General features: G+C 41.9%; 4 protein-coding genes across 5 annotated transcripts; 2 read left to right on the top strand and 2 right to left on the bottom strand.

Annotated features, from left to right (window-relative positions):
* Positions 1-16,876: 16,876 nt before the first annotated feature.
* On the bottom strand, positions 16,877-17,809 carry LOC142855654 (olfactory receptor 7A42-like). The gene has a single exon (XM_075982110.1). The coding sequence runs from the start codon at positions 17,807-17,809 to the stop codon at positions 16,877-16,879; it is 933 nt and encodes a 310-aa protein (XP_075838225.1).
* A 29,785-nt stretch (positions 17,810-47,594) lies between these two features.
* Positions 47,595-48,556, top strand: Or7c2 (olfactory receptor family 7 subfamily C member 2). The gene is given in 2 exon segments (XM_075982109.1): positions 47,595-47,733; positions 47,736-48,556. Coding segments are annotated over 2 exon segments (960 nt in total).
* Positions 48,557-59,008: 10,452 nt separating this feature from the next.
* Positions 59,009-89,470, bottom strand: Slc1a6 (solute carrier family 1 member 6). 2 transcript variants are annotated; one of them, XM_075984291.1, is made up of 11 exons: positions 89,124-89,463; positions 88,973-89,003; positions 82,739-82,950; positions 80,981-81,118; positions 75,103-75,307; positions 73,724-73,766; positions 70,957-71,300; positions 66,135-66,368; positions 64,418-64,612; positions 60,958-61,092; positions 59,009-59,365 (listed from the first exon to the last, which is right to left on the bottom strand). In XM_075984291.1, the coding sequence occupies exons 3-11, from the start codon at positions 82,941-82,943 to the stop codon at positions 59,170-59,172; spliced, it is 1,695 nt and encodes a 564-aa protein (XP_075840406.1). In that variant the 5' UTR covers positions 82,944-82,950; positions 88,973-89,003; positions 89,124-89,463; the 3' UTR covers positions 59,009-59,169. The 2 variants fall into 2 exon arrangements, with proteins under 2 accessions (XP_075840406.1, XP_075840405.1); XM_075984290.1 differs by lacking the exon at positions 88,973-89,003 and having other exon boundaries at positions 89,124-89,470.
* Positions 89,471-110,137: 20,667 nt separating this feature from the next.
* Positions 110,138-115,916, top strand: Tektl1 (tektin like 1). The gene is made up of 7 exons (XM_075982108.1): positions 110,138-110,707; positions 112,153-112,257; positions 113,672-113,870; positions 114,181-114,347; positions 114,455-114,550; positions 114,646-114,759; positions 115,668-115,916. Exons 1-7 carry the CDS (start codon positions 110,138-110,140, stop codon positions 115,914-115,916), a joined length of 1,500 nt encoding a protein of 499 aa, XP_075838223.1.
* The last annotated feature ends 5,201 nt before the right edge of the window (positions 115,917-121,117 follow it).

The following is a 121,117-nucleotide window of genomic DNA, read 5'->3' as shown; positions in this document are numbered from 1 at the left end:
TCTGTACCAATCTCCATCCACCGTAGGCTCAGAGAACATCAAGATAATAGGCTAAAAGGAACATAAGACCCAGAAGATGAGGAGGAGAGTCTGGAAATGCTAGACATGTTATGCACATGATTTCACAGCACCTGTGATTTCTTAAAGAGACCCTGCACAAGATCAAGCCAGGTAAAAATTCCAGCATGGACTGAGGAGGGCCTACTGAGCCTCCTCCCAGCAAAGGTGTTATTGGCAATTAATGCTGCTAGGGAAGCATCACTTTTCATCAAGGCTGTGACCACAATCAGGTTGCTCACATCTCAGAGAACAGTCCTACATACATGCACATATGGGAATCTCCAATTGGACTTAGTGTTTTTTAAAAAAAAAATAAAAAGAGGATATGAATGTTGAGAAGGAGATGTGTTGGGTCCTGGAGGAGGCAGAGCAGGGAATGAGGGTGATATGATCAAAATACATTGTACACATGTATGAAGTTTTCAAAAAATAAATATAAAATATTGTTTTTAAAAAAAGAAACCTACAGCCCAAGGAAGGAAGTGCATATGTCTGTGTGTTTGTCTCTTTCTCTTTCTGTGTCTGCACGTTTGTGTATGTCTCTGTGTGTATGTGTATGCTAACAAATGTGTCAAAAGATTTTGTGCTTATTAATCTCACTATTCCTTACCTCTGCCTTCAGCTACCAAGGATGATAATTTTATAAATGTCAGGACAAAAACGGTAGGGAAGATGACAGTGAAACAGAGACTTCAGGTAGCCAGGAGTTTGAGTTCAAAAATCCCACCCCGCTAGCGCCAAAACCACACAGGTGTTTGTTTCAGATGTTGAAACCACCAGTGAGCCAATGAGAGAGACAAATTGTGATAACTGGTTCAGAGAATGATGAGCAATAAACTAGTCTGAATGCTGTTGTTAAACTACAGGACAGGAGACTCATTCACACCATGGTTTTTTGTTTTTTTTGTTTTTTTTTTTTGCATGTAGGTTTCTTGAAGAGGCTTGCTATGAATTTAAATGGATGTTCTATTAACTACTATTGATGTTTAGGATCTCCTGCCATTATAATAATAACTCTTCTGTACAGGAGTCCAGCACCTTTGTGCTAAGGAGTGCTTATCAACAAACAAACATGGCCCACTATGGCCCAACATGGCCCACCATGGCCCACCATAGCATTCTGAGGCTGTTTCCACTAAGCCTTCCTCACCATTAACTCTCACTGATCAGTCCACAATGTATCCAAGAGAATTTGCCCAAGACGCCCAATGATTTGAACTTTACTTTGCACCATGTTTATCGAAGCACTATTTTGCCAAAATGTAAAAACACCAAACATATTTAAACATAAGAGACTGACTCAATTATGTCTATCCCGTTGAAAGAGCCTTAAAATGAAATCAAGACAGCAGTATGAAAAAATACTTATGCAAAAAAGATAACCAGAAATTTTTACCAGAAAAAAAATATTGTTTCTGCAAAACCACATACAAAATATATGTGCACACAGACCAGATTTGCATAGATATTCCATAAAATAGAAGCTATAATAGGCATTCTTCTTTCATGTTCTCAGGATGTGGTGCAGCCTACCAATAAAGACAGTTAGCAATCCTGCAACTTGGTCAAAGTCAAAACTATTCATTCATTCCTTCATTAGATATTGCGTGAGAACCAGTGATGTGGATGTCTTACATCACAAATAAGAATTCTGAAAATAAATTTATAAGCCAAAAGGAAATGAATATCTTTGCCCTAATGTAGAAGTTGACACAGGGTTTCCATTTTGTAAACTACCCATGAAAAATAAACATGAATGTAAACTGAACTCAGGCATTCCTCAAGGGCAGTACATGCTCTTTCACCAAACTCTCTTTCCAGTCCCCAGTTTTATTCTACTTTGTTGCTGAAAGTAACAAAGTGTACACATGCCAAATTTTCCTTATCCAGTCACTTGTTTACAGACACTTCGGCTGATGCCTTAACTTGGTCATTTTAAATAATGTGGCAATAAACTCTGACCAAGCATCTTCTTATTTTATTGATTGCAAGTCCTTCAAGTATATATGGGAAAAAGTATCATCCTCCACCATTGAGTGGAAGGTCTCTACTCTTCTTGCAATTCAATTAAACTCACTTCATCTTTGTTGTGGTTATCTGCATGTTTATATAAGTCAGATTAAGTCTTGATGAATTCCTCTCTCTGAAGTTTTAGGAAACACCTTGTCAATTTAATTTTGAATTCATAACTCATGATGATGTCAACAAGTCATTCATATTTTGTATCTTTTTGGGTCTTTTTATATTTTCATGCAATTTTGTTTTACCCAGCTGTGTAAATAAACTAAAATATACTTGATGTGTCTTTAATATGTGCACTGAATATTTGTGAATCAAAAATATAAAAGTATTTTTTAAAGTCAGTATAGGGAAGATTTAAACACTTATGACTAGAGGCTAAGCTGAGAGGAAGGGTTATAGAAAGAAGTTGCAGAGTGGGTATCAGCTACATTTATATAAGCAGAATAAATTTTAATGTCCTGAAGCATAGTAAGGCAACTGTGGCTCATACATGTGCTTTTATGTACATGGTTTTATAAACATAAGAAACAAATGTAGTTGACTACTCTAAGCCTGTGTATATTTTTATCATATATTTTAAAAAATAAAAACAATAGAAAAGAGAGGTTTGAAGAATCCCAGTGCACTGTAATGACACACATTTCATGAGCCAGTTATGCTGAATGATTGGATTTGACTATTACACGTTATACACATGTGCTAAGCATTCACACTATAACCCACATATTGATGCTGTACAGTGATGGCAGCTAGATCTAAAGACCACTGGGAGTACAGAGATAAAATTTTAAAACATCATTAATCATCTTCCTTTTATTTTCATGCCCTTGTGCCCCCAAATCCAGTACATGAGAGACTCACTCCATATATAGCTGTTTAACTTGTAAAGTAAGAGAAGTAGCAGAATGGGTGACTACAAACAAAATTATCACATGGATGGAAATTCAAAATTTATAAAGTTAACATTATAATGTCTTAGTAAAGCAGAAATGTAAAATTTGAAAACCCATAAATTTCTTGTCTTAAGGAAAAATGCAAACACTGCATTAATAGCAGTTTAGTGAATATGAATTCTGGAAGTGCTTAAAACATATAATCTTGGTTTATATCAAAATTTCATTTTCATATTATGTTCATATTCATACCTCACATTTTTCATATGAATGCATTTATCAGCAATATTCATAACAGTTGCTAAGCCCATGGCAAACACCTTCCTGTATATTGCTGTTTGTTTTGTAGTTTTCTTTCTCTCCTTTCTGAACAACAATATCTACAGAGCCCTGGAAATAAAATATTATGAAGCAGCCAATTTATTTCAAAGAATGCATAACATTTTCTAATACTGATGTGTAATACTTTTAACAGTCTTTCATATTCTTTCTTATTAATTTGCTATTATAGCACTCTGTTAAAATAATTAATTTCTAAGGCAAGTTCTCAGCCAGGAGTGACTTGGTTTCCCAAGGGCATTGAGCCTTGTCTTTCTCTGCCACACAGGGGAATAGGATGTCAAATGCCCCATGTTGTGCAGTAGAGGCCCACACCAAAAATGGCCTGGCCTTGAATTACAAAATGTCTGTGATTTTTTTATTAATAATACTTGCAGATTGTCTCCCTATTGCCTGTCACATTTTTGACAGATCTATTAAAAGTAACTATTTTATCTTGAAAAATTCCACCTCTAACCAACGCAATGACTCTTTGTGTTTTTCGCCCTTGAATAAAAGTTTTGAAGAAAACATTATCTTCTTAAACAATTAGTGACTCCCAGTGAAAAATATTCACGTGCTTCCACAACCATTTTTATTTCCCTATTTTTAAAATGGCAATTTACTTCAGTGTTTGTGCTCACATCAGTTCTTTCACACATCTCTTTGAATTTCTGTGTACATGAAATAAGTAAATGGCAAGAAGCAAGTTTGTATAAAAATGATCCCAACACTTTACTGGAAATATTGCATTGCAGAGCAAGAATATGATACCCCACTGGGTGTGAATGGGAAGAGCTTGCACAGGACCTGAGTAGAAAAGAAAGGAAATCACTAACACACTCACCTACGTGATCAGCCTCACAGGTATAGAAGCAAGTGCAACATAATGCTTTAAGACATGTACTAATCCATCTATTACATAATTTCTTTCAGTATCAATAACTATAGGGAACAACAATGCTTTAAAAAGCTTATATTATGACATTATTATCATGAGATGAGATTTGGAAAAAACCTCTAGTACTGGTCTTTCTCATCAACAAAGAAGCAGAGTGAAGTATGTCTTATCTAAAACACAAAAATAGCTTAATTTCACTCCATTTCCCTCCATAAATAGGAAACATTTCCCTGTTTACTTTTGGGCTTGTGTTCCTTTATTGAAGCAATTTGTGTTTCTCTTCCTCTCATTTTTCCCTTTCATTGTCAGCAATGAGCCCTGCATCAATCAGTTCAACACTCATTTCTCTTCTTGGCACAGTGAATACACAAAGAATAATGAATAAATAAAGTATCATAAATAAATAATGAATTGCAAAGCAGACAAGCCCAGCAATCCCGTTTTGGTCTAGGGGTCTGGCTCTAAGTTGACATTAGATAAGTGTCCTTAGGTTCCATTTTCTTTCCTTCCCTGCAATATCCACTGAGCTCTCAGACTCACCTGGATCCAAGATTGGGAAGGAAGATCTCCCCGTGAAGGTCAAAGTCTTTTCTGACGGCTGAGGAAGGAAACTCTGTCTCACACAGGAGAGAGAAAGGAGTCAAGCATTTGTTATCTAAGGAAAGTTAAGACCTCAAAAGAAGCTCTATGTGCTTTTCAGCCCAAGACTGCTTGCTCAGTAGAAGGGTCATCATAGGAGACCCTGTATCTGCTCATTAGACACACTCCTCTCTGCTTACATCATCCTCTAACCACCCGATTTCCCTGAGGAGCGCTGACCTGGAAAGTGGAGTCTTACCATGTTGATTTTGTTCCCAATAGAGTTTATAATCCATTGAATGTTTTTTTTAAATTCCTCCTTGTCTATAAGCTATCTTGAATTTTAGAAATCTGACCTTCTAGCATCTTTTCTCCCAATTATTATATTAGGATCTTTCTGACCTTTCATGTGTTTCATTATTTGTTTAATGGAATTAGGAAATCTAATATTCAACATATACATTTATGAGTCAAAATTTTAGTTTTTAAAAATTATATTCTCTCATGAAATACAGACAGACCAAATCTTTCCCTCCTTACACTCCACCCAATTCTTCCCCACCTCCTCTCTCCCCCAAATCCACCTCTCATCTTCTCCCAGAAAATAGCAGGCATCCCGGGGACATCAACTGAACATAGCACAAGATACAATAAGACCAGGTACAAATCCTGACATTAAGGCTGGGCAAGTTAAGCCGGTAGATAGAGAAGGGTCCCAAAAGCAGTCAGAAGAGTCAGAGGCACCTCCACTACAACTTTCAGGAGTCCCACAAAAATGCCAACAATCATAACATATGTGCAAAGGACCTAGTGCAGATCCATGCATGTTCTATGATTGCTGCTTCAGTCTCTGTATGCTCCCCATTATCCTTACTTAGTTGTTTCCCCAGAATGTGTTCTCCTGGTGTCCTTCACCACTCTGGCACCCACTATTCTTCCTCCCTCTCTTCCATGGAGTCCCCTAAACTACAAGAAGAAGGATCTAATGGAGATCTCCAACCTGTGTTCCCTTTCTACCTGTTTTCCAGTGGATCTCTGCATCTGCTCCCATCGGCTGCCAGAGGAAGCCTCTCTGATGATGACTGGGATAGGTAAGCACAGATCTGCAAGTATAGCAGAACATCATTGACAATCATTTCATTGGATTTTCACCCCAGTTGTGTTTAGTTCTACCCTAGGTTTCTGGGCTATCCAGCCTCTAGATCCTGGTCATCCAGGCAGTGTCAGGAACGGGCTCCCTCTTGTGGAGTGGGCCTCACATTAGACCAATTTCTATGGTCACTGCTGAAAGTGTTGTGTCAGCATTGCCCCAGAACACCTTGCAGGTGGAATAGATTAGAGGTTGAAAGATTTGTGACTAGGTTAGTATTCCAATCCCACAACTGGAGGAAGCCTTGCCTGCTTACAGGCATATCCTCCATTATTAGGAGTCTTTGTTAGGGTCACCCTCATAAAGTCCAGTTGTTTCCACTGCATTGGGTATCCACATTACCCACCCCCTTGCAATGTCTTCCAATTCCAGTTGTCTCTCCCTGTACTCTCTTTCATCAACTCCCCTCCCCCACCTGATTTCTCCTATTCCCATCTCCACCAACCAACCCACAGCCCACTGCAGAATATGCTCTATTTTGCTTTCCCTGGGAGATCCATGTGTCCCCCCCACCATGAACTCTTATGTTACTTAAATATAGAGTAAAAGGGCCAGCCAAACACACACACACATACACACACACTGACCCTGAAACCAGAGCCAGTAAAAGACACATACCCTGACCCTTCCTGACCAGAGGCTAAACCAGAAATTCAGGTAGGATGCCTGCCTTCTGACCTCCCCCCATCCTTCTTAATGCCCCTGAAAGTACCCCAAATCCTCCTCTCTTACTCTCAAAGCAATTCTATTAAAATGAGGAACAAGATAAGGCTGCCCACTCTCTCCCTATCTATTAAGTATAATACTTGAAGTTCCAGATAGAGCAATAAAACAACTGAAATTGGCAAAGAAGTCAGAATATCATTATTTACAGATGAAGTGACAATATACACAGTGGAAGGGGAGTTGAGGATAGTGCTGGTGAGGGCACTGAGAGAACGGGGGAGGTTTCCAGGTGGGCAGCGTATCTGAAGTTCTTATGGACAAGGTGGCCTCTGGTTGAGCAGGACTTGGGGACTGGAACACAGCAACAAGAAAAGACTGTCAAATCTTCTTAATGAATTGCTCCCTTTACTAATATGTAAAGACCTTCTCTCTTAGGATTTATTTATGTTTCTTTATATGTGTGGGGGGGATAGGTATGGACACATGTGCCAATGTCTGTGAAGTCCAGAAGAAGACACCAAACCCCATTAAAGCTGGAGTTACAGGTGGTTGTTGAGCCCTGTGACATAAATATTGTGATTGAAACTCTGGTCCTCTGCAAGAGCAGCAACTGCCCTTAACTACTGACCTGTTTTGCCAGTTCTAGTAGTAACCTTATTTATTTTATCTATCTAATTTTTATTTCATATATACTTTATTAGACTCTGGAGATATCTCAGTGGTTAGAGACCATTTGGTGCTTTTGCAGAGGATACATTAGCAATTTCTAACACTCACATCATGGTGCACAAACTAGTGACTTCAGTCCCAGAAGATCTGATATCCTCTTCTGGCTTCTGTGGGCACCAGACATGGGGTGCACAGACATATATACCTCAAATACTTGTAATTATAAAATAAAAATGATGTTAGAATTTCCAGGCTAACTTGATTTAGTCTAGCTTTCATTGTTTGAGAGAGTGACTTCCACCCTTTGATGCTCAGTCTGTAGATATCTTTATGTGTGCGTGTTATTTACAAAAATCATACTTGGATCTAATTTTTAAAGCTTTATATTATATTTTCTTTGTTTATTTTATGTGTTTGTGGATGTGGGTGGGTAGGTACATGCTTACACTCATACCAGGGTATGCATTTTGAGGCCAGAGGGACTTTTGGATTCAGCTCTCACCTTCAACCATCTGTATCCCTAGGATAAAACTAAGTTTGTCATGCTTGGCAGCAGAAACTCTCACTGCTGAGTCACCTTGCTGCCTGGCTCTTGTTTTTAACCCAGTTAGCTTATCCTTATCTCTATTGATGAGCTTAAGTAATTTACATTGAAGGTTAATTAGGGACGCTTATTAATTCTGGTAATTTTGTCAGCTGTTCTTATGTTTGGTTGATTTACTGTTCTTTACTTTCTCTCAACAACAGCATCAGACTTTGCTGTTACACATAATGGATTCTTCCCCACTTTCCTCTTTATGTGTTCTTCTCAAGAAATTTATGACTTCCTTTACTCTCATGATTTAAATGCCTTTCTTCAATCTCCGCATGTAGTTTTTCATTTAGTATCATCTGCATTCAGTATTAGTTATCATGAACATTCTTAGCTTGTGCTTAAAATGTTCTAATACCCCCCAAAAGATTTTAATTATAACTTTTTTAGATATGGCATTTTTGATTATATGCTTCCAGAAATAAAAACATATCATTCTATGTGTTCCTGTCTTTTAGTATTGCTAAGATATCTGATGTTATTCTGACTTTTCTGATTTTATGGAAGTGGAGGCTTTTTTTCCATGAAAATTTTAATAACCTTTTTTTTGATGGAGGAGGGTCATCTGTCTATGTGTTACTTTCATTGGTTAATAAAGAAACTGCCTTGGCCCTCTGATAGGACAGAAAATTAGGTAGGTGGAGTAAACAGAACTGAATGTTGGGAGGAAGAAGGCAGTGAGACAGATGCTATAGCTCTCCTCTCCAAGATGGACGCAGGTTAAGATCCTTCCCGGTAAGCCACCACCTTGTGGTGCTACACAGATTATTAGAAATGGGTTAATCAAGATGTGAGAATTAGCCAGTAAGAGGCTAGAGCTAATGGGCCAAGCAATGTTTAAAAGAATACAGTTTCCGTGTAATTATTTTGGGTAAAGCTAGCCAGGCAGCAGAAAGCAGACTGCCGCTTCCCATCACTACAGAGTGGCACCCAACGTGGCCAATTAAATCCACTTAAAAACCTGAGAGAGCTTAATTTTAAATAGAAAAAAAAACAGAGTTTAACACAGCTTTTTGCTGTTTGCTAGGGTGTGCTGTAGAGAAATTTCCCTGACTCAGCAGCCTCAACAGGAAAAAAAGCTGTGGTTTTAAAACGCCACTTCCTGGGCTGTGCCGCCATTGCAATCTCTGTCTGGCTCCTGCAGGAGATTGAGCTTTTGAATGGAGCATTTGGAGTAAAGTGCTATGGCTTGCTTGATAGCAATGTGGACTGCTGTGTGCCTGGAACTGTGTGTGGCTCAGGGGCACCAAATGGCTCTGAGGCAGGAGTGGCTCAGTTACGCCATGCTGAACTGTGCTGGTCTTAGGCAGGAACTATCGTAATTATCGTAATAACAGCGCAGTTAAGGTTTAGACTGGCAGTAAACAGGCGGTACTGTATTACCTCTACATGGTGCGACTTAAGTTTTTAAGAAGTGCTTAACATTTTAAGAAATGCTCCTGGATAATAAAGAATAGCATATGATTCTGCCTTTTGGACAAAATTAAAAGGGCTTTGTTCCACCTTACTTAATTCTTCTGATTTGTAACCTACCTTCTCTGATTTATTTGCATCATTATAAAACGTCCAGGCTCCAGTTATTGGAGCATCATATACAATTCAGGGAAAAATCCAAGAAGTTCTCTTTATAAGGTTAAGTCTATCACTTTTAGGATAATTGCTATTAATTTTTCCAAAAAAAATTAGCACAAGCTCTTTGCCATGGTTCATTGTCTTTCCATAACTTTTTTTATTTCACCAGTAGTAAAAGTCACTTAAATCTGTGCTGGGTCTGTACCTGCTAGTTGACAAAGTCTCAATTTACCTTTTATAATTAATTCAGAGACTTTTTCACATACATTTTTAATTTTTTACTTGGTTTAAGGGGTAAAATGGCAGATTCTAAGATAATATCTTCCCCCTGCATTAAAATTCCTATAGGATAAATTCTGGAGGGCAATATGACTAGAATGCAATTAAGACTTGGATTTACCCTGTCAACTTCTGCCTCCTGTGATTTCTCCTCCACAATTGTCAATTCCTTTTCTACTTCAGTTGTTAATTCTCTGGAACTATTCAAGTCTTTATGATCATCTATTGTTTTGTTAGAAGGAATTTTTAGATCAGATGTTATTCCAACAGCTGGTCATAGGCTGGAGATGTCTCCTAACAATCTTTGAAAGTCATTAAGAGTCCACAACCCGTAGGGCGATGGTGGCGCACACCTTTAATCCCAGCACTCGGGAGGCAGAGGCAGGTGGATCTTTGTGAGTTCGAGACCAGTTTGGTCTACAGAGCTAGTTCCAGGACAGCCTCCAAAGCCACAGAGAAACTCTTTCTCAAAGAACCAAAAAAAAAAAAAAGTCCGCAACCCATCTCTCCTAATTTGTGCCTCCTGTGTTCTAATTTTCTGTAAATCTATTCTATAACCTAGGTAACTGAAGGAATTTCCTCTTTGTATTTTTTCAGGAGCAATTTGTAATCTCTGTTTTGGCAAAACATTCTTTACTTCATTAAAAATTCTTGGTAAAGTATCTATGCTTGAATCAATAGCAAAATGTCATCCATATAATGGTAAATTATAGAATTAGGAATTTTTATGTATTATTTCCAACAGCTGACTTACAAAGTATTGGCATAGGGTGGGAATATTGAGCATTCCCTGTGGAATGTCAATCCACTGGTATTTCCTAGTAGGCTGAGAATTATTATAAGCAGGCAATACAAAGGCAAACTTTTCTTTATCCTTTTCTTATAGTGGTATAGTGAAGAAACAATCTTTTAAATCAATAACTATAAAAGGCCATTCTTTTGGTAATAGAGAAGTCAGAGGAATTCCAGATTATAGAGGGCCCATAGGTTGAATTACCTTGTTGACAGCTTTTAGGGCTGTCACAATTCTCCATTTACCAGATTTCTTTTTAACAACAAATACAGGAGAATTCCAAGGGCTGGTTGATTCTTCAATATGATAAGCATCTAGTTGCTACTGTACCAGCTGTTCTAAAGCCTGAAGTTTGTCTTCTATTAACCGCCACTGTTTAACCCAAATTGCTTTCTCAGTTAACCATTTTAAAGGTAGGGTCATTCATACCTCTAAAGGTTTGCTAGTTGTTTTATGTTCTTGTATAGCCTGAATGGCTGGTGACCTTTGTGTAGAGTACCTTATAATACCCTTTCCAGAATTATGACTTTCTGGGACTGTAGAAATGTTAATCTGAGTATTTCATTGCTGCAGCAGGTCACAACCCCATAAATTCACTGCAATATTAGCCACATATGGCCTCATCTTTCTGTCCTTCTAGTCCTATACATCTAACCCATCTAATGCTTTGTTTCACTTGAGATTAAGTTACAATTCCTAGTAATTGAACATTTGCCTCTTGAAGAGGCCAGTTTGGATGCCAAGATTCTGGAGTAATGATTGTCACATCCGCACCTGTGTCTATCAAACCAAAAATTACAATGCCATTTATATGCACTCTTAGCTTTGATCTTTGATCATTTATAAAAGTCTGACAGAATATACCTTTCCTATTTCCTACTGGAATTTTTTATTTATCTCCCATGTTTATTCCATCATCTAGAACAGTAAGGTTTTTTAAAGAAGGATCTAGATTTTTAAATTTTCCTGGTAAGATATGTCCTCCACAGTGACTGGGAATGACTGGACCATTTTTTACTTTGTGGCCTATGAGAGGCCACCCAACAAGTCTCCCAATGTTATTGGGTAACCTTGTCTATTTTTGGTTGATCTGCATTCATTGGTCCAATGTCAGCCTTTGCCATACCTTCTACATATACCTGTATATAGTGTAGGACTTCCTTCTGTTTGTATGTTGCTTTCATTGGATAATGAATAAAGAAACTGCCTTGGCCTAGTTAATAGGGTGGAACTTAGGTAGGTGGAGAGACAGAACTGAATTCTTGGAGAAAGAAAGCAGAATGGGAGAACCTTCATGGAGCCCCCAGAATCACACATGGTAAATCTTTCCCAGTAAACCATGACCTCGTGGTGATATACAGATTAATAGAAATGGGTTAAATCAAGATGTGAGAGTTAGCCAATAAGAGGCTAAAGATAATGGGCCAAGCAGTGATTTAATTAATATAATTTCTTATAATTTCTGTGTGGTTATTTCATGTGTAAGCTAGCCAGGCAGCTGGGACAAAAAAAAAAGGCCACCCTCCCCATGCAACACACACACACACACACACACACACACACACACACACACACACATATATATATATATATATATATATATATATATATATATATATATATACATCCTTTCCCTCCACAGAGTTAAAGAATTCAGTATCATAAAGCAGTAGAAACAGAAGCATCAGATGGTCTAGATAGAAGGTGGTAGAGACATAATTTGAAGAGAATAATCACCTGCACTGAGGCATGAGGCGTTGATGTTTTGTAAGATTAAAATATTGAAAGATAATGCAGAATTACATTACAGAGCCCTAAAGTCTATTCAAGTTTTTCACCTGCATGCTAAATTCTTTCATCTCCTGAAGGACAAGCAGTGAATTTTCAGATGCCAAAATTTAATTTTTTTTAAACAAAGGTTTTTATTTATTATGCATACAGTGTTCTGTCTGCATATATGCCTACTCGCCAGAGAGGGCACCAGATCTCATTACAGATGGTTGTGAGCCACCATGTGGTTGCTGGGAATTGAACTCAGGACCTCGGGAAGAGCAGTCAGTGCTCTTAACCTCTGAGCCATCTCTCTAGCCCCCCAAAATTTAATTTTTTATTTTATTTGAATTTTTGTTTTTTATTGTCTTAACTGTAAATGATTATCTAATGTTTCCTATAGTGGTGAAAAAATCAAGTTTTCTTAGTTTTTTTAGAGATGTAACTGGCCCCAAACTGTCTAGAACAACATTATAAAGATGATAGTATTCATGTATTATTAGTAGTAGCAGCAATGTCAATATCATTTATGAAATGTTTTAATTGAAATGGAATTATATTAATCCCCCTTCCTGTATTCCCTCCAGTCCCTGCCACTCTCAAATTGATAGACTCCTTTTCTTTTATTATTATTTGTGCATACATACATACATATATATAAGTCCCTTCAGTATGAACTGAATGTATGTGTTTCTAGTGCTGACTATTCACTATTGGGTAACATATATGTATTTGTGTATGCAGTTTTTGTGTTCAACACACTTTATTGATCTTCTTTTCCTTGGTCTTTTTCTTATATTTCAGTGTATATAGTCTTCAAGCATGTATTCTAGTTCCATTTCTATTGCTGAAATAAAATATCCTAACAAAGAGCAATGCAGGGGTTCATTTCAGCTTAATATTCCAGATTGTACTTCATCAACTATATGTATCCTACAGCCTTGCGAATACATCTTCACAAGTTTGATTGCTTCATGTGTTGCATATGAGTTCTTGCTGCAAAGACTAAAGAGTCCCAGGAGATTTAAAGCCTGAGAACAAGGAGAATGTTAGGATGGTAGCAACCACAGGATCTGCTTCTTCGGGTGTACAGAGCCTAGTTCCTTTCAAAAACACAGACAATATGGTGGGAAAAGGTTAGCTCCACCTTCCTCCTCCCCTTGCCCACTCAATGGTTCACATCAGATCCCAAGTCAGTTCCTCATTAAACAGGGGGAAATGCCCTGGCAAAGAGGTTCAATGATACTTATTCAATACACAAGGAGTAGTACGCTCATGATGGAGTCCTAGAAGGCAGCTAGATCCCCATCTCTGCTCTAAGGCAGCCTCCCTCAAGGGCATCTACCTCACCTGGGAGCCAGATCACCTTGTGGTACATGGCCTTTGGTGAACAGCTCTGTTGTATGCCTCCTACTTACGTTTTCATTTAAATAAAATAGGTTAATTTTAACAATGACAAAGAAACTACACTCATGAAATCTCAGCAATGTGGGTTTCAAACAAGAACAGGACATTTCCATCACTAGCTGACATTCCAATGTAGATGTGGAAATCTGAGAAGGGGAGAATTTTTATCTTCTCCAGAGATGAGTCTCCTGATTGGTCATGCAATAGTGAGTGGTCAGCACTAGAAATAGATATGCGCTGGCAACACTGAAGTACTCAACAGCTTATATTTATATTTATTCGATCATGAACTTGTGATAACAATGGTTAAAGAAGAGAAGATCATGGATTTGGGTAGTAAAGGGGAGGGAGGAGGAGGAGAAATGATGTAATTATATTCTAACTAAATACTAGAATATTGAAAAGAAAATAGATGAAGATTAAGATCTAAAAGAAAATGGGTTTAGATAGCACATAATTATGTGTAGAGAGTAGTAAGATTGAAGAAAAGTATAAGATTCAACACTTTTTTCTTCTTTAAATTAAAAAATAATTATTTTATCTCTGTGTATGAATGTTTTGCCTGTATATATGTATTACATGCCTGATGCTACAGAGGTCAGAATGGAGTGCCACATTCCCTTAAAACTGGATTACATATTGTTATGAGCAACCACATGGCTGCTGAATTTTCAACCACATCCTCTGCTAAAGCTTTAAGTGCTATTAACCACTGAGTCATGTCTCCAGCATGTAGAATTAGAATTTAGGTTCTTAAACTCAAGCTGTTTGTTATATTTTTAACATTTTGGCTTTAATAATACTTTTATTTGGTGATTTTTGTGAGTTGTGGTGTATATGTCAGAAACAACAGGCAGGCTTCCACCCATCCCTTCCTCGGTATCTCTGATGCTACAAAACACAGAACGATAGCATATTATTACTCCCAGAATGGTAGAAACTGCACCTGTCAAAATACAGAAGAGTTTCATTGTCCCAACAAAGGCCACATCAGCCTCCCTTATTTCCCAGGCCTATACTCCAAAGTAGCTATAGTCCAGTCATCATTTATACATTTTCATCACATGGGCTTTGTGTATGGTAACTGATAATATTATCTAGACCATGAATAATCATCCCAGAAAAATCGTGGTGTAGATTCCAAAGGGATGATTTCTGAGCAAGCCTGATAACTGAATTTGATTCTGAATCCCACCTAAATTTAGAGGGAGAGAACTGATTATTCAATGTTGTCCTGTGATCTTCCCATGTGTACTGTGACATACACTACTCAGAAATACAAGTACATACAAATACAAACACACATACACAATAATAATAACAACAACGATGATGATGATAACAATAATAATAACAAATTTAAAATATAAATACAGTCAGCAATAATGCTTTGGTTGCATAAATTTTCAAGTTGTAAAGTACAGCAGCATAACAATAAAGCATTGTGTATCTCAAGATTGTTAAAAGACTTGAATCTTCACATTAAAAATATTTGCATTGCAATTTGCTGTACTAGAAGGCAGCTGGATCCCCATCTCTGCTCTAAGGCAGCCTCCCTCAAGGGCATCTACCTCACCTGGGAGCCAGATCACCTTGTGGTACATGGCCTTTGGTGAACAGCTCTGTTGTATGCCTCCTACTTACATGTTTTCATTTAAATAAAGTAGGTTAATTTTAACAATGACAAAGAAACTACACTCATGAAATCTCAGCAATGTGGGTTTCAAACAAGAACAGGACATTTCCAACACTGAGTTGCACATGAATTAAAACATAATATGAAAGTCAATATATGTTCAAATATGAAAATAAAAATAAATGCAATATTTAAACATATTTAAAAGTCTAACCAGCAGTTAAAAAGCATACTAGTATCTGAAGTCCACACTTTCAAGAAAGTGTTCAGATGGCACTGTGCAGAGAACAGCAAGCACAGAAGACAAAACTCAGGCTTTTGATTTTCTAAAACTACAGTAAGTGTTGCAATAGCGCCAAACTTTGTTTTCCTCTTGAGGGTCATGCTTACTTATATGTTATTAATCAAAACAAAAATAACTATTACTGTATATAATATGTGCCACACTTTAATATATTATTTTGAAGCATTGTTGATCAGTTAGATAAGTGGAAATGTCCACATACTTTCAGTCTTGTGTTTGGAATAACTTTGGGAAGCCAGGACTACCATAGAGGGGAAAGTTGTTGCATAACAGATATGGAGGCACAAAAATGTGAGCCTATGTATAGCTTGTCTGAAGGTCAGAGAATTTGAGGTTTCTCAAAATTGTGAACAACGGTTAGGTCTACATATCCTGACATAGGCTGTGGTTACTTGGTTCTTTTGACATTAAGATCGCCCATACAGGTAGATCCACTCCACTCTGATCAATAGTCAGGAAATTCAAGCATACTTCTGCTTCTTCTTTTGAAATAGGATGTTTGACCTTGGGAATGGCTGCCTTCAACTTGGTCTAGAGTGGTTCAATCCGAAAGAACAGAAAGCTAATGACTTGATACTTCAAAGTATTGCAGCCAGTTCTTGTCCTTTGTATCATGTTGAAGCAAACTTTTGTCTTTTTCCTCTTGTTATATTGGGGTATAAAGTATAAGGAAAATTAAATTCAGGATTTTAGTATGCACTGGAACTCCCTCCCTACATTTTCTGTTTTATTATTTTTACTCATATCTTCTCCTTCGTTACTATTTTTATGATTCCCATACCCCTAACATGGAAAGTGGCATTATTGTTGAAGCTGGTCTCCAACAGAGACAACAAAGAGCTTAGTAATGTACTTTGCATATGTTGGGTACAAAGGAGGTATGATAGTAATGGAGATTCCAGGAAGTATTTGTTCATATTTATAATATCTATTTTATTTTTATTTATGCATGTGTGTAGGGGTATTGTGACTATTAGTGTTGGTATCTAGAAAGGTCAGAAGATGGTGTTGCATCCCTTGGGGCTGGAGGTACAGGCAGTCATGAACTTACAACATTGGTTCTGGGAAATAAATTCTGATCCTCTCAAAGAGCAGCAAGGGCTCTTCACCTTTGAATGATCTCCTCAGACCATCTACGAAATATCTAGATGTGCCTTCTCAATTCATGAACACATGAATTCTCCAGACAGAGACACAATCTATGGCTCTGCAACTCCACTCTCCTGCAACATGGAGAATCCTTGGGCTCAGTGCAATGGGACAATTTATTTTCCCCCTAAGAGTCTTTCCAGAGCTCTCTTCACATCTTTATTCCTTAGACTATAAATGAATGGGTTCAGCATGGGGGTGACCACAGTGTACATCACTGAGGCTCTTGAAGCAGAGTGTGAGCTATGGGTCACAGCAGAACTGAGGTACACTCCTAGGCCTGTGCTATAAAATAAGGAAACGATGGAGAGGTGAGATGCACAGGTGGAAAAGGCCTTGTACTTCTTCTGAACTGAGGAGAAAGCACATATGCAGGAGACTATCTTGAAGTAAGAGTAAAGGATTGCACTGAGGGAAGTGGCGGCCAATAGGACAGGGGCAAAATGAATCATCAGGTGGCTTGGAAAATTGTTTGAGCAGGTGAGTTGGGCCAGTTGGTTAAGCTCACAGAAGAAATGGGGGATTTCTACATCTGTGCAGAAGGACAACTGTAGCACCATTAAACTCTGTAGCAAGGCATGCAGGACGCTAACAACCCAGCACAGCAGAACCAGCAGCATGCAGACCTGGGGATTCATTATAACTGTGTAATGTAGGGGGAGACAGATGGCCACATATCTGTCATAGGCCATCACAGCCAGGAGCAAGTTGTCCAGTTCTGCAAAAACCAAGAAGAAAAACATCTGAGTGATACAGTTTTCATAGGTGATGGCCTTGCTCTGTGTCTGGATGTTCAGCAGCATCTTTGGGACTGTGGTGGAGGTGAAGCAGATGTCCACAAAGGACAGGTTAGAGAGGAAGAAGTACATGGGTGTGTGCAGGTGAGACTGTGAGATGATGGCCATGATGATGAGCAGGTTCCCAAGCACTGTGACCAGGTACATGGACAAGAACAGTGAAAAAATGAGGAATTGAAGGTCTGGGTTTTCTGAAAATCCAAGAAGAACAAATTTTGGAATTCTTCTTGTGCTGTTGCTCCCTGATTCCATGAATCACATGTATCTGTAGAAAAGATAAGGGCAGCACATTACTGACATAATGATATGCTGCAATTTATATTTTTAACATAACATCTGAATTGTGTCTATCTAATGGGTCTTTGTATGGAGTCCATGATGCTATTTGACTGACATTCCTTTTACTAGCAGGGAATTCCATCAAAGTTCATGGATTCTTATAATTTTAGTGATGAATTATTATAAGCACATAGTATTTGCTGATTATGTTCAGGCAATAATCATGGATATTTTATAGAGGTTGGTAACAAAAACCCTTCATACTGAAGACCCTCAGAGAGGACCTTTTTCTCCAATGAAGACCCCAGAACCAGGACACTCCAAGACCAGGCCACAGGATGCAATTAGCAAGAGGTTTATTGAGTAAACACAGGTACCTGCGGGCAGCAAGTCTTTCAGAGGACTTGTGCGCCTGCAGACTGGGGGGAAGTCTTTTTATAGGAAAGAGCAAAAAGCAAGTTTACAGAAGCAAAAGCGTGGTTATCGGTTGACCGGAATGAGGCGGTGGCATGAATGGTCTCCTCTCTCAGCATGGATGTTTGGCAATAGTCATCCTTTTCCTATCTTTATAGATATTCTGTTTTGCAGTCAACCTGCTTTCTTGATGTCCTATCTTATTGACATTCTGCCTTGCAGTCTTCCTATCTCATAGACATCCTGCTCTCTCAAGCACATGGGAAGTTCTTACAAGAGCAGGCTGGCTGCTGATCCAGAGAATTTTTTAAATCAAACAGGACGTTCCCCCGGGAGCATGCTAGCTGCGGGTTTTGAGGAGGGGGTCTGTAGGGTCTTTCAATACTTCATGTATATAAATCAAAAGACTAGAAGAAAACAAAGAAATAATATCCACTGCCTTTTGGAGTGATGGTTTGACATATTTGCCTATGCACAGAATTCACCAAATTTCACACTTTTAATCAATGTGACCGGGAGACGTGGTGCAGACGCAGCGGAGACATGGCACAGAGATGCAAACTTATATTTTTTGATGGTCCAAGCTTGAAACAGTGAATCCCACACTGAGAGCAGATCATCCCACTACAACTGAATCAAGCAGTTTTTTTGGTGGCTGGCCTGCAGAGTGGTAGGCCTATTGTTGGCGAGGTCCCTGGTGAATGGGGAGCCTGGTCCTGTCCCTGAAGACCCTCCTGAGTGGTGAGAGTGTTCTTGACCTGCGGCGGGACACAGGAAACAGAGGAGGGGTATTCCCTGACCCCCTTGACTCCCCTGTCAGTCTGCGGGGGCTACTCCACTCTGCTGGGGCTGCTCCTCCTCTGCTGCCACCTCTCTCTCCCTGGCCCATCCCAGCTTGCCCCCAGGGGCTTCCTTCCTTCTCCCTCACTTCCTCGGGGCCAAGGGATCACCCAGTTCAGCCTGTTTGGGTGCTGGGTCGGGTGCTCAGGGCAGAGGGCGGAGGGCAGCGGGAGTTTCTTTGTTTTATTGGCTGGCCTACAGAGTAGTAGGCCTTTTGTTGGCTAGGTCCCTGGTGAACAGGGAGCCTGGTCCTGTTCCTGAAGACTGAAGACCCCTCTGAGTGGTGAGAGGGATCTTGGCCTGCAGCGGGAGACAGGAAACAAAGTGGGGGCATTTTGTAAGTGGGACCATGCCCAGCAGGGAGCTCTGATCCTGTTTTAGAAGACTCATTAGATAGCATCAGTAGGAGGGGATGGGCAAGTGCCAAAGCAAGAATTCACCCAACAATCTGAAAAACAACATGAAAAAACCAGAACCCAATGATCTTACAACAGAAGGACTTGAACACCATAGCACAGAAGAAGTGGAAAAAATTGACTTTATGAAAGCTATAGAGACCCATAAACAACATGTAAAAAATGCCCTTATAGAAATGGATGAGAAGTACAAAAAAAGTTTGAAGAAATGAGTAAATGTGTAAATGAAACCCCGGGAAACAAAGAAAAAACAATCAAACAGGTAACGGAAACAGTTCAAGAATTGAAAACTGAAATAGAAGCAAGGAAGAAAACACAAACTGAGGAATGACTAGATATGGAAAATCTAGGTCAATGAGCAGAGTCTACAGAAACAAGCATAATCAATAGAATACAAGAGATAGAAGAAAGAATCTCAGATTCTGAGGACACCATAGAGAAAATAAATGCACTGATCAAAGAAAACAGCAAAGCCAACAAATTCTCATCACAAAACATTCAGGAAATATGGGACACAATAAAAAGACCAAACTTAAGAATAATAGGGATAGAAGAGTCAAAACTCAAAGGCCCAGAAAATATTTTTAACAAAATTATGGAAGAAAACTTTCCCAACAAAAAGAAAGATATTCCTTTGAATATTCAAGAAGCATACAGAACACCAAATAGACTGGATCAAAAAAAAAAACCATCCCCTTGTCATATAATAATCAAAACACAAAACATACAGATTAAAGAAAGAATATTAAGAGCTGCAAAGGAAAAAGGTCAAGTAACTTATAAAGATAACTATCAGACTTACACCTGACTTCTCTATGGAAACCATAAAAGCCAGAAGGTCCAGGATAGAGGTACTGCAGAAACTAAGAGACCATGGATGCAAGCCCAAACTACTATACCCAGCCAAGCTATCATTCACTATCAATGAAGAAAAAAAAACATTCCAGGATAAGAACAAATTTAAACAATACGGAGCCACAAATCCAGCCTTACAGAAAGTAATAGAAGGAAGAACACAATCCAAGGAATCCAACATTGCCAACACTGCGTACAATAACACAGGCATTTAGTGACCCTTCACCAGCACAACTCAAAGAAAGGAGACACACAAACTCAACTACCAAAAACAATAACAATAACCGGAGTCAACAACCACTGGTCATTAATATCACTTAATATTAATGATCTCAATTCACCTATAAAAAGGCACAGGCTAAGAGATTGGATACGAAAACAGGATCCAACATTCTGCTGTTTACAAGAAACACATCTCAACAACAAAGACAGGCATCTACTCAGAGTAAAGGGTTGGGAAAAGGTTTTTCAAGCAAATGGTCCTAAGAAACAAGCAGGCGTGGCCATACCAATTTCTAACAAAACGAACTTCAAACGAAAATCAATTAGAAGAGATCAAATTGAACATTTTATACTCATAACAGGAACAATTCATCAAGATGAAGTCTCAATCCTGAATATCTATGCCCCTAATACGAATGCACCCACTAATGTAAAAGAAATATTACTAGGACTCAAGGCAGACATCAAATCACATACACTAGTAATAGAAGACTTCAACACACCTCTCTCACCAATGGACAGGTCAATCAGACAGAAACCTAATAGAGAACTAAGAGAATTATTGGAGGTAATGAAACAAATTGACTTAACAGAAATCTATGGAACAATCCACCCAAATAGGAAAGAATATACCTTCTTCTCTGCAGCTCATGGAACCTTCTCAAAAATTGACCATATACACGTTAACAAAGGAAACCTCCACAGATACAAAAAAATATCAGTGTCCACCTGTGTCTTATCAGATCACCGCGGATTAAAGTTAGAAGGCAACAACAATGCTACCCACAGAAAGCCGACAAACTCATGGAAACTGAACAGTCAACTACTGAACCACACCTGGGTAAAGGAAGAAATTAAGAAAGAATTTAAAGTCTTTCATGAATTTAATGAAAATAAACAGACAACATACTCAAACCTACAGGACACAATTAAAGCAGTTCATAGCACTAAGTGCCCACTTAAAAAAAACAGAGAAAGTATACATTGGAGACTTAACAGCACACCTGAAAGCTCTAGATAAAAAAGAAGAGGATGTGCCCAGGAGAAGTAGAAGACTTGAAATACTCAAACTGAGGGCTGAAATCAACAAAATAGAAACACAGAAAACATTCCAAAGAATCAATGAAACAAAAAGTTGGTTCTTGGAGAAAATCAACAAGATTGACAAACCCCTATCCAAACTAATTAAATGACAGAGAGAGAACACACAAATGAATAAGATCAGAAATGAAAAGGGGGACATAACCACAGACACAGAGGAAATTCAGAGAATCATTAGATCTTACTACAAAAGCCTGTATGCCACAAAACTGGAAAATGCAAAAGAAATGGACACTTTTTTAGATAAGTACCTTATACCAAAGTTAAACCAAGAACAGGTGAAAAATTTAAATAGACCTGTAAGTCACGGGGAATTAGAAGTTGTCATCAGAAACCTCCCTACCAAAAAAGCACAAAACCAGATGGTTTCAATACAAAATTATACCAGAACTTCAAAGAAGTCTTAATACCTATACTCCTTAATGTATTTCACAATATAGGAACAAAAGAATCATTGTGAAAATCCTTTTATGAAGCTACAGTCACCCTGATACCAAAAGCTCACAAAGACTTAACTAAGAAAGCAAATTACAGGCCAATCTCACTCATGAATATCGACGCAAAAATTCTCAATAAAATACTGGCAAACCGAATCCAAGAACACATTAGAAAAATTATCCATTATGATCAAGTAGGCTTCATCCCAGAGATGCAGGGCTGGTTCAACATACAAAAATCTATCAATGTAATCCATCATATAAATAAACTGAAAGAAAAAAACCATATGATCATTTCATTAGATGTTGAAAAAGCATTTGACAAAATTCAACACCCCTTTATGATAAAAGACTTGGAGAGATTAGGGATACAAGGGTCATACCTAAATATAATAAAAGCTATTTACAGCAAGCCGACAGCTAGCATTAAATTAAATGGAGAAAAACTCAAAGCCATCCCACTAAAATCAGGAACATGACAAGGATGTCCACTCTCTCCATACCTCTTCAATATAGTGCTTGAAGTTTTAGCAATAGCAATAAGACGGCCGGGCAATGGTGGTGCACGCCTTTAATCCCAGCACTCTGGAGGCAGAGGCAGGCGGATCTCTGTGAGTTAGAGTCCAACCTGGTCTTCAAAGGGAGTTCGAGGACAGGCTCCAAAGCTACAGAGAAACCCTGTCTTGAAAAACCACAAAAAAAAAATAGCAGGGAACACCGGGCTGCGGAAGGCGGCCGGAGGATACCCAGCGCAGCTGGCGGGGACCTACTGGGACTGGCTGGGACCAGAGCGGCAGCAGAGGACACAGGCTGCTGGAGGCGGGAACCCTCCCAGCAGCAGAAGCAGGCAGCAGGGACCGCACACAACACCGAGAACAGATCACCCCACTACAATTAAACCAAAGAGGTAGGCCTTCGGTTGGGGAGGTCCCTGGCAAAGGAGGAGCCGGGTCCTATTCCTGAAGACCCTTCTGAGGTGTGAGAGGGATTTTGGCCCCCCGGCAGGAACCAGGAAACAGAGCAAGGGCATTTTGTAAGAGGAGCCCCTGGCCAGCAGGGAAACCTGAACCAGTTTTAACAGACTCCTTAGATAGCATCGATAGGAGATGGGCAGACGCCAAGGAAAGAATTCACCCAATAATCTAAAAAACAACATGAAAACAACAGAACCCAATGATCCTACAACAGAAGGTCTCCAACACCTTAACACAAAAGAAGTGGAAAAAATTGACTTTATGAAAGCAGTAGAGTCCCTTAAACAACATGTGAAAAATGCCCTTATAGAAATGGATGAGAAGTATAACCAAAAATTTGAAGAAATGAGTAAATACATACATAATACCCTGGGAAACCAAGAAAGAACGATCAAACAGGCAATGGAAACAGTTCAAGAATTAAAAACTGAAATGGAAGCAAGGAAGAAAACACAAACTGAGGACCAGCTGGATATGGAAAATCTAGGTCAACGAGCAGAGTCTACAGAAACAAGCATAATCAATAGAATACAAGAAATAGAAGAAAGAATCTCAGATTCTGAGGACACCATAGAGAAAATAAATGCACTGATCAAAGAAAACAGCAAAGCCAACAAATTCTCATCACAAAACATTCAGGAAATATGGGACACAATAAAAAGACCAAATCTAAGAATAATAGGAATAGAAGAAGGAGAAGAGTCACAGCTCAAAGGCCCAGAAAATATTTTTAACAAAATTATGGAAGAAAACTTTCCCAACAAAAAGAAAGATATTCCTTTGACTATTCAAGAAGCATACAAAACACCAAACAGACTGGATCAAAGGAAAACATCCCCTCGCCATATAATAATCAAAACACAAAATATACAGGTTAAAGAAAGAATACTAAGAGCTGCAAAGAAAAAGGCCAAGTAACTTATAAAGGTAAACCAATCAGACTTACACCTGATTTCTCTATGGAAAGAATGAAAGCCAGAAGGTCCTGGATAGAAGTACTGCAGAAGCTAAGAGATGCAAGCCCAAACTACTATACCCAGCCAAGCTTTCGTTCACTATAAATAAAGAAATCAAGACATTCCAGGATAAGAACAAATTTAAACAATACGGAGCCACAAATCCAGCCCTACAGAAAGTAATAGAAGGAAAACCGCAAACCAAGGAATCCAACATTGCCAACACTGCCTACAATAACTCAGGCATCTAGCGTCCCTTCACCAGCACAACTCAAAGAAGGGAGACACACAAATTCTACTTCCAAAAACAATAAGAATATCCGACGTAAACAACCACTGGTCATTAATATCACTTAATATTAATGGTCTCAATTCACCTATAAAAAGGCACAGGCTAAGAGATTGGATACAAAATCAGGATCCAACATTCTGCTGTTTGTAAGAAACACATCTCAACCACAAAGACAGGCATCTACTCAGAGTAAAGGGTTGGGAAAAGGTCCTTCAAGCAAATGATCCTAAGAAAAAAGCAGGTGTGGCCATATTAATTTCTAACAAAACTGACTTCAAACTAAAATCAATCAGAAGAGATCGAGATGGACACTTTATACTCATAACAGGAACAATTTGTCAGGATGACGTCTCAATCCTGAATATTTACGCCCCTAATATAAAAGCACCCACGTATGTAAAAGAAATATTACTAAAACTCAAGGCAGACATCAAACCACACACACTAGTAGTATGAGACTTCAATACACCTCTCTCAGCAATGGACAGGTCAATCAGACAGAAACCTAATAGAGAAGTAAGAGAACTACTGGAGGGAATGAAGCAAATGGACTTAACAGACATCTATAGAACATTCCACCCAAATAGGAAAGAATGTACCTTCTTCCCTGCAGCCCATGGAACCTTCTCGAAAATTGACCACATACTCAGAAACAAAGGAAACCTCCACAGATACAAAAAAATATCAGTGTCCACCTGTGTCTTATCAGATCACCACGGATTAAAGTTAGAATTCAACAACAATCCTACTTCCAGAAAGCCGACAAACTCATGAAAACTGAACAGTCAACTACTGAACCACACCTGGGTCAAGGAAGAAATCAAGAAAGAAATTAAAGTCTTCCTTGAATTTAATGAAAATAAAGGGACAACATACTCAAACCTATGGGACACTATGAAAGCAGTGCTAAGAGGAAAGTTCATAGCACTAAGTGCCCACTTAAAGAAAACAGAGAAAGCATACATCGGAGACTTAACAGCACACCTGAAAGCTTTAGAAAAAAAAGAAGCAGACACGCCCAGGAGGAGTAGAAGACTGGAAATAATCAAACTGAGGGTGGAAATCAACAAAATAGAAACGCAGAAAACAGTCCAAAGAATCAATGAAACAAAAAGTTGGTTCTTGGAGAAAATCAACAAGATCGACAAACCCCTATCCAAACTAATTAAACGACAGAGAGAGAACACGCAAATAAGTAAGATCAGAAATGAAAAGGGGGACATAACCACAGACACAGAGGAAATTCAGAGACTCATTAGATCTTACTACAAAAGCCTGTATGCCACAAAACTAGAAAATGCAAAAGAAATGGACATTTTTTTTAGATAAGTGCCTCATACCAAAGCTAAACCAAAACCAGGTGAATGATCTAAATAGACCTGTTAGTCACGAAGAACTAGAAACTGTGATCAAAAATCTACCTTCCAAAAAAAGCCCATGACCAGATGGTTTCAGTGCAGAATTCTACCAGAACTTCCAAAAAGACCTAATACCTATACTCCTTAATGTATTTCACAATATAGAAACAGAAGAGTCATTGCCAAATTCCTTTTATGAAACTACAGTTACCCTGATGCCAAAACCACGAAAGAAAATTACAGGCCAATCTCACTCATGAATATGGACGCAAAAATTCTCAATAAAATACTGGCAAACCGAATCCAAGAACACATTAGAAAAATTATCCATTATGATCAAGTAGGCTTCATCCCAGAGATGCAGGGCTGGTTCAACATACACAAATCTATCAATGTAATCCACCATATAAATAAACTGAAAGAAAAAAACCATATGATCATTTCATTAGATGCTGAAAAAGCATTTGACAAAATTCAACACCCCTTTATGATAAAAGACTTGGAGAGATTAGGGATACAAGGGTCATACCTAAATATAATAAAAGCTATTTACAGCAAGCCGACAGCTAACATTAAATTAAATGGAGAGAAACTCAAAGCCATCCCGCTTAACTCAGGAACATGACAAGGATGTCCACTCTCTCCATACCTCTTCAATATAGTGCTTGAAGTTCTAGCAATAGCAATAAGACAACATAAAGGGATCAAGGGGATTCGTATCGGAAAAGAAGAAGTTAAGCTCTCGTTATTTGCAGATGATATGATAGTATACATAAGCGACCCCAAAAACTCCACCAAAGAACTCCTACAGCTGATAAACACCTTTAGTAATGTGGCAGGATACAAGATCAACTCCAAAAAATCAGTGGCCTTCCTATACACTAAAGATAAGGAAACTGAGAGGGAAATTAGAGAAGCATCTCCTTTCACGATAGCCACAAATAGCATAAAATATCTTGGGGTAACTCTGACCAAGGATGTGAAAGATCTATTTGACAAGAACTTTAAGTCTTTGAAGAAAGAAATTGAAGAGGACACCAGAAAATGGAAAGATCTTTCTTGCTCCTGGATTGGGAGGATCAACATAGTAAAAATGGCAATTCTACCAAAAGCAATCTATAGATTGAATGCAATCCCCATCAAAATCCCATCAAAATTCTTCACAGATCTGGAGAAGACAATAATCAACTTTATATAGAAAAACAAAAAACCCAGGATAGCCAAAACAATCTTATACAACAAAGGAGCATCTGGAGGCATTACCATCCCTGACTTCAAACTCTACTACAGAGCTACAGTATTGAAAACAGCTTGGTATTGGCATAAAAACAGAGAAGTCGACCAATGGAATCGTATAGAAGACCCTGACATTAACCCACAAACCTATGAACACCTAATTTTCGATAAAGGAGCTAAAAGTATACAATGGAAAAAAGAGAGCATCTTCAACAAATTGTGCTGGCAAAACTGGATGTCAACCTGTAGAAGAATGAAAATAGATCCATATCTATCACCTTGCACAAAACTCAAGTCCAAATAGATTAAAGACCTCAATATCAGGCCGAACACATTGAACCTGATAGAAGAGAAAGTGGGAAGTACTCTACAACACATGGGCACAAGAGACCACTTCTTACGTATAACCCCAGCAGCACAGACATTAAGGACCTCATTGAATAAATGGGACCTCCTGAGACTGAGAAGCTTCTGTAAAGCAAAGGACACTGTCGCTAAGACACAAAGGCAACCCACTAACTGGGAGAAGATCTTCACCAACCCCGCAACTGACAAAGGTCTGATCTCCAAATTATATAAAGATCTCAAGAAACTAGACCGTAAAAGGCTAATCAACCCAATTATAAAATGGGGCATTGAGCTGAACAGAGAATTCTCAACAGAAGAACTTCAAATGGCCAAAAGACACTTAAGGTCATGCTCAGCTTCCTTAGCGATCAGGGAAATGCAAATCAAGACAACTTTAAGATACCATCTTACACCTGTCAGAATGGCTAAAATAAAAAACACCAATGATAGCCTTTGTTGGAGAGGTTGTGGAGAAAGGGGTACCCTCATCCATTGCTGGTGGGAACGCAATCTTGTGCAACCACTGTAAGTCAGTGTTTCGGTTTCTCAGGAAATTCGGGATCAACCTACCCCTGGACCCAGCAATACCACTCTTGGGAATATACCCAAGAGAGGCCTTATCATACAACAAAAGTATATGCTCTACGACGTTCATAGCAGCATTGTTTGTGATAGCCAGAACCTGGAAACAACCTAGATGCCCTTCAATGGAAGAATGGATGAAGAAAGTATGGAATATATACATATTAGAGTACTACTCAGCAATAAAAAACAAGGACTTCTTGAATTTTGCATGCAAATGAATGGAAATAGAAAAACACTATCCTGAGTGAGGTAAGCCAGACCCAAAAAGAGCAACATGGGATGTCTCACTCATATTTGGTTTCTAGCCATAAACCAAGGACATTGAGCCTTTAATTAGTGATCCTAGAGAAGCTAAATAAGGAGAACCCAAAGAAAAACATATAGGCATCCTCCTGAATATTAACCTTCAGCAAGCGATGAAAGGAGACAGAGACAGAGACCCACATTGGAGCACCGGACAGAAATCTCAAGGTCCAAATCAGGAGCAGAAGGAGAGGGAGCACGAGTGAGTAACTCAGGACCGCGAGGGGTGCACCCACACACTGAGACGATGGGGATGTTCTATCGGGAACTCACCAAGGCCAGCTGGCCTGGGTATGAAAAAGCATGAGGTAAATCCGGATTCACTTAAGATCGCGGACAATGAGGACTGCTGAGAAGTCAAGAACAATGACACTGGGTTTTGATTCTACTGCATGTACTGGCTTTGTGGGAGCCTAGGCTGTTTGGATGCTCACCTTCCTAGACCTGAAAGGAGGTGGGGGTTCCTTGGACTTTCCACAGGGCAGGGAACCCTGACTGCTCTTAGGGCTGATGAGGGAGGGGGAGTTGATTGGGAGAAGGGGAGGGAAATGGGAGGCGGTAGCGGGGAGGAGGCAGAAATCTTTAATAAATAAATAAATATCAAAAAGGAAGGAAAATATCAACATGACCATGTGTATATATAATAACAAATAAAACTTTTTTAAAGCAATCATAACATGACAAAGAGTGGAGATGCAATGAAGAAAATTAAAGCAGGTGTAATTGAAAGGTAACATAAGAAAGAATTGCCATTTTTATGTCTCTGTTTCTTCATATGCGTGTGTGTGTGTCTGCGGGAAGGTTTATGAATTTTTGGAGAACTGCACTCAGGACTTCCTTCATACAAAGAAGGTGACATTTTGACAAGATCATTCTGTGCAGAGGGATGTACTGTGCCTTATAAGATGCATAGCAGCAACCCAGCTTCTAGTGAGGCTCCCCTGTATGACAGCTAAGTGTGTCCAGATACTGATCAAGGTTCACAGGAAATGAAATTGGTTTATAATGTGAACCACAGTTTGAACTAATAGCAAAAATGTTATTTCAGCATTGATATAATTATAAATTTTTGAAAAATAATATGAAACTCCATCGCAATTGATCCACAGAGCCCATTATACAATAAGATGGGAAACAGCAATCTGCACTATGAACATTCACTTCCAGATGGCTATGGCTGTCATTTAGTGAGAAGGTAGGCAGAGAAAGAGAAACGAACATTGGCATACATGTATGTATACATATACATGTACTTTGTGACAGGCTTAGCATCCTACTGGGGAAATTTATAAGCAATGTATGAGAAACTATTTACACATTATATGTAGAGACACATTTTTTAAGAAATACATAACCTTGAAGCTGAAAGGGACAGTGTATATTCTTTTTACCTTAATAGAGTCAGATTATAGATGCTATTTTCATTTTAATTATATCCAGTTTTATTTAGTATCATCAGTACTCTTTTTTATCCAAAATGCTGTGGCTCAATGTCACATTTCTATACATCATTATAGAGAATATTAACCACATTCCCTCCTCTACTACATTTTCTCACATGCCCTCTCTCTGCCTGTTTTGAACCCCATGTCCACAGTCACAGAAATGCAAGTATTGCCTGCTTTCTTTAGTGTGGTAGGGCAGGGAAGCATAGGAAAGTCAAAGGAAGGGTGATGGTGATGCCAGACAATGTTTCTATTGTGTTGCCATTGATTTGGGATTTTAGTTTATCCCTAGGAACTACTCATGAGCATGAGATTCAGAGGGCAATTCCACACAGGTATACAGCCGGTAATCATCACAGCCAAGACCTTAGTGCTGCCCTTTCATCCAACACCCATCACCCCTTGTGCTGAAAGGGTCCAAATTCCTGTCTTCTAGTTTTCTGTTTAAAAGCCTTGTGATGAAATACATGCACAGTGCTTTTGAAGTAATGTTTTGTTTGTTTCCCATGAAATAAAAATTAGACATGGAAGTATATGTAACAAGTTACAAACTGGGATTACCTGGCATGCTTCAGACCATGAGGCCTTCTGCACCCATGAAGCATTATTTGGTAGCTGCTTGAATCTCAATTACTCCTCTCCTCCTTTCATTTCTAGACTTCACGGAATACTTCTTCCTTGTGCAACATTCAGTTTTAATTGTTGATTAGTGTGTTTCAATTTGAACCAAATTATATAAAGTAGTAATCAATTAATAATATCACAAAGGTAAATAATCTAAGTCAAACTTCTGTAAACTTGAGAGTAACCAAATAAGATTTTTAAAAACGAAATAATTTCAAATGCATGATTTAAGATTTATCACAATTTAATGTGTCCCATAGAGCTGTATGTTTGAGGATACTCAAATCAAATACATGAATGTTACTTAAATGAGGAGGAGAATGAGTACCCTCTAAGTAAGGCATGAAGGTGATTCTTCCCACTTTTGGGAATGCATCTCATTGCAGAAATGCCAGTGGCAATATAAGGAATAATAAAGATGAAGAAACACACTGAAAGCATGAACAGAAATGATCTGATGGCAAGACTGGACATATAAATAAATGGCACATTGCTGAATTCTTTCTGAAGAACACGATGAAAGCTAGATATGAGTATGATTGATTAATAGATTTATGTACACAAAACATACTTCCAGACATTGTTACAAAACACATGCCTGAGAATAAGAAAAGGGAAGGAGGCAAGCAGGCAATTTGTGAGAAAAGACAGTGAGAGAATTCTAATAGACTGGACATCAGCACTATAAATGTCACCACAATAGTATACAAGAGAAGGGCATTTTCAGTACAGAAGGAAACAATCAACAACCTCATAGAGACATTCAGTTTCTAGAAGATTGGAATAACTGCAATCTCTCTCTCTCTCTCTCTCTCTCTCTCTCTCTCTCTCTCTCTCTCTCTCTCTCTTCTCTCTCTCTCTCTCTCTCTCTCTCTCTCTCTCTCTCTCTCTCTCTCTGTGTGTGTGTGTGTGTGTGTGTGTGTGTATGGGTGTGGGTGGTGCATACAGAATGAGAGGTGATATTTTGAAAAACATTTCCCAACAACTTCTCTTGAAAGATTAGACAATTAAGAAGACCTTTCTCTGGTCTTCCTCATCATCATAAAAACAGTACAGTAAGTCCCATCTAGTAACAAAAGTCCCTATTTCTCCACATCACAGTTCTGCATTAACCTACTACCTTCTTGTTGTTGTTGTTGTTGCTGCTGCTGCTGCTGCTGCTGTTGACATCATATCATCATCATTGTTGTTTTGACTTGAGACAGAGTTTCTCTGTATTGCAGCCCTGGCTGTCCTGGAAATCTCTCTGTATACCAGCCGGGCCTTGAACTCATAGAGATCCACTGGCCTCTGCCTCCTGAGTCCTGGGATTAAAGACATGCACTACCACCAGCCAACCTTCTCCTATTACCTTTAAGTGTGTAGATTCCTGGCTAGTTCTTACACTGGAATAAAGTTTTCCCTTTGACACAGTTTCCTCTTTCATTTGGGAAGCTGTTTCTGCCATTTCTTATAAACAGTGAAATTAAAATTAATTAATTTAATATTCATGTCTCAATATGACATCCTGAACAAAAATTGATACTAACCTGAACACTCTCTTTGCGGAAGATCCCTGTAAAGCAGCTTAGGCTTTTCCCTGAATGGTGGATACTAAAGGTAAGAACCAGAACATACAGCACAAAGAACTGAACACATGTAAGATCTCAGAAGCAATGACCACACCCTCTCCACACCTGCCCAAGATTGCACACCACGAGGACCATCAGAGGAGAAGTTTAAAGTTTTCCCCATCTGCTCATTGGACACATTTCCTCTTCTTACATCATCCGACTTTAACCACCTGATGGCCCTCTGGGACACAGGCCAGGAAAGACAAGGATTTCATTCTGCTGATTCACAGTGGACCAGAAATTTTATTTATCTCTTCTCCATGATCTTAACTACTCTCCAGAGGTCTGGCCTCCTGACATCTTGAAGTCTAACACAGATGACCTCTCTTCAGGCAAGCTCAGTAATCTTTAAATTATTGATCAATGGATGGCATAGAAAACTTAAACTTCAGAAAACTGCCGCCACTACTGATGTCAAAATTTGTGTTTCTGGTTGTTGCTTCTGCATGTACATAAGGGCATTTTGTGTACAGAGGGCCTTCAGGGGACAGAGGAGGTGACTGGATTCTGTGGAACTGGAGGTTGATATGGTTGCAAACTAACATGTGTATTCCAGGAAAAAAAAAAACCCTGGGTTGTCTACACAGCAGCAAATGCTACTAACCACTGTTCCATCTCTCCAGCCCCTCCTTTAGCTTTTGTTGAGTTCATTCTGACAATTTACCACAAGTATCATACACATTCTCACATGCACAAATCAACCATAACTCCCTCCTATCTTATTACTCCTGCTCTGCCTCCTCTCAACAGGTTGCCTCCCTTCATCTTGTATTGATATTTTTTTCAGACCCACTCAAGATAAACTGTATTATCTTTTGGGCCATGAGTTTGGATCTAGCTGTTGAAGGCTGGTAGCATGCTCAGTGGTTACAAAACTAAAGGGAATGACTGTCCCTCAACAGGAATCTAGTAGTAGCCAATAGTTCATCTGAAAAGAGCAGGGCACCATGATTTCCCTAATTCAGATACTGTGATGTCATGGCTGTAGTGATTTTTGTCTTGCTCAGAAATTAACACTATGCATGTGCACTATTTGTGTGGTCCATATAAGACCTCTCATAAATACACTTAATCATGAATGGGACATATAAAGTTACTGTTTAGGACCAAGCTCTCAACTGACTCTTACTTAGGGAACTTGAGTTGCCGGCTGTGCATCTGTAATTAGGTTAATATAATATATCTATTTTTCTAATTAAAGCTGGGTGTTATTATTTTTCTATGGAAACAAACATGCATATTTAGAAAAACAGTCTGTGTCCATGGTATCTAAAATATAGTACTAATATTTCTTCCTAAGGTCTAAGAACTTTTCAGGCTTGCTCTTTCAACAGTGTTTCCTGTACTAGGTATCAATTCCCTCCTGTGGAACAGGCCTAAAATCCAATCAGAAAGCACTTGATTGCAACCATGAGAATTGTGCCTGATTGCAATAATTCTGCAACCATATTCTTGGTCACTTTAAAGTTAGATCCACAAGAGGAAAAACATCACTGACAGTTTTAAAGTGCCAAGGGGATGAGAAGTTCTAAGTGGACAAATCATGAAACCTAGGAGAGGCTTCAGAGGCTAGAAGAGGTGATCTACTACTATTATTCTGTTAAATGGATATTTTCTTTGTTTATTGAAAAAATTTCTTCCTCCTCTCTGCCTCCCATTTCCCTCCCCCTCCCTCCACATCTCTCCCCTCCCCCCCACTCCTTTCCCCCTCCCTCTCCAGTCCTAAGAGCAATCAGGGTTCCCTGCCCTGTGGGAAGTCCAAGGTCCTCCCCACTCAATCCAAGTCTAGGAAGGTGAGCATCCAAGCAGGCTAGGCTCCCACAAAGCCAGTTCATGCAGTAGGATCAAAACCCAGTGTCATTGTCCTTGGCTTCTCATCAGCCCTCATTGTCCGCCATGTTCAGAGAGTCTGGTTTTATCCCATGCTTTTTCACTCCCAGTCCAGCTGGCCTTGGTGAGCTCCCAATAGATCAGCCCCACTGTCTCAGTGTGTGGGTGCACCCCTTGCGGTCCTGACTTCCTTGCTCATCTTCTCCCTCCTTCTGCTCCTCATTTGGACCTTGGGAGCTCAGTTCAGTGCTCCAATGTGAGTCTCTGTCTCTATCTCCATCCATCGCCAGATGAAGGTTCGATAATGATATGCAAGATATTCATCGGTATGGCTATAGGATAGGGCCATTTCAGGTTCCCTCTACTCAGCAGCCCAAGGAACTAACTGGGGACATCTCCCTGGAGATGTGTGAGCCCCTCTAGAGTAAAGTCTCTTGCCAACCCAAAGATGGCTACCTTAAATAGGATATATACTTCCCTGCTCCCACATTCACCCTTCCTTTATCCCAACCATTTCATTCCCCCAAGCCCCCCCCCATCATCCCCTTCTCATTTTTCTCACCCCATTTCCTCTTACACCCATCCCACCCCACCCCCAAGTTCCCAATTTTTGCCTGGCAATCTTGTCTACTTCCAATATCCAGGAGGATGACTATATGTTTTTCTTTGGGTTCACCTTCTCATTTAGCTTCTCTAGGATCACAAATTATAGACTCAATGTCCTTTCTTTATGGCTAGAAACCAATTGTGAGTGAGTACATCCCATGTTCATCTATTTGGGTAAGGGTTATCTCACTAAGGATAGTGTTTTCTATTTCCATCCATTTGCATGCAAAATTCAAGATGTCATTGTATTTTTTTTTTAGCGCTGAGTAGTACTCTAATATATATATTCCACACTTTCTTCATCCATTCTTCCATTGAAGGGCATCTAGGTTGTTTCCAGGTTCTGACTATTACAAATAATACTGCTATGAACATAGTTGAGAATATACTTTTGTTGTATGATAGGGCATCTCTTGGGTATACTCCCAAGAGTGGTATTGCTGGGCCCAGGAGTAGGTTCATCCCAAATTTCCTGAAAAACCGCCACAATTATTTCCAAAGTGGTTGCACAGGTTTGCATTCCCACCAGCAATGGATGAAGGTACCCCTTACTCCACAACCTCTCCAGCAAAGGCTATCATTGGTGCTTTTGATTTTAGCCATTCTGACAGGTGTAAGATGGTATCTTCAAGTTGTTTTGATTTGTATTTCTTTGATAGCTAAGGAGGTTGAGCATGACCTTAAGTGTCTTTTGGCCATTTGACATACTTCTGTGTAGTAATAAGGGCGGCGGCAGGGCTGCGTCCCCAACACCCCAGCCACCTGCATGGCTAGCTTATGCCCAAAATAATTACACAGACACTGTATTCTTTTAATCACTGCTTGGCCCTTAGCTCTAGCCCTTACTGGCTAATTCTGATATCCCAATCAACCCATCTCTAACAATCTGTGAGCACCGGTCTTACCAGGAAGATTCTACTTCAGAGCTTCATCGCGTGTGTCTGCCCAGGAGCCAGGAGCATGGCGTCTCTCCTGAGGCGTCTGCTCCCGAGAGGAGAGCTGTCGGGTCTGAGCTCACTTCCTCTTCCTCCCAGCGTTCTGTTCTGTCTACTCTTCCCACCTATCTTCTAACCAATGAGATGGGCCAAGGCAGTTCCTTTATTAGCCAATGACCTTCCTCCATCACTTCTGTTGAGAATTCTCTGTTCAGCTCAGTGCCCCATTTTATAATTGGGTTGATTAGCCTTTTAGGGTCTAGTTTCTTGAGTTCTTTATATATTTTGGAGATCAGACCTTTGTCAGTTGCGGGGTTGGTGAAAATCTTCTCCCGGTCTGTAGGTTGCCGTTTTGTCTTAGTGACATTGTCCTTTACTTTACAGAAGCTTCTCAGTCGCAGGAGGGCCCATTTATTCAATGTGCCCTTAATGTCTGTGCTGCTGGGGTTATATGTAGGAAGTAGTCTCCTGTGCTCGTGTGTTGTAGAGTACTTCCCACTTTCTCTTCTATCAGGTTCAGTGTGTTCACATTGATATTGAGCTTTTGATCCATTTGGACTTGAGTTTTTTGCATGATCATTTTCATTCTTTTACAGGTTGACATCCAGTTTTGCCAGCACCATTTGTTGAAGAGGTTTTCTTTCTTCCATTGTATACTTTTAGCTCCTTTATCAAAAATCAGGTGTTCATAGAATTGAGGGTTAAAATCCGGGTCTTCTATTCGATTCCATTGGTCGACTTTTCTGTTTTTATGCCAATACCAAGCTGTTTTCGATACTGTAGCTCTGTAATAGAGTTTGAAGTCAGGGATGGAAATGCCTCTAGAAGTTCCGTTATTGTATAGAATTGTTTTGGCTATCCTGGGTTTTTAGTTTTTCCATATAAAGTTGATTATTATTCTCTCAAGATCTGTGAAGAAATTTTGATGGGACCTTGATGGGGACGGCATTGAATCTATAAATTGCCTTTGGTAGAATTGCCATTTTTACTATGTTGATCCTCCCCATCCAAGAGCAAGGGAGATCCTTCCAAATCTGGTATCCTCTTCAATTTCTTTCTTCAAAGACTTAAAGTTCTTGTCAAATAGATCTTTCACTTCCTTGGTTAGAGTTACCCCCAAGATATTTTGTGCTATTTGTGGCTATCATGAAAGGTGATGCTTCTCTGATTTCCTTCTCTGCTTCCTTATTCTTTGTGTATAGGAAGACAACTGATTTTTTGGAGTTGATCTTGTATCATGCCACATTACTAAAGGTTTTTATCAGCTGTAGGAGTTCTTTGGTGGAGTTTTTTGGGTCGCTTATGTATACTAATCATATCATCTGCAAATAACAAAAGTTTAACTTCTTCCTTTCCAATTCGAATCCCCTTGATCCCATTATGTTGTCTTATTGCTATTGCTAGAACTTCAAGCACTATGTTTAAGAGGTATGGAGAGAGTGGACAGCCTTGTCATGTTCCTGATTTTAGTGAGATGGCTTGAGTTTCTCTCCGTTTAATTTAATGTTAACTGTCGGCTTGCTGTAAATAGCTTTTATTATATTTAGGTATGACCCTTGTATCCCTAATCTCTCTAAGTCTTTTATCATAAAGGGATGTTGAATTTTGTCAAATGCTTTTTCAGCATCTAATGAAATGATCATATGTTTTTTTTTCTTTCAGTTTATTTATATGATGGATTACATTGATAGATTTTTGTATGTTGAACCAGCCCTGCATCTCTGGGATGAAGCCTACTTGATCATAATGGATAATTTTTCTAATGTGTTCTTCGATTCGGTTTGCCAGTATTTAGTTGAGGATTTTTGCATCGATGGTCGTGAGTGAGATTGGCCTGTAATTCTTTTTCTTGGTTGAGTCTTTGTGTGGTTTTGGTATCAGAGTAACTGTAGCTTCATAAAAGGAATTTGGTAATGACTCTTCTGTTTCTATATTGTGAAATACATTAAGGAGTATAGGTATTAGGTCTTTTTGGAAGTTCTGGTAGAATTCCGCATTGAAACCATCTGGCCTGGGCTTTTTTGGGAAGGGAGGTTTTTGATAACAGCTTCTAAATCTTCACGACTAACAGGTCTATTTAGATTGTTCACCTGGTCCTGGTTTAACTTTGGTAAATGGTATTTATCTTAAAAAGTGTCCATTTCTTTTACATTTTCCAGTTTTGTGGCATACAGGCTTTTGTAGTAAGATCTAATGATTCTCTGAATTTCTTCTGTGTCTGTGGTTATGTCCCCCTTTTCATTTCAGATCTTATTAATTTGCATATTCTCTCTCTGCCATTTGATTACTTTGGATAGGGGTTTATCAATCTTGTTGATTTTCTCCAGGAACCCGCTTTTTGTTTCATTGATTCTTTGAATTGTGTAGTAATATGGGCGGCGGCAGGGTTGCGTCCCCAAACACCCCAGCCGCCTGCCAGGCTCGGCTAGCTTATGCCCCGAAATAATTACACAGACACTGTATTCTTTTCATCACTGCTTGGCCCTTAGCTCCGGCCCTTACTGGCTAATTCTGATATCCCAATCAACCCATCTCTAATAATCTGTGAGCACCGGTCTTACCGGGAAAGATTCAGCATGTCTGACCTGGCGGCTTGCTTCATTGCGTGCGCCTGCTTGGGAGAGTGGAGCATGGCCTCTCTTCTGCTCCCGAGAGGAGAGCTGTGGAGTCTGAGCTCACTTCCTCTTCCTCCCGGCATTCTGTTCTATTTACTCCACCCACCTAAGGGTGGGCCTATCCAATGGGCCTAGCAGTTTCTTTATTGCTTAGCCAATGAAATCAACAGATTGATATATAACACTCCCACATCACTTCCCCTTTTTCTGTTTAAACAAAAAAAGGAAGGCTTTAACCTTAACATAGCAAAATTACATATAACAAAATAGTTATCAAGTAAAAGTTACATCAGAAACATTTATACATATAACAAAATTGACCGTAAATCTCTATCAATAAAGCAAAATCTATACTAATGCAAATTATTCATGTCTATATCATATCCCCCTTTAAATGTAAAAGAACATTTATAAACTATATTTGGGAACATGGGCGCAGTTTTTTCTCTCCAAACTGCTTCCTGCTGAATGGGGGCGTCGTTAATTAGGTCTTTCATGGTATAACCTGTGTGCTAGTTTCATCTCAGTTGGCAGTTGAGCAAAGCAATTTTCTGAAGATGTTCACAGCAACCCTTCAGGAGGACGTGGTCCATCATACCAAATTGGAATTGAAGAAATCCATAGAGTCTCATCCTCTGTGAAAACAAAAGAAGACTCTCTCCAAAACATCATATCCTTAGACCCAAATTCTGAAATCGTAATACCCTTATATCCATTCTGGTTTAGCTTGGCAGCCCATGTAATGAAATGTCTCTCTGTACTTAGCTCCTTCACAGTCAAAAATTTTAAAGAAAACACAATGTACATAATCCAGACTCTTTGTGAATTTTTCATTTTTACGCAGCTTATTTTTCTTTATTTCTTTTAATCTCTTAACTATTTGTACTCTGTCTCTTTAAAGACTTTACCTTTTTTTTTAACCATTAACTTTATTTTCTATATTCTTTTTCTTCTCTCTCCCAAGCCTACGTACATTCATCCAACAGTGTGACTCGTTTAGCGGTCTGAATCTGTCCTATTGTGAATCTGCAATTTTTTACTATCCAGGAGCACTTTTGATTTGCACCTTTAAATCACTAGGCACTTAAGAATCTAAGCTGTGACATCCTAGGTTAACTTTTTGCTTTTTGAGCATATATCTGTAGACCAGGCTGTCTTTGAACTCTCAGAGATGGGCCTGTCTCTGCCTCCCAGGCATTGGGATTAAAGGCGTACACTACTACACCTTGAACTCACAGAGATCTGTTTGTCTCTGCCTTCTAGGCACTGGGATTAAAGGCGTGTGCCACCACACCTTGAAGTCACAGAGGTTTACTTTAAGAATTTTAACTTTTAGTCTGCATATATTTTTAACACAGTTTAAACCATTCAGAAATTTTCTCTGTCTTTGAATCTCTCTTTACTGTATATCTCTCTTTTTCTGACTACAAGAGCCTTTAATTTACCAAGCAATATCAGTAGGACTAAAGGCGTGGCTTTGCCAGCTAGATCCAGTCCATTCCTTAGCTTTCCAGCCTCGTGGCGGATATACAGGCTGCAGCCATGTTTATAGCCACACCTCTATGGCGGTTCAAGGTCCCTGCCAGCCAGCAAGCTACAACAGACAACACTCAAGTCCTCTCTCTGTAGCCGGCCCTCCTGCCTCAAAAAGTCAGAGTTTGCCCTGGCAGGATGGCCCAGAAAGCCGGCATTTTTAAACGGCACAGCTTTTTTCCTGCTACGGCTGAAAACCGAAAAGCATGTGTTCAGCTTTTCATCAACACTGTTTAAGTGTTTTGTGGCAGGACCTCTTAATGAGCCGCAGGGTTTTGCAGCTAAAGCTGAGTCAGGAAGCCTCTTGGGGCTACCAGGTAGGAGCGGCACTCAGCACTTTAATTCTGAGACTGAGCGTGCAGCACAGAAATTCTTTTCATCCAAGTTACATCCAAATCTGACACGCAGAGCACTGCACAGTCTAAAAACACGTCTCTGTATGGCGGCAGGAATCCACCATGCTCTTCCGCCTGCCTAAGCCTGATTCTGCCTTCTGCCCAGGAGCAGGCGGGGAGCTCTGAGTCATCGTCAAGGTCTCAGAGCACTCTCCTTCCGATCCCAAGCGGGAACATAAACATAAAGCCAGAGTTTGCACTGGTGGCACAGCTCCAGGAAGCCACACTTTAAGATAACACAGCTTTTTTTCTGCTGCTGTTGCTGAATCAGGAAATCTCTCTACGGCACGCCACGAACAAACAGCAAAAATCTGTGTTAAACTCTCTCTCCATTATTTTTAAGCCTTCTCAGGTTTTTTAAGTGGGTTTAGCCCATCACGTGGGCGCCATTTGTAGTAATATGGGCGGCGGCAGGGTTGCGTCCCCAAACACCCCAGCCGCCTGCCCGGCTCGGCTAGCTTATGCCCCGAAATAATTACACAGACACTGTATTCTTTTCATCACTGCTTGGCCCTTAGCTCCGGCCCTTACTGGCTAATTCTGATATCCCAATCAACCCATCTCTAATAATCTGTGAGCACCGGTCTTACCGGGAAAGATTCAGCATGTCTGACCTGGCGGCTTGCTTCATTGCGTGCGCCTGCTTGGGAGAGTGGAGCATGGCCTCTCTTCTGCTCCCGAGAGGAGAGCTGTAGAGTCTGAGCTCACTTCCTCTTCCTCCCGGCATTCTGTTCTGTTTACTCCACCCACCTAAGGGTGGGCCTATCCAATGGGCCTAGCAGTTTCTTTATTGCTTAGCCAATGAAATCAACAGATTGATATATAACACTCCCACATCAGGATTGTTTTCTGTGTTTCTATTTTGTTGATTTCAGCCCTCAGTTTGATTATTTCCAGTCTTCTACTCCTCCTAGGTGAGTCTTCTTTTTTTTTTCTAGAGCTTTCAGGTGGGCTGTTAAGTCTCCAATGTGTGCTTGCTCTGTGCTCTTTAAGTGGGCACTTAGTGCTATGAACTTTCCTCTTAGCATTGCTTTCATAGTGTCTCATAGGTTTGAATATGTTGAGTCTTTATTTTCATTGAATTCAAGAAAGACTTTAATTTCTTCCTTGATCCAGGTGTGGTTTAGTAGTTGACTGTTCAGTTTCCATGAGTTTGTAGGCTTTCTGGGGTAGCATTGTTGTTGAATTCTAACTTTAATCCAAGGTGATCCGATAAGACACATGTGGTTATTAATTTTTTTTGTAACTGTGGAAGTTTGCTTTGTTACCGAGTATGTGGTCAATTTTCGAGAAGGTTCCATGAGCTGCAGAGAAGAAGGTATATTCTTTCCTCTTTGGGTGGAATATTCTATAGATGTCTGTTAAGTCCATTTGATTCATTACCTCCATTAATTCTCTTATTTCTCTGTTAGTTTACTGTCTGATTGACCTGTCCATTGGTGAGAGAGGAGTGTTAAAGTCTCCTACTATTGGTGTGTGTGGTTTGATGACTGCCTTGAGTTTTAGTAATGTTTCTTTTACATAAGTGGGTGCTTTTATATTAGGGGAATAGATATTCAGGATTGAGACTTTGTCCTGATGAATTGTTCCTGTTATGAGTATGAAATATCCCTCTCCATCTCTTGTGATTGATTTGAGTTTGAAGTCAACTTTGTTAGAAATTAGTATGGCCACACCTGCTTGTTTCTTAGGTTCATTTACTTGATAAACCTTTTCCCAGCCCTTTACTCTGAGTAGATGTTTGTCATTGTGGTTGAGATGTGTTTCTTGTAAACAGCAGAATGTTGGATCCTGATTTTGTATCCAATCTCTTAGCCTGTGCCTTTTTATAGGTGAGTTGAGTCCATTGATATTAAGTGATAATAATGACCAGTGGTTGTTAACTCCAGTTATTTTTTTTGGTTTGTGTGTTTTTGTGTTTCCCTTCTTCGAGTTGTGGTGGTGAAGGGTCACTATAAGTCTGAGTTATTGTGGGCATTGTTGGACACCTTGGTTTGTGATTTTCCTTCTATTACTTTCTGTAAGGCTGGGTTTGTGGCTACGTATTGTTTACATTTGTTTTTATCCTCGAAAATTTTGTTTTCTCCATTTATAGTGAATGAAAACTTGGCTGGGTATAGTAGTCTGGGCTTGCATCCGTGGTCTCTTAGTTTCTGCAGTACATCTATCCAGGACCTTCTGGCTTTCATTGTTTCCATAGAGAAGTCAGGTGTAAGTCTGATAGGTTTACCTTTATAAGTAACTTGGCCTTTTTCCTTTGCAGCTCTTAATATTCTTTCTTTAATCTGTATGTTTTGTGTTTTGATTATTATATGGTGAGGGGATTTTTTTTATCCAGTCTATTCAGTGTTCTGTATGCTTCTTGAACCTTCAAAGGAATATCATTCTTTAGGTTGGGAAAGTTTTCTTCTATAATTTTATTAAATATATTTTCTGTACCATTGAGCTGTACTTCTTCTACCCCTATTATTCTTGGGTTTGGTCTTTTTATTGTGTCCCAGATTTCCTGAATGTTTTGTGATGAGAATTTGTTGGATTTGCTGTTTTCTTTGATCAGTGCATTTTATATCTCTATGGTATAGTCAGTGTCTGAGATTCTTTCTTCTATCTCTTGTATTCTGTTGGTAATACTTGTCTCTTTAGTTCCTGTTCATTTACCCAGATTTTCCATCTCTAGCCTTCCCTCGGTTTCTGTTTTCTTCATTACCTCCATTTCATTCTTCAAGTCTTGAACCGTTTCCCTTAACTGTTTGCTTGCTTTTTCTTGTTTCTCTTGTTTTTCTTGGGTATCTTTGAGAGATTTATTCATTTCCTCTACCATTTTGTTTGTCATCTAAATTTCTTTATGGCAGTTTTTCACCTCCTGTTTAAGGTCCTCTATTATTTTCATATAGTTCCGTTTAAAGTCGATTTTTCTATTTCTTCTGGAGTAGGGTGTTCAATTCTTCTTGTTTTGGGATCCCTGGATTCTGGTGATATTATGTTGCCTTTCAGGTTGTTGGAGAAATTCTTGCATTGGCACCTGCCCATCTGTTCATTCAAATGAAACAATGACTGCTGACATTATTGGCAAACAAATTCTGTTTCACTATGGATTGACATGAACAGGGAAAGATAATGAAAAATGAGAACAAATCCAGGGAGAAAGGTCATCATGATCAAAGAGTTCGGGAAAAAAGATAGGCATACCTGGCAAACAAGATCCTCTTTAGTATACGAAAATATCTTTCTACTTACTTTCCTCTCTCATGTGAAATAAATTCTTCAGAGACTACAGTGATAAAGAATCAATTAATTTAATGAGATCCTATGGGAATTCAACACAAAGGTACTGGATACACTACTTTCCACTTGACACTTCCAATAACAGAGCAGCAGTTCAAGGAATCAGTGAGTTCAACTGTTCCTTCAAATGGGACTTGATAGCACCTCCTTGTCTTGCCTTGGAGCTTAGTTGAACCCCTTCCACTCATGGAAAAAAGACAATGCAGACAGAACACCACCACTGGAGCTCCTGATGGGAAGCAGGTATAAAAAGAGCGAGTGTTCTCAATGGGTGAAGTTTGGGGCTCAAAACGGTGCCGTGCAGTGAGGAGCATCCCTGGTGAGGAGCATCTGTTCACTTAAAGTATTCCAAACAATCAGCTCCTGTGTTTTTCTCAATTACTCTTCCTCTCAGCTTCATCTCACTTCCCCCCTTGTAGAATATAATTCAGATATCTCTCACCTTCCTGTTGCAAATTAATCTTCCCTTAGCTCACTACCTCTCTTATAGTTCTTTCCCAAGCATCTGCATCCTTTGTCTGAAGGCATTAACTTGTTTCATTCTCTATCAAAAATGTCAATGTCTGGGGAGATGGCTTGGTTGATAAGTACTTGCCACATAATCTTAAGAATGAGAGTTCAGAATCTCAGAACACATGCCTGATAATAGAGTGGTCTAGAATTTAATCTACTCTAAAATGGGAGGTAGAGCCAGGAGAATTCCAAGGAGCTTACAGTCCTGCTAGCCTGGTATATGAAGCAGCAAGTAACACACCATGACTTGACAAAATGTAAGGCCAAGACTGACAACTTCATATGCAACATGGCACACAGGGACCTACACATCCACACACAAAGACAAGATTCAAATATTATCACTAGTTTTACATTTCTTTTTATAAATACTTAATCTTCTCTATCCTTTTCCCAATGAGATGCTGATGATTCTATGACTTACAATTAAGGTTTATAAACAAAACAAATTAGTTTTGTAATATTCATCAAACATCAACCAGCTAGGTGATTTTGAGATGGGAAATATCTGTACCACATTTCCTCAGTTGTAATTCTTCAGTTTATCATTCTGACTACTGAAATTTACTTCTCTTTCATCTGTCAAGGATTTCTATTCTCAAAGATTATGCATGTTCATGTTTATGTTTATAGCATTTATATATTCATGTTTTCCTAAAAGACCTTGTTGTCAGCCTGTTCTACATCTAACGTTTGGAGACTATTTGAGAATATGGAATCAGATTTAGCATCATATCATCTAAATAACCATCTGTGAACACTTAGTCATATTTATACTAACACTTTCTAAAATATTTGTAAAAATGTGAATACATGTGATTAAAAATTACATATGATATAGTTTAACCTGAAAGTGAACATCAGGTGATATTGTACAATTCCTAAAAGAAATAGAGAAGGAAGCTAGCAACTCTATCTCTCATAATAAATTTTGACAAGGTTCTTGCAATTTCAAGTAAATAGAACAGTACCTGAAGTAAATATGATGGTGCAATGCAGGGAGTGTGATGCATTTTGCCTAGAACTTTTGTGGGGAGTGTATCGTGTGTGTGTGTGTGTGTGTGTGTGTTGCCTGTGAAAGTCAAAAAAAAGTATTTGATTCCCACAGTTGTGGACTTATATATATAAAGGCAGGAGGCCAAGCCCCATCCTCTGAAAGAGCAGAGTGTGCTCCTAACTACTGAGTCATCTCTACCCTTGAATGTGATCAATTTCAACAAAAACTAATAAATTAATAAGAAAGTCCAGAAACAAATACACCTCATCAAAAAAGGCAGGTTTTATTTTTATTATCATTATTATTGTTATTAAATTTTGTTTTATTGCACAAGTAGAGATACATCATAGAGGAATATCATTCATAATATCAACCTCAAACTACACTAAAAACACTATTAATGAGTAATAAGTATAATTTTACATGTTAAAAACTGTCAGAAAATTTTGCTAAGAAAGAGAATGGTTTCAAAATAGAGCTATCTGTTACTTCAACAAGAAATTTTGACACAATTATAATATCAACTTTTTCAGAATTAACTCATAAATTTGATGGAATCCAATAAACAGACTATTTTTCAGAGGACAACTTGCAGGAACTTGCTCTCTCCTACCACTCAGGTCTCAGTGTTTGACCTAGGACATCAGGCATGGTAACAGGTGCCTTTACTTACTGAGACACCTCCTGGCCCCCCAAAATCTTTTTTTCTTTTATTTTCTGGCACCATGGATGCCTCAGGGGCTCTTGGTTACAGGCATAACCTTCCTCCTGACCCTCCAAAGATGCGGACATCAGATGGCTGTGGGGCTGGAGAGTATGGTGTCTCAGACATCAGTTCTACATGGGGACTGCCTACGATCCCTTGACACATTCTGTTTTTCCTGTCACTAGACTGGGCTGGAACCCACTCCTGATCTGGGACATGGGAAAATTGTCAAGTAAGTCTCGCCATTTCTGGTCTATAATCTTCCCTGCCACGGCCTCCTCTCCCTCCGAGGTGGGAAAAGCTAACGCTGAGGCAGACTCAGGCTCTAGCTGAGTGAGCAGCACATCTGCCTGGCCCAAAATTCTTATTTATACAAAGATATTTGACAATCAACTCACTGTTAAGACATATGTGTGTGTCTTTGTGTGATTATTTAGAGTGATTTATAGATAAGAAGGTGAAAATAGTACATGCACTTTTTAAATTTATTTTATTTTTATTAAACTTTTTTTGTATTTATGAGCTTTTAAGAACTCACAGGATGCTCCCACAAATTGTCATAAGAGAAGAAAATTAAAAGTCAAATGAATCTAAACTGTATTTGTAATATATAAAAATTGGGAAACTGATGTAAATAAATGATCAAATGGACAGGATTTACTGAACACCTTCATGTAATGATAATCCGGGGCTGAGGAAGTAACTCAGTGATACCACAACAATGCCTAGGAGCTTCCTCCCAACACTGGCAGAAAAGTCAAATAATGAAAAATTAATTTAAGACTTAGAAACTTAATTCTTCATGCTTAGAAACTACATTTCAGGATGGGAGGTGGTAGCTCACACCTTTAATCCCAGCACTACGGAGGCAGAGGCAGGTGGATCTCTGTGAATTCGAGGCCAGCCTGGTCTACAAGAGCTAGTTCCAGGACTGGCTCCAAAGCAACACAGAGAAACCCTGTCTCGAAAATCAAACAAACAAAAAAAGGAAAGAAAGAAACTGCATGTCATAGAATTTGTATATAATTTGTATCAATAAAGGAAATCTAAACAGTAATTACATGAAAAGTGGGTATTAACAATTGTGATCAGGCTCATATAAGAACCAGAGAAAGCACTATCATAAAACAAAGATTTCCAATGATTTACAAATCAGTGTATACTCTGAAAATTCCCATTCACACTTTCATTAGACAGAACACACCAAAGTTGCCGTCAGGGATGCTGATGAGGTTTGGTTGCTTAGGCACACCATAGCTGTGGTCTTCATATGCATGTGGACATCAGAGTTTCCCAGGGGGCTTGGTAAAACACAGATGAGATCACTGGTTCCACAAAATGCATGGCACTCAGTTGGTATGAATGGCTTCCAAACGCCCATTTCTAATAGCCGTCAGAGTGATGCTGAAGTTGCTGTTCCAGAGAACAACACTGAGAACCACTCTCCTGCAGCCAACTACTTTAGGTGACAATGGTAACAACAAATTGCCAGTCAGAGATTAAATAATTACCCACAAAAAAAAAATGACTGAGTACCCCCATGAATTTTTTGTTTCTTTTATATTTTTATTATATTTATTTTAAAGATTTTTTTAGTTATTTTAATTATACATATTTTTGGATGTGTGCATGTGTGTGTTTGTACATGAGTGTAAGTACTGACTGAAACCAGAAGAGGACATCAGATCTCCTAGAACTAGTGGTTTTGAGCTGCTCCACCTGGATACAGGGAACTAAATCCAGGTCCTCTGAAAAAGCAGTATGAGCCCTTAACTGCTGAGCCATCTCTCCAACCCTTACATTTATTTATTTATTCTGTGTGTGTGAATGCACGTGTGTGCCATGGCATATGTGTAAAGGGTGGATGACAAAATGAAGGATTTTGGTATCTCCTTACACCATGCATACACCAGAAATCAAAAGCAGGTCATCAACCTTGATGGTAAGGGACTTTACACACTGAGTCAGCTCATGAGCATAGTACCTTAGGGATTTTGGGGTTTGTTTTTTGTTTGTTTGTTTGTTTTGGAGAGGTGAGTTTTTTGTTTTGTTTCTTTTGTTTTGTTTTAGGGTTTGGTGCTTTGAGACAGAATCTCTTTACATGACCCTGGCTGTTCTAGAACTTTTTACGTAGACTAGGCTGGCCTTGAACTCACAAAAATCCTTCTGCCTATGCCTTCTAAGTGCTGGGGTTAAAAGGCATGTGCCACAATGCTCAGCTACTACCTTGGTTTTAATAAAATATATTGCCATTATTTGGAAGAATCCACTTGAGATGAATTTATATTGTGTTGTTCCCTCCTTTTAGATAATCCAGCAGTCCTATGGAAAGAGAAAACCAAACAGGAGGTAGAAACTTTCTCCTCCTGGGATTCACCGAAGACTCAGACCTGCAGTCCTTCTTCTTTGGGTTGCTTCTCTCCATGTACCTCGTCACCTTCACAGGCAACCTGCTCATCATCCTGGCATCATATTAGACCCCGACCTGCACATGCCCATGTACTTCTTCCTCTCCAACCTGTCCTTAGCTGACATCGGCTTCACCTCCACCACCATCCCAAAGACTCTACTGAATATCCACACCCAAAGCAAACTCATCCCCTTCACAGGCTGCATCACGCAGATATTTTTTTTCATTGTGTTTGGATGTCTAGATAATTTACTCCTAACAGTGATGGCCTATGACCGCTTTGTGGCCATCTGCCATCCCCTGCACTATGCCATCATCATGAATTCTTGCTTCTGCGTGATGCTGGCTCTTGGGTCCTGGTTAATCAGTGTCATAAGTTCCCTGCCTGAAACCTTGACTGTGTTAAGGCTGTCTTTCTGTACAAACATGGAAATCCCACACTTTTTCTGTGATCTTCCTGAAGTCCTGAAGCTGGCATGTTCTGACACCCTTGTCAATAACATTGTGGTATATTCTATAACCATAGTTATAGCTGGTTTCCCTTTCTCTGGGATTCTATTGTCTTATTATCAGATTGTCTCCTCCATTCTAAGAATTCCCTCCACTGGGGGCAAGTACAAAGCCTTTTCCACCTGTGTGTCTCACCTCTTGGTGGTCTTCTTGTTCTACAGCAATGGTCTTGGAGTCTACCTCAGCTCTGCAGCCACATCATCTTCTAGAATGAATCTGATTGCCTCATTAATGTACACTGTGGTCACTCCCATGTTGAACCCCTTCATCTACAGCCTGAGGAACAAAGATATGCAGAAGGCTTTGGGAAAACTCCTCAGGAAGATGGTGTTTCCTGGCAAAGGGACCATATCAGGACCCCCATAAATAGCAATTCATTGAAATCAGAAAACATATCTAAGGTAGTGACTAAACATCATCTAAGGTAGTGACTACATTTTTTTCAGAAACAAGATTTATATTGTTTTTATTTATTCTTGAGAATGTTGTGTATACATATAAATATGATCATATATCAACGGTCTCAGATGTGGGCTTAAGAGGGACACTGAGACAAATCTAGGGGTCAAGTAGTTGATTCAAAGAGGTATTAACATCATGGACAGAGCAGCAGGCAGAAATAGCATGGCATGGGCTCTGAGAGGAGTTCAAGCCCTAGCACCAGAGACAGACAGCATATCGATATCACCAATGAGGATATTAGGACCTATGCTGGAGATTCTAGGTCCCTTATTACAACTCTGAGAAAGATGTAGTTCTCTCTGACAAAGGGGATGATGCTCACAGCACAAGTCTGAATCCTAACTCTCTAATTCTGAGTTGGGAAAGATAAGGGGCAGGATATGTGGTCACTAGTACCTTCTCTGATGTGAGTTCATTTCTATTAGAAATCTGTTAGCTAAATACTCATAGATGGTGCCCTTAAGTGAGGTACCTTCCAGCATCTGTAAGAGAAAAGGGGCTACTTCTGGTATTAGGGGCCTTAAACAAGAGTCTGGTCTTGATTCAAACACTATATTCATTTAATATTCACACACACACACACACACACACACACACACACACACACACACACACACACGTTTTACTCTTCAAATTCTCCTCCAACCCCCACCAATGTTACCTGCTCCCAGTATGAACTCCTTTTCTTTCTTTTTTATTAAACCGCTAAGTCCAATTAATGCTGCCAGTATGTGAATTGGTATGGGACCATTTGTAAGAGCATGGGCAACCTACCAGTGGCCACATGCCTGAAAAGGAATAATTCTGTCTCCCCCAGCAGTCAACAACTCCCAAAACTCCTCAGTTAGGGGCAGATCCTCATGATTCCCTTTCTTTTCCATCATGGAAAACAAATGTAGTACCACATGAAATCAGGGGAGGGAGCAACAGGGTTCTTCCAAAATTACCAGTTCTGAAGTGACTTTCTTAATGCATTTTATTAAGTCCCAGACAAAGAATTCAAAAGAATGATTATAAGAATGTTTAGGGAAAAAATTCTCAAGAAAATGTTTAGAAAATCAAAGAGGATATTTATAAACCCCTGAATTAATTTGAAGAGATTATAAATAAAGAGCTAAATGACGTAAGAAAGCCAATACAGGATATAAAGATGGAAGTAAAGAGAAATTTAGATTCATATTAAAATTTTGGTAATGAAAATCTTCAATAAATTAATTTTTAATTAACAAAATCTCATTAATGAGTAAGATGGAAGAGAGACTGAGAAGTTGAAGATAAGGAAGATGAAATGGAGCCTTCAAACTATAAAATTCAGAATGTATAAACAAAACCTAAAGAATATAAGAGACACCATTGAAGGACCAAATTTAGGGAAGGCTGAGGTATATGAACATATGTGTGCAAGCAAGAGGTTGATATCAAGTATCAAGGGTCTCCCTCAGTCTCTCTTCACTTATATTTTGAGACGTGGTCTCTCATTGAACCTGGACATTACTAATTCATCTAGACTGGCTGGCTAGCCATCCCCAGAGGCCTTTCTCTGTTTTCCCAGCACTGGGATTATAAGTATGTATGTATGTACCCAGCTTTTTCATGAGTCCTGGGAGACTGACCTCACTTCCTTGGTGTGAAACCATGGTCTGTATTCTGTCAATTATATTTTAAATAAATGCTGATTGGCCAGTAGCCAGGCAGGAAGTATATGGAGGACAACCAGACAGGAAGTAGAGGTGGGTCAAGGAGAACAGAATTCTGGGAAGGAGGAAGCCCATTCCTCTGCAATCCTGTCCAGACACAGAAGAAGCAAGATGTGACTACGCTGCTGAAAAAGGTACTGAGCCATGTAACTAACACAGATAAAAATAATAGGCTAAGGTAAGTTATAAGAGTTAATAAGAAGCCTGAAGTAATGGGCCAATCAGTTTATGATTAATGGAGGCCTCTGGGTGATTTCTCTGGGACTTAACGACTGTGGGGAACAGGCAGAATAGAAACCTCAGACAACAAATGGTGCCCAATGTGTGAACGACTGTGTCTACATAAAGCCTGACAGAGCTTGGGAAGTAATTCTAGACGAAAAAAAATAGAGTTAAGCATGGCTTATTGATAACAACATTTTCTCAGATGGTCTCTGCTCACTAGAGGCAAGCACCCTCATTTAATAGAGGCTTCCTGATTCAGCTTTAGCTGCAAAACCTTGCAGCTCTTTTAAGAGGTCCTGCCAAGAAACACTTAAATGGTGCTGATAAAAAGCTGACTGCATGCTTTTTGGTTTCAGTCCTTGTCAGAAAATAATTATAAATACACAATAAAGACAAATACAAATGGAAAAAAATCTCTAAATGGGTCATAGTGTTGGATAAATGTACATAGGCTTGGGAGATAAAAGGAAAAAAGTATAGACAGTTAAATAAAACAAAGTCTTTAAAGAGACAGAGTACAGACAGTCATAGATTAAAGGAGTAATTATAATAAGATAAATATTAAAAAGTAATAGAGTAAAAACTAAGCCACATAAAGATGGAATATACACAGAGTCTGGATTATGTATATTGTTGTGTTTTCTTTGAATTTTTTGACTGTGAAGGAGCTAAGTACAGAGAGATATTTCATTGTATGGGCTGCTAAGCTAAACCAGCATATATATTCTAAAGCTATCTTGAATTCAAAATATGTGTCTAAGGATATGTTCTTTGGAAAAGAGGTTCTTCTTTTGTTTCCACAGAGGATGAGAACCAGTAGATTAATTCCAGGCTAATGTGGTTTGATGGACGAAGAACCCCCAAAAGGTTCCTGTGAACACCCCCAAAAATTACTTTGCCCAACAAACAGCAAGAAGCACTTTGGAGAGGACTCTGCCCATATTCCCAAATATTGTTGTAAATGTTTCTTTACATTTAAAGGGGGATATGCTATAAGGATTTGAATTGTTATGGATCTTGGTTTATTGAGACAAATTTAAGGTCAATTTTGTAGATAGATAGATAGATAGATAGATAGATAGATAGATAGATAGATAGATAGATATGATATGATATGATATAGATAGATATAGATATAGATTTCTGCTCTTGATTAAGGTATTCTGTTTGGCAGATCATTTAAAAGTGTAACACATAATTAGAAAATATAGGTTAATAGAGATTCATATATAATAGTCAAGCTTGTAGTCATGTTCATTGGGTTTTCTAGATATATAGAGATATATTTCAGTTAGATATTCTTCAAATCTTTCAGAGACCTACAGAATATGGCATTTAAAATGTTTTAAGAACTTAGGACTTTTTATGACAATGAGACAAAGCTGTTCCTGGCAGCACCAATCTACTTCAAGAGGAAGATGGACATCGAAGAAGCTCCTGATGGAGTTTGTTAGCCATTTGGGTAAGAAACTGTTCTTGCCTGTAGTGCTTGATGTTATGCTGTATGAACTGTACATGCAGGACCCACAGAGAAATGACTCCTGAACTTGCCTAAAGGTGAGATAATCCTTCAGAGTTCCAGCTTCATGAAAGAGTGTACTAGACATTCTGCAGGATACAGAAGAAAGTGACTTGCAAACTGTCAATATAGGCAGAACTGTCTTTGAAATTTCCTGCTTCATAGAAAAGTCTACTGAATACTAATGGGCCTGTAGGCTGAAGATGGATGCTTCAATGTTACAGAAGAACTTTGGGTAACTGTCCAGGCAGCAAGATGTCTCTGTAATTTCTAGAGTTTTGGAAGTTAATTACAATGCACTTCCTGTTTGCTTAGGTAATATTATATCCTTCTGAAGTCTTTGATGAAGTTGAATAATAGATAGAAAATAGGTATTAATATTGTAACTGTAATTATTGCTTGATAACTGTTTTGTTACATGTAATCTTACTATTTTAAAGTTAAAAGTTTCCTTTTTATTTAAATAGAAAAGGGAAGGTGATGTGGGATTCCCCTCTGTATGATGTGACTACCATTGGTGAATAAAGAAACTGCTTTGAGCCTATAGCAGAGCAGGGCAGAACTTAGGTAGATGAAGAAAACTAAACTAAATGCTGGGAGGAAGAAAACAGAGTCAGAGAGAAGCCATGTAGCCTCGCCAGAGACAGACAGCAGAACTTGAACCAATAAGCCACAGCCACATGGCAATACACAGATTAATAGAAATGGTTTAAATTAATATGTAAGAATTAGCCAGTAAGAATCTAGAGCTAATGGGCCAAGCAGTGATTTAATTAATACAGTTTCTGTATGGCTATTTTAGTTCTGGGTGGCTGGGGACAAACAAGCAGCTTCCTTACAACACACAGAGTCTGAAGCAGCAAACATAGGGCCTGCATGAATCTGCCCATGTCCTCTGAGTATATATTATAGCTTTTAGTTTGGTAATTTTGTGGAACTGCTAAATGTGTAAATGAGTGAATCTCTGATTCTTGTGCCTGCTTGTTTCTCTTTTTCTTTCATTGGTGTCTGGTCCAGCCTTGATATGATGGTTTTGTTTTATATTACTATATTTCATTTTATCAAAAAAAGAAATGAAAGGGGCCATATTATATTTAAATTTATCTTTAAATATGTAAGACTAAGGTAATATTAGGATAGGATTAAAATAAGATTAAGAATATATTGAGAAATCGCATATGGTGTTGCTATAAACAAAATGCACTTTATTTAACCCTTGGCCTTTTATCTGTGAGACAGATATAAATATGAAGCATGATTTCTTCCCTAAAGATTAATTAAATTTATTGCATACATTTGGGAGGGGGGAAGAAAAAGAACAAAAATCTAATCCAATCCCTCCCACAAACAAAATTGTGTACCCTTATGTACCTTTTATCTATGAGAATAAAATCATTTTTTAAACTCATTCTACTGTAATTTGGATCTAACATAGCCCCAAAAGACACATGTATTTAAGGTGTGGTCCCTATTTTGGAACATTGGAAGGTCACTTAACTTTTATGAGGTGAGTCCTAATGTAGAGGAAGTCTTTGACTCATCAGGGATGTGTCTCAGAAGAGACTGATGGGCTCAAATCTACTTCACCATTGTCCCAACCCAAAGAATTTGACCAACCATGGTTTAAAGCCTTTAAATATTTGAGTAAAAACAAACTGAGTGTCACAACAATGAGAATCTAACACAGAAACTTACTAAGGAAACTAGAGCAGGAGGGAAGGAGCAAGAAGGCTCCAAGAATTGGGGGAAGGATGCTTCTACCTCTTCATTTGTCATGCCCTTTCACACAAAGCCCTCTCTGAGGATGGAGACCTTCTAATACAAGGCAGGATGAAGGTGTAAAGGCTGAAATTGAGATGAATACTGTAGTCTTTGGGAAAGTTTCTAAGGGTCCAATGTGGAGTCCATTTGTTTGTTTGGATGGTTGGTTGATTTGGTTGGTTGGTTAGTTTTGCATGTTTGTTTGGTTAGTTGGTTTTGCTTCATTCTGCTTTGTTTTTAGAGGCCAGATTTCTCTTTGTAGACCTGGCTGTCTTGAAACTTGCTCTATAGACCAGGCTAGCTTTGGATTCAGATTCACCTGCCTCCACCTCCCTAGTGGCTTGGAGTTAGCTTTATTAAACAGAACTGCCTCTTGCCTTTGCAAGGACTACTTTAAATCTCTGATTGTAAATGCCTCAGTTGCAAATAGATTGCCTTAGATCTGAAGATTCCCCCACCCCTATATTTCCCAGCCTTTTCTACTCCAGGATTATCTTAGGTGCTTAGAGAATAATGTGAAGGGGGCTGGAGAGATGGCTCAGTGGTTAAGAGCATTGCCTGCTCTTCCAAAAGGTCCTGAGTTCAATTCCCAGCAACCACATGGTGGCTCACAACCATCTGTAATGAGGTCTGGTGCCCTCTTCTAGCCTGCAGGCATACACACAGACAGAACATTGTATACATAATAAATAAATATTAAAAAAAAGAATAATGTGAAGGTGTCTCAAAATACACCTGTACTGAGGATTACTCAGACCTAAATAAGACAACTTTATCATGCCCTCTTCACATGACTCAGAGAACCTCATGGGAGAGGGAGTAGAAAAACATTAAGAGTTGCAGTTGTGAAGAATGGCTGCAAAAGTGTTGCTGGAGTAGGAAGAGTTAGTTATCTCCAGAGAAGTGACCCTTGTTAGGATATCATAGAACTCTATGTGTTCTCTGGGCATGACAGGACTGATATACTCATGAATTCATGATGGCTATGACTGTTTACACAATACCTGTATAAGATCAATCCAGTCAAATTTCCATTATATATAAGAGAGGTTCATGGTCTTACCATTAGAAGGCTGCTGACATGGAAAGTCAGTGTTTTTTTAAGAAATTAGCACCTGGTAGGTTGCCTATGATTCAGTGGAAGGCTCTACATCAGTGTACCCACGGGTAGCATTGATTGGACTGAGTGGGCTATGAAAAGAGGACATGAAATTGAGAAAGGAGTTTGGTAGAAATGGTTCTGAGAAGGGTTGGAAGGGGAAAAAGAGAGTGGTTATGTTCAAAATATGTTGGATATATATGCAAAATTCTTGAGGAATGAACTTTTTCTAATCTTAAAAAATTAGTAGCTTGAGAGATGGCTCAAAAGTTAAGAGTACTGCCCGCTCTTCCCAGAGAACTCAGGTTTATGTCCTAGCACCTACATGGTAGCTACCATCTATAACTCCAGTACCAGAGTATCTGGCACCCTCTTCTGTCTTCCATGGGCACTGCACACATATGGTACACAGGAAAAATATTATCACACATAAAATAAAAGCAAATATTTTTTAAAAAATTAAATTTAGCTGTACTTAGATTTCTTTTCCCTATTGGAAAAAAATGTGTTCAAGTTATGTTTCATCAAACTTAGGAAATTTTGTCATTCTTGGACAAAGGGGACACAAACTTTAACTTCAAGTCATGCTTCTTTCTGTGGATGGCTTGATAGTATCTCCCAAAATGTCCTTGTTGAACCCTGACCTCTCAGTGAGGCAGTACTGGATAATGGAGCCTGGTTCAGTTACAGAAATTCACAAATAGAATCATGCCTTACTTGTGGGTTAGTTTTTACACTTGATCCTATTTTCCTTGTGCATACCCTTCTTCCCCCTCTGGCTTCTCCTATGTTATAGACCAGCCCAAAACTCTCATCTGATTAGTTGGAATTGCCTGGCATTAGATTCCTGCTTCCAGAACCAGTAGTTTATATAAACTTGCTTACTTTATAAATTATCTAGTCTTAATTATTGTTATAGCAATATGAAATAAACTATTTCACTGTTTCTTTGTGTTTTCACCGAGTCTTTGATATCCATCCAGGTTCAACTAGGTGCAGTAAATAATTCTTAATTCAATGTCTTTCTTCAATTTGTAAAGAAATACAGAATCCACTGAGGCAGCATGGAGTTATAAGTACAGTCTTAGGAGTCAACGGTTGGTGATATTAGATCCAGAAACCTATTCCGTGAGAAATTGCTTCATTTCCAACCTTAGTGTGCAGTCAAGAGGTTAATTCATGGGACAAAGAGTACTCAAAGCCTAAAAACCAAATAAAGGACTGGCCTTGCTTATCTCTTGAGCTATGACCTCTATTCTCCTTGGCTTTAACTGTTAAGTTGACAGTCTAGACTCACCTACAGGAGTCTCAATTGAGGGATTGCCCAGATCAGATTGGTCTGTTGGAATTTGGGAGGAAGGAGTCACGGTAGTTTGAATGATAATGGCTCCCACACATTCCTAGATATAAATACTTGGTCACCAGGGTGTGGCCTTGCCGGGGTGGATGGTGGCGCAGGCCTTTAATCCCAGCACTAGGGAGGCAGAGGTAGGGGGATCTCTGGGAGTTCGAGGCCAGCCTGGTCTACAAGAGCTAGTTCCGGGACAGGCACCAAAGCTACAGAGAAATCCTGTCTCGAAAAAAAACCAAAAACTCACCAAGACCAGCTGGCCTGGGTCTGGAAAAGCCTGGGATAAAACCGGACTCTCCGAACATAGCAGACAATGAGGACTACTGACAACTCAAGAACAATGGCAATGGGTTTCTGATCCTACTGCACGCACTGGCTTTGTGGGAGCCTAGGCAGTTTGGATGCTCAACTTACTAGACCTGGATGGAGGTGGGGGTTCCTTGGACTTCCCACAGGACAGGGAACCCTGATTGCTTTTTCGGGCTGGGGGGGTACTTAATTGGGGGAGGGGGAGGGAAATGGGAGGCGGTGGCGGGGAAGAGACAGAAATCTTTAATAAATAAATAAATTTAAAAAAAAAGTTTCAATTGTCCCACAAGGACATGTGCTCAAAGAAAAAAGAAAAGAAGTGTGGCCTTCAGGGAAGAAGTGTGTCACTGGAGGTTTCAAGGACCCAAGCCAGGCCTGGTGTTACTTTCTCTTCTTGTTGCCTGCAGATCTGGATATAGAACTCTCAACTCCTTCTCTAATAGCATAACTGCCCACATGCCACCATGCAATGAAAATGGACTAAACCTCTGAGACGGTAAGCAAACCCCAATTTTCTTTGTAAGAGTTGCCATGTTTCTTCACAGAAATAGAACAATAAAACCAATGTCTTATTGGTGTAGAAGGACCCATTCCACTGTGAGCAATACCATCTCTAGACAGCTGATCTGAACTGTGTAAGAAATCAGTTGAGCACATGTTTGCCTGCCAACCAGCTAGCAAGCAGAATCTTCCATGGTTACTACTGTACTCCTCTGGCTGCAAACTGAGCTCCTTGGTTGAAGATAATCCTGTGTGGAATAGAAGCAGACCAGCCTTCAAGTCCCTGCATTGACTTTACTCAGTGATAGAGTACGACCTGGAATTTCACATCAAATAACCCCTCAAGTTGATTTTGGTCAAAGTGTCTTACCATAGCAACAGAAACAAAACTAGAACACCTCTGATCTTTGGAATAATCTTCCAAAAATTTTGCCTGATAAAAGTGTCAGGCAAAGCAAGGGGCTCTGGCCATACCCAAGAGTGTATGCTGACCATGAGGTTAATGACTTCCGGTATGCACTTGGTGCCCTGGACCATAGTACACTGGTTTGTCCATTTCAGAGACTAAAAAATGTTCCATGCCTGTGTGACATAGTCAGAGTTCACGTGAGCTTTTTAATGGTTTTAGCTTAATTGTCAGTTTGGATTGATAGTTTAGAATCGCCTGGAAGGAAATCTCAATGAGAAATTGTTGAGATAGGGTTTTCCTGTGGACTTGTGAGTAATTTTCATTGAGTTATTTGAGATAAGAAGATCCATCCTGAATGCAGACCATACAGTTCTATGGGCTGGACCTTGAACTTAATGAAATGCAAGGAGCAAGCTGAGTACTAATGAGCATGCATTAATGAATTTGAATACTTCTCTCTGCTCTTGTCTGTGGATGAGACAGCTCCTTCAGCTTCCTGCCACCTGGACTTCCCTACGATGATAGACTGTAATCAGGAACTAAGAGACAAATAAACCCTCTATCCTCAAGTGGCTTTTGTCTACATGTTTTGTCACAACAGAAAATGGAACTAAGACGTCAGTGCACCATACACGTTGTCATAATGTTGCTGTAGGGAGAAGTCATTGGTTTCAGTGACTTCACTAGAAAGGGACTGGAAACACATATCTGGTCTAGGCCAGCCCAGGCCCAACAAGTTGAGCCTTTGTTGGTTTTAATCAGTGTTCTTCGCCATAATAAACCATACCTGAGAGGAGAATGACTTTTCAGAGTTTGTTGAGTCTTTAAATCTAAAGGTGGTCTTTAGAACCTCAACAAAAATGCCACAGATCACTTTATCACAAGAAATAATAGGTATTTTTCTTTACCTTTGTCAGCTCCACCGCTCCTCGAGAACATAAAGAGTATGAGTTGATTTATCTGAAGATTTCCTTCTTCCCAATTCCAAATGTTTCCCTCCCCTTTTTCTCACACCATCCTTCAAGTTCTCATCATACACTCAGAAATGAACAGGGACCTTTGTGATAACGGACTGTCTTTGTCAACTGGGCTGGACTGAAACCAGTGCTTAGAAAATTCATAAAGCACACACCTCTGTGTGTCCTTGAGGACATCTCCAGAGAGGAATGCATTGTGAAGGCTCTGGCCTAATGGCCTAATGAGTGGATCAGTCTCTTGATGGTTCCGTGATATGACGGCTGTGCTGGAGTGGTGAGAAGTAGGAGACAGGGTATCATTGATGTAGGGTGTGTCTGGAAGAGCTGTGTCCTTCCCTGGTTACTTCCCATTTCTCTCGTCTCTGCTTGCTGACCACCGTGAAGTGAGCTGCTCTTCTCCACCATGCCTTCCCACTATGGTGAACTAAACCCTTTATAACCATAGCCAAAATAAATCTTTCCTCCCTTAGGTTGTTCTTGTATTTGGAGCACAAAACAGTGATAGATATACCTTAGAAACCTTTCGTTCCTTCTCTTTTATCTCAGCAGTTCCCAGAGAATTCATACAGAATACGTATGCTCAGCCCACAGTCAGTTGGGCAATAAATTGTCTCCAGGACTCCCCTCCCAGTCCCTTCCCTCCTCCCTAGGCAGAGAGCTGGAAGCTTCTCACATGACACTCTCATTACCTCCCCGACCCCTTGATGCCCCCTTTTCTTGTGCCATGAGTGACTTATAGGGCTTCCCCAGGCTGGGAAGGGTCAGCTCAGCCTCCTGCAGCTCCAGCTCCCGTTGGGACAAATGCTCAATGACAGCCGCTCCAATTGAGTCTCCCAGGACATTGGTCATCGTACGAAGCCGGTCACTGGTGGAGAATAGATAGATTAATGAGTGGGGCTGAAAAACTCCTTTGAAAACCAAGGGTAGACTAGAAGGGTTTCCAGGCTAAATTACAACCACATGACCTTAAACAGGCCCCACTTTTCCTAACAACATCATCTTTTAAATCCTCAGATCTATTCTTTGATTTGTGACTCTTGTTTCTAAATAAACTAACTTAGAAATTACGAGATATGAGAGTCTGAGGCAAATAATCAGACTTAGGGTCTGACATAGACATGGGGTCTGATACAGATTGTTAGACATAAGCATCTGATGAAGATCATTAGACATTAGCACCTGATGCAGATTATTGAACATGAATGTTTGATACAGACTCTTCCCTGCCCTGGCGTAGGGCAGGCTGGGGACTGTTCAAACAGAACTTTAGTTTTTTGTACAAGTGGGACTTAGTCTTGCTCACAGCTCCCACATGGGAGATGAAACTCAACATTTTATATAAATTCCATGTTATAATAAAAGAAATGAGAGAGGGAAGGAATGGTAAATGAAGGGAATGATACAAGAAGGATAAAAAGGGAGAAGGAAAGAATGAAAGAAAGTAAGAGAGAAAGAGAAAGAAAGAATGGATAGAAGAAAGGAAGAAAGGGAGAGAGGAGGAAGGAGATAAAGAAATGAGACAGGAAGATAAAAAGGAAGAAAAATGGAAGACAAGAAAAGACAGTGGGAGGAGGAAGAAAAGCAAGAAAGGGAGGGAGGGAAAGAGAGAGCAATAAAGGGGAGGAATGGTGATTAGGGAGTGGCTCATTCCTGCCAAAATACTGGTGCTGATGGATTAGGAGTCCTTGTCTCCAGGTGTGCACCCTCTCATGCCCCTACTAAGCTCCATGGCATAGTCTTACATCAAGACACACGAATGTCTCTGTTGTAACTCAGTGGGTCACAAACAAAAGACATGAATGTGGGGAACAGAGTTTTAGGGACAAAGGCTGGCAGAGATGAGGAGTTAAGAGTAGCGGGGAGTAACCAGAAAGCATTGCATACATGTATGAAGTTGTCAAGGAACAAATTTAGTTGGTGAAAAAGAATAGGGAGAAGGAGGGAAGGAGAGGAGAGGAGAGGAGAGAGAGAGAGAGAGAGAGAGAGAGAGAGAGAGAGAGAGAGAGAGAGAGAGAGAGAGAGAGAAAATGTGACTAGTTGTAGCATTCCGATCATAAATCCACCAAAATTCTTTTGTCTGTCATCACAAGTGATTTTATAAGCCAAAATTCTTCACTCTTTAACACAACAGGTAACTTGTGTTTTCTTCTCACTTCTAAAATTCTTTATATTTAGCATTTTCACTAAGGAAAAAAACTTTTAAAAATTTGAGTTTAAAAAATATATATATTTGAACACCTTTGTATGATTTCTATATGGAATGGGCTGAAGAGGAGTGGGCTGACCGACAGAGACCTCTTTTTCAGAATCCTCCTCGCTCTCTGTGGGATTGGAGTCTATGGCCATCAATAGCAGACCATCCCAAAGCCTCCCTAGCCCTCTAATGTTCTACAACCCTGTCCTTACAGAATCCTGCAGGAAAAGGTTATGCGATGGGTCAAAGCCAAGCACACTCACAGGAACCAATCCACAGCTATGATCAGCGTAATATCCTCTGTGGGCAGGCCGACGGATGTGAGCACAATCACCATAGTGACCAATCCTGCCTGGGGGATGCCAGCTGCTCCAACACTGGCAGCTGTGGCTGTGATGCTGCAAATGAGAAGCGTCAGGGATACAGGAGGAAAGAGAGGATAGGAGATTAGAGGACCAGGCAGGGAAGGGCATCTTAAGTTAAATGCCCAAACCAACACAGAAAGCAAAGTGATACATGAGCTCGCTTTGGATGTGAAGCTAAAGTTAAAATGCTGAAGTCACCGAAGCAAAAAATCAGAAACTGTGATGCTGGGCAGATGGACTGGGAAACAGAAAATGTCTTTCAAAACCTACAAGATGTCTAGATACCATATGACTGGGTGCTGGGGATCTAATGTACAGTGTGGAGGGTGTGGCTAAGGATAACGTATTGATATTTGAGTTTTTCAAAGAGAACAAACCTAAAGTCTATTCTCACCATCAACAAAGAGAAAGAGAAGGGAAGAGCAGAGAGAACAGAAGGACAGACAGGGAGAGGAGAAGAGGGAGAAGGCAATAAGGCTCTGGAGGGGAGAAAGGAAAGAAAAAGGAATGGAAGAAAGGAGATAGAAAAGAGGGAGGAAGGAAGGAGTGGTAAAGAAGGAAGGAAATGAGAAAAGGAGAGGACATAAGGGTTAGAAGAGGAGGTGGGAAATTACAGGAAGACAGGAGTGAAAAAGAGAGTGGAAAAGAAGGGAAGAGAGGATAAAATGAGAGAGGAGAGGAGAGAAGACACAGGCAACAGAAGGGGGATTGGGAAAGGAAGGAAACTATAGGATATAAATATAATAAGCAGCCTGACTGCAGTGATCACTTTGCAGAGTGCACATATTGCAAATAATCGCGAAACACACCTTAAAATATAGGCAACTTTTGTCAGCTATCATTCAAGAAAGATGTGGCTTAAAAAGACAGAGTTTTGTTTTTTAAGAAGGCAAATACAGCTTACCATATTGGAGGTGAGAGCATTCTGGCCCTTCTTAGTTTTAGAATCTTTTTATTTCTTGATTTTTTAAAGTTGTTTGTTTTCTTAATTTTATATTAATGGATGTTTGCCTTCATATATGTTGTATACTGCATGTGTGCCTAGTAGCCATGGAGGCAATAAAAGAGCATTGGGACCCCAGAAACTGGGGTGATAAACAGTTGTAAACCACCACGTTACTAGTAGAAATCAAACCCAAGTTCTCCACAAAGCAGCAAATGCTCTTTTTGTAAAAAAAAAAAAAAAGAAAGAAAGAAAGAAAGAAAGAAAGAAAGAAAGAAAAAGAAAAGAAAAAATTTATTCATTATGTATACAACATCTATCTCCATGTATGCCTACAGGCCAGAAGAGGGCACCAAATCTCATTATAGAGGGCTGTGAGTTGACATGTGGTTCCTCTGAAAGAACAATGCTCTTAACCACTGAGTCATCTCTTCAGCCCACTAGAGACCATTTCTTGATCAGAAAATCTTTCTAAAAAGAAATTTAAAGAGCCGAGTGTCTGTCTCATGGTAGAGCACCTGTCCAGCCTGTCCAAAGTCTTGTTTTCACTTCAAGTCTCACAAATTAATATGAAATTGAAAGTAGGATCCATGTGACCTCTGTTAAAATTCCAGCATCAACTCCAATTGCTCAGCATGATGTAACATGCATTGTAAAGGCCACTGAGCTTTGCAGAAAAGGCAGTAGCGCCTCCCAGACGCCAGCTTTCTCCTCAGTAGTGAAGGAAGTCACTTTCTAGATTTTATAGCAATACACATAGAACAGGGGAGATGAATGGCCGAGAACTTCTCTATCATAACGGTGGTTGAGCAAATACTCAGACTGGCATTAAAGAATGAGCTTTGGAATGAAAAGACTCCTTTCACGAGCTTTGTACAGGAGAAAGGCAGACACATTCCTATCTTCTCATTGTGAACAGGAAAGAGCCAAGAACCGTGCCTGTCCAGTCTTCTTATCTGTTACTGAGATTAATATACATACATACATACATACATACATAAGTGTGTGTGTGTGTGTGTGTGTGTGCGTGTGCATGCATGCACATACATGCCAAAAAGAAACTTCAGGAGAAAAGGTTATGTGTTTTATCTCATGATTCCAGGTTATAATCCATGGTTGTAGAGAAGTCGAGACAGGAACTTGGAGCAGTTAGCAACAACACATCCAGTCAAAAGCACATAGAAAATGTGTGCATGCTTGCGGGTGAGGTCTCTCTCTACTTTTAAACAACTCAGGATTCAAACTGAGGGAACAAGCATTGCCCACTTTTAGACTGAACCTCCCCGCATTTATTAAAATAATCAAGCTGATCCCCCCACACACAGACATACTCAGAGGCCAACCTGATCTATGCGATCTCTCACTGAGATTCTCTTATCAGGTGATTCCAGATCCCGTCAAGAGGACAATTAAAACAATCACCACATCACCAGCCTAGGAAAAGATTCCAATCAAAAATAAAGTGTAGAGACCTGAGAGACGGCTCAGTGGGTGAAGATGTTGTGCTGCCAAGTCTGAAAGCCTAAGTTCAATCCCCAGGACCACAGAGCAGAAGGGGAAAACTGAATCCTGTAAGTGATCCTCTGACCTTCACATGTGCTCTGTGACACACACACGCACACACACACACGTGCACGCACACACACGCACACACACATGTGCACGCACGCACACACATGCACACACATGCACACACACACACATACGCACACACACACACACAAATGCAATTCTTAAACTCTTTAAAACCACGTGCCTGGAGAGATGGTTCAGTAGTTAAGAGCACTTAACAGCCCTTGCAGAAGGCCTAAGATCTATTCCCAAAACCTGTATCAGACAGCCGCCCGTAACTCCAGTTCTAGGGAACTTGAATCCCTCTTCTCACCTTGGAAAGCACCTTCACACACATGGCGAATATGGACTCAGACAGGTACACATACATACATACAAAGTAGAAAAATGTAAAGTGTAGTTTCTATTAAATATGTATCACACTCACACCCTTATAAAGTAGGAATATTATTCCATTACCAGGCCTGATGGCACATGGCTACAGTCCCAGCTACCCATCCAGGCCAGTCAGCTCAGAAGGGGCAGGGGATGGAGAGAGGGGGAAAGAAAGATCGTAAGTCAAACATCTTAAGTCAGGATGTGTCTACAATAGAAATTTCCAGAGAAGAAACACTTTCCTTCACAGAGTTTACATTTTCATTCTTGTATGATGGGCAGACAATAAGCAACATAGGTGAGAAAAACCATGTGTGGGGACAGATGCTGCTGAGCCTCCCACATCCTTTATCCAAATACTGGATTATATCCTTAAGTAGGAATGAGATGCAACTATAAACAGGAAAATTGTCTGTAGACCTTGTACACACATCCTGTCCTATCCAGCTGATAACATCATTGTCTCACCTGATTGTGGTGATCTGGCCCAGATTGAGCTCATAGTTGTTGACTTGAGCAATAAAGATGGCTGCCAAGGCCTCATAGAGTGCTGTGCCATCCATGTTGACAGTGGCCCCCACAGGCAGCACGAACCTGGTGATGCGGCGATCCACGCCCAGGCCCTCCTCCAGGCAGCGGAAAGTGATAGGCAGGGTTGCAGAGCTGGAGGAAAAGAGCTCTGGAGGCTGAGAATAGGGAGTAGAAGGATGGGGCAGGGGCAGGGGCAGCAGTGGGTCAAAGGAGGGCTTCCCTCTAGCACGTGGAAACCGGACTGGACTCTGAGCAAGGAGTAGAAAGTGGGAGGAAGAGCTGTGCGAGGGGAAACGGGACTCCTGATGCAGAAAGAGCTCAGTGGTAGGGATCCCCCAAGAGGAATGTCTCTTGACCTATTCACACCAAGAGTTTATAATGCAAGTCTAGCCCTGATGGCTGACCTCCCACACCAAAGCCTAAATATGATGAGTAACTTTGTTAGTTTTGCAACCAGGAATTACCTGGGAAGACAGTTTCAATGATAGCTTACTACATTTGGTCATCCTATGGGAATTACCTTTGGGGGATTGTCATAACAAATTGAAATGAGAAGACTCGGGCTACTGAGGGTGCTACTATTCCATAGGCAGAAGGTTATGAACTACGTCAAAGTGGAGAAATCAAGCTGAGCCAAGCAAGCAGCAAGCATGCATTTACTCTCTGTGCCTGAGAGTGATGTGACTAGCTGCCTCAGGCTCCTGTTTTGACTTCCCCAGAGAGATGGACTTGTAACCTGGAACTGTAAACCAAATAAATTCCTTCCCCCACCCCTAAACTGTCCTTTATTGGTATATTTTATCACAGCAACAGAAATGAACCTAGAACAGTAAACGGCAGAGTATCAGTCTGCACAGGGAACAACCTCATCTACAGGAGCCCTAGGCCTCTCCCCAACCACTTCAGACTGTACTTCCATTTGACTGTCAACTTAAGTAGAGAGAGTAGGCATCTCATTTGGGGTCGGTTTTTCTGCAAGAACAGACCCCTGTGTGGTCAGCTTTATGCCATGAAACTTAGAGCTTGGACTCACAAACGTTGGCCTTGGAACTAGACATGGCCTACTGCAAAACACCCAATGCTACTTCAACCTTTTCCGAGCATCAGAAATAGCACTGGGAGGGTGGGGTGACTAGCTCCATAGTGATCCGATTGGTTTAATTCTGGGTACAATAGTACCTATTTAGCCACAGACCAAAGATCAAAAGGCACATTCTCCAACCACCATGAGGACAATAAAAATATTTTCTCCTATCTGTTTGGCTCTTGGGATACTTGCTCAAACAGTTTTGAATTTGAATGATGAGAGATAAGGGAGCTCACTTTATTAGCCCCCTAAAAGCACAAACAGGAGAAGAAAGCCTCAGAAGCTAAGACTCTCTGAGCTTGTGGTACTCGCACAGTACCATCTCAAACCTAGCATTGGCATCTGGTTCTCCTCATAAACTGGAGAAACAAAAGAGACAGGAGGTTAGGAGAGTCATCACAGGACAAAGACTAAAACCCCAAGCATAGGCCACATGTAGAGAGCTTCAAGAGTCCCCCAGTACCATTGTACAACCAGAAGAGGTGTTTGGGGAGGTGGAGAGGACACCTAAAGGAACCCATGAAAGATGAACAATAGACCCAGTGAGAGTTCCAGGAAAGGTCATACCTGGAAGAGGTACCCATGGCTGTGATGAGGGCCTGTAGCATGCCCCCAATGAATGGGAAAGGGTTCCGATGGGTGACGAGGAAGTAGATGAGGGGCAACACACCACCAGCATGGAGGAACAAGCCAACGATGACAGTCAGAGTATACATGCCCAGCTGACCTCCAAGGACAGCCATGTCTTCCATTTCTAGAATCTTCCCAGCAATCAGGAACAGGATGCCCACTGGTGCATACCTGAGCAAGACACATATTTATTAGGGTGATCTCCCTCACAGGTCTGGAGTTGGCATTCCAAAGCTTTGCCCATACAGTGTCCTGAACCCAGACAGCTCCTACCACACAATCCCAACTTCATCCCAACCTATCCCAAGCATCAAAGTCAGCACTGGGACACTGGGAAAATGACCCTGTGGTTAGGAGTACTTGATGTTCAACGATGAAAACCTGATTTCGGATACCACCACTCACATTGGACAACTCAAAAACATCTCCAACTGCAGCTTCAAGGGATCTGGAACCACTTTTTGGGCTCTTTGAGCACCCATAGGCACATCTGCACATCCACTAACACATCCACACTCATAAATAAAATAAGTTTTAAAATAGCACTGGTGCTAGGGTTTGCTTCCAAAACATTGCCCCCAAAGGCTCACTTGTTGAACAGTAGTCCTTGGTGGTCCTAAGTTCTCAGGTGGGGACTGTGAAAGCTAAACTGTTATGAGCATCCCAACCTCTGCTATGGGTTATGCATTGATGCATTCATAACTGAATGAGCTATTGGGAGAAAACTATATGAAGGGCCTGGTTAAAGAAAGTAGGTCACTAGGGGGTGTACCTTCTCTCCCCAGCCCCCCACTCTCTTGCTCTCTTCTTCCTAGATGTGGTGAAGTTGGCAGCTTTATTGGCTGTATCCATTCACCCTCATGGTCCCAATGCAATGGAGCCAGCCAACTATGCACTGAAATCTGCAATACTGTGAGACAAAAATAAACCTTTCCTCCTTTAAATTGTTTTTTTTTTCTGGACATTTTGTCATAACAACAGGGGACTAACTACTACAGTCGAATTCTATGAATACATTCACCTCCCACCGGTCACCCAACTGCTCATCCAATCAGCAAGAAACTTCCTACTACACCACAGCAGGCAGCCTTCTGGTGTCTTTATCTCATTCCCTTGTTCAAGTCCCTTCCAACTTGACTCCAGATGACTATTACCTTCAGAATCCCATCCTTAGGCATTGCTAAGTGGTAGTTTGAATGAACATGATCCCCATAGGCTCATAGGAAATGGCACTATTAGGAGGTGTGGCCTTGATGGAGTGTGATCTTGTTGGAGGAAGTGTGTCACTGGGGACAGGCTTCGAGGTTTCAGATGCTCAAGCCAGACCTGGTTTGCTTCTCTCTTCCTGCTGCCTGCTGATCCAGATGTAGAACTCTTGTCTCTTTCTCCAGCATCACATCTGCTTGCATGCCACCACACTTCCTGCCATGGTGATTATGAACTAAACCACTAAATTGTAAGCCAGTCCTAATTAAATGTTTTCCTTTATAAGAGTTGCCATGGTCATGGTGTCTCTTCACAGCAATAGAAACCCTAACCAAGACACTAAGACATCCCCTATCTCTGGCCTTCTAAACTTTCATAAATTTTCTTCTGTGTTAGTTAGTTTGAACTATCAACTTGACACAAGCTAAAATTACCTGAGAAGAAAGTTTCAGTGAGGGATTATCTAGATCAAATTGGCCTGTGGGCATGTCCATGAGGGACTGTCTTAATTGCTAATTGTAAGAAGGCTCAGCCCCTTATAGGCAGCACCATTTGGTGGGCCCTGGACTGTGGGAGAATCAAGGAAGCTAGCTGAGACTAAGCAGGCAAACAAACAAGCAATCAGGGGCTCACATGTTGATTCTCTCTACTCTTGATTGTGATGTGATGTTTTAAGTTCCTTCCTTGTCTTCTTTACAGTAATGGAATGAAACCTGGACCTGTGAGGCTGTAAATTCCCTATGTGCTGCTCTTTATGTCAGAATTTTATCACAGCAACCAAAGTAAACCCAGAACAGTCATTGTACAAACACTCAGGGCTTCTCAGGCTTTGCCTGTTCTCTTCCTTGTTTGCGATATCTCTCTCCTCCTCATACCCAGTTAGATTCTTCCTCACCTTTCAGATCCAGTTGTACGTCTCACTCCTCATCTTCCCAGGCAGCATCCACTGCATTTTACTGCAGCACCTACTGCTTTGGGTTACATACACATGGTCTGCATCTGTCTCCTCCTAGATTTTACAAATGTCTTCAAGATTAAAGTGTATCATGAGGGCCTGCTTGTTGAGGTTTCTGGCCTGCCCAGTTCCCACAGCTGTTTAGTTCCAAAGAAATCACACAGAGGTCTGTATTAATGATAAACTGTTTGGCCCATTAGCTCAGGCTTCTTAATAACTCTTATAATTTATATTAACCCATTATTTTTAACTATGTTAGCCACATGGCTCGGTACTTTTTCAGCAGGGCAAGTCACATCGTCCTTCTCCTGTGTCTGCAGGACTGCAGTAAGAGCTTCCTTCTTCCCAGAATACTCCTATTCTCATTGCCCCACATCTAATTCCTGTCTGGTTATCCAGCCTATACTTCCTGCCTAGCTATTGGCCAATCAACATTTATTTAAAAAAAATTGACAGAATACAGAATTGTCCCACACCAACAAAGTATGACTTCAGTGTATCTATGTTTCAAGCCTGGGGAGATGTCTGCTAGATGGATGATCTAGTGGTGGAACGAAAGGATTTTGAAAAAGTTAGTATGTAAAGGGGCACAGGTCTGGGGAGATGGCTCAGTGGTTAAAACACTTGTCATGTAAGCATGAGGAGCAGAGTTTGAATTCCATGTAATACTAGATAGGCACTGCAGCAAGCCTGTATTTCCAACCTCAAAAGGTGAAGTCAGGGGATCCCACAGAACAGCTTGGCTAGCAAGGTGAGCCATTTTCTTGAACCTGAGGTTTAACTGAAAGATCCTTCCTTAATGAATAATGTGAAAGAGCGATGGAAAATGATTCCCAACATCCCCCTTGGGCCACCACATGCATACTAACCCCCACACATGCAAAAATAACATGCATACACATACACATGTATATCACACCATCCCCAAATGCAGAAAGGAAAATGAGAAAACAGGACAAGAGTAAGAATATAAGTGAATAGACATGTAATGTCTGAGGGAGTGAATGAGAGAACGGCAAGTGCCTGTGCAAATAAGCAGGTCTGGGAATGAATCCAAGTAGACTGATGGAAGTGGGTAAACGAATAAATGCAGTCAATAGCTGAACTAATGGGGTTAACGCTACAGTATTAACCTAGATTATTCAAGGCCCTAGGTTCCATCCTAAGCACCATGCAAAAAAGATAGTTATTTAAGAAACTGAAGGTACAAATCAGTGATTGTAAGGCCTCAATTCAACCCTAGAACTTAAAATAATTATAGGGGCCAGAAAGATTGCTCCACAGGTGAGGATGTGTTCTGCAAAGTATGATGGTCTCAGATGGATCCTGAAATCCACGTGGTAGAAGGAGAGAAATAACTCCCACAAGTTTATCCTCCATCTCCATGTGCATGCTATGGCATGCATATCCATACACATATACTCAGACACAGCACATAGATAGATAGATAGATAGATAGATAGATAGATAGATAGATAGATAGATAGATAGATAGATAATAGATTATTGATATATGATAATGCAATAAAGTAATAATTGTGAAATAATTTAATTAATTAACAGATTTATCACTGACTAAATATACAAATAAGTGATCGAACTGATAATTAGAAGAATAAATTAAAAGAAGTTAAGCAAGTGGGCCAAAGCGAGAAAAATGAGAATAAATGAGTGAATGAAAGAAATAGATGAATGGAATGATGGAAGAAAGGAATGAAGGAATAAGTCACTGGGTAAAATCATTACAGTAAAGAAAAAGGAAGTTAATTAATGAGCTGATGAGTAAATTAGCCGATGCAGAAATGTAGTGGCACATACCTATAACCCCACCAATCAGGAAGCTGACACAAAAGGCTGGCAGGTTCCAGACAATCCTGGGCTACTTAGGAAGACTGTCTCAAAAACAATGAAATGAACTCACAGCAACTGTAGCTTTCTGCACAAGATTGATATGAGATCAAGCCAATCACCATTCCAACACGGAGTGGGGAGAGATTCACAAGCCCCACCCATAGCTGAGAAACTATTTTGATTTTGACAGTTAGTGGCTGTTGGAGAAGGGAAAGTCAACTTTCTTCATGGATGTGGCATCGTGTAGGTTGTCCAAGCTCAGTGAATGTGCCCTCATCCACGTTCCTACAGACAGCTCTACTTGGAATCAATGGCAGATATATACAAACATTCATTTGAGGATATAAAGTTGGAAGGGGGACATGAGAGTCTGAAAGAAGATGAGAAGTTGGAGGGAGAATGGGAATGTGAATATTATCAAAACGCTTTGTATTCATGTATGAAGTCCTCTAAGAATACATTTTTATTACATAAAAATGGGGGGTGGATGACCTAATGTGTGAAGAATGAGCACAGATTCACTGAGACAATGCACAAGTAAGGGAGTAAGTAGATTAATGGGGTCATGAACAGCTGAATAAATCCCTACAGAAAGATATGAATGAACAAATGAGTTGATGATTAAATTAACTAGTACACAGATGAATGACTGGCCAAATGTCTCCAACAGTCCCATCAGCCCTGTTGCCCTCACCTCCAGGAACCATCACCACCCACCCAGTCCCTGGCACCCACCCTACTACTCACCAGATGATAATGCCCACCAGCCTCATAATAGCCTCATTGAGGCTGTCGAAGAAGTCCCTCAGGACACGGCCTTTGTGCTTCATGCCACCAATGACCAGCCCAAAGGCCACAGAGAAGACCACAAGGCCCAAGGCATTGATGCCATTGGCCGAGCCAGGCACAGGCACAGTCTCCTCAAAGCTTATCACCTCCTGCAGGGTGCCCAAGGCCCGGGTGACATTCTCCAGGATGCTGGTTTCATTCTCTACTGAGGACGGGGGAGACATGGAGGCCCCCAGCTCTGACCCATTCTCTGTCCTTACAATCGTCCTGGTTACCACTCGTGTGCTGTACTGCGTCTTAAACTGAAATGCAGAGGAATTGGAACCAGATTCAGTATGGTGGTTAACTCCCTTGTAAATATCCCTAAGAATGGACATGCTGCAAAAAATAAAAACCGGGAACTAGGCATGTAAGTTTCTATATTCCATCCTTGGTGTTGGCATGAGCATGCACATATGTGAGCAAAACACACACACACACATGAATTACTCTTATAGCCCAGCAAGACCACAGTTAGATATGTAACCAAGGAAATGGATAAAACAACTCAAAGAAATACAAATTGAGCTACCAAAAACTCCAACTCTGTGGGAGACAAGACAGTACAGGGCGTACAGGAGCTTTCAACTGATGCCGATAATCTGAGTTTGATCCCAGGCCCCACATGGTAGACGTGGAGACCTGACTCTGCACCTTGTTCTCTATTCTCCACATGTGCGCCATGGCATGTACCCACATCTATACATGACCACACACACAAAGTAAATAAGTAAAATGTAATAAAACAACAATCCAATAACCAAAATTGGAAATATTTTTAAGATTTATTTATTGTGTGTGTGTGTGTTTATCTAATTGGCATTATTTGGCCATTTCACCATATATGCATATTTCATATATTTATATTATTTTGTTTATATATAAAATATATGCATATTTTATATATAACAAATTATATGTATGTGTATATAAATATGTATATTTAATATATATTTTATATATCATATGAAATATGTATGTCTGTGTGTATATATATATTTCAGAGTTCCATTAAAAACATAAGTGTATTCTACTGTTGTATAGCAGCTTCCTCTAAATTGAAAGATTCACTCCAGTAGGTTCATGAAATTCAGGAAGTAAACAAACTTCACGTATTTGGGAAATCTGAGGCTTACAAGATTTGCAAAAACCCTCCCTTGCCTTTATAAAAGCGTTAAACAATCACTAGTGGAGGAGACTCTGACCTGCCAAGCTCCCAAGAGAAGAGTCCAGGACCTGGTGAGCTGCTTGTAAATTGCACAGAGAGCTCCTCTGGGAATACAGCTTTCAATAGCTGTCACCCCTTCTGGGCTGGGCTTTTCTGAGGATGCAGATGTCTTTGAGTCATCCCTGCTCCTGTAAGTAACCCCTCACCCATACTCCAATTAGAAAGCCTGCCAAAAACTCATTGGTTCCACAAATTGTGCAATCATGACTTAGGTCTGTCAGCCATGGATTGGAAATACTAAAAGAAAACCATTTATGTAGTGAACACATACACACATTTGTCTTGTCATTATTCTCTAAACCAGCCGTTCTCAACCTGTGGTCATGACCATCGGATAACACATATTTCTAAGTTTCTTAGGAACTAAGACACCTCTTAGTTGCAAAATTACAATTATGATGTAGCAACGAAAATAACTTTATGGTTGTGGGTCACCATAACATGAGGAACTGTATTAAAGGGTCACAGCATTAGGCAGGTTGAGAACCACTGCTCTAAATGGTTCTAATGCAGAACAGCTGTCTGCATATCATTTACATGTGTTAGCTGTACTGTGTCACCTAGAGGATGATCTAGAGGTCATTAGCAAATTCTGCCTGTTGTTGTAAGAGACTTGAGCAGCAAAGATTTTGTACACAATCTTTGTTAATGCCAAGGGATACTACAATTTTTATATTTCAATTTTAAAGTTCTTAATAAAATGTATGACTAAAGAAATGAGTAACTGGGTCATAAAGACAGATCACAGCAAGTAAAAGTGTTCACTGTGCACAGGCCTGACAATCTGAGTTAGATCCTCAGAAGCATGGTGGGAAGAGAGTACCAACTCCCAAAAGTTGTCATGTGAGATCCACGTCTACACCTGATATGCATTCACACACAAACATACACACATATTGATGATGATTAATAATGATAATAATAAAATAACTGACATTGGCCTAATATAAACAAGACCTGTATTTCATCTTCTTCACCAAGGAGAAGAAATGAGTAACTGAATAACAAGGATGTTAAAAACCAAAGCATGGAAGAATGGCTATATAGTCTGCATCTTTATGTCTAGCCTGCAATAAAGGGGTTGTTAAACACCCTCTGATGGTCAAATCCAGTCCACTACTTGCTTCTGTAAATAAAATTTTACAGAAAAGTCCTCTTCACACGTTGCCTGTGGCCAATTTTCTATTATCAGCCCCAAGGTGATGCTCAGACACATTTTAGGATATCTGTGATCAGAAGTCCCAGAACGCCTACTCCAGATTCTCAGTATGAGCCCATACCCTGGCAACCTTTTATATCACCATCATAGCCATGGGAAGTACACTTGTTCTCCCAGAATCCTCCCCAAGGCCTCCCACCTACCCACTCTTTTAGGCCGTTCTCCCACCCTTCTCCTTGGGAAGCAAGCTCCCTCTCCCCTCCATCCCTCCTTGATTAAACCATGTGCTTCCTCCTAACCTGTTTAAAGCAGGCCTCCACAAGGTTAGGTGGAAACATATTTCTGCACAAAAACATCAGAGAAGAGAAAGTGGTTAGACTTTGGAAGTGAGCCAAAGGTGACTACTGCAGAAGCAATGACAATAGTAGCAGCAGGCAACATAGAAATGCATGTTGTGGGCCAAGTGCTGAGCCAAGTGCCTGCCCTACAGTGACCCTAGAAGTAAATACTGTTCATATCCCTAGCTTCCACACAAGGTAACCAAAGGCCAGAGGACATCACCCAGCCCCACAGAGCTGCTCGAAGGTGCAGGTGTAACTTACCTTGGACTGAGTACAGTTAGGCCCCTCCAAAAGTCGTGTTGGAATCTGACTGCCATAAAGGAGATGTTGAGAGGTAGATCCTTGTACTATAAGGTTTATAGATTAATAGAAAGTGGCTTTGTTTTTGATATGCTTGCTCTGGCTAACTATACATATGCCTTCTGCCATGTTAGCATGCAACTAGAAGGTCCTCACTAGATGCTGGTACCAAGTTCTTGGACATCCTAAATTCCTAAATAATGAGCTAAATAAACTTTTGGTTTTTTGTTTCTTTTTGATATTGTTGTTGTTTTTATTTTACAACTAACTTGATTTCAAGTATACTTTTCACTTCATTTAAATTTTAATATATTTATTGGGGAGGTGCAGTGCCATGGTGTACATAGAAAAGGTAGACAACGTGTAGGAGTTGGTTCTCTCATTCCACCATGTGGATCTCACCAGGTTGTCAGGCCTGGAGGCAAGTGCCTTTACCCACTAAATCACCTCACTGACCCTAAATCTTATTACATTTATTTAGGGATGCATATGTGTGCATGTGTGTATGTGTGTGTGTACATATATGCCAAAGGATGTATATGGATGCGAGATTCTCTCCTTCCACCAGGTGGATCCAAAGGATTTGCAGCAAGTGCCTTTACCCACTGAGCCCTCTCATTGACCCTCAGCTATTATATAATAGCAGTAGAAAACACCATAACAGTTCCTAAACTCTTCCAACTCCAAGTCAGTACTATGAGAACAACATGACTAACTTTGATGTCAATTCTGACAGCAAAGTCTTGTTGGATTAAGAGAATCATTTGCTCATGAAAGGAAGTTGGGAACACCTAATGAACAGCAGCTCCTTTTTCTCAGTCCTGAGATACTCAGACTGTGTCCTCCCTAGTCTCAGAGTTCAAAGTCATATCTAGATGTAGCTTTCTTGAGGATATGCAGGGCAAAAATTGAGTACCACAAATAGCAACCAATAGTTGCTTTCTTTTCCAAACTAGATCCACCTTTTCCTGTGGTCTCTCAGAGAAAGAGAATTGTTGCATGTACATCCAGAAGTCCCAACAAAATGAGAATGTCACCTGACCAGGTCCATGAAAGCATCAGCTGTTGGGACAGTCTCAATTCGGCCCTCACGGTGCAGCCCCTCCTTGGAGCCCTTGCCAGGATGGATGATGGTGACCATTAGGATCCCGATGAAAACCGCAATGACTGTGGTCACCATGTAGTACACAGCTGCCCGCATTCCCATCCGCCCTGTTGCCTTGTTGTCCAGGGATGCCATACCTAAAAGAGAGATAGTGCATTCCGTGCCACAGCAACCAACTCCTTTTCCCTCCATCTGTTCCACCTACTCCATACCATCAGCTCAAAAATTATTGCATATTCCTTAACTGAAGATGTCCACAGAAATCATAGGTTCACTTTCAACTGCTGATAGTTATCTATACAAATGCTTTTATGCTATCATGAATAAATATATTATGAGGCAAAATATAAATTGATTATAGTTTTGTAAAGTGAATAAAGGGGCTAGTGAGGTAACTCAGTAGTTAATAAGACATGCTGTTCTTACACAGAACCCAAATTCCATCAGCAGCAGAAATATTCTGTGGCTCACAACTATTTGTAACTCTAGCTCCAGGTACCTTTTGGCCTTTATGGTGACCTGCACTCATGTGCACATACCCACATAGGCACATGGTTAAATAATAATACCAAAATAAATACATAAAAGTAAATAAGTTTTGTTTTGCTATGAAATAAAGTTGTATAGTTTATATGGTATATCCGTCATCTAGAGATGATCTGAAGTACACAAGAGAGGAGGCATAGGTCATCATTTTGCAAAAAGGGCTTCAGCATTCTCAGGTATTGGTTTCTATGGAGATTTCTGAACTAGTCCCCTAGGAGTTCAACCAAGGGATGATTCAGATTTTTATTCTCAAGCTAAAAACAATTTTTAAAACAAAAATATTGCTCAAGAAACGAGTAACTGGGTAAACCTGAATCAAAACCAATTCACTCACCACCATACACATGTTGGAGGCCACACACACACACAACACATACACACACACACGAGCAAATAACTCTACCAATCACAGTACCTTCCCTTTACTCCAAGTCAACCTCTTAACTCCCACCTAACCCCCCCCCTTATCTCTGCACCATGAATATCACAAACATTGAAGCCTTCATCTCATGGTCCACCCCAATTCTCACCTCCCTCCAACCCACTTCTTTCTGCACTCTGCCTGGATACTGTTCATGCTGTACCTACATGTTCCCTACCAGGCCAATGCAACCATTCAGCTTCTATGAGTTTGGGATGCTAACAGCCTTCACTTCCCCCCTTCCACTAAGAATGATCCCCAGCAGAATGGGAGCTTCCTCTTCCAGAAAGGTCCCGGAGTGAGCTACAGTCAATAATTGATGGACGAAGGTCATTGGCTAATAAAGGAACTGCCTTGGCTCATTTCATTGGTTAGGACATAGGTAGGTGGAGTAAACAGAACAGAATGCCGGGAGGAAGAGGAAGTGAGGTCAGACTCCGCAGCTCTCCTCTCTGGAGCAGACGCTTCAGAGAGACACCATGCCCCAGCTCCGACCCAGGATGGACTTAGGCTAGAATCTTCCTGATAAGACAGGTGCTCACAGATTATTAGAGATGGGTTGATCGGGATGTGAGAATTAGCCTAGAAGAGGCTAGATAGGAATGGGCCAGAGCAGCGTTTAAATGAATACAGTGTCTGTGTAATTATTTCAGGGCATAAGCTAGCCGAGCAGGCGGCTCGGGTGTTGGGGACGTAGCCCCGCCGCCGCCGCGCCCATATTACTACAAATGGCACCCAGACGTGTGGCTAACTGAGTCCACAGAAAGCTTGAGAAAGCTTGGAAAAGAATAGAGTAAAGCATGTTTCTTATGGCAATTTCTTGGGTCTACTCTGCTTGCCAGAGGCAAGCAAGCGCCTCATCTAAGAGAGGCTTCCTGACTCAGCTTTAGCTGCAAAGCCTGCAGCTCATTAAGAGGTCCTGCCACGAAACACTTAAACGGTGTTGACGAAAAGCTGAACGCATGCTTTTCGGTTTTAAGCCGTAGCAGGAAAAAAGCTGTGCTGTTTAAAAATTCCGGCTTTCTGGGCCATCCTGCCAGGGCAAACTCTGACTGTTTGAGGCAGGAGGGCCGGCTACAGAGAGAGGACTTGAGTGTTGTCTGTTGTAGCTTGCTGGCTGGCAGGGACCTTGAAATGCCATAGAGGTGTGGCTATAAACATGGCTGCAGCCTGTACATCCGCCATGAGGCTGGAAAGCTAAGGAATGGGCTACATCTAGCCGGCAAAGCCACGCCTTTAGTCCTACTGATATTGCTTGGTAAATTAAAGACTCATGTGGTCAAAAAACAGAGAGATATACAGTAAAGAGAGATTCAAAGACAATGAAAATTTCTAAATGGTTTACAGTGTGTTGAAAATATATGCAGACTAAAAGTTCAAGTTCTCCTCTGTGACTTCAAGGTGTGGTAGCACACGCCTTTAATCCCAATGCCTGGAAGGCAGAGACAGGCCCATCTCTGAGAGTTCAAAGACAGCCTGGTCTACAGGGTTATTCCAGGTCAAAGATATACGCTCAAAAAGCAAAAAGTTAACCTAGGAATGTCACAGCTTAGATTCTTAAGCGCCTAGTGATTTAGAGGCGCAAATCAAAAGTGCTCCTGGATAGTAAAAAATTGTAGATTCACAATAAGACAGATTCAGACCACTAAATGAGTCACACTGTTGGATGAATGTATGTTGGCTTGGGAGAGAGAAGAAAAAGAATATAGAGAATAAAGTTAATGGTTTAAAAAAAAGGTAAAGTCTGTAAAGAGACAGAGTACAGATAGTTAAGAGATTAAAAGAAATAAAGAAAAGTAAGCCACGTAAAAATGGAAAATCCACAGAGAGTCTGGATTATGTACATTGTGTTTTCTTTAAAATTTTTGACTGTGAAGGAGCTAAGTACAGAGAGACATTTCATTATATGGGCTGCCAAGTGGAACCAGAACGGATATCATGAGGGTATGATTTCAAAATTTGGATCTAAGGATATGATACTTTGGAAAAGAGATTCTTCTTTTGTTTTCACAGAGGACCAGACCCTGTGGATTGCATCTATTCCGATTTGGTATGATGGACCACGTCCTCCTGAAGGGTTGGTGTGAACACCTTCAGAAAATTGCTTCACTCAACTGCCAACTGAGATGAAACTAGCACACAGGTTATACCATGAAAGACCTAATTAACGACGCCCCCATTCAGCAGGAAGCAGTTTGGAGAGAAAAAACTGCGCCCATGTTCCCAAAATATTGTTTATAAATGTTCTTTTACATTTAAAGGGGGAAATGATATAGGTATGAATAATTTGCATTGGTATGGATTTTAAGGTCAATTTTGTTATATGTATAAGTGTTTCTGATTTTGATTAAGGTATTGTGATTGTGTAGTTCATTTAAATATGTACTGTATAATTAAGAAATATAGGTTGTTAATGGATAATCATTGATAATAGTAAAGCTTGTAGTCATGTTTGTTAAGATTTTCTAGATGTGCATAGATATATTTTAGATAGGCATTTTTCATATTTTCAAAGATTATAGAATATGGCATTTTAAAAATTTTAATAACTTAGGGTTTTTCATGACAATGAGACACTCTGCTCCTGGCAGCACCAATCTACTTCAAGAGGAAGATGGGCATCGAAGAGGCTCGTTATGGAGTTTGATAGCCATTTGGGCAAGAAACTGCTCTTGCCTGGACTATTGCATAAACTGGACACAGAGAACCCACAGAGAGAGGACTACTGAACTTGCCTAAGGTGAGATGATCTTTCGGGGTTCCTGATTCATGAAAGAGTCTATGAGACATTCTGCAGGACACAACAGATAGTGACTGAACTGACTTTGAATTTTCCTGCTTTATGGAAATGTCTGCTGAATACCATGGGCCTGAAGGCTGAAGATGGATGCCCCAACGGTACAGAGGAACTTTGGGTGACTGTCCAGGCAGCGAGATATCTCTGTCATTTCTAGAGTTTTAAAAGTTGCTTTTTTCTTGTTTGCTTAGATAGTATTGTATCTTTCTGGAGTCTTTGATGGAGTTAAGAATAGTTAGTTATAGTTTTCCTTAGCTATGATAAAGATTATTGTAACTTTTACTTGATAACTGTTTTGTTATATGTAATTTTGCTATGTTAAAGTTAAAGCCTTTTTTTTTTGTTTAAACCGAAAAAGGGGAAATGATAGACGAAGGTCATTGGCTAATAAAGGAACTGCCTTGGCTCATTTCATTGGTTAGGACATAGGTAGGTGGAGTAAACAGAACAGAATGCCGGGAGGAAGAGGAAGTGAGGTCAGACTCCGCAGCTCTCCTCTCTGGAGCAGACGCTTCAGAGAGACACCATGCCCCAGCTCCGACCCAGGATGGACTTAGGCTAGAATCTTCCTGATAAGACAGGTGCTCACAGATTATTAGAGATGGGTTGATCGGGATGTGAGAATTAGCCTAGAAGAGGCTAGATAGGAATGGGCCAGAGCAGTGTTTAAATGAATACAGTGTCTGTGTAATTATTTCGGGGCATAAGCTAGCCGAGCAGGCAGCTCGGGTGTTGGGGACGTAGCCCCGCCGCCGCCGCTCCATATTTCTACTAATAATTGGCTGGGGCAGGGATTCAGATGAGGACAGAGTTAGGGGTGAGGAACAACACCATGATATTGCTCACGCTTCAGAGATCCCGTCCAATGAGATCACACTAAGAGACCAGCCTTCTTCTGAACACACATCTTTGCTTAGCTTCTTTCCCCACCCTGCTTCCCTAGCTTCCTCATGGGTTTCTCCCTCCATGAGTCTCTCTTGACCAGATTCATATGTCAGGCTTGACTTCTAAGAAGCCCAACCTAAGAAAGCAGTGTTTTAAGCCGTGATCATTATTTCTGTCCTTAAACCCAAGGGTTACTAAGCACCACCTATGAGCTAAATCTGGTGCACTAAATAAAGTTTTATTGAAACACAACTCTGATGAGTAGTTTCAATAGTTAACACAATCTAAAACTACTAGGAAGAGATAATGGAGGATTGTCTAGATCAGGTGGACCTGTGGGTGTGTCTGTGGGGGTGGCATAGATTATACTGACTGAAGGAGGAAGGCCCACCCATGTGTGCAGCACCATTCCCTAAGCAAGGGATTCTGGACCGCATACATGTAGAGTGGAGCATGACACAAATAAGCATGTGTCCATTTATTTTCTCTCTGCTCTTGGTTTTGGGTGGGTTATGATTAGCTGCTTCAAGTTCCTATGCTGACTTCCCTGAATGGTGAAATACAACCCGGAACTGAGAGTTAAAATAAACCCTTTCTCCCCTAAGTTCTTTTGTCAAGTGTTTTATTACAACATCAATGAAACTAGGGCAACAGTCATGCCCATTTGTTGACATATTGCCTATAGGTGCTCTTCCATTCCAGCATCAGAATCAAACCATTGCAATGAAGATCAGACGACCCTTGAAGCCAAAAACATTTACCATCTATAAGAAAAATGCTACACAATGCATCCACAGCTCCTTCCCTTCCTCCATCCTCCATCCTGACACCTCCATCCCACTCACTTCCTACATGTTCACCCATATCCCACCTCCTATTCATCTACCCCACATCCCATCCACCTTCTCTGCCCCTCCATGGTCTCTTTCTCCCCTCTGGATAACTCTGAACTCATGCAGGATGGTATTTTACCTTCAAGCAAAAGCACAAGAAAGTTATCGGGCTACATGGATCATGTGGCAGCAGAAATTAAGCAAGACCTGGGCATAGCTTGAGTTGGTGAGTTAGGAAAGGGCTCCCATAGTTAGGGTAGCCCTGGCTCTTTTCTCAAGTTTGGACTCCGAGTGGATCCTGAAGATGCACAATGGCTTGGGCTCTCACCTGTGACAAGGCTGGAGACGATGAGGGGGAGTACCAGCATCTGCAGCATCCTCATGAGCAGCTCACCAGGAAAAGAGAAGTACTTTATCTGGCGGTAGGAGAGCTGATATGGGCGCAAAGCAAATGCCAGGCTGACTCCTAGAGCAACAAAAGAATGGTTCATTGAATGGACTATGGATCTCAACCCCATGCAGGGCCCATCTATCCCAAAGATGCCCAAAGAGGGCACTAGGGTGAGCAGTGAATATTTTATAAGGGTGTGTATTTCTGCGCTTGGTTATTCTGTGGATTTGTATGTGCATGGGTACATTTGTGCATGAGTATGTGTGTGTGCTTGTGTGGATATAGATGTGGGTATTTGTGTGTACTTTACACGTGTGTGGGCTTGTGTTAAAAAGTATATGCATGGCTAGGTATATGTATGGGTATGTGCATGAGTACATTGTGTTAGCTATAAGTGTGTGTTTGTGTATGCATGGATCTGTGTGTATATGAGTATGTTCGTGGGTATGTATGCATGTCAGTGTGTATGTGAGTATGTGTGCACATTTGTGTGAGCATGAGTATATATGTACATAGTGTGCATTTGTATAAATGGGTATGTATGTGTGTACCATTGTGTGCACACAGATATATGTGTGCACTATATGCATTTGTGTGCTTTTGGGTATGTGTGTACATTCATGTGCACATATATGGAGAGTGTACGTCCAGTTGTGAGCATAAACATGTGACTGCATATGTGGGCTCATATACAAAGATATGCCATGCATTTCTTGGGCATGTCTATAAGTGTGACTCTTGTGTCTACGTTATCACTTTCAAATATGGAAGTGCATATGCAATTAGGCTTCTAAGCATGTAGATGTAAATGCATATATGAGTGTGAGAAAGTGTTCACAAAGTCTAACACAGCCGGCCCTGGTATATTTGGATGCCACACTGTCAAGTTAATTAAGCACACATGGAAATTCTTAGGGGAAAAATTGTATCTAATGAAAGCAGTAGGGGAACTAGTAGGCGGGGGGAAAGGGAACAGCAGGGGCTGACTAAGAAAGATGGGGTGAAGAAAAAGAATATGACCAAAGCGCATTGAATATATAGATGTCATGATGAAATCCATTGTTTTATACAACATGCACATAATTCAACAGTTGTATCTGTTGAACGTGTGGAGATTTTTTTCTCTTATTAATATTTCCTAGATAATATAGTATAGCAACTATTTACCTAGCGGTTACATTGCTTTAGGTGTTGAAAGTAACCAAAAGAGCAAGACAGCCACCGATCCTATACAAACACTAGCACCATTTTATTTAAGAAATTTAAGCATCCACAGACAACAAAAGCTTGTAAATAATCAAATCCCTGCATATCTAAATCAATAGACATTCAAGTTTCTTAAACCAAAAGGGGTAGTATTTGACGGAAGCAATATCCCAACTGTATGATGAATAGCTGCCTATTTATGAACGTTTGCACAGTTTATGTGGTTACACCTCTAAATTCTGTGCATATGTGAAATATATGCGTCATTCTCTGTGTGTAGTTGTAAAGTGCATGTCTGCACAGTGTACTTGTGTGTGTACATATTCACACATGTGACATCACATCGTGTTTTTACAGCTGTGTTTGCCTGTGTGTGTACCCTCTCTGCCTATGTCCTCTGAGGGGCTGGGGACTTGTTAGATGAATGCACGGCGGGGAGGAGGAGGGGTGATGTTAAAAGAAGTCCCGCCTCCCTTAAGCAGAGCTCACCAATGATCACAGCGCTAACTGTGAGCAAGATGAAGGCATTCCTGCGCAGGAAGCGCCGCACGTGCTCTCTGGTCATGGTCTGCAGACGCAGGCGCGTGCGAAGAGCTCTCTGCTGCAGACTGTCCTGGAAGCTCTGCAGACAGCCCACGCCACCCAGGCGCTGGCCGCTCTCCCTCAGGAACAGACTGTTGCCGTGGCTGCTCATCGTGTCTCTGCCAGGACAGAAGAGACCGTGTCTGGTGAGGGAGGAGTCCGAGAAAGGAGTGGGTAAGGTCGAGGGGCGGGCACTGCAGCTCAGAAATCAGGGAAGGGGCGATTTTCATCTGCCAGTATGCTACCTTGCAGGGACACCTGAGAACCTGCCTGGATCGGATTTAGTTTTTATCCTAGCTGCAAAAGGTTAAGGCCTTTAGACCCAAACACACCAGAGTGGATGGTTAGAGACAGGGAATAAGAACACACACACACACACACACACACACACACACACACAAATACTGCACACCTTTAATGTTTTCTGCCTCCAGTCTCCTCCTTCACTGAGATCATCTCAAGCAATTGGGGAATACTGCAGCAGTCAAACCAAAGCGCCATGCCTTTGCTGAATGCCGATTGCATAAAGAGCTCTTGAAAGGGCACACACACACACACACACACACACACACACCCCAGCACAATAGTTGAGCCTCCAGTCTGAAGACGCCCATAGTCGACTTTTCACAAGAACAAATTCAGCAAGTGCCTGGTAAATGGGGGGACCCAACTAAAGTGGCTTACATTGTGTACATGACCAAGAGAGCAATAAAGTAAGGGAGGGATCGCTCAGGAAGGAAATGACTACATTTTTAGCCCCAGCTTGATGTTTACGAACCTCTTTTGGAGTGAAATCTCAGACTTTGTATCCGTCTTTTACATTTGCCCATATCTATTTATCCTTATTGACTTACTTTTTTTAAGGTATCCAAAATGGGATGTTGTATTTTCCATAAATTAAAAAATGCACATAAATATAAAACCTAACAATCTGTTAAACTGCTAAACACTTGGAAGTTACAAAACAGCCTAGAAATGGTGACTTTTGGCCCAGTCTTTGGCAGTCCTGTAAATCCAGCAACTCAGGGGTGGGGTGGGGGACAAACAGTTTACAAGTTCAAGGCCAGCACCTGTCTCAAAAAAAAAAAAAACTTAAAAAGAGAGTTAGTGGGCAGGGGCTGGAAGATGGCTCATTGATTAAGGGTGCATATTGCTCCTGCAGAGGACCAGAGTTCATCCCCAGCAGCCACATCAGGTAGCTCACAACTGCTTAAGTACCTTCCTAGCCTCACTGACACCTGCACTCTCATGTACAGACACACACACACACACACACATGCACGTGCGTGCATGCGCGTGCACGCACTTATACACACACAATCAAAAATGAAAGTTCCTTTTTAAAGAGCGCCAGGCTGTATAGTTCAGTGGTAGGGTACTTGCGTGCCGTGTTCAAGGCCCTACGTTCAATTCCCAGTACTGATCCCGTCAGCTTCCCAAGGCGCTAGGGTTGCAGGCATGCCCCACCACATGCATCCTTGAACTAGGGTTGCAGGCATGCCCCACCACATGCATCCTTGAACTGTTTCATCATTGTTTTGCTGCCACTACCTAAGTGGCTGTCTTTCGAAGATGGCTGCCCTCCCTATCTGTCTGAGTTCTCCATCTGCTTCCATAAGACAGGTCACCTGACTAGGCTACCCATGCCCTGCAGGCTGCAAGCCAAGGCCTTGCTTCTCAGTGTGAAGCCCCACCCAGTCAGCATCTTGCTCCAAAAGGACTGGTCCCCTGAAGCCACAGTGTTGCTTCTCACCCTGTTGTGAACACTACAGATGCAGGACTGAAAGCTGCACAGAAAATAAGCAGTCTCTCCCTCTCCTCTGGGACATTATGTGCCCAAATGATAACTCAAAATCACCATGGATCCCAAAAGCATTCAACTGAGTCCAAAGCAGTCAGGAGCCTAGACACTTTGTCTTTTCTTCTCGCTGCCCTACAAGCCATGCTGTACAGTCCAGACAGCGGTTTTGCAGATTACAAATCAGCCTCCTCAGATAAGACCAACACTGGATGAAAAGCCATCTTGGCACTCAGGAGGCTGAGACGGGAGAAGCAGGAGTTCAAGGCCAGCCCTGGTTGGGTAGAAAGACCCCATCTCAAAAAGGCAATCATCAGCTCATGTCTAGCTGCAAGAGCTGTTGACAGTTGATAGATTCTGAAAGGAGAAGGGGCAGTTTTCTCAGTGGTGTGGCCCTTGATAGGTTGCCCATACTCCATTGGACAGTCCTTTATTTTCATGGGCATCAGACAGCATTAAATGGACTCAGTGGATTATTTAGAAGAAAAGGAAGATAAAAAGGAGGAGGCAGCAACATGAAGTTAGGAGAAGAATGGGAGGAGGTTCAGGAAGAGTTGAAGAGGAGAAGGAAGGAGATGTCTATATTATCTAAATCTACATGTATTCATATATGAAATCACCAAAGAATACTTTTAAAAACTCAGTGGTAAGGCTGAGAGATGGCTCAGAGGTCAACAGTGCGCGCAGCTCTTTGAAAGGACTCACATCAGGTGGCCCACAGCCAGAGGATCCGACCTTTTCTTCTGTCTCTGACATCACCTGAACTCATATACACATACCCACCCATGGATACACATAATTAAAAATATAAAAATAATTTATATTTTATGTGTATGAGTGTTTGAATCCATGTGTATATGTCCACCATGTGTGCAGTGACCGTGGAGTCCAAAAAGGCGCATTGGATCCCCTGGAACAAGAGCTACAGGGAAATGTGGGCTGTCCTGTGGGTGCTGGGAGCCAAATCTGGGTTCTCTATAAGAGCAAATGGCACCCTTAAAGGTTGAACCATCTCTCCAGTCACAAAATAAATCTTTTTTTTAAATCAATGGTAGTATGGGCTTAGCATATGCAAAGACTTGTATTTAATTCCCAGCACCAAAAATCAGCCAATCAATTAATAGAGTTGTTCAATTTGCATCTGTTCTGGGCATGAACAGCCTTTTCCTCTTATTCCCTAAACTAATATGTGCAAGGTATTGAAGTTGTGCTAGGTGGAGTTATTACTCTCTATCATTGTGTGTGTGTGTGTGTGTGTGTGTGTGTGTGTGTGTGTCTGTGTGTCTGTGTGTCTGTGTGTCTGTCTGTGTGTGTGGTCAGAAGGCAACTTTTAGGAGTCCATCTCTCCTCCAAAATGTAAGTTTTAGGGACTGAACTCAGGACTTGGGATTGGTGGCAAATACCTTTACCCACTGTGTTAGGTGTTAAAAGTAATGTAAAGATGAGCTAAATATGAAAGAAGACAGGAAAGGGCTCTCTGCAGATATGATATCATAAAGTGGCATCATATCTGCAGAGAGCCCTTTCCTGTCTTTCGAATACAAAGGTTGTATGGCCTCAATTCAGTCTTGGACCCACATGAAGAAAGGAGAGAACCAACTCCCACAAGTTGTCCTCTGACTGCCTTGTGCATGCTCGAGGGTGCATGCGCGTGCACACACACACTGAATAAATGTAATAATTTTTAAAGGCTGACTTTAGCCTAGTAAAATCATATATGAATGCTGGAGTACTAAGGACACAGCTCAGAAACGGAGAGTTCATCAATTGCACATGAGGCCCCAAGTTCCATCCCAGCAGTGGAGGGTGGGAAAAGCCAACAGGTGGTAATTAACCATTAAAAAACAATTCAACAAATAAGCAGAAGTCCAAAAAATACAGACTTGGGCTAAAATGCAAGGCTGTCTTCAACACCCTCATCACGCCCGCCTTGATCACTATAAACTCACACAGTTGTGATTTGCCACTATGTTGATTCTTCCTTTTTATCTCAGTGGACATGTGATAACTGCTCCCACTCACAGGGCACAGTGAAACCTTTCAGAACATAAAGGCAATGCATGATGCCAGATCAAGTTCCTTAGCAGTTTCATTCCCATTGGCCAGGAGCATTCAAACTCCTGTTTTCTAATCATTTATAAAAGAATAAACTGTTGAACAATATCATCACCCTCCCCTTCTGTGTCTCCCCTCTCATAATCACTATTTTTCTGCCTGTTTATTCAAGGTCAAGATTTGTAGCTTGCATGGGAATGGGATCACACGGCATTTGACTTTGTGTGCTTAGCTTATAAAATTAACATCACCAATCTTTTGGGGGGAATGCTATAATGAGAATGAATTCTTTGTATGCTTATTAAAATGTAGTAAATGTTTTAAAACAACATTTTGTAATACTTGAAAGTACCCTCCACCTGGGACTTCCTGGCTCTCTTGGTCCCTTGGAGCTGTTGGGTACGTCTCATCCAGGGAGTTGCTCTGGTTTCTTTTGGTTCTCTTAAGCTACCTATTCTGGAAATGGCTTTTCTAGGATCTCCAACACCTGCAAGGTAAAGAGTTAAAGGATGGGTCTCATCCCTTTCCCCTCAACTCTTGAGTGTAATGAGCCATGCCAGCCTCCACTTGGAGATAAAAGGAAGAAAAGAAGGACCTTCTGACCCCTAGACCTCAAACTTTCAAGACCTAGAGGTCTTTGAAAGTAGAAGCGCTTGTCTCACTATACAGATGATACCCAAAGCTAAGAGCCACCTGAAGCATGACCAGAAAGCAATGAGGGGAAAGACCTCAAAGGATCTAAAGGGTTCATGGTGTGTTAGAATAAACCCTGAGGGAGAAGACCTGTATATTTCTTACACTGACCATACATTAGCTATAGATATGCAATGGCACCAACTCCACAAAACAGTCATTGTTCTGAAATAGAAGGTTCATTCAAAATCAGATTTTTGTGAGCCTGGCATGGTGATGCATGGCTGTAGTCTCAAGACTTGAAAACAGCAGCAGAAAGGCAAGTTTCAGGCTAGCCTGAGCTACACAGGGAGTTCTTATCTTCTAATAGACAGAGAGGGAGGAGAGGAAGGGGGAAGGAGAGAGACAGAGTTGTTGGTACTTCTTAACCAAATCACAATGTGATGTGATGCAGTCTTAGCAAAGTAATACGCAGAAAAGATTTGTTTGTTTGTTTATATTTTTCATGTTTTCTTTTTCTTTGTTGATGTAGCCTGACGCTGTGCAGGTTTGTGTGTAAAAAGATGAGTTTATTTTTATCTTATGTATGCGAGTGTTTGACCTGTATCTAACATGCCTGGTGCTTGTGGAGACCAGAAGAGGATGTTGGAGCCAGTGCAACTGGCAATCAAACCAGGAACCTCTGCAAGAGCAGAGAGTGCTCTTTACCACTGAGCCTGCTTTCCAGCCCTAAAGTTGTGAGTTTTTTTCCATTCCTCCCTCCATTCTCAGACTTATAACTAAGCCATCTCCAAGGTCTCCTCTTACACAAACAATAGTGGGCTAAATCTTATATCAGTGCTGTGCTAGGGGAGTAGTGAGTGACAGGAGAGAAAGGCAGGATAGAAATTAGTTCATCACACTCATACATACTTATATACAGCCTCACATCTTGTGTTCCATTGACACCCACCTAATCCTTTTTGGACACACAGTCCCTCAATGACTCTTCAGACAAATAACCACACACACACCCTTCAGAAATGCAAACCCATTTTGCAACACCAGACACACAATTCCTTCACATTGTGTGTGAATTCAACACAAACATCTGCTACATTCATGCACACCAGCAGACACATAACCACTCACAGACTCGGAAATGCAAACCCATGCAGTCAGCATCAGCCATACAAAGTCTACACAGACACAGACACATACACACACACACACACTGGCCACTGTCATGCACACCATGAAACACAAGCCACACACTTAGAGTCTCCTGCACAAGTACCCCATGCAAATGAAACTACATGGATAGTGACATCCACACAATGCTTAGGCACACAAGCACACCACTTGAGAGCACAAAACTCTCAAAAGTCAAACACGTAGCTACACACACCTCTTTAGAAAAGCAATTCCACCAAAAACTCAATCACACACATACAACCTTCATACTCAGTGTCTGTGAAATAGGGCCAGTTTTAACCACAGTAAATATGGTTGGGGTTGTGTTATGAACCTGTGGCAGGGAAGAGGGATTTCAGCCCAAGAAATAGAAGAAGAGTCATATTCAATGTTGAAAATAGGACTATCTGAGAGTTGAGGTTACTAATGGGGGGTATGGGGAGATGGGAAGGAGACCAGGGATCTAGTGGCAGGAAACTCACCAGAGTGACTGGACAGAGGTGGGCTCCGCACCTGTAAAGGGACAGGGGAGAGCTAAGGAAAGGTAGTAGTAAGTGGAGACCTGTGCACAGGGGATCCCCACCTGCCTCGGACCCAGAACCATCCCCAATCAGAAGCAAATGCTCCACTCACCAGCCTCGGGTCAGCGGGGCCGCCTTGCCCGCGCCTCGTCGCTGCGCCCGGATGCAGAAGCCAGAACCCTTGGAAGCGCCGGCCGGGTCCGCTGGGACCCGCCAGTGACCCGCGCTGAATCTGCGTTGGGAACAGGACTACCAAGGCACCGGCACAGAGCCGGTACTGGCTGTGCAACCAGAGGAATGCGGGCTGGTCTGACGCTCACGTGGAAGCGGGGGGCGAGGGGCTGGGGCGGGGGGCGGTACCCCCTCAGGGATGTCCCCCTGCCGCAGCCGCACAGGAGCTGGGGGACGCGGGGCGGGCGGGGTGACCGGCCTCTCGCGCACAGCCTCCGCCCCTGCGCTGAGCCGCGCCTCCGAGCCCGCCCCCTGCCCCTCCCGAGTCCTCGGAGGCCAGTAGGTCCCCTAGGGATGCACACGGTACCAGGCATTGTTACCGCTAGGCGGGAACCCATATTCTCAGCGTGGGTCTGAGGCAGGGGGAGGGGAGAACGCCAGCGTCGGGTGACCACCGCCAGCACGTGGGTTCGCTGGCCAGCTTCTCCCTCCGGTCCACCCTCCTGGCTTAGACCATTTCACTGCTGTGTCCCTTTGGGCCAGCCCCTCTCCCTCTCTGAGCCTGACCTGAGAGAAAATTACAGCTGAGCAAACCAAAGTGCGAGAGCCTGGAAACGCTCTCTGCTGTGTGAACCTCAGTGCAAACCGGAACCTTTCATAATTGCTGTTACTATTGTAATTAATAATATCTCTTGCTATTAGCACAGTACACGAGACAACGTGGAGCTACATTTTCCTCTCAGATGACACTGATTTGGTTGCTTCCAGCATATTGGTTCTTCTGAGAACTGAGGTTCTTTATAATTGTGCACAGAGCCCAGCGAGAGAATAAAAGTCAATAAGGTGGACTCCAGCGAGATGGCCTACCGCTTGTTGTACTAGGCTGGTGACTTGAGTTCCATCTTTGGGATTTACATAAAGGTGAAGGAGAGAAACAGCATAAGAAGTTGTCCCCTGACCTCCAAACATGTGCTATAGCAAGCTCACCGACACCCACATGCACACATACTATTATTATTAATAATTATTATCACTATTATTATTATTGTCGTATCTGTGCTCTTTATTGTTATTTTGGGCAATTATTGGTGGCAACTTTGTGAATCAGACAGATTCCTTTAACTATATTCCATTTGCATAACCCTACAAAATAGACATTACCACCCCAGTCTGCAGACAAAGTGACAAGTACGCAGAAAACTGGACAGCCAGGGAACTGTCCCCCAACTCCAATCTTTGTACACAGCCCTGGCCCTAATCCTTGAACACACTTGCTAAACAAGGTGGTTCTCAATATTTTAGCTGTAACCTCCAAACACCAGAAAACCTTTTTAAAATTCTGATACCAAAACAAAAACTGCCCTGGGATTCCATCTCTCCTGAGTCAGTGTGGCTATCACCAATAAAACCAGAAAGAGATTCTGGCGAGAAAAAGGAGTAAGGGAACCTTTATACTCTGTTAGTGAAAGTGTAAAATGGTGCCGCTTCTTTGAGCTTTCCTATAGAGGTTCCTGAAGAACTGAAAATAGAAATATCATACGACACAACTAGATCACACTTGAGAGTAGACATAGAGGATTCTAATCCAGAGATCCACACATCATGTATGTGACTACGCTACTCACCACAGTGTGGGATCTGTCCATCAACCCCTGAACAGATAAAAACACTTCAGTAAAGGCACACAATGGAATTGTACTCACCTGTAAAGAATGAAACTGTCAAATTTACAGAAAAATAGAACTTTAAAATCACCATTTTAAAATACTTTTTATTTATTCTTTGAGAGTTTCATATCTGTACATAATTTATTTTGACCATATCCGCCTTCCAACTCTTCCCAGAGCTTCACCACCACACCCCTCTACTGCTTGATATCCTTATTTTTTGGCCCATTGAGTCCCACTAGTTCTGTTTCCATATGGATGTGTGTGTGGCCATTCATTGGAGCATGGCCAGACCACACTGCTCAAGAAAACTGACTTTCCCTCCCCAAGCAACCACCAGCTATCAACAACTCCTCAATTGTGGGTTGGGGCTTGTGAGCTCCTGTCTCTGTACTACACTTCTCATTGGCTAGATCTTGTGCAGACAACCAGAGTAGCTGCTCATGAGTTCAAGTCTTGCTCTGTTCAGAAGACATTGCCTGCCAACATGTATCTCACAAAACGTCTGACTCTTGTTTAAACTTCAGAACAATCGAATCACACCCCCTTGAATGGGACCCAGACATTGGTTTACTTAAATAATCCTGCAAGTGATGCTCAGGTATGATTTAGGTTAAATGAATACCTGCCCTAGATGTAGGTAGGACCAGCAGGTTTCTGCCTCCTCCCCATTCCCTCTGCTTTGCTCTCTGCCTGTGATCTGTTTCTATCTCTCCTTCTTTATATGTCATCTTCACAACTCTGTTGGCACACATGGAGACAGAGACTCAGAGAAGTTTGGTAACTTCCCCCAGGTGGCACAGCCAAAAGTAGCTCCTTAGTTTCAATCTTTGTGCATGCAAGCCTGGCTCTGGTCCTTGAACACATTTGCTAACCAGGGTGTTTCTCACCTCGACCTACTTAGAATATCCTGATACCAAATCAAAGTTGTGCTGACATTATCAACATGCACCCAATTTTGTAATTTTGTATGTGGTCCTGTTCTTAAGGCTTAATCAGTGGAGCTATCAACAAGGAAAGTCTCAGAAATTGTCAGAGTCAAGAGGATCTCAGGAGATTCAATAACCCAGTATAACTCAAAACCTTAGAATGGCGAATGAGACTGCAGCTCAAATCCAAAATTCTCCCGTATCCAAACCTTACATAACCTACCTGATACCACAGATGGAGATTCCACACCTGACTATATGTGACAGTCCACAGCAAAAACTCAAAAGCACTGAGATTACTGTAGATTGAGCATGACGTCACACACCTACACTGCCTGTATTTAGGAGTCTGAAGCAGGAAGATTGCAAATACGAGGCCAGCCTGGGCTACAAGTATGAACTTTCCTCTAAACAAAAGAAAAATCAGGTATAAAATGGCTTCCAGATAATGTCTATCAGATGTGTATGCAGCATGATTGAACTTTGTGTTTAGATTAGACTCACACCTTTAATCCAAAATCTAAGAAGAAATTGCAAAATCTAAAACAGTGGCTGGGGTAATTAAATCACTTGCCAACCAGGTATAATTCCCAGGTGTGCATGGCAGCCTTTCTATAAATCCAGCCTTAGAAAGTAAAAGCAGGAGAATCTCCAGAGTAAGTGAGCTAAGTCTCATCATATCTCGTCATATCAGTGAACTCTTGGTTTTACAGAGACCCCCGCCTCAATAAATAATGTGGAAGAACAATTGGAGGATGATTTCCAACATCCATCTTGGGCTTACACACACACACACACACACACACACACACACATATTTCCCCTTAGTTAAAACAACATATCCTAGAGAAATGATCTTTTTTTTTTTTTTTTTGGTTTTTCGAGACAGGGTTTCTCTGTGGTTTTGGAGCCTGTCCTGGAACTAGCTCTTGTAGACCAGGCTGGTCTCAAACTCACAGAGATCCGCCTGCCTCTGCCTCCCGAGTGCTAGGATTAAAGGCGTGCGCCACCACCGCCTGGCTAGAGAAATGATCTTAATGATTAAGGAAGTTCTGAAAGGAGGCTCATTAACAATAAAGAAATAAACAATTCAAAAGTCTTGAGAAGTACCTGAAACTTAGTAGATTCACAAGGCTCCTGCCTGCAAGTCATGTAGAGCAGTTTTCATGAGTCACCCATACTCATCCTCCAGTAAGCATGTTGGTCCATCCGTCAGACTTGGGTGGTGTTGTTACTCTGGTCTGCAGCCAGTTCCCTCTCTGGGGTGGATAGACATTTATTCTACATCTCTCCAGGAAGAGGGTCACACAGAAGTGGCTGTACTAGTGAGGTTGAGATAGGAAGACTAAGAATGTCACAGTTGTGACAATTATGAACTCAGTGTCTTTGCCTACTGGAGGGAGGAGGAGCTCATAGGACCCCACCACCTACAGCTGAGCTACTAGAAACTAACAGAGTCCAGGAGAGAGGGAAGGATAGTATCCAGGGCTGTCCTACTTGTAAGCCCACTAGGTTCTGATGGTTAGTTCCAAACTCAGGGTCACACAGGTAGCTCTGGTTAAACTCTATGGTACACTAAACAAACCGAAAACCAATGCTTACAAGAAAGCGATTTGTAAGGAAGGAGTAGGTACCACCAGGGCTTGGAGGGACATAAGAGTTAGCAGTTGTGCGAGTAACCAGAATACACCAGAGACATGTATGAAATTGTCAGAGAACAAAATTTATTAATGAAAAACACCAGAGCGATCAAGGGAGACACCCAGTGTCAATCTCTGACCTCTGTGCGCGCACACTTGAATAAATTATATTTTTTGAAAAACAAAGCACACACAAAGACATAGCATTTGTTTCTATTTCTATGAACTTTCCAGAATAGGTCCATCCATGAACACAGGAAACAGACCGGTGGCAGCCTGAGGCCAAGAGAGAGCAGTGTAGTGATGCTAAAGGGGTGGAATTTTCTCGTGATGATAAACTTCTCTGTGACTAGATGGTGCCCAAGATGATGAGTTGTACTGGATGAGGTAACAATACCAAATCCATGCTCTTTGAAATTATTGCAGATGACATGAAACTCCCTTCATGAAGTGAAGAAAGAACTTGAAATTTAGCACAAATATTTCTACACAGTGTTTCTCCAAGATTCATTGATTTTAAACTAAGCGGGGGAGCAGGAGAGATGTATATGGTGCCTGCAGCGCCTGAGAGGCAAGAAGAAGGCATTGGATCCACTGGGCTACAGTTACAGGTGACAGGGAGCTGCCAGAACTAGGTGCTAGAAACCAATCTCCAGTCATCTGCAAGAGCTGTACAGGCTTTTAATAGCTGTGCCATCTCTGCAGGCCCCTTGATACAGGATCTTAAATGCTGAACATTTGACATACCAAACCTTGTGTGTTAACCATCTAACAACACATTCAGTATAAGACATAAAACTGATGATGAAATACCCACACTACAGAATGTCGCCATGGAAACTGTAGTAAGGTTCCTGGTTTTTCTTTCTGCCTCAGCCACCTGTGTTACTTGCCTCAACAATATTACTGATTCTGTCAGCGTTTTGCTATTTTGATGATTTTTTAAATAGTGGCAGTAGTGTTAATATGGGAGGGTGTTAATTACTAACATTGTAGTACTATGAGCAAATGACCAAGTTTGGGCATTCTTGACATCTTGCACACTAGATAAATACTTCATCCCAGTTCTCACCAATAAATCTTTCCTCCGAGTAGGTTAAGGATATTGGAATCACAGGGACTGTTAATGTAGAGTTGTGCAGGCATTTGAGCCCACGTCTATGACATGCTGTTATAGAATCAGTCTCTGGCTCCAGTTCCCTCCCAGAGCTGCCATCCCTTGGTGACTGCACGCATTCCCATGGGATGGGCTTGAGCACTGAACAGGAGCCAGAGATGGAAGAATCCAGGCTAATTCCTCTGTGAGAAGTACTCCCTACCAATTAATTGGGGCAGAACTAGCCTAAGGCATCCTCGAAGCCCCAAGAGTTATTAAGAGAGAGGAGGGTCTCATTATGGGCTGGCTGTTTCTCTGCTGTTTCCAGAACCACCCCCAAGGGGGGGGGGGTCCTCCTCTCTGACTCCCACAGCCAGAGCAGCCTGATATCCAAGAGAAAAGTCTGAGAGTAGAAAAAGAATTTCAAAGGAAGAAAAAAAAAGAGTGGACTATCAGAAACCACACACACACAGTTCAGTCTGCATTTTTATTCACATTTTATTCCAATTACTTGATATATATTAATTCTTGGAAAGCACAAAATTTTTTCTCTTAGGAGTTGTGTGAGAGTATATGGTGATATTAATCCTATTTTTTACATGTCACATTTTTTACATGCTCTATATTATAAAGTTAGTTTTATCTGCTTCGTACTAGACTGAATCCTTATAAATGCTTCCTTGTTTTGAGGCATGTATTTTGAAAATAATAGCAAGTAAAGCCTTCTATCTTAATTTTAGATCTCATCAAATTATTTCTCTACAGTTCATGTGTTCAGTAATGAGTTTTGTCAACCACAAGTCATTTTCCTGCCTTTAGCTTCTTGTACTTATTAGAATAACTCATTTTAAAGGGAGGGCATAAAGTTGGTAGAAAGTTGGAGGGAAGTGGTAGTGGGTGAGTTTGATCAAAATACATTGTACAAATTAAAAATTTTTCAAATGATAAATAAATATTATTTTAAAATAAAAGGTACATATGTGGGTTGATGGATTTTTCTCGTAAATTAATTTATTAGGAAAATCCAGAGCAAGTAAAATGCATAAGGATAGAGAGCAGAGTGGTGGTTACCTGTCAGGCTGCAAGCAGGGGAAAGAAGGATAACGGTGTAAATGGAGAGCCTTTGGGGTAATAAAGATTGAGGGTGTTTTTCAGCGATTTATTTTTTAATCATGTGCATGTGCGTGAGTTCATGCAGCAGCTCCCTTGGGGCTGGAGTTACAGGCAGTTGTGAGCTGCGACTCTGATCCTGGGCAAGATCAGTATGAGCCGCTAATTGCTGAGCCACCTCTCTGGCCCCCACAAGCCAGTACTTGAATTTGGTGGCAGCATAGCAAGATGGTTATAATAAATGCCTGAAGTGTGTCGGGTTGTCTGTTTATTTGGTTGGTTGATTTTGACTTTTTTTGAGACGCGGTCTCATTCCATAGCCTGGACTGGCCTCACACTGATAGCAATCAGCCTCTTGAATGTAGGATTCTAGGTGTGAATCACTCTGTCTGGTAGAACTGTGTACTTTCTGACAGTCAAATTTATCTTCTGTATATTTTACACTTAAAAAAAAACAAAGCCTGATATGATGATGCACGCCTTTAAGTTCAGCACTCATGACAGAGAGGTAGTGGATCTCTGTCAGTTCAAGTCCAGCCTGGTCTATATAGCAAGTTCCAGGCCCACCAAGGCAACAGGGACAGATCTTGATAGATAGATAGATAGATAGATAGATAGATAGATAGATAGATAGATAGATAGATAGATGATCGATAGATAGATAGATGATCGATAGATAGATAGATAGATAGATAGATAGATAGATAGATAGATAGATAGATGATATAAATCTCAAGGGATGACTCAATGGATAATGGTGCCTGCCATCAAACCAGCTTCATAAACTGTTCTCTTTCCTCCTTATGCATACCATGAGAAAACACAAATGCACATGAAATGGTTGTGAAAACTCAGTCTCACTATTTGATCAGAAAGAGAGAACAGAGAAAGAAAGAAACCTAACTAAAGGCTGGAGATAGAAGTCCAAGGAAGAGCACCTGCCTGGGGGCATATGATCCTGAGTTTAGTCTCCAGGAGAGACAGGATGGAGAACACATCACTACACATTTCAATGCATTTTGTTCAAAGTAACAGTTGTGGGAAGCAGAAAGGAAGCCAGCTACTGGGGGATAAAGGAATGGGGTAGTGAAGATGGAGGAAGGACAGATATGAGAGCAAGGAAAGAGATAATTTGATCGAGGGAGCCATTATGGGGTTAGCAAGAAACCTGGCTCTAGAAAAATTCCCAGGAATCCACAAGGATGACCTCAGCTAAGACCCTAAGCAATAGAGGAGAGGGTGCCCTAACTGGCCTTGCCCTGTAGTCAGACTGATGATTATCTTAAATAATACCATAGAACCTTCATCCAACAACAGATGGAAACAGAGGCAGAGACCCACATCGGAGCACTGGACTGAGCTCCCAAGGTCCAGCTGAAGAGTGGAAAGAATGAGAATATGAACAAAGAGGTTATTACCATGAAGGGTTAATCCACTGAAACAGTCTACCTGAGCTAATGGGAGCTCACCAACTCCAACTGGACTGGGAAGGAACCAGCATAGGACCACACTAGTCCCTCTGAATGTGGTTGACAGTTTGCATGGCTGGGCAGACTGAGGGGCACTGGAAGTGGCACTAAGATTTATCTCTACTGCACGTACTGGCTTTTGGGGATCCTATTCTCTTCAGATGGATGCCTTGCTCAGCCTAGAGGTAGTAGTGAGGGCCTTGGACCTTCCACAAAGCAAAGTGCCTTACCCTCTCTTTGGATTAGATGGGGATGTGGTGGGAGGGTGTGTGAAGGGAATGGGAGGAGGGGAAGGTGTGGAAATTTGGATTGGTATTTTTTTTAAAGATCTAATAAATTTAAAAAAGTGGAGGGTGGCTGGCAGAAGTGGAAAGGGGTTGGAAGATGAGAATCACCAAAACAAATGATGTACGAAGATAACATCATAAAGTCCATGACTTTGAGTGTTAAACAAACTACTTAAAAAGAGAAAATTCCTAATTTAGCAAGAACTAGAGTTTTTAAAAATCGTTTTTCTAAGTGGACATAGTATCGACCTCCATTCTAAATAGTTATCTCCATGCCCACAGGATAGCACAGCTCTCAGATCTCATGAGAAGTTCTTTGTGCAGTGCGTGGAGACTAACACAGAAACTTATAACTGAGCCAATTGTGGTGAAGACTACCAGAGTCTTCTCTGTGCATGAGGTTAGGGAAGACCTGGACAAAATAGTGACTCCTGCATATGGCAAGGCCACTGCATCTGTGCGTTCACAGGCACTGCCATTACCTGCACAAGAAACCAGTCAACACTCCAGAATGGATCTGAACGGGCACATAAGCCCCCATCCCCAGCTGAGGAGCATCTGACAGCTGACAACTGCCAGAGACATAAGAATCAGTTTTCACGAGAGATGTGATCCCAGGTAGGTGGCTCCAGCGAGTGGCCCCACACCCATGCACTTAAAACCAACACTAATTGGACTCAGTGGAACATAAAATGAGAACATGAAGTTTGGAAGGTGATGTAAGGGAGGAGCTGGAACAAATTGAAGGGAGTGTGAGAGGTGAATTTGATCAAAATATATTATAAGCATATATGAAATTTTCACAAAATAAATAAGAATATTTAAATCATATTCTACATGATGAGAACACAATGTTATCTAGGTAAGCTTTAAAAATTAAAAATTTAAAGATAAATGTCCTTCCAGCTCATGATTATTTATTCAATATTTTTAAATATTTTTATTTTTATTTTAGGCATATTGAGCATTCCACCTCCATGCTTGTTTGTGCACCATATGTGTACCAGGTGCCCCAGGATGTTGGTTCTCCTAGACCTGGAGTTACAATCAGTTGTGAGTTTCAGACAAATAATGTGGATACTGGGAACCAAACCTGGCTCCTCTGAAAGAGCAGTCAGTGCTCTTAACTGCTGAGCCTCCCTCCAGCCCTTACTTAGCATTTATTATCTTCTACCTTATGCTAGGTGTGGTGACCTACCCCTTTAATCTCAGAACTCAGGAGGCAGAGACAGGTATATCTCCATTAGTTCAAAGCCAACCTGGTCTACATAATAAGTTCCAGGCTAGTCAGGGCTTCATGGTCAGGCCCTGTTTCAAAAATAAAATAAATAAAATAAAACCATCTACTTTGGTATCATACTAAGACAGGAAGCCTAGTCCAACCTGATCTTGCAGCTGAGTGATCAAGAGAAATAGGGCTGGAGAACTTACATGTCCTGCAAGGACCCTCCATCTGTCTTCACCAGCTCTATGTCCTCATGGACAGTGGTACTTATGGACTATATCAACTGGCCCACGATCCTCTAACGTCTCTTGGGTTCAAGACGTGGGAAGAGCAGGAAGTTGAAGGGATGGAAAAAAGTGAAGCTAGAGCAATTATTGCTTTGGACCCATCCCTCATGCTCCCAGCAGATTTATCTGTCCCCCAGCTCTCTCCCAGGCCTTCCCACTACCTCCACATCCACTGAACTTCATCTTCTCTTTTGTTGGTGTGAGACAATCATCTATATTCTGTCAATAATATTTTAAATAAATGCTGATTGGCTGATAGCCAGGCAGAAAGTATAGGTGGGAAAACAAGACAGGAAGTAGAGGTGGGGCAAAGAGAACAGGAGTATTTTAGGAAGAAGGAAGCTCCTCCCGAGTCCTGCCCAGACCTACGAAGAAGCAGGATGTGACCTGCCCCACTGAAAAAGGTAATGAGCCATATAGCTAACTTAGATAAGAATAATGGGTTAATATGAGCTACAAGAGCTAATAAGAAGCCTGAGCTAATGGGCCAATTAGTTTATAATCTTATGGAGACCTTTGTATGATTTCTTTGGGACTTGCCGGCTGTAAGAACTGGACAGGGCAGAAATCCCAACAAGCAGGCCTTCCATGCTACATTTTGTTGAGGTTGTTTTTTTTTTAAATCTATCTAGTCCAAATTGTGTTCCCCAAACATTCTTGAATGTGGAGCCTGCCTTAGAGTGTGGTCCACCAATCCTTAAAGAAAACAGATTCCCTCGCTCTGCGACCGTCAAGTGCCAATAACTTCTCAGCTAGGAATGGGAATGTGTGCTCACCTCCCTCCTCACAGCAGCTTCCACTTCCTCAGCTGATGCTGAGATTTTGTCCAGCTTGAGTTTGTGCAGGTCTAGAGTAAAGTCTGTCATAACTGCTGTGAGTTTCTATGTGCAGCTGCCCTGTTGTACTTTTTGTCTACTGCCTGGGGCTGACCGACTTAAGAGCTGGTCTTTAATTACTACTCCTCCAGTCAGAGTCAGAAGTCAAATTAATACGCTTAGTTAAAGCAGCCTGCAACTTTTCAGAGAATTCTTCCGGGTGCTTCTCTAGCCTTTGGATGCCCAGTAAAAGCTCAGAATTACATTTACATCAAGGCAGATGTATCATGTCATATGAGGAGTGAGCTCATGGTACAAAGAGGAGACTGACTCCCATGGGTTGTCTTCTGACCTATACACACACACATACACATAAACACACACACTATGGCACATATATGCTTACACACATACAAATACACAAAATAAATGAGATGTATTTTTTAGATCCCCATTTAAAAAGAAAAACTGGACACAGGCTACACATGCCTGTAACCCCAGCATTGGTAGGTAGGGGCCCAGAGACAAGCGGATCCCAAGAATCCAATGGCCTCACTGAAGTATTGAGCTCCAGGTTCAGTGAATAATCCTGTCCCCCCATCAATAATCCAGAGAGTGACAGAAGAAGACATCCAATTTCCTGAACTGGCCATTCTATGTGTGCACATTTGCACACTCAGGTGTATGCAGTATAACACACACACACACACATATACACATACTCCAACAATAACAAAAACAAAAGAAAAAAAACTTGGAGCACAAAAACATGGATGAGCTTTCTCCTTGTGATGGGGTGGAGTGAGGCATTGCAGCTAAAGTGACTGCTCAGAAGTAAAGAGCACTTGCTGATCTTCCAGAAGAACAGAGTTCAGTTCCCAGCACCCATGTTGGGCAGCTCACAGCTATCTGAAACTCCAGTTCTAGGGACTCCACTGTCCTCTTCGGGTCTCTGAAAATACCCACATATGCTCACATAGACACACACACACACAAATAAATAAATAAAATAAAAAGTGAAGAGTAAGAAAGTAAATGGAGACAGAACCTCGGTGCGTGGGTTACCTATTACTTATACAAATGATTCCAAATTTATCAGCTTAAAATAATACATGGTAAGTACACTAAATGGATCCCTGCACATCTAGACATGGCTTAGCTGAGTTCTCTGGGATATGGTCTCTCACCAGCCTACAGATAAATGTCATCTTGGGTCATTGTTTCATATCAAGAGTCAATTGTGGAAGCATCTAACTTCATGCTCAGACTTGCATTCTGAGCAAGTGCTATATGATTTTTCCCCTGGGGAGATGTGAACAAACATCTATTCCCCACAGACTGGGCACCAATCACTGACCAAAGTAACAATATCAACAAAGTCCAACTTGATAAGCCATTGAGTTTATTGGGATTACTTGCAAGAGTATGGGTAATGAGTTACTTACAGAAGCATGGATGCCTCAAAGGCAGCTGTGTCAACAAAAGCCAATCTTAGCATGGGGGAAAACTCACAAATACTATATCCCACGTGGGGGAACAGCAGTCCCGAGTTATGATATCCCTGCTCCCATTTGAGGTGCTTATCTGCAAATATATATATATATATATATATATATATATATATATATATATATATATATATATATATATAATAAATTCCCTCTGCTCCTGGAGTGGGGGAAGAAATTTTGAGTGCATGGTGACCATTCTTTGATCCCTGCTGGGGTCAGGTTACAGTCCCTTCACAGCCCCCTCCTCATTTGGTGCCATGGTATAAAGCCAGCCCCAGCAGAACAATAAAGAAGCTGTTCCACCTCAACTTCATGCTCTGTGCATTCATTCAACCTGGACACCCTCCGCCGAGATTCTTGGTTCCAGCCCGCGCTGGCGCGGCACCCACATATAAAGTGAGGATATGTCCATTCCAAGTTGTGGTTGAGGAGGTGTTTATTGTAGATAGAAGGAGAATGCAGCTAGAGGCATCTGGAAGAGTCCAGTGCAGGGAGAGTAAGTAGTACACCAAACATGGCCAGCAGAGTAAACTGGGCCATGGGAGGCAGTGAAGGGCCAAGGAAAGGGGGCAAGAGAAAAAGGTCAGAGAGGGGGGTGGAGAGGGAGAGAGGGAGAGAAAAAGAGAGGAGGGGGGAGAGAGAACCAAGAGAGCAAAACAATAGAAAGCTGAGAGCCAAAAGAGCTCACAGCCAAAATGGCAGGGTTATATAGGAATGAGAAGCTATACAAAGGGAAGCCCATGATCTGGAGAAGTTTAGGGTCAGGGAGGGGTGAGAAGAGCCAGGACATGAGCATGGACCTTCTGTAGCAGGTACTTGAGATACTAAGAGATCCAGGAGGCCAGCATGCACTTTCTGATAGGCACCACAGTTAGGCATTTTGTCCTGAGCTTTTTTTTTAACCTGAAACTGGGTCCCTGCACACCTTGCAGGCAACTCAACAAGCCAGAGTCTCTTCTTCCCAGCAGTCCTTTCTGCTTAAGTAACCTCTGGAAAGAACTTTATGAATCTCATAAATTTCAAGGACATCCTGAGACTTACATGCTTTATTTACTTCCTGGGTCTGTCATTTGTTTGCTTTTTAGATATTTTTTTTTATTTTATATTTATGAGTATGTATATATATTCACCACTTGCATGTCTGGTACCCACTAAAATCAGAGCATGTTGGATCTCCTGGACCTGAAGTTATGAAAATTGTGAACCACCACATAGGGTAATGTGAAATTGAACCTGGGTCCTCTGCAAGAGCAGCAAGTGCTCTTAAACACTGAGCCATCTGTATTGGCTAGTTTTATGTCTACTTGACACAAACTAGAATCATCAGAGAGGAGAGAACCTCAGTTGAGAAAATGTCTCCATACAATGAGGCAGTAGGCAAACCTGCAAGGCATTTTCTTTCTTAGTGATTGATGGGGAAGGGCCCAGCCCACTGTGGGTGGTGCCATCCCTGGGCTGGTGGTCCTGGGTGCTATAAGAAAGCAGGCTGAGCAACCCATGGGGAGCAAGCCAATAAGCAGCTCCCCTCCGTGGCCTCTGCATCAGCTCTTGTCCCCAAGTTCTTGCCCTGTTTGAGTTCCTGTCCTGACTTCCTTCAGTGATGGACTGCAACGTGGAAGTGTCAGTCAAACAAACCATTTCCTTTTTTTTTTTTTTGGTCATGCCTGATTTTGGTCATGGTGTTTCATTACATAACTAGTAACCCTAAGACACCATCTTTTCAGCAGCTCCCTCCCCATAAACACACATTTTTAGGCAGGGTCTCTCATTGAACCTAAGCTCACTGGTTAGCTAAACTGGCTGGCCTGCAAATTCTAGGGATACTTTTGCCTGTGCCTATGAAAAACAGAGAGTAGAGGTAGAAAATTTATATGTAAGAATATAAGGGAAGTGTTCTAGTTTCATTTCTGCTACTGTGATAAAATCCCTTGACAAAAGGCAATTTAGAGAAGGCAGGGTTTATTTGGCTTATAATTCCGGATTACAGTCTATCACATCAGGGAAGTCAAGGTAGAAACTTGAAGCAGCTAGTCACACTGCATCCACTGTGAAGGGAAGAGAGCTGTGAATACATACATGCTCACTCATGCTCAGCCACCTCTCTACACTTACCCAGGCCAAGATTCCCTGCAAAGGGAATAATGCCACTCACGGTGGGCTAGGTCTTTCCTCATCAATTAACAATCAAGACAATCCCCCATATACATGCCCACAGATCAGCCTCAACTAATCAGTCCCTCACTGAGACTTTTTTCCCATTTAATTCCAGCTGGTGTAAAGTTGGCATTTAAAACTAACTGTCCCAGGAATGGAATCAAGTTTTGGGTGCTCAACAATTTTAAATACTACCTCTGGGTCAAGTTGTAAGAAACTGGAAAAGAAACAGTAGGATTCTACTAAATGCAAAGGCCCTTGATGACTCTGGCCTGAGTCAATTCAAAGGGCCAATAAGGTTACAGCCCCATGAACCAATCCTTATCACTCATTGACCTATATGGTCACCACCTCTACAGGAGGTGACCAGAAAGCATTCCACACAGCCTGGGGCTTCCCATGTCTCCTGACACCTCCACCAGGAAAGCGACCTCGTTTCTCAAAGACAAAACAGATTCTAGGTCACATCCCCCTGGAATGAGAGACCAATTGATGTGATTATCTCCAAGAGAAAGGGGGCATCTGCTAAAAGTAGAAACCAATGCCCCAGAAGGGAAGACATCGGGGAACCTAAAAAAGGGTCTCTGATAATTACCTGCCAAGATTTCAGAGCGAAGGGCATTTCCATGTGATAGCAAAAGAAAAAAGGAAAGAGGAGCTGGAATTTTTCAAAGGCTCTCTCTCCTCAGCCACTCACCCACCCAGCCACTTTCTACCTCTACCTACTTGACACGCACAATACGGAACAGACAGCCTCAGCCAAAAGTCAGAAAGAAGGAATTCTATAATGTGTTATTTATAAAATTCAGAGAGCTAATTTCTCAACGAAATGCAATTCCCCATTGACCTGAGTGAGAAAGAAGCAGGGCATATAGCGAGATGAACACAGTGAACCGAAGAATATGTTCAGAATGAGTGTCTCTGGATAGTAAGATTAAAGGTAAATCAATTCCATCCTCTTCAATGTGTCTGTGTTTTCCACAAAGTGCATACATTAGTTTCATAGCCTACAAGGCAGAGGATAAGGACAAGTGTAGCCAAATGATGTCATCTGGATGTGGCATAACCATTGTACGCATGTACTCCCTGCAGTTGTGACTTTCTGCACAAGACCTACTATAGGGCTGTATTATACAGGCCCATATTTCTACGTTGTATGGTGGCCAGAATTTCAGGCTACAGTTTGCACCTGCCCACAGGAGGTGGTCACCTAGCATTTCCAGACAAACTGACGCCATCCTAGACAAAAGGTCAGGATGTGCTAATGTCACCCTGCTTCTTCTTTGTAATTGGAAGGTCGCCTGGGGAAGAGGTGTTAATTCAGTCTATGTGAGAGAGCAGGAAGATAGGAAGACTTGACAAAATGGACGTAGAAAAGTGTGGATGTGACCTAGGAAACAGAATGCTAATTAATTTCCCCCTCAGGTTACATTTTGGTACAAAAGCTGTTTGGAGAATAACTGCAGGTGAATTTTCAGGATGTGAACTCAGGATTTCATGAGGGATCCCTGAAAATTACCTCCCAATGAAGTCATGTGAGTTGTGTCTTTATTCCCACGCCTCCCCTCGGGTCTGAGAAATAATTTATGTCAGGGCTGGACCCCAACAACCTACATGCACAGGGTTGGATCCTTCTCATGGTCCCCACTAGGCTGCTCATGCTCCAGTGCATGGGCCCACATGCGTGTGTATACAGGTAACACGAATTATACTTAGTGGTTTATGTAAAAAAGAAAAGACATGAAGTGGGGAGGTGAGAGGTAAGTCCAGCAAGAGGTATAGAGAAGGTGAATATAATCAAACTGCATTTTATACACATATGAGATTCTCAAAGAATATGTACTCAGAAATAGTGGGCCCCTAAATATTTCATCTTAGATGAGGAAGGGGCCCATGGAGCCCCACCACCAGCACCCTGAGGGACTACTGGCAGTTAACTGTTATTGCGGAAGGGATGTTATTTCCCTCAGTGATATCCTGTAAATAATCACGCTCCTGCAGGCAGCTCTAATTAGACTCAGCAGGTCACAGGCAAGAAGACATGAAAGTAGGAGCTGGACTTCCTGAGAAGACTGGTCCAGCAGGAAATGGAGGGGGGTGGGAGAGGGGAACTGAGTGAAAGCGACTAAACTTGATTACATAAACGCATGAAGCTATCAAACACTTAATAACCAGATTGGCATGCATATGGCTTGAGGGATGCTGGCCTCCTGTACACAGTCCTCCCTTTCATGCTGCAGAGGTTCCCAGACCCTCTCAGAGACCAAATCCACGATAGTCACATCCCCCCTCTAAAGTAATATGTATTATTTGCTTAGAACCCACACACATCCTCTTGAGTATGCTAAACTATCTCTTAAACTGTAATATAATGCTAAATATTTGGGTGCTATGTAAGTAGTTTTGATATTCTATCACTTAGTGAATAGTAATTTTAAAAATTTAGGGCTTGGGAAGATAGCTCAGTGGTTAAATGCTTGCCTAAAGCATGAGGACGTTTAGATCCTGAAGCCTACACAAATACCAGGTGGGTGTGGTGCCCTGCCTGTAATCCCCTAAACAAACTGACTCATAGACTGGCCATATCCGTTAGCTCTGGGTTTGATTGAGAGCCCCTGCCTCATTGGATCAGGTAAAAGACTGATTAAGAATGATTCCTGATATCAACTTCAGGCTCCCACATGTATGTACACAATGCACACCTACACGTGTGTATACAGAAAGAGAGAGAGAGACAGAAGAAACACTTGCACATGCTCAGTTTAGATACAGTATGTCTCTGTAGCTGTTTGGATATGTGGGTGTGGAATCCACACAGAGCTGACTATAACCTTAGGAAACACTTTTGGGAAGTCACCATTAATCTCTTGGAGATTGAGAGCCAATCTCAGCCTGTAATCAGTGTGTCCTCTGAGACATCTTTGGTGCAAGTCACCTTGGGACAAAATATCTGGGCGAATGAATTTAAGGGAAGAAACTTTTACTTTGACTCAGAAGTTCAGAGGTTTCTGATCCGTTGTTGTGGCATGTGATAAGGCAGAGTATCATTGTAGGGAAAGTATGGTGGGGCATAGCTGTTTACCTATGGAAGCCAGGACAGGCAAAGGAGGGGGCCAGGGACAATATCTCCTTCAAGAGTATGCCCATGGTGACCTGCTTCCTACTGGGCCCCATCTCATAAAGTTTATACCATCTATGATACTTCATTAAGATATAAATCTATCAATGGATCCATCCATTGAAGAGGTCAGACTCTCACAAACCAATCACTTCCCAAATGTCTGAATGAAACTCTGCTAAGAAACACATCTACAATACGCAAGCTTTGGGGGAACATTTCAGAGCCAGACCATAATAGCTATCAACCCAGGTGTGAGCGGTAGGCTTTAAAACAGTTGGAGCAGGCTGGAGTGGTAGCTCAGCAATTAAGAATGTGCACTGTGCTTGCAGAGAACCCTAGTTTGAATCCCAGCACCCAAGTCCAGCAGCTTACAACCGCCTGTACCTCCATCTCCAGGAGATCAAATGCCCTTTTCCGACCTCCTGGGGCAACTGCACTCATGTGCACATCTCCCTGCACAGATATATAACCATACACATACTTAAAAACAAAAGAAAATGTTTAAGATAAGAACAGAATCAGGGCTAGAGAAGTGGCTCAGTGGTTAAGAGCATTGGCTAATTTTCCAAAGGACCTATGTTAGGTTCTCAGCTCACAACTGTCTGTAAGACCAGTCCTAAGATCCAGTGCCCTCATCAGACCTCCTCAGGAACCAGGTATATATGCTGCACAGACATACATACTGACAAAACACCCATACACATGACATAAATAAATTGAAAAATATGTAGAGCAGAAAATGGTTTGCCTATCTTCAAACGTAGGTAGAGAAATTGAGAAAGACCATAATCTAAAATGGAACATTGAAGGAATTCATGCCTGGTAATATAAACCTGGTCATATATAAACTTGGCCTCTCCAAGTCAGTGGCCTTGGAGTTCATAACCCTAGGAGGAACGTAGTATTGTTGTTTGACTACATGGGCATGCTGCCAAATTGCCTTCTAAATATTCGTTTTATGCCCATGAATTATGCTACTCTCAGCCTTGGCCAGAGAAGCTGCTTCTACCATGGGTAGCAGTTAAGACAAAGAGTCATAACTGGCCAATGTACTGAGAATAAAAGATTGTTGATGCCAGGCTGTGGTGAACACACCTTTAATTACAGCACTGGAAGGCAGACGCAGGCAAATCTCTGAGTTCAAGGCCAACTTGGTCTACAGAGTGAGTTCCAGGACAGCCAAGGCCACACAGAGAAACCCTGTCCTGTCTGATGTTGGGGGGACAACTGTTGAATGCTAAGCCTAAAACAGAACTAACCCTCACGCCCCAAGACTCAGGAAACATCACAGAAGAGAGGCAGTTAAGAATGTAAGAGCCAGAGGATGCAGAGAATACTGTGGAATGCTATCTTCCAGACAAGATGTGGCCATTGCAGTAACAGACAGCCCCGTGCTGCTGTGGTCACCTGCACCAGACTGAACCATCAACAACAGTCAACGTCCCCGCAGGCAGCACTAGCTGGACTCAGTGGGTTACAGAAGAAAAGGAACAGGGAGAGGAAATGGTGAGCACAAGGAGATGTGTTGAAGTGGTATCCAGAGGGAGTCAAAAGGGAGATTTAGAGGTACATAATGTCAAGGTACACTGTATATATGTATGAAATTGTCAAATAAGAGAAAAAGATATTTAAAAATGCAGAATGCAGTGCACCATTGAGGCCACAAATAAGATTTGAGAGCTGGCATGGAGAATCAAAACTGGGAGTTAGAGATGACATCTTTTCTGCGACTAAGTCATAGTGGTTTGAATGAGAATGGCCCCCATAAATGCATATGTTTGAATAGTTAGTCCCCAGTTAGAGGAACTCTTTGGGAAGGAGAGCTGTGTGACCTTGTTGGAGATATGTCACTGGGAGTGGGCTTGAAGGTTAAAAAGTGCACCCCAGGTCCAGTCTCTCTCTCTCTCTCTCTCTCTCTCTCTCTCTCTCTCTCTCTCTCTCTCTATCTCTATCTCTATCTCTATCTCTATCTCTCCCTGCTGCCTTTGGATCAGGTGTTGCTCCAGAACCTTTTGTATGCCCACTTCTCTCCATGATGATCATGAACTAACCCTCTAAAACTGAAACAAACCTTAAATGCTTTCTTTTATAAGAATTGCCTTCGTCACAGTGTCTCTTCACAGCAATAGAATACTAATTAAGACTATGGATGTGTGCCTGTGTGAGTTCCTGTGTCCCACGTGCATGTAGATGACTGGCCATCCTTTATAAACCAATTAAGACAGCCAACTTGATAATAAAAAAGCAGAAAAGAAAGATTTATTCACTATGGTCAAATTGGAAAGACTGACAAGGAGATCCAGAGACCTCAAGTCTCCACCTTTGGGGTTCTGTAAAGACCACAGGTCTCTTAAAGAAGAGACCATAATTATGCATATTAAGTAGTCCTCGCTTAGGCAAGGTTGTGAACAAAACTGACCCATCATTGCTCTCCTGTAAGGCAGTCTGAAGGGTTTTATGTTTGTTTGTTTGTTTGTTTGGCTGGTTGGTTGATTTTTGGTTTTTCGAGACAGGGTTTCTTTGTAGTTTTGGATCCTGCCCTGGAACTAGCTCTGTAGACCAAGCTGGCCTTGAACTCATAGAGATCAACCTGCCTCTGCTTCCAGAGTGCTGGGATTAAAGGCATGTACTTTGAGATGAGAAAATAACTTCAAATGTCCTAAGAGCTGGGGAATATTAAGTATTTTAATCTTTGTGATGCTATTATAATTGAAATTGTATTTTTTTTAAGGTTATGAGTGCAGGTGCACGAAAACCTCACCTGTCTTTGATGTTTCTTCCACCATTTTTTGAGTCAGAGTCTCTCACTAGCCAAGAGATGGCCAACTGGAGGGTAGGCTGATGGCCAGTCAGTCCAGGAATCCTCATTTTAGTATCCCCAGAGTCTCACCATCAAACCAGCTGGCATGTTTTCACGTGGGTTCTGGGAGTCAAACTCAGCGCCTGTGCTTGTAAAGCAAGCACTTTACCAACTGAACCATCTCCCTAGCCCCGTGAATTGTATTCTTAATTCAGTTTTTTGATTGTTCATTCCAAGAGTAAAAAAAACATAACTGGGGTAGCAACCAGATGGCTCAGCTAAAGGCACTTGACACCAAACATGGTGAGTTTGATCCTGGAACCCACACGATGAGAAATGATTGCTGAGGGATGTCTTCTAGCCTACACACACACACTGTGGTGGTTGGTAAACACACACACACACACACGTGCGCGCACACACACTAAATACATGTATATAGTATTCGAGCATTCCTCAAGACTACTGATAATAGTACTAGTACTATTGGTAGATCCCTTAGGATTTTCAAAATGCAAGACCGTGTCATCTACTAGTAGGGATAGGTTGGCTGATATCTTTTCAAAATCAAGAGAAATCACGAGAGGAACTCCATAAAAGTGAATTCCTCAAAAATTCCGAACAGAATTTCTAGGTATGATCCCGCCTCCCCAGCTTTCTGTTCCCCTCCCCCACTTCTGGAACGCAATCTGCGTGCTTGTCCTCCTGGTTGCCATGGTGAGAGGAGCTCTGGGCACACTCATTCTAGCAGCCAGGAAAGACTGGTGTGTGGTTAGGGGTGGGTGAACTCCTGCCCATTCAGCTAGGGGATCCTGGTCCAAATCCGGGTACCTAGTTAGGAACCATGCCTGTGGTGCTACCCTCCACCGACCGCGGCCAGGACTCGCGCGTCGGGGCTCCAGAATGGCGCCAAGCAGCCCAGGCCACTTCACGCAAGGCGCACCTTCTGACCGATCGCTGCGGGCAGGAGGCGGTGACCATGTGGCAGCCCAAAGACAGTGTGCTAGACCCGAACTTGGCTCGCCACCTGGGCCGCGCCGCCTACATGGAGCCCTGGCGCTTTCGCGTGGAGATGCTGAAAGGCGGCGGCACCCTGGAGAAGCCACCGCCCGGAGAAGGCGTCACTCTGTGGAAAGGGAAGATGAAGCCCCCGGCCTGGTACGCGCGCCTACCGCTGCCTATGCACCGCGACGCGCGTGCCCAGCAGACCGCCGAGGTTGTGCACGCGCACGCGCGCGGGGTGCGCCTCACTGCCGCCCGCCTAGGCCGCGCGCAGCACCAGATCAATGGGCAACTGCGGCTTTTGCTGCGCCAGCGCGAAGCCAGCGATCGCAGACTCAGCGAGGTGCGCAAGGGCCTGCTCATAAACCAGCAGAGCGTCAAGTTGCGGGGCTACCGACCCAAGTCCGAGAAGGTGTGACCCTCCCCGCCACCACACCAGAGGCAGAGGTTGACGCTTCCTCAGACGGACAACACCTCCCATGGTCCATTTCCAGCGAGAACAACCCCAGGATAGGGTGGCTATGCCTCCAAGTTCCAAAGCCTAAAAGTCTCCCCTAAAGTATTACAAAATTGGAGTGGCAATCTGTACCCCGAAGAAACAAAGTTTGGCCACCCGTCCTCTATAAGCCAATTAGAAGAGCCAAATTAATAGTAGAAAGCCGAAAAAAGGATTTAATCAATGAGGACACACCGAGAAGAGGGACAAAGAGATCCATTCAGTGACCCTCTTCTGTCCATCTTCGTGATCCTCAGTGAGATTAAAATTTAAAGAGGGAGCCATGATGTCCACATCTAAGCAGTCCGAGTCAAGCTGATCCTGCTCATCGCTGACCTTTTGACTCAGCTCTGTCTCCCCAACAAGGCGGTCTGACCAGCAGTATTGTGTGAAATCCCTTTCTGGAATGAAAAGTCCTCTTCCAGCAGGCACCAGGACTTTTCCTTCTCCCAGTATGAGGGATCTAGGGTGAATTCCAGTTTCCTGGGGTTCACTGATAGATTGAAGGACACAAGTGTCTCTTTAGAATATCTCCATTCCTGTCAGGCTGCTTACAAACGAATAAAATCCCCAGCTCCTTTAGCCAGTAGACAAACTGTTCCAAATCCTTTCTGAGTCACAGGGCATGAAAATCTTCCCAACGAGGAAAATCCACAGCCCCAAGTCTGAACATCAAATCACCTCTACCCATGCTCCAACAGTGGTCTGCCTTGGCTACAAGGCCATGATGCCCCAACTTCACAAGAGAAACGCCCACCTTCATAAGGGTACTTGATGACACTGTGGTTCTCAAACCAGATGAACCACAATCCCACACAAAATGGAAGTACAAGCATTCGGGAGGCAGAGACAGGTGGATCTCTGTGAGTTCAAGGCCAGCCTGGTCTACAAGAGCTAGTTCCAGGACAGGCTCCAAAGCTACAGAGAAACCCTGTCTCAAAAAAACAAAAAAAAATGGAAACTAAAGTCCAGCACTGAGCTAGGGAGATAGCTCAGCGGGAAAGAGCCCTTGCTGTGCTAACATGAAGACCTGAGTTTGAATACTCACATCCACAGAACAGTCAGACATGACTGAGAGTGCCGGTAGTCCCAGCACTGAAGGCTGGAACTTAGCCCAGGCATCAAACTTTTAAAAAGCCCCAGACCCGGGCTAGAGAGATGTCTCAAAACCTTTAAAGGCTAGGCTCACAACCAAATATATAAAAGGTCCCAGACCCACTCCCCACTCCCAATGGAGTAAAACTCCTCCAATTGCAAGTTCCAATCTCTGAAGTTCACAAGGATGTGATGTCTCTCCACTATGAACGATAACTCCCCACCTCCAGCCTTTTCCTAAGAGTAATTCTCCCCTTCTTTTCTAGATTCCAGACAAGGCTGACAGCATGCTGGTCTGGGAGAAAGAGGAGCTGAAGTCCATGAAGAGAAAAATGGAGAAAGACATGGAGAAATCGGAGACCTTGCTCAAGGTTAGGGGGTACTGGAGAAGGACACCTGGATGCCTAAGGCACAAACTGCTCTGACCTATGTGGGGATGAATATGGTCAAAGTACATTGTGTACAGTTATAAAAATGTCACAGTGAAACCCGTTGTGTAAAATTAGTATAAAAACTTCTTGGTTTCTCGAGACAGGGTTTCTCTGTACAGTCCTGGCTGTCCTGGAACACAGAGATCCACCTGCCTCTTCTCCAGAGTGCTAGGATTAAAGATGTGCACCACTATTGCCCTGCAATAAAAAACGTTTTTTTAAAAAAAACACAGCAAATAACTAAATAGCCCTCTTCTCCTGATACTCAACTGCTAGTCAGTTCTGTCTACAGACTCCTCTAGGTGGGAATGGTATCTGACCAATTTGTCCCTGTTAGCAGGGCACCGAGCCCCCACTCAGCATACTCTAGCACACAGAAGAAACTTGACGAATATTTAGATTCATGTAGGAAAAACATTATTTTCTGAAGTACCAAGATTGAACACACTGAGTTCTATCACGGGACCACTTTTTGATTATTTTAAATGGTGAATATATTGGAAAGGGAGGTTGTACATGTCCTGTAGGTGCCGCTAGGAAGCCATGAATCAATTGTTTGTGAAGCTGAAACAAGAGACAGTTGTGAGCTACCCAATATGTGTTCTCTCCTTTCACCGTATGGGCCCTAGGTATTGAACTCAGGTCGTAAGAATTAGCTGCAAGCACCTTTACTTGCTAAGCCATCTTATGAGCCTTTGGTACAATGTCTTCAGCCTTGTGTTCTGTATGCCCTGTCATAACTACTCACAGAGGCCAGAGCAGCATAAAGTCACCAGAACCAGTGTGCCCAGGAACAGGCTTAAATTGTGTCCTGATTAAAATAAATAAATAAATAAATAAATAGGGGGCTGGAGAGGCAGTTCAATGGCTGCTCTTCCAGAGGTCCTGAATTCAATTATCAGCAAGCACACAGTGACTTACGATCATCTATAATGGGATCTGATTCCCATTCTGGCATTTAGGCATACATACAGATAGAGCATTTATATACATACATAAATAAATAAATAAATAATAAGTCTTTCTTTTTTACTTAAAGAAATAAAAATCAAAACAGGCACCAGTCTATAGACTGTAATTTGCTACCACCCTCCCCTCCCAAAAAAAACTCGCAAAACTACCAGCTTGGTTCAGGAGATGAAGAGAAAATGCACCAGGAAAAAGCACCTGTTTCCAAAAGCCTCTCCAGCATCTAGGTGGGAGATGTGTTTACAATGACATTTACATATGCAAAAGGACTTCTATTTTTGACGAAGTTGGGCTGCACTTTAACAATGAGCTGAATCAGCTTTTGTATTTTGGGGTGGCTTCAGCCCTACCCTCAACCCCCAAGCTGACTTTCTCTGTCTCTCAGGCTCTGGCCTCCTGCCGGGACAATCTGGACTTCTACTATCAGGAAAGGCTTCAAGCTGTGGATCTCATGAACCAGCCGCTGGACAAGGTTCTGGAGCAAGCTGGCCGCCACTCCTGGGTGGACATCACCCGACCCCCAACTCCTCGAACTCAGGGCCTGAAAACACCTCCCCCTGACCCTGTGGGCACATATACCCCAGGTAGGCACCCTGGGAAGGTCTCTGCTAAACCTATGTCTTCCATTAACTAACTGTTCCTTAAGTACACAGCCTTGTGTGGCCTCTTTCCCTGGACGCTTCTAATAACACCCATACATTCACAGGTTCCACTTCAAAAGAAGTCAGTCCAAGGCACAATTTAAATTATCCTCAGTTACTAGCCCTTACCTGGGCATTCTCCCAGTCCTTCATCCATGGCCCTTCACCTTTGGCCTACCACCATCATAGAAAGGGGAGGGGGAGGAGAGTTAGAGCAGCCTGTGGCCCCCATGGACATCCTGTGCTTTCACAGCCTGTGCTAAGGCCTTGTTTGAAGCCAAGCGCTTGTTGATGGAGTCCAAAGACACCTTAGCGGAGATGGCAAAGAATGAGATGGACATTCAAAATCAGCAACAGGAGATCAGCGACCGTGTATGCGGCACACTGGCGCAGAAGATGCGTGAGACCTCGGAGTTGAAGGTGCCCAGGCAACCTGGAGAGGCTCCAGAGGGTGGCTACTGCTGGAGTAGGTGGGGAAGGAAGGGACAGTGGCCCAGTTGGAGACCTCTGTGTTCCCCCATCTGCAGGAAAGAATGACCATGACTTTGGGGCTAATGAGGGGAACTATCCACCGGTGCATGAAATTCAATCAAGAGATGTATGTCACGAGGGGCCTTATCAAGGTAAGGTTTGAGGGAGAATTCTGTAAGAAGGGGACTGGCGAGTGCATGTATGTGGTAAGCTCAGCCTCACTGTTCCCCACAACAAACTCTTCCAGGGTCCTCTGTTGAAAAAAAATCTGGAGGCTCGAGAGAAGCTGAACAGACCCTTGGTTCGCATGTATCAGAGACACGTGGGCACCCAGCTCCCCGAGGCTACGCGCCTTGCCCAGGTATGCTTCTCGGTGTGGTGGGGGCCCCGTCCTGCTAAGTTCTCTTCCCCAAGTACACCTGACCTTGGAAGAACCCGACAGCGTTTCAAACCAGTCACGTTGCTGCACACCATTCTCGGTTTGGCCCTCCCACAGTCCAGTCTGAAACTCTTAGCAAACGTTGCTCAGATGTGTTCCACCATTCCTGGAGCATCCTGCTGTAAGAGCATCCCCTCCCTCAGCCATCTCAGGCATTTATGCATGTGTTGTGTTGTTTTTTTACACGAACCTGGGTCAGCTTTTTTTTTTCCCTGGGACCTATGCAACTGACATCTACCTCCTCGGCTATGCTTTTTCCAAAGCGGGGCCCTTCCAGGTGCACGCCTGGCAAGTGTTAACATCTGCCCCTGCATAGAATTCTGACCTTCTTCACATCTACTCTACGCTCATGCCTACCAGATATAGCACCAGCTCAAGGCTCTGGGTTTGGCTCGCTAGTCCTCCAGCACTGCCCACTCCCTTCCCAGCACAGCCCCTTCTTCCCCAACACCATCCAACTTTTCCCCAGCCTAAGTCTCCTTAGCGAGACCCCGCTCCACCCGCAACACATCCCGTCCCCAGTTTGACTCCGCTCCACCTCAGAACAGCCCCCACCTCCCCCAGCACTGCCTAGATCCTCCTCAGAAAGACTTTGCTAGCTCCAATACTTCCTAAAAGCTCCACCCCTGCGCAGAACGTCCACACCCCTTCTTCACAAGACCGGAGCCTCCACAACAGACCTGCTGCCCTGTCCCTTTTAAAGCACTGTTCCTCCCCCTGCAAAGTCCCTTGATCCTTTGCCAGGACCTGCCCCTCCCAGTGCAGCCTTGCCACCTCCTCGCCGAGGCCCCGCCCTTCCCCAGCAAGATCGCTGCCCTCTCCTTCTCCAGGGTACTGACAAGCTGATGCGCCACAACTTGCACATGGAAAAGAATTTAGAAGCGCTCCGCACAACACACGACAACCTCGCCTGGAGCCTCAACTGCAAAAAGATAGGACATGACGTCGACTACGATGTCGTGCGCCTGCGCCTGCGCCAGCGCCACCCACATGTGTGCTATGCGCAGGCACAGAACCTGGTCAACGACTGGGACCCTCGCACACCACCGCGCAACCGAACCAGTACTGTTCCCAAGTGACCACAGCTGGCCTTGTGCTCAGGCGACCGGAGAGGTGTCCCCAGCTAGATAGCTCTCCCTCCCCTCTGACTCATCTTCCCTTCAAACGCCCTCTAGCAGAACTATAATTAAAGATATTGTCACTTATTAGGCACCTACTTATGTCAATCGTGCCACAAAACCTAATGTGCACTTGGTGTCAGATTGTTAGGATCCAAATCCGGGTCCCTGGTTTCAAGCTGCGTGGCTTTGGGTCACGCACACACTGTCCTTTTCCAACCTCAGTCGCTCTGGCCTGTAAAGAACAGCCCCTGTTCTGAATGGTTGTGATAAGAACAGATGAGTATATCTATAGAAAGTCGGTAGCATAGCTACTCCCTATCGGAACTTGAGCAGTAACACAGAACTGTTATTTACATTTCATGAAATGAAATGAAACCCAGGCAAAGAGAAGTTAAGCCCAAGGTCACACAGAATCTCCATCCAAGGCTATAGAGCCTGCCCTCTTAGCAGAATGCCTCTGGTCTCTGCTTCTATCCTCACCCCACAAAAAGTACCAGACTCAGAACGAGGCAGGTGGCAGCACTGCCCTTGTGAAGCTCACAAATCCATCCCCTGCAGCTAGCTGTGTTCTCTTAGGAGAGGCCCATTCACATCCTGTTGTAGCTCAGTTCCTCCTGTGTGTTCTGGTTACCTCAAACACCAACAGAGAACTCTGCTGTCTGTTCTCCCTGGGTCCCAGGACCTAGAAATCACAGACAAGGGGTGCTTACTGCAGTCACACTGTAGAATCTGAATTCATGGATTCAACCTGTGCCAATTTGAAAAGAGTCTTAGGACTCGAGGGCTCAGACTTCTACGTCAACATCTGTCAGCCTCTTTTCCCTTCCCCCAAACCGGTCAGGAAGGAACACACCCACCGGAAGGGAGTGATTGTTTGCTTTTTGTTTTTTAGCTATGTGTACTTGTATTGGGAGATCTGTGCGCATATGAGTGTGGTTGACCACAGGAGCCAGAAGAGGGCGCCAGATTCCTAGAGCTGGAATTACAGGGTGTTGGGAGCCACCCTTTGTTGATCCTGGGAGTTGACAACTGAACATCCACCCTCTGCAAACGCAGCACACACTCCTAACCAGGGAGCCATCTCTCCAGCCCCAACCCAAGGGAACTTAGAAAAGACATGAGGGTTGAACCTCATGGATCAGATTCCGTCTTTGTGCGTCCCCCTACTCACTAGGAAAAGTCTTGTAGCCACCAATCAAAGCTTGTGACACTTTTGTGGTCATTTATAAACAGTGGCAGAGCATTGAAATCCCAGTCATTCTGACTCGCCACAGCCCCCCCTAGCAGGGACAAAGCAGAAAAGGGCCTGCCTCCTTGCTTCAGCCCCCTAACTGGGAATATGTGTCCTCCTGGCAGTCTGCTTAGCACCCTGTGATTGCACATCTCGTTCTTTCAGCTCCTGGCTTCACTGTGGCAGATGCTCTCCAGGGGTAGTGCAGAAACACTGTCTTAATATCCTTAAGTGCAAAAAGGTCATGGTGTGTCTCTGGGGGAGAGAGGGGAATGCTGCGAGATGTGTTGGCACAGACCTGTCATTCAGCATCTGGGTGGAGGCAGAAGGATCAAGAGTGCAGGCTCATCCTCAGTTACACAGAAAGTTCAAGGCCAGCCTGGGCTACAAGAAACCTACCCTCAAACAAAAAGGAGGCTGGGCTAAACAAAATATTTATACCGCTCCCTCTAAGAACCAGAGTACATGGCAGAAGAGGGGGTGAGAAGAATGTATGAGCCAGAAGAAGGTAAATAGCTAAAGAAAGCCATCTTCTAGAGAGGACAGATGCAATCACAAACCTACAGCAGCTGAGGCAGCCTGCAGCTGGCCTGTCAACAGTCAGGTATGGATGGGGGAGGGATTCATGGAGCCCCATCCTTCCCTGGTGGCTCCTGATAGATTCATGGAAGAAAGTCAATGTCTTAGGTGAGTACCCACTGATAAACCCACCAGGCTGCGGTGGATTGTTCTAATCCAATGGTCACACAGAAATTCCTGCTAAACTTAGTGGAAAACAAAGCAAAAAGAGATCAATCTGTGAAGAGAAATGATAGGGATGGGAGGGAGATAATGGGGTGGGAGCATCAGAATGTATCATATACATGTATGAGATTGTCAAAGGACAAACTTAATAACAGAGGAGGCTGAGTAGATATCTCAGTCAGAAGAGTGAGGACCTGAGTTCAGATCCCCAACACCCAAATCAAAGTCAGACCAGGCAATTCTAATCTATAACCTCAGAGCTGGGCCAGCCTGAGACAGACTCATTCCTGGCTTTGCTGGCCAGCCTGTCTAAACTATTGGTAAGCTCCAGGTTCAGCAACAGACTCTGTCTCCAAAAAACTAAGGTAGAGTGACAGAGGAAGCCACCTAATGTCAACCCTGGCTTCCACATACACATATGTGTGGTATAGGAGGTTTTTCAGTTCGTGTGTTTCTTTCATTGGCTAATGAATAAAAAAACTGCGTTGGGACTGATAGGGCAGAACTTAGGTAGGCAGAGAAGACAGAACTGAATGCTGGGAGGAAGAAAGCAGAGTCAGAGAGAAGCCATGGATCCTCTGCCGGAGATGGATGCTGGTTAGAATTTCCTGTAAGCCACTGCCATGTGGCAATACACAGATTAATGTAGATGTGTTAAACTAATATGTAAGAGTTAGTCAATAAGAAGTTAGAGCTAAAAAAAAAAAAGAAGTTGGAAGTAATGGCCAAGCAGTGCTTTAATTAATACAGTTTCTGTGTGGTTATTTCAGGTGTAAGCTAGCTGGGCAGCCAGGACAAACAAGTGGCCCGCTCCTCCTGCACACATGCACATGAGCCATACACATACACACACATGCATACATTCATGTACACTGTACTACACACACACACACACACACACACACACAAAGACTGACTTGTCATATTAGCTTCATTTAAGCTTGCACTACAATGCTGTTTACTGTAAAGGCATCAACAATATCTTCGTCCTAAATGAAGTGCCTTTAAATCGAAGTTGAAAACAAGGTTGGGTGTGGATCATTTGATTAGAATGTGGTCAGAGATTCTCAGGAAGCTCACCTTTTGTTTCCCCAAAGAGCCATGGCCCAGCATTTACCAACTCAGTGCTCACAGGGGCTTTCTAAAGCATAGCTGTCCTCAACTAACTGTTTACAAAGAAAACCTCTGGTGATAGTGCAGTGCCAACCTGCTATTAACTGCTGGGGTTTTTCCACAAGTAGGTTTCAAGGACCTGAAGCAAGAAGCTGTTAGGAAATTCTGCAGAGTGGACCCTGCTGGCTGCAGTTGGGCATAGGTGAAACCACTTGTTTTTTAAGCTATGGCCCTTCCTTCCCTGCACACAGGTCTGCTTGTTGATTCTCAGAAGCCATCCTCTGGGATGCAAATGCTCTTTTCACAAATGACGCCTTGCCCCACGGGTTGTAGGCTACGGCCCTCATCCTTGCTGACACAGCCCCACTTGTCACCTCGCCTTACACAATCTTCCCACGCAGCATTTTCACAATCCCACTGCAGCCTCAGAAGTGTCAGCTGAGTCCCAGGGTGAATTCCTGGGACTCAGTGAGACACTTTCTCCAGGAGGCCATAAGGGGGTGTCAGATCCACACTGTAGAGAAGAGGGAGTAAGCCAGAGGCTGTGACACGGCTCAGATATGCCTCTCAGCGAGTACAGGGCTCAGTCTGACTTATAAATACTAGCAACAAAAACACGGGAAACAAAAGCAAGAGTTGGCCAGCAGGGTTGTATCAATGAAAAATCTTCCACACAGCAAAGGGAGCCATTGACAGAGTGCAGAGATGCCTCCAGGATGAGAAAGAATATTTACTCCATTTGATAGAGGAACAGCCTAATAGCCGGAGCAGCAGTTCTCAACCTGAGGGTCATGACAGTTTTGGGTGTCAAATGACACATTCATGGGGTTGCCAAAGACCACCAGGAAACACAGCTATTATATTACAATTCATAATAGTAGCAAAATTATAGTTACAAGGTAGCAATGAAAATAACTTTATTTTCACTGCAGCATGAGGAACTGTATTAAAGGGTCTCAGCATCAGGAAGGTTGAGAACCACTGGTCTAGAGTATACATGAAACTGAAAAATGGGTACCTCCAATGTGAAATTAGGAAATGAGCCAAATAGACGGCGGCTCTTTAAAGGAGAAATAGTCAAGGCTGCAAGCCTCCCTTCTATGCTGGCCACAGCTGACTCACTTGCTCAGTGGCCTTATTAATCTCACTTTGAAGTACCTGCTAGGCCTAGAGAGGTTAAAGCACAATACACCTTTGTGCAACAGTTTCCTTTAAGGGAAACCTCTTAAGACATCAGAGGTAAAGCCAGAGTGAAACATGGCCTTTTAGGACAGAATGTTACAAGGGGGTAAAACAATGGATTGTACTTGGGAGGAGGAGATTGTATCCTAAAGACAGAATTATACTGTAAGCAGAGTCTTCCTGTCCTGACTGCCTATTCCCAAATACCCAGCAGCCGCTTCCCAAATTACCACACTGAGAGTTATATTACTTATAAATGCTCAGCCAATAGCTCAGGCTTATTACTAGCTAACTCTTACACTTAAATTAACCCATGTTTCTTATCTATGCTTCACCATGTGGTTCATGGCTTGTTATCTCATTTTCTATGCATCCTGCTTGCCCTGCAACTGGCCTGTGTCTCCAGCACCTGCCCCAACTCCACCCTTCCCTCCCAGCATTCTCCCTGTGTCAGGTCATCTTGCCCAATCTCTTTCTGTCCTGCTATCAGCCAACCAGCTTTATTAACAATGAGTATAATCCACAGCATTATACAACTCAAAATGGCTTCAGGAAGTCACTGAAACTTAACAGATTCACTAGTTTTCTCCCCTCTGCAATGTATATAAATATGAAAGACTGCCCAGAGTCACTCTCAGACAAGTCAAGCTTCCTGGAAGGGTCTCAGACCAACTGAGCTTTCTGGAAAGAACACCCCTTATAACCTGCTAAGTGGCTGCAGATTGTACACTGTGTTCCAGGTTCCCAGTGGCTGCAGACTGCACTGTGATCTGGGTTCCCAGTAGCTGCAGACTGTGCACTGTGCTCCGGGTTCCAAGTGGCTCCGGGTTCCAAGTGGCTGCAGACTGGGCTGGGCACTGTGATTCGGGTTCCCAGATTTCATACTGGG

This window comes from Microtus pennsylvanicus, chromosome 8 (assembly GCF_037038515.1).
Source record: "Microtus pennsylvanicus isolate mMicPen1 chromosome 8, mMicPen1.hap1, whole genome shotgun sequence".
NCBI lineage: Eukaryota > Metazoa > Chordata > Mammalia > Rodentia > Cricetidae > Microtus > Microtus pennsylvanicus.
The sequence above is the reverse complement of the archived record's forward strand: the minus strand, read 5'-3'. Positions and strand labels throughout refer to the sequence as shown.

Bases quoted from the DNA above. Each gene is read 5' to 3' on its own strand.
- Slc1a6 (XM_075984290.1), bottom strand. From the start codon at position 82,943: ATGAGCAGCCACGGCAACAGTCTGTTCCTGAGGGAGAGCGGCCAGCGC. The intron at 71,301-73,723 runs GTTAGGAGGAAG...TCTGCATTTCAG, and splicing joins TGGAGGCCTGCTTTAAACAG to TTTAAGACGCAGTACAGCAC. The intron at 64,613-66,134 runs GTATGACCTTTC...CTTTTCCTCCAG, and splicing joins GCCATGGGTACCTCTTCCAG to CTCTGCAACCCTGCCTATCA.
- LOC142855654 (XM_075982110.1), bottom strand. From the start codon at position 17,809: ATGGAATCAGGGAGCAACAGCACAAGAAGAATTCCAAAATTTGTTCTT.
- Tektl1 (XM_075982108.1), top strand. From the start codon at position 110,138: ATGCCTGTGGTGCTACCCTCCACCGACCGCGGCCAGGACTCGCGCGTC. The intron at 112,258-113,671 runs GTTAGGGGGTAC...TCTGTCTCTCAG, and splicing joins AATCGGAGACCTTGCTCAAG to GCTCTGGCCTCCTGCCGGGA. The intron at 114,760-115,667 runs GTATGCTTCTCG...CTCCTTCTCCAG, and splicing joins AGGCTACGCGCCTTGCCCAG to GGTACTGACAAGCTGATGCG.